The sequence below is a fragment of the Phoenix dactylifera genome, chromosome 1, assembly GCF_051530095.1.
Source record: "Phoenix dactylifera cultivar Ajwa chromosome 1, Ajwa_hap1_PhDact_Kaust_v1.1, whole genome shotgun sequence".
In the NCBI taxonomy this organism is placed as follows: domain Eukaryota; kingdom Viridiplantae; phylum Streptophyta; class Magnoliopsida; order Arecales; family Arecaceae; genus Phoenix; species Phoenix dactylifera.
Window position 1 is genome coordinate 68,010,648 of NC_143190.1, and position 113,949 is coordinate 68,124,596.

Below are 113,949 nucleotides of genomic sequence, written 5' to 3' on the forward strand. Positions count from 1 at the left end.
TACAGTGAAGTAACAGCTACGGCTATGGCTATGAGCTATCCTCCTTCAACTTCGCCGAGTCACCATCTCTCCCAGTCTCTCCCCTTTCGCTGTGACCATGCGATGCTGCCTCTTTCTCTCTCAGAGCCTGAGTTCTCTCCTCTCCAGAGAAAGAAGGGAAGCCACCGAGCCAGAGTGGCAGAGTCCGAGTCCGACACCTGTCGGCCTGTGCTTCCCTGGGGACCAACGGACCGCAGCGTCTGAGCTTCGCCGAAGACTTGTGTTTCGCCGAGAACCGTCGGCCGACGAACATCCAGGAACCCAAGTTTCGCTTTGGGCTAAGTGGACAGGCACTCCATTGCTGTTGGAAGCCAGGTAAATCTCTAATTAGGTGTGTAAATCTTGAATGTTACTTTGATCTATTCTTTGTTCATTTGTAATTTGTCAAAGCCTAGACCAAGGAAGCAAGCCAGGCTTCCTGGACTTGTGAGGCACCAAACAGTAGACAGTAGTGTACAAAGGAGAAGAGAAAGAAAGAAAGAAAGGAGAAACATTTGAAGAGCCAAATTCAAAATTTTTCATCCAATTCTGTGAGGGCAAAACCTGGGGAAGAAGTGATTCACCAAGTGCAAGAATTGAGGGTGGATGGGCCAATGGGATCAGTACATAGCATCAGTAGAAGAAAATAGAAGAAAGGAAAGATATATCTGGATGCTGGTGAAGGAGTGGTGTGTGATCAAGAAAAAATCACATGGGGTGTTTTCGTGTTTGGAGTTTTTCTGTTTCTGGATCTGTCCAGTTTCCCATATATCTCCCATTCTCCTACAGGCTGTTGGGTTAATGGACTACCTGTAATCCCTTTCTCATTTCTAATATTTTAACCATTTTTCTTTCTACTTAAGTGCTGTCGATGTCCTCAGCTTCCTCATCTCCTCTTTCTTGCATGTGTGGAAAGCAGTAGTTTTCTGTAGCCATTACTATTTGTTTCTTCCAGCATAGTTTATTTTCTTATGCTTCTATAGGATGGAACTGTCCGTCTGACCCACCAATAACACACATTGGCTTGTTTATAATTTTTAGATAACAAAGATATCCTCGTGGAAATTATTAGAGCAACCTTATCCTTCTTCCTTTATCTTAAGTATTTCAATTACTTGGGAACTCAGTCATCACCAAGTTTTTGAATCCAAGATTATTTTGCTTCTCGAGATTTCAGCTATTCAGGTGTGTTCTTGTTGCGATTTCAGCCTCTTCTCCAACTCCATCCGTCAGTCTCCGGCACCGCTTCTCGTCATCAAGTTTGGCACCTCTCGTCAGAACTTGAGTTTGTTTCTCTGGACATAATCAAGTTTTATCATTTTCAACTCTTTTATATTTGATAATATTATTTTTAGAATCTTGAGTACAAAAGTTTGATTAGTAATTTTGTATCTCAAAAAGCTAGACAAATTATTTTTAAATAAATTTTTAAAGTATTTTGCATTAATTAAAAAATTTATTATTAAAAAAATAAAAAGGCCTTTTTTTTAGAAAGTTCGCCTTAGGCCCCGCCCCTGAGTGTCTCCACACTCCTTCGTTAAGAGGACAACCAACGTATATGTCACACAACGATCTAATCTCGATAATGCTGTCGTCCTAGTAACAGCATATCATTTGATCGCGAAGAGTTTTAAGAACTTAAAGATAAATCCTCCTTTATCATAAAATAAGTCCTAAGGACTTCATCATATAAAAGTTCATTTGAATATCTACAATGAAATGATGAATAATGCCAAATAACACTTTATTAATTTGTCAATTCATTTACAAAATTCAATCATCAATATACCGATGATTGACACTTAGGATACAAATCCCAACACTTTTGGCCTCCGACGATGCTTTAAAGCGTCATCGTATCTAAATTTCACCCGATGCTATACAAAAGCATCGTCCAATTTCGGCCGCTCGAAATTTGCCGACGCTTTTTGTTAGCGTCAGCGGGGAAGAGTCGGCAAAACCGTATTTTCTTGTAGTGGAAGAGGCCGAGGATGGAGTCAAGAAAGAGGTTCATATAATCAGAGTTTTCAAGATTCTCATCAAAGTCAAGGTAACAAGCATCAAAACCCCATTAAGTGTCACAATTGTGGTAGATTTGGTCACATCAAAGCATTTTGTTGGAGTAGAAATAAAAAAAAATCATGTTAACTTTCTTGAAGAAAAAGCTGAGAAAGATGAAGGTGCAAACAATGAATCATTATTTTTATCATGTCTCTCTTCTACTGATTGTGGTGAGGATGTTTGGTTTCTTGATAGCGGTTGCAATAACCACATGACTGGTGATAAGTCCTTGTTTGTAGAACTTGATGAATCTATAAGATCTGAAGTTAAAATGGGAGATGATAGGCATGTGACAGTGTACGGAAAAGGTATTATTGCTGGGAACCTAAAATGTGGTAAGAAACTTATACATGATGTGATGTATGTTCCTGGTTTAGCTCAGAATTTGATTAGTCTTGGACAGCTTGTGAAGAAGGGGTATTATGCCATCTTTGATAATGACAGATACATGCTATATAAGAAAGAAAACAAAGAATTAATTGCTACAAGTTTTATGACCAAGAACAAGATGTTTCCACTAATTTTTTCAGATCTGGAAATCAATGCTTTGAAGGTAGAGGGTAGTGATGTTACTCCCTTGTGGCATAAAAGGTATGGGCACCTGAATTTTAGAAGTTTGCAGTACTTGCAAAAACATGATTTAGTGACTGGTTTGCCAATAATATCACATAGTGACCGAAGTTTATGTGAAGAGTGCATTTTTGGCAAACAACATGGATCTCCATTTGAAAAGAAAAAAACTTGGAGAGTCAAGTATCCATTAGAACTTGTGCATGCAGATATTTGTGGCCCAATGAGAACACCTTCACTCAACAAGAATTTATATATCTTGATCTTTGTGGATGATCTTACTAGAATGACATGGGTGTATTTTCTGAAGGAAAAATCTAAAGCATATACTGTTTTTGGTCATTTTAAAGCTCTTGTAGAGAGGCAATCTAGTTTCTATTTGAAGACACTAAGGACAGATAGGGGTGGTGAATTTACATCTAACAAGTTTATGCTGTTGTGTAAATCTCTTGGCATTCAAAGGCAGCTCACAGCAGGTTATTTCCCTCAACAAAAAGGAGTAGTAGAGCGAAAAAAATAGAGTTATTGTGGAGAAAGCAAGATGTCTTATGAAAGAAAGAGGTCTTCCAAAAATGTCTTGGCCGGAAGCAGTGGCAACATTAGTGTATTTGCTGAATATATCACCAACTAAGGAAGTTGATGATGGTAAGACTCCTTATGAAGCATGGTATGGTTGTAAACCTTCTACTTCAAATTTGAAAAATTTTAGGTGCATTGCATATGCTCATGTTCCAAAGGAAAAGAGAGAGAAGTTGGATGATAAAAGTAAAAAAATATATTTTCATTGGCTATTCAAATGAGACCAAAGGTTATAGATTGTATGACCCTTTGACTAAGAAGTTAGAAATTAGCAGAGATGTTATTTTTAACAAGAAAGATGCTTGAAATTGGTCTAAAATGCAGTGTTACAGCCAATGCAAATACAAGAAGAGCAGAATGCACCTACCTTCTGTAGTGACAACACTTCTATGGGGCAAAACAATCAAGAAGCAAATTCTAGCAATGTTGATGTATCACTTAAAGGACCACCTCAAAAGGTCAGAAAATTAGTAAATATTTATGAATCATGTCAATTAGTATGTTTTATTGCAGAACCTACTTGCTATGAAGATGCATCCTACCATGAGGAGTGGAGGAAAGCAATGAAAGAAAAAATTGAAATAATAAAAAGAAACAAGACATGGAAGCTAGTAGACTTGCCAAACGAGAAAGAAGCTATTGGGTTGAAATGGGCCTACAAGTCAAAGTTCAATGCTGATGGGTCTTTGCAAAAGCACAAGACGAGATTGGTAGTTAAAGGGTATGCACAGGTGCCAAGTATTGACTTCTTTGACACTTTTTCTCTAGTTGCTAGAATAGAGACTATTAGGATTGTTCTAGCGGTGGCTGCACAAAATGGTTGGCAAGATTTTTAACTTGATGTGAAATCAGCTTTTCTGAATGGTGACTTAGAAGAAGAGGTTTATGTTAGACAACCTGAAGGGTTTGAGATCCAGGGCAAAGAGGAGAAGGTGTACAAGCTAGAGAAAATACATTATGGTTTGAAGCAAGCTCCAAGAGCTTGGTACAGCAAGATCAATAACCATTTTATCAAGAATGGCTTTGAGTGCAGCAAGAATGAGCCAACTCTTTACAAGAAGTGCCAAGGTATGACTGAAATACTCATAGTTTGCATTTATGTTGATGATATGATCTTCATAGGAAACTCTATTTCAATGGTGGAAAGTTTTAAGGCAGATATGATGTCAACTTTTGCAATGACTGATTTAGAAAATATGAAATATTTCTTGGGCATGGAAGTTGTACAAAGTTCTTTTGGCATTTTCTTATCTCAATAGAAGTATGCCACTGATTTGCTAAAAAAAAATTCATATGCTTAACTGCAAACCGGCAAAAACACCCATGAATTCAAATGACAAGCTGATGGTGGAAGATGGTTCTGATAAAGCTGATGAAAAAGTGTTCAGAAGTATGGTTGGTGGTTTGATTTTTCTTACTCATGTAAGGCCTGACATCATATTTGCAGTGAGCCTCATCTCTAGGTTTATGCACAGTCCAACGAATCATCATTTTGGAGCAGCGAAGAGAGTTTTAAGATATGTGGCAGGAACTGCAAGCCTCGGAATCATGTACTCCAAGGTAAATGAGTTCAAGCTCTTGTCATTTACTGATAGTAGTTGGGCTGATTGTGTAGGTGATCGTAAAAGCACTACATGTTATTGTTTTTCTCTTGGCTTGGGACTGATTTCTTGGTGTTCTAAGAAGCAACCTACAATTGCATTATCAAGTACATAGGTCGAGTATATAGCTTGCACAACTGCAGCCTATCAAGCAGTTTGGTTGAGGAGAATTTTAAGTGACTTGGAGGAGAAGCAAGCAACTGCAACTCTATTGATCTGTGATAACAAATTAGCAATTGCGTTGGCGAATAATCCTATCTTTCATGGATGCTCTAAACACATTGAGGTCTGATATCATTTTATTTGGGAGCTAGTTTCAAGGTGTGAGATCAAGATGGAATATTGCAGCATAGAAGATCAGTTGGCAGATATTTTTACAAAGGCACTTTAAGAGAACAAATTCAAGAAGCTAAGATCATTGCTTGGCTTACGTAGCTTGAATCAAGGGGCTGTGTTGGAGATGTGATTCAACCCAAATCTCAAATTTCCAACCACGTTTCAGATTTCTTATTTTATTTTAGTCATTTGTTTATGTGTTTGACTTAGTTTTTATTTAGTGGATACTGCAGTGGGGTTATATGAGTTGTTAGTGGAGAGCATATTAAGGAGGTTGTTCTGTTTTTTTGTTGTGTATGTTTTACTGAAATAGTGGATGTAGTTCAGTTTTTTCTACTTCCTTCTTTTGCTGTTTTTTCTGTGTGTGTTGCAACCCCAAGAAAGGGGACGTCGATGGCCGATGCAGACGTCGAGGTGATATGGATGATTGCCCGACCATCACCCCAGTTGTAGCGAAGAGTTTTGACGCGGCGATGATGATCGAAGGACATGGTTCGAATCGAGGTGAAGGCTTGAGCAGATGATAAATGAGATGTGAGGGATTAGAAGGGGCTCCTACTCTTGCTTAATAAAGAGGCTATTTGTGGTGCTGGAGCTTAGTACAATGGACCGAGTGCCTTGCATTCATGAGTGGAAGAGGACCGTCGGAATTGAGAGGTCTAAATTTCTGGCCTTTGGTGTGTATTTGTCCTATCTTATCAGAATTAAGGTGAAAAGGGGGTGGATTCAACTGAGGGGGGGTGCAGCTTCAGTGCGATATATGGAGGGATACAGTGATTTTCATTTCAGAGTTTCCATTTCAATTTCTTTTTTTTGAAATGGAGACAGTTGTAGGTAGATATAGTTCTTATATAAAATTTTTCCGCATTGACATGCCACAAGCATGATCATTATGATGCAAATTCACCTTTATTTCCCTTGTAATATCTTCAATGACTTTTCAAGGAAGAATGGACTTATGAATAATATAATTAATCAACTGAACCCGTTTGATTTTAGTGAATTATTAATTTTTAATAGTTTTTCCATCTTTCTTATCTCCGCTTCACCGCATATTGTGGTGCCTGTGTCAGTCATAATTCATATTCTCACACATCCCCTTCCCCTTCCAAGCCATTTTTCAGATATTGCAAATCTGCTCGTAAGAGTTCTATGTAATGTAGATTGTTTCCGCAGGAGCCGGAAAATGACGGCCAACCATTAAATTTTTTCCAATAGTGAATTATACGAAAAATAACTTGTATTAATCATAATTATTTATGTAAGAAAGGTGCTTGTGTACAAGCAGAATTGTGGTGACTATGCAGTTCTTTATAATAAGATCGCCAAATAGATCTTAGAACTTGATGGGTCTTATTGGACCAAAGATCAAGAAAATGCAAAGTACTAGTGTAGCTCATAGAATGAAGAACAGGTGTGATCTTTTGGCCACCTATACCATCTCTTCTATAAGATAATCTTGGTCTTATAGGATCCTAGTTTAACGGATATTACCCAAATTTTCGACTTGGATCGGGTACTGATTTGTTGCTGCTCTGAGAAGGGGATCTTGAAAAGCTTGACTTTATATTAAATTTATGGATCCAATCTATCTATAGATAAGCGTCTGCTATGGCCAATTAATTAATATCTGCCTAGCATACAAGAATCATGGCCTGTTGATTTTTGAGACAATGGCACTCTCACACGCCTAATAGAGAAATATAACATAGAAAATACGCGAAGATTCATTTGATCAAGGTATGCAACATGCAAAAGTTATGATAAAAGACCCTAGTTTGAAGAGATAAAGTATAGCGAGCCATTCATAGAAGTAGTATACTATTAAGTTTCGTACATGATGTAACACTTATGCCACATCATGAGTGTCGACCTCCTTAAAAAAAGATGTGTGTAGAAATAAGAATTCAACAGATTTCAAGAGACAAAAATGATTCAATGATTTGATCGAATAATATAATAATACTTATTATAATATCATTCGCGAGGGAGTAGTAGGATCCACTTGAACACTATGATGGAAATATGTTGAATCAAGAATAGACAATAAGCGTCTTTATTGTGGTTGTTTTATTTTGTCATTTTTTTATAGTCATGTCAGTATTTCTTAAAGAAGTTGCTATATCAGCAATAGTGTCCCCATACCAAAACAAACTATGATTTTTTGTGCCACCTAATCTTGATATAATCAACATGTTTCCTTTTTCTTTTCTCTTTATTTTTTGAATTAGTATTATTTTTGAAAAAAAAGTATATATGCGAGACACAATCAAAGTACTAAAAACTAAAATCATGTAAAGCTCCTAACCTTGCAAGATGATGAAGAAAAGAGATAAAAATCTATATTGAACCCGCTAATGCCACAACTGAGATGCTAAAAAAGGTGGCCCTATATTTGCAGCTACAAGAGAAGGACTATGAACATGTAAGGTCAGCTATTATAAGATCATGCCAAAGTGCAAATCCTGATTTCATCATCCACGATATCTGGTTTGCTACCACATAAGCAAAGACCCCTTGAGTGGTTGAGATTTGAATTTGTCTTTTCATATTGATCCTTCTTTTGACTTCTGATTTGAGTATTGCTTCTGCTAATAATCTAAATCTTGCTTATTAGATATCAAACCAAGCAAGCCTACTAGCAATATTTAACATTCTCCCAAGTAGCATGAACCATAAATTAGTTTGATCTGGATTAACAATCTTCAAAGCCTCAATGAGGAACCTTCATCCCTTCTATCACAAAACCAATCTCCATTGCTTGATGGGACATATGTTTATATATAATCTAGCCCCCTATGTCAACCCATCCCTTGCTACCCGAAGTTCTTACTTTCAAATAGGACCAACTACCCAAACCCACTTGCATATCTTATATGATCTGATTAAGTCAACCTGTTGTTATTTCACAAATATGAATTAAGGGACTAGAACTTCTTTCAACTATTATTCTAGCATCTAGCTATGCCATGTCTTTATTCTTTGATTTAGGTATCTATTTGATGAACTCTTCTTTTTCAGGTCAAACAATCTTTTAGATCTTCATAGTTGGCTTTATCACTATAATGACCCCAAGTGTAAATCAACCTATCATATCAACAAGTGTCTCTATTTTAGACTTGTTGTCTCCTTCCCTTCAAAAAAGGTAAACATTTTTTATATTTCAAAGTGATTAAGTATAAGCAAAGTCAAGGGATTTTCTTCTAACTAGTGGCTAAGAGTGAGTAATCCCCCTTTATTCAATAGATTTGTGGTTGTGATGGCTTGGTTCAGTTACACAGATGTTGATACAGACTCTTCCTTCTCTCTTCCTTCTCTGGCCCCATTTTAGACAAAGCAATACAATAGTTTCATGAGCGCATCGAATGCTACATTTCGTCGATGGTGTTAATCAGCCTTCCACATGCCATCCCATATGCTTTGGTCTTTTAGAATATAGAAGCCAGCCTTGAACCAGCAAGATACTTCCTAATAAGGAGAAGCATGAAGAAGACGAAGATGCAACTCTTTAATTTTGGCACTTCCACCATGATGGCCTAGAAACTAAAAAAAATTACACAAATCAATGCAGAATGCCAGATTTGGAAGACTTTCCTTCTTCATCACGAGTTTGTGAATTACGAAAATTGAAAAATGAAAAAACTTTCAAAAAGTGGTTCACAATGCACATGATGAAAAGTCATTTGCAAAATTCATATAAGGCTTTTTAGATAGTTCATACTGCTTTAGGCCGGCTTTTGAGTCGAAACTCCCCTCCTCGGCTTAAGAGCTTTAATAGCACCTCTTCAGAGGTTCTAGGTTTTGAGGTAAGGAAACCTAATGCTAGGCTTTCGAATTTTCTTGTTTGAGAGAGCTCCTTGTCCGAGGCTCTCGAAGCTTATGACCTTGTAGTATAGTTCATTCTCACGTTAAGTTGTAGTCTCCATGTTAGGTTCATGCCTTCATTTTGTCGGCATAGATATATAGTATAATACCTATCTCGAAGTCCAATCCATCAAGTGTCGTCAGTCAGTGTTCTCAAATTCTAGATCCCCATAGTTTCTAGCAAGTGGCAGACAAAAGAAGATGTTTCTACTTTTCTGCCAAAAGAGCTCATGTAATTTTCAGAATACACCTACTTGCAAGCCTTTTTTAGTTTTGGTTCTAATAAGCTTCCAATTATGTTAGTGATTAGTGATCCCATGAATTGAGGGTGGTGGGTGCGGAAAGAGAAGCGGAAGGTAAGTAGGCTTGCCTAAACAAAGAAGGGAACTATTTCTTGGCTATCTATTTGCTTCATTCATGTCAAGCCTCTACGTGTTGTCTTCTATCCTAGTATATTAGGCTAGTAATTTGAACGTACTTTGGCTCTCTCTAGCTCCAAAGCATTGAATTAGTTGATATAGGGTTAGTTGAAGATAGACTCCTCGAGGGTCTTATAAGAGACACATGTGACAGTACCACTACATCAATTGAAGCAAAAGGATTATTTAAGTAAACTATAATAAATCAATTTATTCCAAATTGAGCTCGTTTCCACCAATTCAATTTCAAGTGTTACCCAGAAGCTCTGCCTCCATCCATCATGACCCTAGGCCCATTGCTTGAGTGAGACCCCACAAAGGTAGATCAGGATTGATAAGCAAGAGATGCAGTCCCACCAGTTCTCGACCTCCGCAAAGCAATCAGCTCATTTTAAATATATGATGATCATATGGCAGGCATGTGTTGGATTCAAATGAAACATCAAAATATTTTTTTATACATGTCTAAGTAATGACAAGAAAAAATCTTTTACATGTCCACCTAGTTTATCGACTTTTTCGAAAATAATAGAATAAAAAATGCCTTTATACATATAAAAAACTATCCAATGTAGACCCGTATAACTTTTGGGTTTATACAATGAAAAAAAAAAACAACTTGAGCACATGCTTAATCCATGGCGGGAATTCTATCCTTTGTGATTCAGCCTATGCTATGGCTACTAAAAATCTCCCTCCACCTGCAAGGTTTGAAATCCTATATATTAGCAAGTTCTAAAACTAGAATTTGATGATTATCCTATTCTATTTCAATGAGAAGTCAATTCTACTAAGCAAACTATATATTAACTGACACTGAATTTATAATGAATCATTTAGCTAGCATAAGAAAATTCCTTCACACATGCTAGATAACAAAAAATTGAAAGAATTGTATTGATTGGTGTTTTTTATAAATTCTATTTATGAAATTTTCTAAGGCTATCTTTAATTTCACGCTACGTTCAAGAAAATCTCAAACTTCCTAGCATTCACTCAATCTAGTTTCCAAAATGAGTTCTATGGTAAAACCAACTTAAAGAAAGTTAAATGACTTGGGTGTTTAGTAGATGGAGTTCTTTATTATAATGAAACTAGATGATCTATATGTTAATTTTCCAACCAAATGTTAACAATTGTTAGCATTGTTGGTTGGCACTCTCCCCTAAGGGCTTGACCTCATTAAGAACCAAAATTTAAATCCCAAATATTGCTAAAAAATAAAATAGAAAAACCAACCTACCATATATTGAATTAGTTGGCATGTTTCTCCACACCAAAGAGGATCAACTGAGCATGGACTCAATGTTATAAATCACCTACACCCAACCAGGTTTAGGGATAAGATTTTATTCCTATATAAATTCAAAAACAGACATAATCTCAATGTTGCAACTATTGCTTGATTGCATCCGCTATAACTCCTACTTCCTCACCGCCTCCATTTCCTTTTTCAAGTTGTAAGTTATTGATAATATTTGACCTAAAAAGGTGATTTTGTACAGCATATATCAATCTAATACATGTTTCACTTAAGATAAATGCTCATAGTTTAGATGCAAAAAGACTAATTCTATACATAAAACCTCATTTACTGTAAGGGTTTATGCTATATAATTAGTAAAGATAGTTGATCTTATCTTTTGTTTAACAAAAATGAGAGTTTTATTTAGGACAACACCATCTAGATTCGAACTCAGGACCTCTCCCATATGGATAGAGATGTCAATCAATTGGTTAATCTAGATGCCCAGCAACTAGTTGATAAATTGCACCCAATTTTATCTCAACTTCTCAACTGTTGCCCAGAGATGGTCACCCAAGAGGGGGGTGAATTGGGTGTTTTAAAAACTTTTAACTAATTAAAAATAAAACACACGAATATATGCACTAAAGTAAAGAAGGAGGAATGAGAAAGGTCAATCGCAAACACAAGGTTTTATAGTGGTTCGGAGCTTCCACTGCTCCTACATCCACTCCCCAAATCACCTTTGGGAATTTCCACTATAATCCACGATTACAGTACGGTAGTTTTGCGAGTGCACTACCCAACTCGTTGTTTTACACCGGGCTCACAACAAACCCTAAAATTCCCAATTTCACTTAGGCTTGGGACGCCTTTCCCTTGTTCCAAGTCCCTTGACTGGAACAAGCACCACAATGAAAGAGTTTACAAAAGAAAATAAAAGCTCTAAAAAGCAAATATAACAATTATGAACAATTAAACCCGGAAGAATCGTTTTGCCGTTGGAAGCGTGGGAGATATTGATTCTTCCGATGTGGAGCGCGTAGGATTGAGTGTGAGCTTTTAATCCCAAGTGCACGAGAGTGGTTGAGCTTGAAATCACTTGGGAAGCTTGAAAACACTTGATTTCTTCACTTGAATGCACTTACTCCCTTGAACTTTTCTTTCTTACTTCTCTCTTGAATGATCTAGCTTTTGGGTTGGTGAAGAGTTGTTGAGAAGCACTTAAGAGGTCCCTTTTATAGCCCAAAAAGCAAATATAGCCGTTAGAGACAAAGTAAAAAGGATTTGAAATTCAAACCAAACCTGAAAAGCTGTCAGTCGCGTCCCAGGCGCTCCGGGGACGTCTCCGCTTCAACGAGAGACGTCTCGGCTACAAGATTTCACTTTTTACGTTGTCTGGGGTCGACTCGGCACTTTAAGGGGACGTCTCGGCTTGTTTGTACTTTTTGAATAGGGACGACTCCGCTGCTTTGGGGATGACTCCGCTTCTTTATCTCTGAAAAACATGTCCTCTGGAATTTTCTGAGAGAGTCGACTCCGCTCCTTCAGGGGACGTCTCGGGTTGTCTGCACTTTATGCATGGGGACGACTCCGCTGTCTCAGGGTCGACTCCGCTTCCTTATCACCGAAAAAACCATTCTCTGGAAAACCCTGAGAGAGCCGTCTCCGCTATCTTGGGGACGACTCGGGAAGTCTCCTTTTTACTTGCGGGGACGACTCCGCGTACAGTGGGGACGTCTCGCGCATATCTCTTGAAAATTGCCTTTCTGCCGCCACTGAGAGAGTCGACTCCGCTACTGAGAGAGTCGACTCCGCTAGCGCGGGGACGACTCGGCAGGTGCCGGGGACGTCTCCAAGTGTCCCAGTTCTTCCTGTTTGTGCCAGAGACGTCTCTGAAACTATCCGGAGACGTCTCGGCTGTCCCTGATCTGTTTTCTTTAACTCAAAATATTCTTCAATAAATTCATAAAAATTATGGGAACTTGCCTAGACATTTCTTAACAATATTCTCAATTAATCACATGAATTCCTCAATTAAATTGTTAAGATAAATGGAATTATACTCTAGTGTTTTGTATTCATCAAAATCCATTAGGGGGTCAACAATCTCCCCCTTTTTGATGATGACAAAATACTGAGTATATGCAAAAATTTGAAGTTTAAACATATACACAGTATTTGATCAGATGTACAAGTATAATGTTTTGATTAGAGCTAGATACAGTGTGCATAATTGCATGGGATTGAACTTTATAGCTCTTAAGCAATTTTAGCATATCAACTGAATTTGAATCAAGTTAAAATGAAATATTGATGCTGAATTTGAATCAAGTCAATATTCTTCAATTTTATCTTTTCTAAATCAACTTTGGAGTATGATTATAAATTTTGCATTCCATATTCAATATCCATATTGGTTCTTTCTATATATCTACTCCCCCTTTCAATTATATCTCAATATCCATATTGGTTCTTTCTATATATCTACTCCCCCTTTTTGTCATCAACAATGAAGGGGACAAATTATCATTAGGTGCTTAAAACTCAATTCATAGTATAATATAATTAACCACTCAAGGATATTCAAGTTATCTTTATTAAAGAGTTCAGCATTCATTTTACTCCCCCTTTGATATTCAGGTTGTGCTCCCCCTGTTTCATATGCTTTGATAAGTTGTGCCAAATTTGAATACATAATGTATGTTATGAGATTCTTATGACACATCAAGAGGCACATTCACATTAATAGAAACATATACATAGAGTTGGCAAAGTACACAGTTTTCAAAAGGGATTGTATTCATGTATCATTGTGAACCTTTGAAGTCAGTACATAGTCAAAAAGAAGAAATCATTACAAGTAGTGATTTCTAATACAAAAGTGTTTCAAAAATAGCCTAGGATTTACAAAAAGAAGAGCCTGCAAAATGTCCCTCATCGGCGACGTTGCTCATGGGCCCTACCAGCTGCACTTTGTTCATAAGCCTTACAAGCTGCATCTATGAATGCATTGATGGAATCCATGAGGGTCTTAAATTGATCTCCCTGTGACTTGTGGAAACCTGCCACAAGTGCTTCAAACTCTATGGTTGCCATTTCAATTCTCCCTCTGAGTTGGGCAACCAAGGTGCCCACGTTGCCATCTGGTTTTGTCAGCTCTTTGAGACTCTTGGAAATGCTCTTCAAGCTGTCCTTGAGCTCTAATGATCTGATGGTTTGGGTGGCACCCATACCAATTATCTCTTGTGTTGTAGCTTCAATTTGACTTCTAATATCCTTCATCTCTTGTAGAAGCCCTTCATGTGAAGCTCTGATGGGGGCCAACTCTGTGGAGATCATGGATCTCATCTCCTCCCTCATCTGCTGGCAAATGGCAGATGCTAAGGTGCGCATCTGATCTTCTGACAGAAAGGAGGGCCCACTAACTGGAGGAGGTGGTGGCATGGATGTGGAAGGTCCAGCTGAGCTGGAGGGTATATCGGGGATATCCAAGTGGCTAGGTGGAGGAGAGTGATGGTCAGACTCATGATGTGGGTTCTCGGGCTCTAGGATTTGGGCTTTTCTCTTTGGTACCTTCACCCACGACCCATCTATCTTATGAAATTCCATTCTTCTCATTGTGCCCTCATTATAATAGTCGGTGTTTCTCAAGGGCTTTGCAGGTTCATTTGTTGGAATGGGAACTTTGAAGTGTTTGAAAACTAAGGTAAAGATCATGCCATAGGGTAAACTAAACCTAGAATACCTATGACATAGGGCAATGTAGTTTAGCATAAGTCTAGGGAGGTTTAGGGGTATCCCTAGTAGGATATGGTGCATTATAACTAAATCTCGCTCCGAAACAAAATCGAAGCGACCGGTTTTGGAAAATAGGACCCGGTTGACAATACTTAAAAGAAGTCTCATCTCTGCATTTAGGTCCTGGGAATTGACAACATCAAGAGGGCCGCAGTCCTCTCTTCCTAAAAGTAGATTTAGGGCTGATTCCCTTTGGGGATGTGAGGTTGGAGCCTCACCGTCCCTAGGAATTTGTAAGACAGTGGATAGGACATCTTCATTGACTTCTACTAATGTCCCTTGGACATATCCAGTGTACCCTTGGTCCCCTAAGGCCATATTGCTAAAAAGTTCTCTAACTAGGCCGGGGTAGGTCAAGGTATTTAGGGTACAAAGGTGCTCCCACCCTTGGGCTCGGAGTCTCTCTCCAATAGAGAACCCCTCATGATCTAAAAATGAGAAATCTATGTACCTTCCGGTCGTGACTGTGCGATTTGCACAGGAAATAGTCGTGGTTGGCGGAGCAACCGGAGGAGACGGCGCGGAGGGTTCTTTCTGTCGTTCCTCACCGTCGGCCGCTACCCTAGGTCGCCTTCCACGGGTCGTCCTAGCCTTCTTTGGTGCCATGGATGCTAGGGTTTGTGATGTAGAGCAAACGGAGGCTAAGATTTGAGGTGGAGAGCAAATGGAGGCTAGGGTTTTTCGTTTTGGTCAGGAATGAAGGAGAAAGCTCGAGTCGGCTCGAGCGATTTCGACCTATTTAAAAAGCCCTCCTTCGGTCCCCGAGACGTCTCCGCGACTAAGGCGAGACGTCTCCCCTGGGGGGACGTCTCTGCGATTTGCCAGAGACGTCTCCGGCACTGAAAAATTTCAGACTGAATTCTATCTTCTCCCAATTTTTGTTTAATCACCCTAATCAACATGATTTTTTTTGATAAACTTAGAGTGAATTTGTTTGTGATCCTCCCCCTTAATGATACATCCTATAATAATTTGATAATGATTTTTGAATTATTAATATTGAAATGAGGAATGTTTGACCAAATTTCGAATACCTATGAAATAGGCTCTGAAAATATCTCCATGAAGAGTCCAAGGGAGGGTAACCATCCTCCGGAAAGTCAAACAGTTCGTCATTTAGTTTACATGAATTCATGTTTTCACTTATGTTTACCTTGAGGTTGATTACTAGTTTACGCAGCAAACAATGCAATACAAGTTCAATTCATTTGCTAGGATCATACAAGCTCAAAGCATTCCTTAAGAAGTTGAATCTATCTTTACAAAGGGGCTTTGTAAAGATATCAGCTAATTGATTTTCAGTGCATACATATTCAATCATCACATCATTTTTCAGCACATGATCCCTAATAAAATGATGCCTAATCTCTATATGCTTTGACTTAGAGTGTTGAACAGGATTTTTTGTTAAATTGATTGCACTTGTATTATCACACTTAATTGGTATATTATCCATTTTGATACCGAAGTCTTCAAGTTGTTGCTTAATCCAAAGAACTTGGGCACAACAGCTTCCAGCTGCAATGTACTCAGCCTCAGCTGTGGACAAGGCAACTGAATTTTATTTCTTGCTAAACCAAGAAACCAAATTAGCACCCAAGAATTGACATGTGCCACTTGTGCTTTTTCTGTCGAGTTTGCACCCGGCAAAATCAGCATCGGAATAAGCAATTAAATTTATGTCAGATTGTTTAGAATACCATAAGCCTACATTAGATGTCCCTACTAGATATCTAAAAATTCTCTTAACAGCTTGCAAGTGTGATTCCTTAGGACATGCTTGGTATCTAGCACACATACAAACACTAAATAATATATCTGGTCTACTAGCAGTAAGGTAAAGTAAAGAGCCTATCATACCTCTGTATAATTTGCAGTCTATACTTTTACCTTTTTCATCTTTGTCAAGCTTGCAACTTGAGCCCATGGGTGTGCTGATTTCTTTTGCATCCTTCATCTTGAATTTTTCCAGCATTTCCTTGATGTATTTGGACTGACTGATGAAGATGCCTTCCTCTGATTGTTTTATTTGTAGCCCAAGGAAGAAGTTGAGCTCACCCATCATGCTCATTTCAAATTCTCCCTGCATAAGTGATCGGTTATTTCAATTTCAAAAATAAACCACGCAATAGCACGTATCCTGTAGGATAGTGATTACGGGTGTCGGTCCACAGGAATTGAAGAATAAGTTATTTGTCCTAATTAAATAATTACTTCAAAGGGTATAAGCTAGAGTGAATGATAAAAACTAAAAATCAATATGGATGTAATAGTATGAATTATCTATGGAGAGAGATGTTTAGGGCTAGAATCCACCGATAGATTTATATCCGTGACGCTTTCAATAATTGAGTTGTATGTAAGACTTGATTGCTTCCGACTACAAGCCAAAGCAATCATTAAAAATTATGATTAATTCGCAGCATGAATCATCTAAGTCTAGCACAAACCATCTACTCTAACGATAAGCATGATCTGTCTAACCTAGCATGATGCATTTGATCATTAAATCATTAAACATGAAATCGATGTCACATGAATATCTCCTCCAAACCACAGGTGTTGGATTCGATGAAATAGATCAATCTATGTAAAATATTTTATGCAAGATAAATGATTCACATAAATTGGATAAATCATAAGATCAATTGATAAATTCTTCATCATGCAACCATCTTACAATACAAACTCAAATCAACAAAAATGAAACGAATACTCCTCTATGGCTTCATCAAACCCCTAAACCGAGGTTTAGCTGCTCATGATGCTTGGCGACTTTGATCGGCTTGCTAAGATACTCCACGCCATCCGCCTCAAGTCCCCCCTCCTTTCTCTTTCTTTTTTTTATTTCTTTTTCTCTTCTTCTCTCTCGGCCGGTTTCTCCTTTTTCACCGAAACAGGGGGTCTCCCCTGTTTTCTTCTCCGCCGAGTCCCCCTTCTCCTTCCCTCTTCCTCTCCTTAAATAGGTCGCCCACCCCCTGATGGACAGCGACGAATCCTTTGATGGAGGGGTAACAGATCCTTGATCGATGGGGATCCGATTGCTTGGGGGCTGGGATTTGGAAACGGAAGGAGGAGCCAATCTCGGATGAGCCGCTGGGTGCTTGGATCATGGTGCTTGCAGACGCGGAGGCTTGAAGCGTGGGATGCATCACTGGCTTCAAAGGAGGCGGACTCGGGAGCTTGATTTGTGGGATTGCTTGGATGTGGAGGCTTGATCCGTGGAAGATGAGTACGGATGGGAACTTGGGCTGCTGGCAGTGACGCGGACGAGCGGATCATGCGAAGGAGGCTGAGCTAGGAGGGGACGCGATGCAGGGGCTCTCGAATCCGGAAGAGGGGAACGCATGCGGAAGGTGGGGAGAATCACGGGCGGCTGAAACAGCTTCTTGAATCGGCGGATATGGGAGAGATGAAGGCCTGCGGGATCGCCGGGAGGAATGCTTCACGGATGGAAGAAGATCCATCTTCTTCTTTGGCCCACGGATGGATGCGGGATCCGTGATGAACGCGGACGAGCGCTTGGGCTGGGGTGCTGGCTGCACGCACGGTGATCGCGGAGGAGCTGGTCGCCGGCTGTACCGCGTGGAGGATTTGCATCGCTGGCTGCTGGGAGTTGGCACGGGCGGCGGATCGACGCGGGATCAACGGGAAGAAGCGGAACGGCCCGGATGCACTGCGGGGAAGGGGGGAAAGAAGATAAACAGTGGGATATCGGGAAGAAGAAGATAAACAGTGGATATTATTTATTAATTTATTTATTATTTGATTTATATATATACATAAATATATATATATTTGTAAAAACACTGTTCATATGAACAGTGTTTTCACGGGATACTGTTCATATGAACAGTGTTTCCAGTAATTCTTCCCGAAATTATTTTTATTTATTTTATTATTTTATTATTATTATTTATTATTATTATTTTTTTATTTTTTTTATTTTAAAATTATAAATTTTATATGAAGGCACGCAAGGCATTGGTTGGGAATTGATTTTGGGTTTGAGGTGGGTCATGATTATTGATTTGCTTGAATTTGTTCTCGAGCCCAATGACATTTAATTCTTACTATACCGCTTCAGATTGAACTCAACCAGATCAGACCGTTACTTAATAAAAGGGTTAATCAAATATTTTTCCATATAATTATAACTTTCAATCTAACCAGGACCAAAGCCCATTGAATTATACCCTTAGCTTGATTGCAACTCCATCAGGTTAATAATTCGGGTCAATACAATCTCCTCCTTATATATTTTTATGAAAGATCTCAACCAGAAGAGAGACAAATTCAGAGTCTGTTTTAAGAAAAGTATTATTTACCTCTCACCATAATTTAAATTTATTTCATTGTTTATTCAATTTCATGGTAAAACAAGTAGTTATCCGTTTAAGAACATTGATAAGTGCTGGAAAAAGAATATTAAATTATAGATTAATCAGCACTTATCACACCCCCAAACCTATGTTTTGCTAGTCCTCGAGCAAAATGAAATTAAAGAAAAGCTTTAACTCACTTTCGCAGGCATCGCGATTGCATTTACCATATGCAATAAGGCTTTAAACCCCTAGGTTACCCTAGTGGACGAGTTATAGTCTCGTGAGGGTTTCCAGTAAAGATACCCACAAACTTCAATATCATTTATTGTTATGATTAATTTGTTGTTGTTGTTGTTGTTGTTTTTTTTATTTTTTTTTATTTATTTATTTTTTTTAATTCGATTGATGAAACTTCAAATTCCAAGTGCATACTAGCTAGAAAAAAAACTCTTTTTTTAAAATTAAAATCTAATTTAAGATACATAAATGATAAGAATTTCAAAGCACACACGGTTTTATTTACTAAGTCAGCCCAAATTCTAGATTAGTATGCAATCTAAGTTAAAGTCATTAAGTTTCCGTTTAGGGAGTTGTAAGACTTATTTATACTGGAGTGCTCGGTGAAATCTGGACCGTACACAAGCTAAGGGTTCGGATCTCCAGAATATTGTTAATACTAGTAGTTTCCAAGGATTGGTCGAAAAGACCTACTCACTGATTCAAAATCATCTTATCTGCAGGATTTCGAGAGTTGTGGATGTTTACTTTAGTACCTCACGGGCTTTATCTGTAATATTCCAGTTTACTCGAATTTTTGCAACGACGGCTTTCACACTATTGTCTTTTCGGTCAATACAGCATTTTTTCCCTTTTTTTTTCTTTTTTTTTAAAGAAAGATATATAAATTGTGCACTTTTACTCTTGTGGTGATTTCTCCGTGTAACGAGCAATCAGTCGACAACTCTCACACCAGTTGGCATAAGGTGTCGGGCATCAAGACTCCCCTACGGACTTATGCTCGGAGTCCTCATCACAAGCCCACTTGATCTTTGACAATAGGTAGCCCTTTTCGATGTTCCTGACTAAATCCATTTTTATTGATGTTTTTTTTTTTTTTTTGGATTAGATAAGTATGATTCATCAGGGTCCAAGGTTGCTACCATACTCTCAACATAATGTCGAGCCTAGACCTTAGAAAAGTCGGCCAGTGTGTAGTGAAATTTCAAAGTATTAATTAGCTTACAACTTCCTAAGAGAAACTTAATAAAAAGAACTTAAATTTGTATTACTTCTCACTAGTCATTGGGCTTTTTAGATTTTATATGCCTTGTGTGTTCATCATTCTCGCATAAATGTATATAAATTAGGGCTTTTTTTTTTAACAAAAACTTTTTTTTTAATAATTTTTTTATTATTTTATAAAAAATGAAAATAAACACATTTTATTTAAAAAAATATTTTTATTTTTTATTTTTTATTTATTTATTATTTATTTTTTATTTTTTTATTATTTTTTTGACGAAAATCAAGATGAATACCCCCGAACCTAAACCTAACATTGTCCTCAATGTTAAGAAATAATCTAAGAGAATTGGGTTGCCTCCCAATAAGCGCTAAGTTTATTGTCTTCAGCCAGACATAGTGAGATAGTTTTTGCATCTCCTTCTATGAGGTCATCTATTTTGTCTATCATAAAACACTCAATTTTCCTTGCGGGTTGGTCGGCCGCATTGAACACATTTAATTTTACCTTCATATTCCCAAATGATATGTTCATTACCCCTGTTCTACAATTGATGCATGCATTGGCTGTTGCTAAAAAGGGCCGCCCAAGGATAACGGGGATTTGTCTATTAGGATTGGGCTCATGTTCCATATCAAGGACAATGAAATCTACTGGAAAATAGAATTTATCTACCTTGACAAGAACATCTTCAATTATCCCACGTGGTGTTTTTACAGATCGATCAGCCAATTGAAGGGATACCGAGGTTGGTTTTAACTCACCTAAACCAAGTTTCTCATAAACTGAATAAGGTAAAAGGTTGACACTTGCCCCTAGATCTAAGAGTGCTCGATCAATGAAATTATTTCCTAAGACACAGGAGATGGTGGGAGCACCAGGATCTTTGAATTTTGGAGGGGTGTTGTGTTGGAGAATAGAACTCACTTGCTCAGTTAGGAAGACCTTTTTAGGCACATGTGTCCTAGATTTTCGCTTTTGTGTACAAAGGTCTTTGAGAAATTTGGCATAGGAGGGAACTTGTCTGATGGCATCAAGGAGTGGAAGGTTGATCTTCACTTGTTTGAAAACCTCCATCATCTCCTCTAGTAAAGTTCCCTTTTTGCCAAATGGAGAGGGTGAAGTAAGAGCTTCAGGAAATGGGGCCTTTGGGATGTGAGTTTTGGCAGAAGATGGACTAGGTAAAGAAGAAGAAGAATGTTTTTCATTTGACACATTTCTATCCTCTTCTTCATCTTTCTTATTGTTGTCCTCCCCAATCTTATTGTCTACTACACGTCCACTCCTTAGGGTAGTCAAAGCATTGGCTTGTTCATGATGAATTGCATTTAGTTGATTTTCTTGAGCCATGTATTGTCCCCTAGGATTACTTAGTGGTTGGCTTGGAAGCTTTCCTTCCTCTCGCTTGTTTAGTGCATTAGCTAGTTGACCCATTTGGGATTCTAGCTTGGCGATTGATTGCGTATGAGAGTGCACTAATTGTGTAATGGTTTCCAAACCTTGAAGGGCGTTTAACACTTTCTCCTCAAAGGCTGTGTTTCTTTGGGGTAGAGGAGGAGTGTGTTGAAATTGAGTCGAGGGACGGTAGGAATGAATATTTTGTGGGGTTTGAAAATTCTGAGGGTTTGGAAAGTTTTGGGAATAAGGTTGGGCAGTATTCGAAGCTTGCTGCTTCCAAGAAAAGTTTGGATGATTTCGCCATCCCGGGTTATATGTATTGGAAAATGGGTCATTACCCTGTCTGGGCTGTGTTTGAGCAGCATTGATGTGTTCTTGCACGAGTTCGGGATATTGGGGTGCTGAGGGGCACTCATGAATAGGGTGGGATGGGCTAGAACAAATAGTACACACTTGTGCTTGGGAAGAGTTCATGTAATGCCCACCTATCATCAGTTGGTCAATCTTATGGGACAATGCATCTACCTTGCTAGACAGGTCCATAGAATGACTTATTTCACAAATGGTCCCTTTTCTTTGAGAACTCGGGGGTGCTTGACGAGAACATGAAGCATGGTGGAGGGAGTTTTCATTAAGATTTTCAAATAATTTCCATGCTTCATGCTCATTTTGAAGCATAAAAGTGCCCCCGCATGCAGCATCGATCATCTGACGGTTTCGTTCTGTCAATCCGTCATAAAAACATTGCACTAGTTGCCACTTAGGTATTTGATGATGAGGGCATTTACGGATTAGGTCCCTAAATCTCTCCCAAGTTTCATGAAATTCTTCTCCCTCAGTTTGGGAGAAGCTTGTAATAGCACGTCTAAACTGGTTCGTTCTTTCTATGGGAAAGTATTTTTTAAGGAATTCTTGTTGCATTTGATCCCAAGAACGAATTGAGTTAGCTTCTAAAGAATTCAGCCATTGTTTGGCTCTATCTTTAAGGGAGAAGGGGAATAATCTAAGTTTCAGAGCATCATCAGTGAAATTCTGAATCTTGACAGTGGTGCAAATTTCAAGGAATTCATCTAGGTGTTTATATGGATCTTCGTTGGTGAGCCCATAAAAAGATGGAAGCATTTGGATCACACTAGACTTTATTTCATATTGTACAGCTGCTACTTCAGGTAATCGAATGCAAGATGGGAAAGTGTAAATAGTGGGAGTAAAGTACTCCCTCAGGAGTTTGGGTTGTTCTTCAGCCATCTTAAGAGGTGGGGATGATCCTAAAGTTTTGATCTTAGCTCGAATGTTCCTAAGGGTTCATTCTATTTCAGGGTCGAAAGGTAATAGATTTTGTACTCTAGAACGACTACCGTGCATACACTAGTACTCGATCAATCAAGCATGCAATAAAAGAGAAAAGCATATCAATCCTAGTCTTTGACCTAAAATCACTAGACAGCTCCTAACTGGTTTGAAGAGGGCACCTAAGCCTCCAATCCGGTCTAATGAACCGAGTTGACCAGGTAAGCTCCCAGGTAAGTGGAGGGGTCACGATGCGTTCGCAAAGGTCCCACTTAAAACCCACTTGCCTCGAACAGATGAACTGTCTCCCTTATAGGGACAAAGCTTGCCTAGACATCAACTAAGCCACAGAGCGAAATTGGTGCAACTTTCGGTGATCTTCGTCCTATTGAGCTCGAATGTCCCTAGGAGCCAATGTCTAATTGATTTTAATTAAAGTGACACTATGTGAGATTGAGTTCACCTAAGTTGGGCAAGAGTCCGGTGATGAAATCCGGCTCTTATCTTGTTGAGGTGATTGCCCTTACTATGTGCAGATTGATTTGTGAATGTGTATCAAGCATGCATTCACACTCTTGCTGAAATTGAAATCAAACAATCACCACAAAATTTCAAGCTAATAATTAATTTAAATAAGAAAGGTTTAGAGGTTACCAAAAGGAATTTCCCCAGCAATTTTAAAATTTTTTTTTTTAGCAAACCTCCAAAGCATTCCTTTCTGATAGCCCAGATCTCCTCTTCGATTCCTGATCAAATAAGACCAAAAGAAAAATTAAAAAAAAAATTAGTAGAAGAGAAAAAGGAGATAAGAAAAGTAACAATAATAGAGAATAATTATATATATATATATATATTTTTTTGAAAGTTTTTTTTAATTAATTAATTTTTTTTTAATGATAGGAAAAATAACTATGCAAGCAATCCCCGGCAACGGCGCCAAAAATTGATCGGTTATTTCAATTTCAAAAATAAACCACGCAATAGCACGTATCCTGTAGGATAGTGATTACGGGTGTCGGTCCACAGGAATTGAAGAATAAGTTATTTGTCCTAATTAAATAATTACTTCAAAGGGTATAAGCTAGAGTGAATGATAAAAACTAAAAATCAATATGGATGTAATAGTATGAATTATCTATGGAGAGAGATGTTTAGGGCTAGAATCCACCGATAGATTTATATCCGTGACGCTTTCAATAATTGAGTTGTATGTAAGACTTGATTGCTTCCGACTACAAGCCAAAGCAATCATTAAAAATTATGATTAATTCGCAGCATGAATCATCTAAGTCTAGCACAAACCATCTACTCTAACGATAAGCATGATCTGTCTAACCTAGCATGATGCATCTGATCATTAAATCATTAAACATGAAATCGATGTCACATGAATATCTCCTCCAAACCACAGGTGTTGGATTCGATGAAATAGATCAATCTATGTAAAATATTTTATGCAAGATAAATGATTCACATAAATTGGATAAATCATAAGATCAATTGATAAATTCTTCATCATGCAACCATCTTACAATACAAACTCAAATCAACAAAAATGAAACGAATACTCCTCTATGGCTTCATCAAACCCCTAAACCGAGGTTTAGCTGCTCATGATGCTTGGCGACTTTGATCGGCTTGCTAAGATACTCCACGCCATCCGCCTCAAGTCCCCCCTCCTTTCTCTTTCTTTTTTTTATTTCTTTTTCTCTTCTTCTCTCTCGGCCGGTTTCTCCTTTTTCACCGAAACAGGGGGTCTCCCCTGTTTTCTTCTCCGCCGAGTCCCCCTTCTCCTTCCCTCTTCCTCTCCTTAAATAGGTCGCCCACCCCCTGATGGACAGCGACGAATCCTTTGATGGAGGGGTAACAGATGCTTGATCGATGGGGATCCGATTGCTTGGGGGCTGGGATTTGGAAACGGAAGGAGGAGCCAATCTCGGATGAGCCGCTGGGTGCTTGGATCATGGTGCTTGCAGACGCGGAGGCTTGAAGCGTGGGATGCATCACTGGCTTCAAAGGAGGCGGACTCGGGAGCTTGATTTGTGGGATTGCTTGGATGTGGAGGCTTGATCCGTGGAAGATGAGTACGGATGGGAACTTGGGCTGCTGGCAGTGACGCGGACGAGCGGATCATGCGAAGGAGGCTGAGCTAGGAGGGGACGCGATGCAGGGGCTCTCGAATCCGGAAGAGGGGAACGCATGCGGAAGGTGGGGAGAATCACGGGCGGCTGAAACAGCTTCTTGAATCGGCGGATATGGGAGAGATGAAGGCCTGCGGGATCGCCGGGAGGAATGCTTCACGGATGGAAGAAGATCCATCTTCTTCTTTGGCCCACGGATGGATGCGGGATCCGTGATGAACGCGGACGAGCGCTTGGGCTGGGGTGCTGGCTGCACGCACGGTGATCGCGGAGGAGCTGGTCGCCGGCTGTACCGCGTGGAGGATTTGCATCGCTGGCTGCTGGGAGTTGGCACGGGCGGCGGATCGACGCGGGATCAACGGGAAGAAGCAGAACGGCCCGGATGCACTGCGGGGAAGGGGGGAAAGAAGATAAACAGTGGGATATCGGGAAGAAGAAGATAAACAGTGGATATTATTTATTAATTTATTTATTATTTGATTTATATATATACATAAATATATATATATTTGTAAAAACACTGTTCATATGAACAGTGTTTTCACGGGATACTGTTCATATGAACAGTGTTTCCAGTAATTCTTCCCGAAATTATTTTTATTTATTTTATTATTTTATTATTATTATTTATTATTATTATTTTTTTTATTTTTTTTATTTTAAAATTATAAATTTTATATGAAGGCACGCAAGGCATTGGTTGGGAATTGACTTTGGGTTTGAGGTGGGTCATGATTATTGATTTGCTTGAATTTGTTCTCGAGCCCAATGACATTTAATTCTTACTATACCGCTTCAGATTGAACTCAACCAGATCAGACCGTTACTTAATAAAAGGGTTAATCAAATATTTTTCCATATAATTATAACTTTCAATCTAACCAGGACCAAAGCCCATTGAATTATACCCTTAGCTTGATTGCAACTCCATCAGGTTAATAATTCGGGTCAACACAATCTCCTCCTTATATATTTTTATGAAAGATCTCAACCAGAAGAGAGACAAATTCAGAGTCTGTTTTAAGAAAAGTATTATTTACCTCTCACCATAATTTAAATTTATTTCATTGTTTATTCAATTTCATGGTAAAACAAGTAGTTATCCGTTTAAGAACATTGATAAGTGCTGGAAAAAGAATATTAAATTATAGATTAATCAGCACTTATCAATAAGCTTGGCAAACTCTTGACAAAGACTATCATTAGTAGCACCAAAAATTATATCATCCACATAAATTTGTACAAGCAATAAGTCATTTCCTTTTCTTTTAATAAAGAGGGTTTTGTCTACATTTCCTCTCTTAAATTTGTTCTCAATTAGGAAATTGCTTAATCTTTCATACCATGCCCTAGGAGCTTGCTTAAGTCCATACAATGCTTTATGCAATTTATACACATAATCTGGATGTAAGTGATTTTCAAAACCTGGAGGTTGTCCTACATAAACTTCCTCCATTATATAGCCATTTAAGAATACACTTTTTACATCCATTTGATAGAGTTTAAAATCCATGAAGCATGCATATGCTAAAAGCAGTCTAATAGCCTCTAACCTAGCAACAGGAGCAAAAGTTTCATCAAAATCTATTCCTTCCTCCTGATTATATCCTTTGGCCACTAGCCTAGCTTTGTTTCTTATTACTATTCCATCTTCATCTAGTTTATTTCTATACACCCACTTGGTGCCTATAATTGAAACATTAGGGGGTTTTTTCATTAGAGTCCAAACTTCATTTCTTTCGAATTGGTTTAATTCCTCTTGCATAGCATTCATCCAATTATCATCTTTTTCAGCTTCTTCTAGTGATTTAGGCTCTATTTGCGAAACGAAGGCAAGATAATTACTAGTGTTTCTTAAAGAGGATCTAGTTCTTATACCTTGTGAAGGATCACCAAGGATTAGATCCTTTGGATGACCATGTGCATACCTCCATTCTTTAGGAAGATCTTGATTTCTTGATGGAGGTTGATCTCCTTCATCTCGCTGATTTGTATCTTCTTTGATCTCATTCTCATATTGTTTGTCTTGAGTGGAGAGTTCCTTCATTTGGTCTTCAAGTATACCTACATCACCATCTTCTTCTTTTCTAGAAGAATCTCCATTAGTTTCATCAAAAACAACATGAATGGATTCTTCAACAACGAGAGTTCTCTTGTTGAAGACCCTGTATGCTCTACTAGATGAGGAGTAACCTAAGAAGATCCCCTCATCTGATTTAGCACTAAATTTACTGAGATTGTCCTTTCCATTGTTCAAAATAAAGCATCGACAACCAAAAACATGAAAATAACTTATATTTGGTTTCTTACCTTTTATCAACTCATACGGTGTTTTTCTTAAGATGGATCTAACTAAAGCACGATTTAAGATATAACATGAAGTATTTATTGCTTCAGCCCAAAAATACTTTGGTAGATCCGATTCGCACAACATGGTACGAGCCATATCTGCTAGTGTGCGATTCTTCCTTTCTACCACCCCATTTTGTTGAGGTGTCCTAGGTGCCGAGAAGTTGTGATTGATATCATTTTCTTCACAAAATTTTTCAAAATACTGATTTTCAAACTCGGTACCATGATCACTCCTAATTGCTTTTAGTTTAAGATTGAGTTCATTTGAAACCCTATTATGAAACTTGATAAAAGCGGGAAAGGACTCATCTTTGTGTGCAAGAAATGAAACCCATGTAAAACGTGAAAAATCATCAATAATTACAAGACCAAATTTCTTACCCCCTAGACTAGCAGTTCTAGTGGGTCCAAACAAATCCATGTGAATTAGTTCTAAGGGTTTTGATGTTGAAACTATGTTCTTAGACTTGAAAGAACTTCTTGTTTGTTTTCCTAATTGACATGCAGCACAAATTTTATTCTTTTCAAAGTCTATTTTTGGTAGTCCTTTGACTAGATCCTTTGTAATTAATTTTGAGATTAAATCCATGCTAGCATGCCCTAACCTACGATGCCATAACCAACTAGTCTCATTGACTTTGGGATTCATGGCTACAAGACATTGGCCATCCTTCATGGTGAGATCATCAAGATCTACCATGTAAACATTTCCATGCCTATGTCCTGTGAGTATGATCTCATTGTCAAATGGACTACTAATTATGCATAGTGATGATTCAAATGATACTTTAAAGCCCTTGTCACAAAATTGACTTATACTTAACAAATTGTGTTTTAGTCCATTAACTAACAATACATTGTCAATAAATGAGGAGGGTGATATGGAGATTTTACCAACACCAATAATTCGGCCTTTAGCATTGTCTCCAAATGTGACTACTCCTCCTTCTTTTGATTCCAAGGTGACGAAGAGACTCTTGTCACCGGTCATATGCCTTGAGCAACCACTATCAAGATACCACATTCTCTTTTTATTTCCGGCTGCAAGGCATACCTGCAAAATGATCATGTGAAGCTCTTAGGTACCCAAGTTTTCTTGGGTCCTTCGTGGTTAGTGTAGTTGGTTCCCTTAGGCACCCATACTTTAGTTATGTTTTTAGCTTTTACAAATGTACTCTTGTTAGTTTGGATTTTTCTTTGAATACAAGAGTAGGCTTTATGTCCATTCTTTCCACAAAGAAAGCATGTTGGTTTTTCAGTTTTTACGTCTTTTGCTTTTACAAAGAAATTCTTTAGATATTTTTGTTGCTTATTAGTTTTATATCCTAATCCGGCTTTATTAAAAACAGCTCTTTGATTTGAAAGAATAAGATTTAATTTTTCAGAACTTTGTGTAAATTTTTCAACAATTGGTTTGTATTTATGTACCTCATTCTTAAGATTCAAATTTTCTTTGACTAGTTCTTCCTTATCCTTTTTAAGAGATTCAACATTTTGTGCAAGTGAGGTATTATTATCGAGTAGGGATTTTACTTTTAGATTTAATTTCTTAATTAGTGTTTTTGCCTTTTCATTTTCAATGCTCAGTTTTGAATTTTTGATTTCTAGGTTAGTAGTGTTAATATTTTTAATGCTCTCCTTTTCAATTAATAAGTTTTCAATATTTTCCTTTAGTTTTTGATTGGAGGCTTTTAATTCTTTATTCTTTGCTCCTAACATACTACAATCACCCATAAGTTCATGAAAAGCCTCATATAATTCTTCTAAAGTAAAATTTATGGTTGGGTTTTGACATACCTCGTCGTCTTCGAACGCCATGAAGCATAGATTGGCGGTCTCTTCCTTCTCTTCCTCGAAGGATGATGTGTCACTATCATCCCACGTTGCCTTCAATGCCTTCTTCTTCTTCTTTCCAAAATACTTCTTTTGTTGAGGGCATTCGGAACGAATGTGTCCCGGTCTCTTGCAATCATAGCATACGATTGGGTCTCTTTCTTTTTCCTTTTCTTTTTTCCAATCATTTCTCCCTCCAAATTTCTTTCTTGGGAAGGGTTTCTTTCTTCTCATGAATTTTTTAAACTTCCTTACTATCAAACCCAAGTCCTCATCTTGACTTTCTTCTTCACTCTCACTGCTCTCTTCTTCACATACACTTGAGGTAGCCTTGAGTGCGATTGTCTTTTTCTTTGGCAACTCTTCTTCATGCTGCTTCATCGTGAGCTCATGCGTCATCAATGAGCCCAAGAGTTGTTCTAGCCCCAAAGTGTTGAGGTCTTTGGCTTCTACAATCGCCGTGACCTTTGCTTCCCATGCTTTTGGCAGTGACCTGAGAATTTTACTCACAAGTTCGGGGTTAGTGTAAGATTTGCCCAAGCTTTTTAGGCCATTAATAATTTCGGTAAAACGTGTAAACATGCATGTGATGGTTTCATTAGGTTCCATCTTAAACAATTCATATTTGTGAACTAGAATGTTCACTTTGGACTCTTTGACTTGATTTGTATCCTCGTGGGTAACTTCAAGCCTATCCCATACTTCCTTAGCGGAACTACATGTAGAGACTCTATTGAACTCATTTACATCTAAGGAACAAAATAGTGAGTTCATGGCTCTAGAATTGAGTTGAGCCATCCTATCATCATTCTCATCCCAATCCTCCTCAGGTTTGGGAACTCGAATGCCATTAACCACATGTGATGGTTCTTGTGGTCCCTTGACTATAACTCTCCACAAGGCATAGTCTTGTGCTTGAATGAAGATTCTCATTCTAGTCTTCCAATAGGTATAATTTGTCCCATTGAAGAGTGGAGGTCTATTGGTTGCTTGCCCCTCGGCAGGAACATTGTTAAAGGGTGTTGCCATCTAGATCTTTGGCTAAGACGGTTAGGTCTTTCAAGAAATACACAGAGCACCGGCTCTGATACCACTTGTTGCCCAGAGATGGTCACCCAAGAGGGGGGTGAATTGGGTGTTTTAAAAACTTTTGACTAATTAAAAATAAAACACACGAATATATGCACTAAAGTAAAGAAGGAGGAATGAGAAAGGTCAATCGCAAACACAAGGTTTTATAGTGGTTCGGAGCTTCCACTGCTCCTACATCCACTCCCCAAATCACCTTTGGGAATTTTCACTATAATCCACGATTACAGTACGGTAGTTTTGCGAGTGCACTACCCAACTCGTTGTTTTACACCGGGCTCACAACAAACCCTAAAACCCCCAATTTCACTTAGGCTTGGGACGCCTTTCCCTTGTTCCAAGTCCCTTGACTGGAACAAGCACCACAATTAAAGAGTTTACAAAAGAAAATAAAAGCTCTAAAAAGCAAATAAAACAATTATGAACAATTGAACCCGGAAGAATCGTTTTGCCGTTGGAAGCGTGGGAGATATTGATTCTTCCGATGTGGAGCGCGTAGGATTGAGTGTGAGCTTTTAATCCCAAGTGCACGAGAGTGGTTGAGCTTGAAATCACTTGGGAAGCTTGAAAACACTTGATTTCTTCACTTGAATGCACTCACTCCCTTGAACTTTTCTTTCTTACTTCTCTCTTGAATGATCTAGCTTTTGGGTTGGTGAAGAGTTGTTGAGAAGCACTTAAGAGGTCCCTTTTATAGCCCAAAAAGCAAATATAGCCGTTAGAGACAAAGTAAAAAGGATTTGAAATTCAAACCAAACCTGAAAAGCTGTCAGTCGCGTCCCAGGCGCTCCGGGGACGTCTCCGCTTCAACGAGAGACGTCTCGGCTACAAGATTTCACTTTTTACGTTGTCTGGGGTCGACTCGGCACTTTAAGGGGACGTCTCGGCTTGTTTGTACTTTTTGAATAGGGACGACTCCGCTGCTTTGGGGACGACTCCGCTTCTTTATCTCTGAAAAACATGTCCTCTGGAATTTCCTGAGAGAGTCGACTCCGCTCCTTCAGGGGACGTCTCGGGTTGTCTGCACTTTATGCATGGGGACGACTCCGCTGTCTCAGGGTCGACTCCGCTTCCTTATCACCGAAAAAACCATTCTCTGGAAAACCCTGAGAGAGCCGTCTCCGCTATCTTGGGGACGACTCGGGAAGTCTCCTTTTTACTTGCGGGGACGACTCCGCGTACAGTGGGGACGTCTCGCGCATATCTCTTGAAAATTGTCTTTCTGCCGCCACTGAGAGAGTCGACTCCGCTACTGAGAGAGTCGACTCCGCTAGCGCGGGGACGACTCGGCAGGTGCCGGGGACGTCTCCAAGTGTCCCAGTTCTTCCTGTTTGTGCCAGAGACGTCTCTGAAACTATCCGGAGACGTCTCGGCTGTCCCTGATCTGTTTTTTTTAACTCAAAATATTCTTCAATAAATTCATAAAAATTATGGGAACTTGCCTAGACATTTCTTAACAATATTCTCAATTAATCACATGAATTCCTCAATTAAATTGTTAAGATAAATGGAATTATACTCTAGTGTTTTGTATTCATCAAAATCCATTAGGGGGTCAACATCAACTATTTAGAAAAGTTGTTACATGATACATTAATGTGATATGCCCACATTTCACAATTTTTACTAAAGAATAGCAGTGTAAGGGAAACCATGGGCAATATTTTCATCTCAAAGTGAAAACCTTAAAATCCACTTGAAAAGGTATTTTATCAATGAGGCAATCTTTTCGAATAAGGACCTCTCTAGGAATATCCTATACCATAGGCTACAATACAAGGGGAGGAGGAAAGAGGAAAGGGTGGAGGTCGTCAGCTCAATCATCATTAGGGATGGTAACGAATAGAGTATAAGTCGGGTAGGCCTACCCTTACCCATACTGTACTTGCTCGAGGTAGGATAGGGTTGGTAGAGTCTTAGGGTGGGGCAGAGTGGATAGAGTTAGACTGGATGGTTTGAATGAATTGGTTCGGATAAAACTACAAATATATTTTTTTTGCATACAAATTAGTTTTTTATGCCTTAGAGAGAGAATTGGTGAAGAGTTATATATATTTGAGTTGGTTTTCAGATGGGTTCTTCTAACATTACCTATACCCACCTTAGATCCGGTGCAAGTCAGGTCGGGTGCTCCAATTCTCTCTTGTATCATACTTTACTAGCCAGGCTGGTAACATCTATCACTCATCCTTAGATACTACCTCAAGAAAAAGTCATGCTATTCGATATGAACTTATAAAACTTCTTTTTGCCTCATCCCTCACAATTGTCCCAATCCTCTCTCTTCTCTCATTTAGTTACTTTGTGGTACTTGGCCTTTTCAGCCAATCTGATGCCAGACCAACACCGATTCACACACAAAAATTGGTCTAGCCCTTAGTTTTTAAATAGGGCATAGCCCTACTCAAACATGAAGGAGGACTCTTTTCCCTTCTTGGTCAAGCCAACAACCCCACATGACCTTTGGCTGAGCTCTCTTGATGACTCCCCATTAGTATATGGAGGAGATTTGGTTGTTGGTGAGCGAGCTAAGCCCAATCGACAAAACGTTCCTTTATTCTCCCGGTGTTAACTGTCTTCTTTCTCCATCATGGTTTTTGTTGGGCTCCCCTGAACTCTATCGTTGATGATCCCAATCGTACCATCTTGTTTAATTCATAATATACCATTTAGGTCACCCAAATCTGATCCACCCAGACTGTCGAACACCATTACTCGACCAGCCATATCCTTTGTCGCTCTGTCTCTCTCGTAATTTTTTCATTATCGATCATAATCACTTTATGATTTTTTTTTTATTATTAGTTTTAGTTCTATAGGAAAGTAATCATCTAGGTAAGAAGATATTGAGTAGAGCATTTTACACTAATTCTTAAATCGAGGTAAAACTCTAACTTTTTATTTATTTCAATTTTGAATTATGGAAGAATAGAGAAATTAGGGGTAATTTGAATATTAAAACTCCAAAATTAGAGAATTAGCAATAATTTATTTCTTTCTTGTGCTAATAGTTGATCAAGGATGAGTTAGATTTATATTGATTCTAAATTAATCGGGTATATTAGGTATTGACCGGTACATATTGTATCCGAGTTTGCCACTAGTAAAGATAAGAATTCTTATACATGATCATCTATACCTATATACATGCTTATTTATATATCTATGTATCATCATGTATTGATGATTTTTGATTTTGCATGGAATAATTATCATTTGATGTATGATTACTGGTATGAATATATACATATATGTTTCTTTATTGTATATGTGTATCTAATATCTATGATTTTGGTTGCTAGGAACATGGTATCGGTTGCTTTGAAATTTTGACAAGGCATATAGTATTTAATTATGTTTTATTTAGCAAGTATAAAACTAAATAACTTGATGGTTGAAAAAAAGGGATTTAGACTAGCTACATTATTGTAGATTGTCACGTCACATGCGGGAAATGTGCATTGTAGATTATTCCATCACTGATGGAAAATGCATGCGCCACAAGATATTAAGTACTTGGCTACGATTTAGGATTCTGGTGAGAAAATGATTAGTTAGAACATCGATAATAGTGGTCTAATAATTGAAATTTGGAATTGAACACCACTTATTACTTGTGAATGATGAACGATCCTATCTTGTTATGAAATAAGATTCATTTTATCCAATAATATTGAGGCCGTGATGAATCTACCAGCTTTGCATATTCTCTTGAGCCTTACTTCCCCGAATGTGCATCCATATCGCATGGCCTGACGGGGGTGTGATAGGTTCAGGACGCCATGCGCTCCATTCCGTTCCCACGATGCACATCATGGTTTAAGAATCTTTAAATAGGGAAGGATAAAATATCGCCATTTTGCATATTTATCCATCTGCAGGATCTTCCGAAAGAGATCAAAGAAACCACAGATCTTCGTGCGGGAAGGAAAGCAACCTCGCTGCATAAATACAAACCTCGTCGTGCAATGATATCTATAGCTTCGATAAAAGGCTATCTGGTTGCCAGCGACTGAATATAGTAACGGGAATTGTTGGAGTTGAAATAACAGATCCACTGAACCGGCAAACGCCTGCAACGTTGAATAAAGAATAAAAACACAAGAAATTAAAGCATTCCTCTTCCTTGGGCGAGGAAATATATGTATATAAAATTCTATGAAGTGCTGGGCTTCTCCCACCCCATCATGTCTAAGAAGAAGAAACAGCATTTCTTTTAAGGAAGAAAAACACCATGCACGGTGGGTGCTTCAGGCGAGTTCAGTTCTACTGAAGGATGATTCGGCCATGATGATTGGCTGAGTCTATAGTGGCCCAAGTAGTGACGGAGGAGTGCATCCCCTGCTTCGCAACATCTAGATGATGGTGAGAGAGGAGATTACATTTCGGGCTATATATGTATGGGGTTAGACTGGGTACCGAGTGGACTGATGAGAGAGATACTCGGAGCGCTTGGGACCTTTTGTTTTCTGATTCTATTAGGTGTATTTATACCCATGGCATATATCAAATGCCAGCGTTAGAAAAAAAAAAAAAAAAAAACACACGCGCACACACGAATAAATCAGCTAGCCAATACCACACCCCGGCAAAGCGGGCAGTCCCCCCTCCTCGATAGCCACGTAGCAATACACTGGGGGTGAAAGACGTGGCTGCATGGCAGCCAGCCGGCCATGAACCCTCTGGTTACCTCATCAAGACAAATTGCGCAAACCTCGACGGGCCCTGGCACCAAGAAGCGCGCCACCATCACATGCTGCTCGATCTCCTCCTGCGTCAACCCCCGGTTCTCCACCTCCTCCATATCCTCATCCTCATCCTCGTACTCCTCGTCGTCGTCGTCGTCCTCCTCGTCATCGTCGCCGAGGATGAACTCCTCCCCGTCGGTGTCGATCTCCTCCCACTCCTCGATCGCGCCATTGGTGTAGTCGGTCGTGACCATCAAGTCCACGGCGATCCACATCAGGCAGTGCTCGAGGAACGCCGCCATCCGGGCGGCCTCGCACGCCTCCTCCCGTATTCTGTGCATGATGATACTGTGGGCGTCGATGGGGAGGTGGGGGTGGGAAAGGAGAAATGCCGCGATGGACGACCAGGAGGCAGTGCGCTCGGGGATGAGGAAGCCTCGGAGGCTGTCGATCCAGCTTCGTTGAAGATAGGGCGATATCAAGTTATAGGCGTACTCATCCGGCCCGGTGCTGATCCATCCTCTGTCCTGCATCGATAGCTGGAAGTACATCGGGTTGGCGCTCCATTGTGGGTTTTGAACCCACGACTTGGAGGTGATGCGGAGGAGGGCCCGGCCGTGGCCCCAGCTGAGGCGATAGGCCTTCGAGTGGTGGCGGCTGTCGAACGACATGGTGGGCGATCAAGGCCAGGGATTCTGCTGCTCGCTTGAAGGGAAATGGGGATAGAGGAAGGGGGAGATGAGGAGAAATCGGGTTTATGGCCTCTTGGGCTGGTTTTTATAAAAAGGGCATTTATGGTGCTGGTGTTGTCAGCACATTGGAAATGAGGCTGTGGGCGGGAGAGCCATGAAACCTCGGATGAGAAGGATTTATTTTTCAGCCTCTTGGGTTGGATTCGGTGAATCTTGGCTGGGATGTGGGAAGGATATGGTGGTTTCATGCGGTGAATATGGCCGGCTCGCTGGAATTCATTAATTAAACTGCTGGAAGGCTTTAATCATAAAAATTAATATTTGCTATTTTTGTGTTCTCTTTTTCCTGCAATTAAGTGAAAATGATGGAGATCGATACCATTTATTTGGAGATAGATGCTGCCAATACTTACTTCCGTTTCAATTTGTCTGTTGAAACCAATAAATTGTTGCTACAAAAGGCTCCAATGGTTTTACAATCAATCTTAAAGACAGAAAGGTTTTATTATATATACTTCCTTGTTTGCTCAAGTTTACCATTATTTTTGATTTTTTTTGGAACAAAAGTAATACCAAACGGACCTAATACAAGATTTATTTTTATCGTCCTAAATTTATTTCTGCTTGCTATCATTTCGAATGAATTCTAAGAAACGTCCCCACATATCACGTATAAATAGTATTTATTATATATTTATACTTCAAAAATTGATATACATATGTGCACATATATATACATACATATCCTCCGGTTTTCTGATTTTTAGCACTATCCTTCATTAAAGTTTTAGCTATGGGCATCAATAAGTAGTTATTTTACAAGCAAAATGCCTCTATACATTTTTGTATTCTCGAAAAGTTTTAAAAGTTCTGCTTGTTCAGTTGTGCTTTTGCATAATTTTTTCAAAGATATTAATGTGAAATAGTCATAATGTTGTCTTATGTTCAAAATGGCTACTGATTGAGGCTGGCAGCCACAACTAGTGTTGTAAAACCAGGAAGAAATGAGAAATATTTATACAAGAAATGATTTTTAAGAGATAAATATACAACAAACTACAATTGCAGCTATATATATTTATATACATAGATCTTATAAGTGGCTTCTCTTTTATTTGTTTTGCATTGTTGCTTTTTAATCTTTTTGCCCTTTTATGTCCATAGAGAAACAATTTAGATCGGTACATATCAAAGCACGCATGGAAGATGATCCAAACATGATGGCAGTAATGTTGTGCATATTATCTTTGTAAGAAAACAAACTTCTGAAAAAATGTGCAAATATTTATTAGCAAACGTTACAAAAGTGTGAAATAGACGAAGATGTAAGATTACCATTGAGGGGTTATTTGGTTACAAAATAAATAACATGTCAGATTACTATATTTGGTACAAAAAGAGAACGATGAGTTATGCACTTTCTTACTGAGATGGAAGATGAAACAAACTCCAACAAAGATGATGGTATTTTTTTTCCATATTAGATTACCAAGTGGAAGAATCTGAAATTATCTTTAATTGATGAAGATATATCTTCACTTTTTCCGTTAAAACCTATGATTTTTTTTTTCTAATATTGTCTATCCCAAACATTAATCAATTAACAGTATGGTAATCTTATGTCATTACTTGAATTGTATACTGAAAATTTGGAAATATTCCCATATAAGATTACCTCCAACAACATAGTAATTTTTTACCGGTGTCATTTTCTAGACCACCAAATATGATAAATTTTATTTTCAACATGATCATTTTTTTTTGGATAAATGATCCCCAATCATCAAATTATCACATAATCTAGCATACCTCAAACAAATGATGATGGGGACATCAGAGTCGTTCCTTCAGATGAGGGAGCCATCAGAGCCATTCACTCATGCTGCACCAGAGTTTGACATCAGGGCCTCTATATTGGATTCATTTGAGTCTGCTTCATTTTTATTTTGCTACATTTTGCTTTTGTTTAATCGAGTCAATTTAGTCATTTTTTTTGTTTTAGTCAAGTCAATTTGGTCAGTTATTTTGTTATTAGACAAGTCAATTGGGTTAGCTGTTAAGTCATGTAATTGGGTCAATTGATTGAATCAATTTTGGTAAGAGATTAATTGATGTAAAGGTCCAAGTTTGGTTAGTTGTTAATTGATTGACTTGGTCAATTGATTAACTTGATTTGAGAGCCGCATTTAAGTCATCATATAAGGCCTATTTAAAGGCCACGCTTCGTGAATTAGGGCATCAAGCATTGAATGAAATAATCCCTTCTTAGATTTGGACGACACCTCTTTCTTCTCCTTTGGCGTGAAACCATCTTCTTCTTCATCTTGTGTCTCCATAACATCTTCTTCCTGTGTCTCCAAAACTCCTTCATCTCTATTCTATTCTTCCCTACCTTTTCTAGAGATCTTCTTCATCAACGGAACGTCGTCATCAGCGTGCTTTCATCTTCTCCAAGAGCATCATCTTCAGCAAGAACTCCTTGACAAACAAGGAGATTTTAATGCTAGCTGCCGGTTATACCGTAGCCATCTGTTCCCATGCATGAACCCCACCCTCAACAAGTCCTTGGCCATTAGGGACTTCTTCATCCACCATGCCACTTGCCCCCTTATCTCTCGCTTTTGTGCCACCGAAATAGGATTCCTATTTCAGCCAGGAATCCCCACACACCAACCAAATCAGCCGCCCCCTTTCCAAACCACACTAGGATTCCTAGTCCAACTAGGAGTCCTCCCCTTCACGTGGCCCTCTATGGTGTTTTCCTTCATATTTGCAGATCTGATCCGCCACTTTCAGAGGCTTTTTTCTTCTATTTTCCATCTGCAACAGCCATCCCGACGCTCCTCTATAGCTTCCACCATCAATAGGATTCAACATTCAGCCTTGCTAAAATTTCTGCATTGCGAGGTTGTGTTCTTCGTTGCTTTCGGATCCACGAACGTAAGAATCAGAACTTCCGATCTACAATAGGTGATAAGTTCTCCTTTCTCTTGGGCTTGCTAATCTAATTATGTGCTAGTTCTCTTGCATGATAGTCAGATACCTGAAAATTTACTTTGCTGTCAAAAAATTCAAAACCTGGGACATCTACTACCAAATCCATCCTATTCGCCTTTTAAAATCTTGATATTAAGTTAGTGCAGCCTAGCAATGGGACGTTTCTCAACATCCCATGATCAGATTTATTTAGAATTAGAATAACCGTAATGCTTGATTGCAACCTAATTTCTTAAGTTAATTAATTTCATACCTTAACTCCAAAATAACTAAAGTAAAAATCAGCAACATTTAAATTTTAAGTTACTTTTGTGAAAGCTTGTTTATCTCTGAAATCATAGTAAGTTGCGTTAGTAGGTTGTCCTGCATCATATTTAGTATCAGAGCAACGTTTGCTAGGGTCCATTATTGACATTGCATCTCACGTCATCATACATAGTATTATCATTGCATGTCAACCCGTAGCGATAAGGAGTACCAAACCACTCAACCTAAAGTCTCCTTAGCTATCCTGAATTCTGAAGTTCTGAAATTTCTCATGGAACAGCTCGCTGTCATGCGAGCTGAAAATGAAGAATTCAAACAAGAGGTCTATGAGCTAATGCGAAACAGTAGGACTCCTGATCCGCCAACCCCCATTGCAGCTCAACTGGTAATCCTTCCCCATCCCCCTAGGAACTAACCACCTTCTGATTACCAATGTGATCTCGATGAAAGGCTAATGTGCACCATAAGAATAGAAGCCCCTACCTTTGCTGGTAAACTCGAACCAAGCATGTATCTTGATTGCAGAGCGGTCATAGATAATTACTTTAAGTGGTACGAGATGATTGACGATAGAAAAATATGATTTGCCAAAATAAAACTTATTGAACAAGCTTACTGGTACTAGCATAATGTTGAACGTATACGTGAGATCTAAAAACTTCCTCGTATCACCACAAGGTAGGATATGAAGAAAAAATTGAATGCGAAGTATTTATCTTTTTCTTACCGACAACGCTTTATGGATAGGTGGCAGAAACTAACTCAAGGAACATCAAGTGTCACTGATTACATCGCACGATTTGAGAAGTTTCATATAAGGTGTGATGTCGTAGAAGAGGAGACTATTACCCTGTCTAAGTTTCAGACAGGACTACATGAGGAGATCCAGAAAGAACTCATTCTGCAAGAGATTACTACTCTTAGCCAAGCATATCAGCTGGCTCAAGATGTGGATAGTTTCTTGAGGACACCTATGGTGAGGCGTTTCGACCCTCGCCTAGCACCTTCAGGAGCCCGACCTACCCAGAGTTACCTTCCACAGCCCAGGCCACTTCCCAGTCCTTCCCATCAGCCCGGCCCTATCCTAGCACCACCTAAAGCATTAGGTTTGATCCCTAGAAGGTGGATTAGAACCAAAGTTGGGACCCAAGAGACTGAATATATCGAAGAAGTCTATGAGCCAAATATCGAAGATTATGTAGAAGACTTTGGAGACGAACAGTCCGGATTAGAATTTGTCCAGACTGAACTATAAAGGGAGCTCACTGATCCAAGTAACCAAAATTTTACGCTTCATGTGGTTAGGTGTACCGTCGCCTAAACGAAGACCGAACAAGATTGGCGTAGGACCTCCCTATTCTACACTCTCGTTAAGATCAATGAAAAAGCTTATAAAATTCTTTTTGAAAACGGAAGTTGCATCAACGCCATTGCTTCAAAAGTTATCTTCCGCCTCGGCCTGAAATCTACACCCCATCCCCACTTGTATAAAGTAGCATGGGTAGATGACACATCCACCTCTGTATCGTAAAGATGCCTCGTTCCAATTTAATTCTTATCATATAAGCACAAAATTTGGTGTGATTGTATTCCAATGGATATAGGTTAGGTTATCTTAGGAAGACCATGGCTATATGATTTGGACATTACACTTCATGGATGTTCGATCTCGTGCAGTTTCATTTTTCAGGATTAGAAAATTAGACTAAACCCAATGCCTCTGTCACGACCCCCGCCCCGTTCCCGGCGGGCCGCCGCGACGATTCTAGGGTGCGGGTAGGCATAAGGCCACCAGCCACCACGTAGAACCCTACTACCTATCAATCATAAATAAATTCTGAAAATTTTGGCATGATGCATGCACAAAATGATCACCTTTCCTATGGTGACCTGTCAGGATTATCTCATTACATACAACAACGCTACCTGTTAGAGCAGCAATCACATAACCTGTCGCATAACGAACCTGGACAATATATATCAATACATCATCACAGGCATATAACTCAACTGTATAAAAATCTGGTTCCCATTCCATCCATGGTCAAACCCATATCCACAACAGGATCTATGATTGTAACTATACACTAAATACAACAGAAGGTTTATAATACACCAAAAGGGGATAAACCTCTATCTACATTATACTATACTATGGAGCGGCACAGTTAGCAGGCAATCTCTAATCCTGCTCCTCTCTATACAATACCTGCCCTGCAATCAAAAACACCAAACTGGAAAGTGAGTATATAAATACTCAGTGAGTGGAGTAGAGAGTACTATGCACATGAGACCAGATATAATCATGGCTCAAGGTGAAATCTCAAGATCAATAACAAGATGAACATGATCTCAACATAGAGAATATGAAGTAAATCATCAATATCACCACAATCAATATCAACTCATCTGAAGCATATATGGAATAATCAAGTAAACATATATGCTACTCATGAATATGCTCAACAGATCATAATGCTGGAACATATAAATCAGGTGTCAATATGCTGAAATCATCACTAGACAGCTGTCAGGAGGTGGGTTTTCGTCCCAGGCGAACCAGCAACAACTCCCTACTGTCACATGCATATGCAGGATAAGACACCATATCGATAATGTAAATGCTAGACAGCTGTCGGGAGGTAGGTTTTACGCCCCAGACGAACCAGCAACAACTCCCTACTGTCACATGCATATGCAGGATAAGACACCATACCGATAATATAAATGCTAGCCAGTATCCAGAACAGAAATCCATCTCACATCTACATACTAAACGGCACCTCGCGGGAATTCTACATCCGCGGAAAGCCATACTGCACCTCGCGGGGTCTTACTATGCCCGGCGGCAACCAGAATATAAGTCGTAGGACCGGCCGATCCTACGCCTAGGCCGTGTCCCCCCAGGAAGGGACTGGGCTCCGCCCACCCAGAAGGCTACTATGTGCACAAAGGCCGATGTTTAACTCCATAGACTATAGGTGTCCTGCAGATACTGCCAAGCCATGCATAAATGCCATAATGCACCCTCCCAATACTCTACTAAAAAGGAGTATAATCAAGACTACCACTCACTCCATCATGACCCAATCATAAACTAATATCAGGGTTAGGAGTGAGGGTCAAGGAAGTGCAATACAACTCAATATACCACTAAAAAGGCTCTACAAATCTTTGAAATAGAGGAAATGAAATCAATTTACAAAAGAAATCATTTCACAATTCGGAATTAATTTGATTACTCATCAACCCCGCGTAATTCCTCTCAATGTTCCCTCAAATGCATGTACAGAATAATCAAGCATAGAGAATCAAGATTATAGAGGAATCTACTACAACAATTAATCAATAAGCTCAGGTGGAATCAAGTCACACTTGGCAATATTCATGAAAATGAATAAGGAATGTGCTCATGGTGCAAAGTACAAACTCCCACTCACCTGTCAATCCGGCACAGCCCTGATATGCCTCCAAAAATCTATAGCAGGCAGTGGGGAACTTCCTCCTCTTGTTTCCTAGCTTCTTGCCCAACTGTGACATGCATTTACAATACATTTAGTCTTGTATCAAGAGCTATAATCTATGTGCCAATTATAATATAGGGAACTTTAATTGATTCAACTCCCCCGTTTCCTAAATTTTTTCTTTTCTTTCTCTTTTTTTAATTAATTAACTCACCATTTATGTGTATTAGGGACTCTCTTGCATGAGTATAAGGTCCCCTTAGCTTAATCTAGACTTAATACCTTATTATGGCATGAAATCCCCTATTTTCCCACCCGGATGAACAGTAACCCGGGCCGATAGCCGGTTACTTCATCCCAGGTTTGATCCACTTTCCAAACTCCAAATTTGATGAAATTTTTACCTAACATTCTACACTCATAGAAAATTCCAAAAAGGTAACATGCATCACCATCGGAGGCCGATTGACCCCCTAAATAATTCACCGAAGTTGACACTTCGACACGATTTTTCCGTAATGCCGGAAAAATTTATCGAAATCCGATTCTTCCTCTTTTAACCACCTCTACAACCCTTATCTGACCCCTCTAGACTACATTCACCCTTTGTATAGCCTAATATCATCAAAAGACTAGATAGGGATGGATATTTACCTTTTTTCTGGAAATCGAGGTCCTTGCGTAGAGGAGAAGGAGATCTACACTTTTTCCTTCAGCTGGCAGCGCAACCGGTATCTCCTTCCTTTTCTTTTTCTTCTTCTTCTTCCTCTTCCTTTCTTCCTTTTCTTCTTCTTCTTCTCTTTTTCTTTCTCTCTGTGTCGTCTGAGAACCATCCCCCTCTCCTCTCTGTTTCACTCCCGTGAGCCAGCTCAAACCCTCCAATTAAATCACATCAAGATACTATTCATCTTTTTTTTAATATTATTAAATTCCCATTTTGCTCCTAACACTTCAATATATCTACTATTATGCCATTAACTTTTGATTCCTTTCCAATTTTACCCTTACCACTTCAACGCATCTACAACTATTCCATTATCTTTTCATTCCTTCCAATTTTACCCCTCATATCAATTTTGAAGGACTATTCTATCCTTTTTTTATAAAAAAAAATTTTTGGGGTTATTACATCCTCCCCCCTTATATAAAATTCGTCCTCGAATTTAAAAGAGTAAATTACCCGATTACTCAAAGGGGTGAGTGTATCTGCTCTTCATATTCTGCTCGGTGTGGTATTGAAAATTAAATAAATTGGGAGTGTTTTACCTTCTATCTCTACCACATAGGTAGGATATACATACTTCGCTTCTATACTATCCCCTACATGTATACTAATAGCTAAGGGGATATGCATTAATATCTTATCCTTAGCTAACTTTTTAGCAAAATAAGGGAACACAAATGAATGAGTAGCTCCAGAATCAAATAACACTCTAGCTTTAATCTTATCAATGAGGAGCATACCTGTCACAGCTGCATTCGATGCCTGTGCCTCCTGTGGATTTACCGTGAACACCCTTCCTTGCCCTCTGCCTATAGGAGCTGACAGTTGAGATGGTCCAGCACTCTACAGTGATGTTTGTGCTTGACCTCTGCCTCTGCCTACAGGCTCCCTACTACTAGGCATGTCCATCTGCACAGAAGGGTAGGATGCCAAAGGCACAAACTGCTGGGTGGCACCCTGCGGGCATTCTCTGGCAAAATGACCCGGCTGTCCACATCTGTAGCACACTCTCTGACCCATTCTGCATCTGCCAGGGTGCTGCTTCCCACATATGCCACATACTGGCCATGATTGGAACCTAGATTCAATTTTGGCCATAGTGACTGGAGGATGAGGTACTGATGGTAGAAAAGTATCTTGTGATTGACCTCTTTCCCTCCATTTCCTCTTACGTGGGGCAGGTGGAACTGAGCGTACAGACTGCTTCGTCGGGCCCTCCGAGAGATCTACTCCCTCAGATCTACCTCTACTGCTTTGCTCCTTCCCCACACTCATTGTTCTCTGTTCTCTTTCAGCTCTTTCCTCTTTGTTTCTGGTCTCCCACTGTTTTGCTTTATCTATCAGCCTAGACAAGGTGGGGACCTCTACTGCCAACACCGCATTATAAAGCGGGAAAATCAGACCTCGTCTGAACCTTTCTATCCTGGCAGCTCCAGTAGGGATGATGTAAGGAGCATACTTTCCCAATCTAGTGAACTCACGAGCGTACTCAGATACGCTCATTCCGGGCATCTGCTTCAGCCTCTCAAACTGAAGAGCCCGATTTTGCCTCTCAGCCGGAGACAAAAACTCATCCATCACTGCTTGCCTGAACTCTTCCCAGGTTGGAGGATTCCTACTGTACAATTTGTCCTCCACTTGTCTCTGGTACCAGTCCCAAGCATCTTCCTTCATTGTAAGCCCTACAAGTTCTATAGCTCTTGCATCAGAACAGGGCAGTCTCCGTATCATCTTTTCAGTTTCCTCCAGAAATCTTTGAGGATCTTCACCTTCTTCCCCCTTAAACTCCGGGGTTCTGAGCCTCAGAAATTCCTGTACAGTAATTCCCTCATCATCTAGAGCCCGCCTAGCCAAACTTCTTGGCACAGGTATAGGAGGTGAGATGGATACTACTGACGGGGCAGAAGATTTTTCCCGAGCAATCTGCTCCCTCAGAGCCGGATTCTCCGCCAGTAACTGTTCCATCAATGCATCTCTACTTCCTACCTCTCCTTGATCATCAACTCTCTACCTATCTGCAGGAGGAGATTTTTCTCTTTGGGGCTCGACATGTGCGGAACCCGCATCCAATGCTATATCTGGCTCCATCCTCTTTCCAGGACGAGCAGGTCCTCTCCTTGGAGGTATTCTTTATATATCTCTAAAAGAGTTAAAAAGAGAGGGCAGTCGTTACACACTGAGTCATAATATATTTTACTGAATTGTAAATGACTCATAAATTAACATACAGAAAAACCTTATGCTCCATAGTATAATCCTATACTTAATCCTGACTCACCCTATTGCTCTGACAGGACTCTTCTTAACCTTTGCTCTGATACCAAGCTTTGTCACGACCCCCGCCCCGTTCTCGGCGGGCCGCCGCGACGATCCTAGGGTGCGGGTAGGCATAAGGCCACCAGCCACCACGTAGAACCCTACTATCTATCAATCATAAATAAATTCTGAAAATTTTGGCATGATGATGCACAAAATGATCACCTTTTCTATGGTGACCTGTCAGGATTATCTCATTACATACAACAATGCTACCTGTCAAAGCAGCAATCACATAACCTGTCGCATAACGAACCTGGACAATATATATCAATACATCATCACAGGCATATAACTCAACTGTATAAAAATCTGGTTCACATTCCATCCATGGTCAAACCCATATCCACAACAGGATCTATGACTGTAACTATACACTAAATACAACAGAAGGTTTATAATATACCAAAAGGGGATAAACCTCTATCTACATTATACTATACTATGGAGTGGCACAGTTAGCAGGCAATCTCTAACCCTGCTCATCTCTATACAATACCTGCCTTGCAATCAAAAACACCAAACTGGGGAGTGAGTATATAAATACTCAGTGAGTGGAGTAGAGAATACTATGCACATGAGACCAGATATAATCATAGCTCGAGGTGAAATCTCAAGATCAATAACAAGATGAACATAATCTCAACATAGAGAATATGAAGTAAATCATCAAATCACCACAATCAATATCAACTCATCTGAAGCATATATGGAATAATCAAGTAAACACATATGCTACTCATGAATATGCTCAACAGATCATAATGCTGGAACATATAAATCAGATGTCAATATGCTGAAATCATCATTAGACAGCTGTCAGGAGGTGGGTTTTACGCCCCAGGCGAACCAGCAACAACTCCCTACTGTCACATGCATATGCAGGATAAGACACCATATCGATAATGTAAATGCTAGACAGCTGTCGGGAGGTGGGTTTTACGCCCCAGGCGAACCAGCAACAACTCCCTACTGTCACATGCATATGCAGGATAAGACACCATACCGATAATATAAATGCTGGCCAGTATCCAGAACAGAAATCCATCTCACATCTACATACTAAACGGCACCTCGCGGGAATTCTACATCCGCGGAAAGCCATACTACACCTCGCGGGGTCTTACTATGCCCGGCGGCAAGCAGAATATAAGTCGTAGGACCGGCCGATCCTACGCCTAGGGCCGTGTCCCCCCTAGGAAGGGACTGGGCTCCGCCCACCCAGAAAGCTACTATGTGCACAAAGGCCGATGTTCAACCCCATCGACTATAGGTGTCCTGCAGATACTACCAAGCCATGCATAAATGCCATAATGCACCCTCCCAATACTCTACTAAAAAGGAGTATAATCAAGACTACCACTCACTCCATCATGACCCAATCATAAACTAACATCAGGGTTAGGAGTGAGGGTCAAGGAAATGCAATACAACTCAATACCACTAAAAAGGCTCTACAAATCTTTGAAATAGAGGAAATGAAATCAATTTACAAAAGAAATCATTTCACAATTCGGAATCAATTTGATTACTCATTAACCCCGCGTAATTCCTCTCAATGTTTCCTCAAATGCATGTACAGAATAATCAAGCATAGAGAATCAAGATTATAGAGGAATCTACTACAACAATTAATCAATAAGCTCAGGTGGAATCAAGTCATACTTGGCAACATTCATGAAAATGAATAAGGAATGCGCTCATGGTGCAAAGTACAAACTCCCACTCACCTGTCAATCCGGCACAGCCCTGATATGCCTCCAAAAATCTACAGCAGGCAGTGGGAAACTTCCTCCTCTTATTTTCTAGCTTCTTGCCCAACTGTGACATGCATTTACAATACATTTAGTCTTGTATCAAGGGCTATAATCTACGTGCCAATTATAATATAGGGGACTTTAATTAATTCAACTCCTCCATTTTCTAAATCTTTTCTTTTCTTTCTCTTTTTTTTTAATTAATTAACTCACCATTTATGTGTATTAGGAACTCCCTTGCATGAGTATAAGGTCCCCTTAGCTTAATCTAGGCTTAATACCCTATTATGGCATGAAATCCCCTATTTTCCCACCCGGATGAACAGTAACCCGGGCCGATAGCCGGTTACTTCATCCCAGGTTTGATCCACTTTCCAAACTCCAAATTTGATGAAATTTTTACCTAACATTCTACACTCATAGAAAATTCCAAAAAGGTAACATGCATCACCATCGGAGGCCGATTGACCCCCTAAATAATTCACTGAATTTGGCACTTCGACACGATTTTTCCGTAATGCCGGAAAAATTTGTCGAAATCTGATTTTTCCTCTTTTAACCACCTCTACAACCCTTATCTGACCCCTCTAGACTACATCCACCCTTTGTATAGCCTAATATCATCAAAAGACTAGATAGGGATGGATATTTACCTTTTTCTTTTTGGAAATCGAGGTCCTTGCGTAGAGGAGAAGGAGATCTACACTTTTCCCTTCAGCTGGCAGCGCAACCGAGATCTCCTTCCTTTTCTTTTTCTTCTTCTTCTTCCTCTTCCTTTCTTCCTTTTCTTCTTCTTCTTCTCTTTTTCTTTCTCTCTGTGTCGTCTGAGAACCCTCCCCCTCTCCTCTCTGTTTCACTCCCGTGAGCCAGCTCAAACCCTCCAATTAAATCACATCAAGATATTATTCACCTTTTTTTAATATTATTAAATTCCCATTTTGCCCCTGACACTTCAATATATCTACTGTTATGCCATTAACTTTTGATTCCTTTCCAATTTTACCCTTACCACTTCAACGCATCTACAACTATGCCATTATCTTTTCATTCCTTCCAATTTTACCCCTCATATCAATTTTAAAGGACTATTCTATCCTTTTTTTTATTAAAAAAAAAATTTTGGGGTTATTACAGCCTCCTAAAGAGTCCGCCCCTGAAAATAAGAGTGCTAACTTGCGCAAAAACGAACCACTTCACATCATTACTTCGAAAGCGGTAATGAAAGATATCAAAAGCCGATCACTCGTGTTTGCACTTGTGGCTCGAGTTATTAGTGTGGAGTCCAGTTTTGAGCACCTCACCGCCGTAGCTCCCCTTCTGGAGGACTTTCACTATATTTTCGCTGATGATCTTTTGAATGCACTTCTCTCGATGCGTGATATCCAGCTTGCAATTGATTTAGTTCCGGAAGCATTTTTGCCCAACTTTCCACATCATAGGCTCAACCTAATTGAACATGCTAAGCTGAAATATCAAGTGAACGAACTCCTCGCAAGAGGGTATGTTTGTGAGAGCTCAAGTTCCTGCACTGTACCTGCACTCCTTACCCTCCAAAAAAGATGGTTCTTGGAGGATGTGTATTGACAGTCGTGCCATCAATAAAATTACTGTTAAGTATCACTTTTCCATTCCTAGGCTAGACGACCTCTTAGATTCTATGTCTAGTGCTACAGTATTTTCCAAAATTGATCTAAAGAATGGGTACCACCAGATTCGAATCGTCCTGAGAATAAATGGAAGACTGCCTTCAAAACAAAAGATGGACTCTACGAATGGTTAGTCGTGTCATTCGGGTTAACAAACGCTCTCAGTACTTTTATGAGGGTGATAACTTAGATCTTTAGACCTTTTTTGAATAAATTTGTCGTTGTGTATTTTGATGACATCCTCATATATAGTCGAACTCAAAAGCTCCATCTCACACACTTAAGGCAAGTCTGCGATGTCCTTAGAAGAGAAAACTTCTTTGCAAACCCCAAGAAGTGTGCCTTTCTGACCGATCATGTCACTTTCTTAGGGTTCATAGTATCTTCTAAGGATGTCTCTGTTGATCCTTTGAAGATAAGCGCGATAGTAGATTGGCTCGAGCCCAAGTCTCTAATAGAAGTACGTAGTTTCTATAGTTTGGCCACTATCTACCACTGTTTCATTAGAAGTTTTAATTCGATAATGTCTCCTATCACAGATTGCATGAAGAAAGAAGACTTTATCTGGACAAAATCTACGTCCCAAGCATTTAGCGAAATTAAGAAAGATTGACAGAAGCTTCTATCTTGCGCCTCCCTGATTTTATAAAAGTATTTGAGGTCGCATGTGATGCCTCTGGAGTTGGCATAGGTGGCGTGTTAAGCCAAGAAGGTCACCCTGTTGCATTCTTCAATAAAAAAATAAACGACAGTAGGTTATGCTACTCCACCTATGACAAAGAATTCTATGCGGTAGTGCAAGCCTTGCAACATTGGCGATACTATTTGCTATTGCAAGAGTTTGTCTTATATTCAGACCACGGGACTTTAAAATATCTCAACTCCCAAAAGAAATTGAACCATAGACACGGCCGATGGGTCGAGTTTCTCCAAGCCTATACCTTTGTCTTGAAGCACAAGGCTGGGGTTGAGAACAAAGCTGCGGACGTGCTCAGTGGATGGATCTTCCTCCTATATGTGATGAGCACTAAAGTAATTGGCTTTGAAAGGATTAGGAAACAATATACCACTTGTCCTAACTTTAGTGAAATATACCTAACCCTGCGAGACGGAGTAGAAAGAGAACAAAATGATTTCTTTCTGTAAAATAATTCTGTTTCGCTCTAACCGATTGTGTATCCCTTGAACCTCATTGAGAGATTTCTTAGTATAGAAAAACATGCTAGAGGACTTTCTGAACATTTTGGGAGGGACAAAATCATTGAAATGGTTGAGAGGCGTTTATTTTGGCTAAGTCTCAAGAGAGACGTGGCCAAAATTGTCGCCCAGTATCGCACTTATCATCTAGCTAAACAACATAAACAGAACACTGATATGTATACCACACTACCTGTTTTCGAGTGTCCATGGCAAGATGTCAGTATGGATTTCGTATTAGAGCTTCCACATATTTCTACTAGGCATGATTCTATTTTTGTGGTTGTGGACTGATTTTTAAAGATGGCTCATTTTCTTCCCTATTCTAAGATTTCTGATGCCTCTAAAATTGTCAAACTTTATTTTGACGAAGTCATTAGACTCCATGGCCTACCCAAATCTATTGTGTCTGATAGCGATGTTAAATTTATAAGATACTTTTGAAAAATTCTTTGGCATATGATGCGCACCAAACTGAAATTTTTTTGCCTATCATCCTCAAACTGATGGCCAGACTAAAGTTGTCAATCGTAGTCTTGGAAACCTGTTGAGATGTCTGGTGGATGAACATGCTAGGACCTGAAATTTAGTATTACCGACAGCTAAGTTTGCATATAATAGTTTGGTCAATAAGTCTATAGGCATGAGTCCATTCGAAGTAGTGCATAATTACAAACCTAGGCAACCCATAGATCTGATCCCCATATCTTATCAGCATAGAGTGTCTTGAGTCTGCACAGTCATTTGCATCGCACCTGTATTCATTGCATCAAGAAATCAGCAAACACATTCACTCTAATAACTTAAAATATAAATTCTTTGCTGATTTGCACAAACGTTATCAAGAGCTAAGGGTAGGAGATTATGTCATGGTAAGAATTAGGCTTGAACGACTTTCTTTGGAAATGTTCAAAGTTCTAAAGAAAATTAGTTCGAATGCTTATGTCGTGGATCTTTCTGAGAACTTTGGAATTAGTGCGATATTTAATATTGAAGATTTAATCCCCTACAAAAAGATAGCAATTATTTCTTCTGACCCCTTTGTTGATACATCTACCCTTGTTGATCACCCTGATCCGTTACCTATTATTGAGCCGTCACCTCCAAAATTTCATGCATGCAGAGAACAAATAGAACATATATTAGATGAGCAGGTTATGTCAACCAGGAAAAGAAGTTACCAGCATTACCTTGTTCGCTGAGAAGTCGACCAGATTCTGACATGACTTGAATTTCGTAAGCCGAGTTGCAGCACCTTGATCCTAACTTTCTGGAGTAGTACGACAACCGGCTAGACCTACACTCGACGGGGTCGAGTTTTTTCAACCTGGAAGAAGTTGATGGGACATCAGAGCCGTTCTTTCAGATGAGGAAACCATCAAAGCCATTCACTCACGCCGCACCAGAGTTTGACATCAGGGCCCCCAGATTAGGTCCATTTGAGCCTGCGTCATTTTTATTTTGTTGTATTTTGCTTTTATTTGATTGAGTCAATTTGGTCATTTGCTTTTATTTTAGTCAAGTCAATTTGGTCAGTTGTTTTGTTATTAGATAAGTCAATTGGGTTAGCTGTTATGTAATTGGGTCAATTGATTGGATCAATTTTGGTAAGAAATTAATTGATGTAAGGGTCCAAGTTTGGTTAGTTGTTAATCAATTGACTTGGTCAATTGATTAACTTGATTTGAGGGCCACGTTTGAGTCATAATGTAAGGCCTATATAAAGGCCACACCCCATGAATTAGGGCATCAAGCATTGAATGAAATAATTCCTTCTTGGATTTGGCTGACACCTCTTTCTTCTCCTTTGGCGTGAAACCATCTTCTTCTTCCTCCTGTGTCTCCATAACCTCTTCTTCCTGTGTCTCCAAAACCCCTTCATCTCTATTCTATTCTTCCCTACATTTTTTAGAGATCTTCTTTATCAGCAGGACGTCGTCATCAGCGTGCTTTCATCTTCTCCAAGAGCGCCATCTTCAACAAGAACTCCTTAACAAACAAGGAGATCCTAGTGCTAACCGCCGGCCATACCACAGCCATCTCTTCCCACGCGTGAACCCCACCCTCAACAAGTCCTTGGCCATTAAGGACTTCTTCATCCACCACGCCACTTGCCTCCTTATCTCTCACTTTTGTGCCACCAAAATAGGATTCCTATTTCAGCTAGGAATCCCCACATGTCAACCAAATCAGCCACCTCCTTTCTAAACCGCACTAGGATTCCTAGTCCAACTAGGAGTCCTCCCCTTCACGTGGCCCTCTGTGGTGTTTTCCTCCATATTTGCAGATCTGATCTGCCATCCTCAGAGGCTTCTTTCCATCGTTTGCCATCTGCAACAGCCATTCCGATGCTCTTCTATGGCTTCCACCATCAACAGGATTCAGCATTCAGGCTTGCTAAAATTTCTGCATTGCGGGGTTGCGTTCTTCGTTGCTTTCGGCTCCACAAACGTAAGAATCAGAACTTCTAATCCACGATAGATAATAGGTTTTTCTTTCTCTTGGGCTTATTAATCTAATTGTGTTCTAGTTCTCTTGCATAATAGTCAGACACCTGAAAATTTACTTTGCTGTCAAAAAATTTAGAACCTAGGACATCTACTACTAAACCCATCCTAATCGTCTTTTAAAATCTTGATATTAAGTTAGCACACCCTAGCAATGGGACGTTTCTTAACATCCCACGATCAGATTTCTTTAGGATCAGAATAACCGTAATACTTGATTGCAACCTGATTTCTTAAATTGATTAATCTTATATCTTAACTCCAAAATAACCAAAGTAAAAAATCAGCAACATTTGAATTTTAAGTTACTTTTATGAAAGCTTGCTGATTTTTGAAATCATAGTAGGTTGCATTGATAGGTTGTCTTGCATCAAACAAACTCTGAAGGTCTCTGTCTGGTAAAATGTATAGGTATTTATTAGTGGAGGTTACAAAAGTGTGAAATACATGAAGATAGAGGATTACCATAGAAGGTCTCTATGAAATGGTCCGCTACATGTTGCAATAGTTATCTACGTTTTTTCCAATTTCTACGTAAGTGACATTATGCACTTGCTTCTGAATGTGGCATGCTTGTTTGCACTAGATTTATATACAGTATAACAACCACATTGTTATGAAAATAAAGTTCATTCTATACTTTATTATTTTAGTCGAGATTCTATACTATACTAAATTAGCGAGATCCTTCTTAGTTAATGCATAACAAGGCCCATCTTGTCTTATCCCAAACCCACTCTATCACAAACTGTTGCGCGATATAAATTTAGTTCATTGTTGCTAATTTAGTAGCGAGTATTAGAGCTCATCTAGTTTAATGCATCTAGCTAGATTACTTTCCTATGAATCAAATGGTGGCACTTAATAGGTAATTAACTAAGGCCCTATTTGGTATTATTTTTTCTGTTTTTCTTGTAAAAATAGAAATACAGAATCCCATATAGAAAATATATCTAGTTATCCTATTTATGCTTTTTTACGGCTTTCATTATCTCTAAAACAATAGAAGTAAAAAATGTTTACTACTATTTTTTTTTTTTAGGAGTGGGTTTTCACCCTCCTTTCATTCTCTCTACCCAACCTTCCCCTGATCTCTGTTCCGCATCCTCATGTTTCGATCAAGTAAGTCATCGAGCACGTCACTACTATCGAACACATCATCGTTGTCAAGTACATTGGCCAGATGGAGCCCATCACTAGCCTCGGCTGGTCCCCTTCCTTCACTTGCCTTCTCCCCCATTCTGCCTCTCCTAGTGCCCTCGACGAGCTCCCCGCTAGTGACGACGATGACGGCATCACCTACCAACCTTGTAGCCATCTAGATGGTCATGTCCGAACTCTACCATGGTCGTCTATCGTCTTAGATGTTCCAATGTATTTGGAAGCCTAAGACCGTTTTATTTTTTAGGCCTTTTTTGCAGTAGGCCGGCCTAAGACAAACTCACATGAAGTTTTTTTTCTTTCCATTTTATTCCTGCAGTGGGTCTTTTTTGGACCGAGACCTAAGACGACTGCCTCAATCGCGTAAGAGTTGGACCGGTCTATGATCATCCTGACCATGATGTCGTCTACTATGCTCGAGCTCTCTATCGTCTCCTCCCAACGTTACTTCGCCGTGCGGCTCTTCTTATTGTTAAAATAATAAATATTTTAATAATAATAATAATAATGTGTTTCTTATTTTCAAATATTTGAAAGAAAATAAATAAAATTCTCGCTTTTTTTATAATAAAAAAAAAAAAAGTGACGCAAATGCCAACTACAGCTAAACTTTGATATATGAAAATGATTCAAATGATGAAAAATCTTGTAACAAGTCAGAGCGAGAAAATTCCTCCCTCAGCCAATAAGTGCTTGTGGCAATGAATTATAAAAGCGACATTAAACACTCTCTGTTGTACAAGTTGTAGTGGATCAAAGGGTTTGCACTGATCATTTTCCTATGATGCTATGTAAATTTATTTACAAAAATTATCTTTAATTTAACATTATTTTTTAGAAAAAGAGACATTTCCTATCATCCAATTCAGTCCAATCATAAGCATGAATGCCTATTCTACGCAATAGAACTTATTCCACAGATTGTATAAGGGAATAAGTGCAAAAAATTAATAAAATTTTATGGTAGCTTCTTTTGATTTTATCAAAAGGACAAAATTATTTCTTTTTAATGTATTAAAGAGTGAATAGAGGACAAACTAAAAGGGATAATTTTCCTCTCTCCCACAATATAAGCCTGCTCCACCAAATTGGTGAAATAGAATTATAATTATTTAATAATATAAAATTATTCCATGAGGAAAAAAATGTTTGGAAATCTAACTATAAAATGAAATCCTTAAGTCTCTCAAATAGTACGACTTTCAATCAGGAAACAAAAACTGCACCAACTTTCATCACTGGTGGATGGGGGCGGGTAGCACCTTTGATGCGAAAGGAGAATAATAGAAGTATTTTTTTGTGCAAAAGAGGGATTCACCTTCCTTCGTATAAATCTATGATTTGATCATATCTATACAAGCACATGAAAAAGTTTGTATTTTTGAGTTTTATGCAGGTGCAATAATCCAACGGCTAACGTGGCAAACACGCACAGGAGAAAGAATCCATTCTATAAAGAGTACAAACCAACCTTGAAGAATCTCAGACGCCCTATCCATCAAATAGATCAACCACTAGAGTCTAGAAAAGATCCTTGAACACAATATACGTACTTCCTGCTGACAAGTGAAATATAAATACTAATACACTGAAAAACTGAGAGTGGAATAAGGACTTAAACACTTAGCATTTGGTGCATTTGGCAACACCGATTTCTTAAAGTAACTTCTCCATTCCTTCCACATTTGATTAAACATGACATAAAATGGTGGCCCCTAGCCAATCACCAATTGTTGGTTAAGGCACCTATTAGTGAACTAGTTTAGAACCTGTGAAGAAATTCCACCAGGTGGTTCTCCTACCAATTATTGGTGATTAGACTGAGTCATCCATTTTAATATAGATGAAAGAGAACCAAACTTTAGTTTCCATTTGGAAAATTTGGAAAATTTGGAAAATTTTATAATAAGCCTTGGCACAATGATCAGGTTATGAAAATGCTACAGGTTCAAAATACAGAAATAACAGTTTTATAGACAGAAATAAAGTTGCATACATCTGACCCCATAATAGCATAAGCCTCATGCATTAGAATGCTGTTTTTACCCTCAATTTACTGATAAATCTTTGCATTTCCCATCATCTTCAATACTTCTATGTCAGAGCAGCTTCCAGACCCCAAGAAGCTCCGGGAGCTTAAAAATTCACGAACAAATGGTTCTACAAGTTTTGGCTATCATCAAATTACAATTTAAGTTGCCACAGCGAAGGCTTATAAAAATTTCATGATCAAGAAATGTACACAAACTTTGAATTTGTATCAGCAAGTCAATCTCATCCGAGTATCAAGCCCCAGATTCACATTCTCATTGAAGAAGTTTGGTGGCTACAAGGTAGTAGCTATAACTACATAAACCATCGACCTATTCATTTCCTATATTAGAAAAGCATGACTCAGCTGAAGTAAGAAACATCAAAAATGAGACTTCTACCTCAGGTTGGTAAAGTTGTTGTCTTTCAAAAATGCCAAAACTCTAGGTACATGCAACTGACCTTTCAACGGGTCCATGCATAGTTATCCCACTTAACCATCAAGCTAGCAACTACTAGTTGAAGGCAATAATTGGTGGGAATCAGAATGGCCCCACATTGCAGAATGTGGCACGTATCCAGCGCCTACCATTGTAAATTGCAGAAATAGTAACAATAAAATACAGGACTAATAAGCTTAGCTTAAAGAGAGAGAGAGATCAGTCAAAATGCATAGTTGCAAGGAAAATATTGCAAGTAGAGGACAAGCATACATGACCACAAATGAAGATAGATTCTTTAATGGCATCCAAGATGTGAATATTAGAATTAGTGGCATTTTTCATAGAACAGAAATGGTAGCATCCCATTTTTGCAGGCAGTGCTACAATCAACAATCTCACAAGTTCCAAACATAATTTATATGAAAAATGAAAACCAAATGCCTATCTTCAAAATCTGCAACATACAAAACTGAACCATGAAAATAAATCCTATATCATCGACAGACCCAAACTAGAAGTTTGATACTGTAACCATAAACAGCATTGCTTTAACTATCTAGATCTGGGTCTCCTTAAGTTCTTTTTTCCGTTTGCTCCTATTTAGCCAAGCCCACTGTCACCAGTGAGCTTCATGTATTGTTTGACCACTTCATTATCTAGATGAATAGCTACAAACATTATCGTGAACTTCCATATCTATCACATTTGCTTTACAGTTCCACACATCAAACCTTACCTCCCATCTTTTTTTTAGACCTCCCTCAAGTCTTGAGAGATTTCCAAGGTTAAGGTAAACCGTCTTGCCCTCAACTGGCCTTTAAAGTATCATACTACCACCTTGAGTTTCCTTGGGTAGAAGTCTGGAAACAATATTTTAAGATGAATTCAAATTGACAGTCGTAAAAAATTGATCCAACTTCAAATGGAGCTTCCCTTTTTACAGCCATGCTCCATAGCTGGCCTCATTCAGACAAAAATGTTCAGATGATGATGATGACGACGACAAATCATAGTGACTCAAGTGCTGTGGATTAACTAATACAGAAACTTTTGGCACCGTCAACTTCTTGGGTCAATGATTTTGTATCTCTTCAAGGTTCGCCAGAATGACCTTCTCCCTCAACAAATCATCAGAACGACGGCTAAATCACTTTCTTTAAGTGTGCTTTATGGTCCCAATTTTAAACAAGCTTCATGTCCTTTAAACCCCTCTTTCACAAAACATCACATATTCATATATTAGCAATGTAGTTCTGCACAACTAAGATTAACTTCAGTTAATTTTGTACAATTAAACTTGAAATTTCATATAATTTTTCTTCACCATAATCATTATGTCATATGATATTTAAAAATAACAAACATGATTATGTTTCTTCTTATTTGTTAGGTGTAAAAATACCCTGCCACCATTCCTGCTGTAACCACAAGCTATTAAGCATCAAGTCATCAATCTACAGCAAGTCCTACATGTGCAAAATATTGTGATATAATTTTCCACCAATGTTTCCACATCTTACAATGAAGGGCAGACAGAAGATCTTTTAGAGGCAAAAGTCAAGGGTACAGTGGATCTTGGAGGGGATAAGAACACCAAATTCTTTCACCAATCAACACTAATCAGGAGACAGCGGAACAGGATCAGAGCTATCAGGTGCAAGGATGGACAGAAATCGGAGGACCCGGACATGATACGTAGGGTGATGGAGCATTTCTTTAGTGCCAGATGGACGGAGAGGACGGAGAGGACGGAGAGTATGTTATCAGCCGGAGCTGGGGAGGGAGGCTCAGGAGGCGATCTACCCATGCCTTCAGCGGGTGTTTCAGAGGAGGAGTCCTCAACACTTATCAGGCCGGTGTTAGGGAGGAAGATCCAGGAGGTGATGTGGTCATTGGCTGGGGACAAGGCACCAGGGTCGGAGGGCTTTCCACCAGTTTTCTTTTGCAGGTATTGGTCTATAGTCGGACAGGATGTGATTGAGGCTATCCAGCAGTTCTTCAATACAATGATGATGCCGTCGGAGTGGCAAAGGACATTTGTTGCTTTGATTCCGAAGCGTCAGGATGCTTCGGAGCCGGGCCACTTCCGGCCGATCAGCTTGTGCACCACATTGTACAAAGCCACGACGAAGATCTTGGCGACCAGGCTGAGAAACATATTACCCAGGATCATCTATCCAGAGCAGAGTGCTTTTATAGGGGGGAGGAGTATACCTGACAATGTCCTAATCGCCCAGGAATTCATGTATGATCTCAAAAAAGCACCAATGAGGAGATGCCTGATGGGGATCACGCTCGACATGGAGAGGGCATATGACAGGATGAGCTGGGACTTTATTTGGTTTTCCCTTCAGAGGTTCGGCTTTCATGAGATATGGATCAGATGGGTCATGGGATGTGTGGGGGGTCCTTCCTTTTTCATTTTGGTAAACGGTACGCCCTCTCGCTTCTTTGACTCATCGGTTGGGCTCCGTCAGGGATGCCCTTTGTCCCCTCTGCTCTCTCATATGTGCAAATATGCTATCCAGAGCTCTTCGGCATGCTGTGGGCGCTCAGACCCTGAAGGCTTATACACCAGGGTAGGGGGCCATGCCGATATCTCACTTGTTGTTCGCTGATGACTGCCTTTTGATGACCCGGGCGACTAGGCAGGCTGCCCATATGATCAAGAGGACACTATGAGCCTACTGTGCTGCTTCTGGCCAACAGATCAACTTGGCAAAATCAACTATCGTCTTCAGCCCGAAGACCAAGCATCATGTGAAGGCCGAGATCATGGAGATTCTGGGAGTAGGCGAGCAAGATGGCGATCTGAGATACTTGGGTGTTCCGATCCTGGGACGATGTTGGCACAGAGGGGATTGCTTTTCTCTTGAGCTTAGCATCAGACACAGGATTGAGAGGTGGCAGATGCATACACTATCCATGATGGGCAGGGTCATCCTGGCAAGGTCAGTGCTTAGTTCCATTCCGATATACCTATTATCCAATTCCATCATTCCAGTGGCAATGCTGAGGTCAGCTGAGCAGCTCATTAGGAACTTTATCTGGAAGAGGCGTGGCGACAGAGGTAGTATCCATCTAGTAGCCTGAGATGTGATTTGTCAACCGGCCAGGCACGACGGATTAGGAGTGTCGTCATGGGTGACGCGACGGGAGGCATCGGCGATGAGGCTTGCGGTCAGCTTTTTATTGGAGCCTGACGGTCTATGGTCTTTCTTGATGAGGGCCAAGTATGGTATGTTGGCGGCCGGTGCCCGGGCAGACCACCGTCACTCCCCCATTTGGAGGGAGATTTGTGCTAGAGCTCCACAAGTGCTCCCGGCAATACGATGGGCTATTGGGGATGGGACCTCTGTTGATGTACTCGAGAATAGCTGGGTGACTAAGCTACCGATCAGTAGACTACCGACCATGGTGGATTCGGGCAGATTGGTAGGATGTAGGGTATGTGCTCTGCTAGTTCCAAAAGAGGGAAGATGGAATGAGGGTCTGATTTGGAAGGCGTTTGGGGAGCAGTTGATAGAGAGGATCTTAGCCTTACCGATTCCTTCATGAAGGGAGCCTGACAGATTGGTTTGGATGCCGTCGGGCCGGACGAGGGTGTGCACTCGTGATTTTCTTGCATAGACTAGTAGGAAGACAATCAGGGGGATAGATGGAAAATAGATCTGGAGGATGAGGGTGCCTCCCAGGTGGCGCTTTTCTTATGGAAGGTGGCCTGGTGCTGCCTACCTACTAGGAGTATGCTTGCTAGACGGAGGATGTGGATGACCTCGCGGTGTGAGGTATGTCCAGAGGCAGAGGAGACCATCAGTCATGTTCTATTTCAGTGCCCTACAGCTGTGCAGGTTTGGAGATGCTCACCTATGCCAGTCCATTCGGTGTGGGAGTCGGTGGAGCACATGCTTCAGCATCTGAGAGACTCCCTTCGGAGGCCGAGCACAATAAAGAGGGGTATCATGGCTGCTTGGCTTATCACATCTGGTTGGACAGGAACGACCGACTGTTTGAGGGTAGGTCGCCCCCACGGGTTGTGATGGACAGAGCTATGCGGCGAACAACGAAGGTTACTAGTCTAGCTACGTCATCCTCATCTGGAAGGGTCAGGAATATCTGGGGTACCTGCACTGCTGTCTTAGCGCCCAAGTTTATTTACTTTTATTGGGTACCCCACCACCTAGTTATCTCAAGATGAACTTCGATAAAGGTATGGCTGGGGATGGCACCTCTGGGGGGGCGGGTTTTGTGATAGGGACCACGGGGGAAGATTCATAGCAGCCGGAGAACGGAGCACACCTGGTCAGACCGCAGTGGGAGCGAAACTCCGGACAGCATGGGAGAATATTTTGTATGTTAGATGGGTGGTGGGGGCCGACAGTGTATTCCTTAAGGGTGATTCGTCCACGGTTATAGACTGGATCAGGGGAGCAGACAGGTACGGGGACGGCCATCCATTGATACAAGATATCCGCACTTTGGTCAGGGAGTTGACTTCTTTCCGGATAGCTCATATGTATCGGAAGGCGAACAGTGCAGCAGACTGGGTCGCCTTTCCTATGTCGCCCGGCATTCCGGAGAGGTTCTTTGGACTAATTTAACTAGCATTCCACACCATTTGTACTGTTTACTTTCACTTGATTTTGCATATTGTACTCACATTATAGCTATATGAATGGAAATCCGCCTTCACCAAAAAAAAAAGGGCACAAAATGCTTGGGCTCCAGAAGCACCAAATAAAGCACTTATTTCTGGGGTCAATCTGAAGAAGTCATCTTCGCAAAAAGGAACAAAATTTGAACAAAATTCATTTGGTAAGCAGTAAAACGAACAAAATTATAATCAAAATTTATGGCAAAACCTCAGAATGCTTCAAAGATACGAAATACTTATGTTGTAGCCTTAATTAGTTTCCTAATTGCTCACAAAAACTATCACTCTATATTCCTTGGATTTTGTTGACTGACATATGCAGGAGATAAGAATTACAACTAAATTACAGATCACAAAGAAAAATGAAAATTAAAGATGTTGGTTATTAAATTGTCTTATATTAGGTGTCAAATCATGTTTTTGTTCCTTGAAGGTGCATAGAGTATAGCTATATCAAATAATACTTTATATGTGAATTGTTATTGACGTTTAGAGAAGAAATGTGATTTAGAGCAACAGTTTACATACCGATCCATGATTACTTTTCGGGGGCGATTCACAATCTGTTTGCAGTACACACTGACTTCCACAGTGTCAAAGCCATTTCTTTCAAACAAGGTTGATAATGAATCTTCGGAGAAGTAAAAAGCGCACTGTAATCACCATACTGAAGCTTTAGATGAGGTTGCAATCAAAAATAGAGAATTTTATTAAGAAATGAACCACCAGGTAGAAAACAACCACCCACAGTGCCATCACCACGGATATAGAAGTTATTGCTAATTATCTGACCTTTCTTGGCAAGTTTCTCCTGTTAATTTTGATCAGCAATTACAATAACATAATAAAAGAGACATAAATATCCTTGTGCCTTGTGGGAAGACAAATATCCGATAGGCACAAAACCAGTAAATGGAAATACTGAAGAAACAAGATATCTGGAAAACAGAGTGAGATCAGGCTGTTGTAACTCGAGACTTAAGTATTATGAATTATTAAGATTGTTGAATAGTTCCAAATTTAATAATCTAAAAGAGCTGTTAAGTAATTATTGCAATAAATACTATTGACATGTGAATCAAGCGGTCAAATAAGTTCCATATAGGAATGAGATTATTTTTTTTTTTGATGCAACACTGTCCCTGATGAAATTAGTAAACTTAATTCCTGGCATACAAACCAAATCTTACCACTGATCCAAATAGAAACATCTAAGAAGCATTCTTTCCACTTAGCAGACCCAACATGCAACCTACTCAAAACAAAAATATATACTAAAACACATAATACAAATTATAGGATCCATGCAATGATGCATTCTTCTCAAAAATGATGGGGCATTTTACTAGCAAAAGCAGCATGATATGTGCAAATTAATCTGTGTCAAAATATTAGTCTTTGGAGAACATTGTAATGATACAATTATTATAAAAAGGCCATTACCCTGTTATGGCCCCAAAAATTCGGGCTCCTAGGAGGGACGGACTGGGGATAGACCTAAACTTTTCGGCAATTTTCTGAAAACACTATAATTCGAACCCAAGATATTGTGCTTGCTAGGCCAAGCCTTTTACCATTGCACCAAGCAATGATCCTTAATGATACAATTATTCTATGCATATATAATGCATATACTAGCATATATTCATACATATACCAACAGGATATATAAACATCCTCGGCACAGAGTATGTGTCGAGGGGTTTTGTTATTGATCTGTTGAGGACTGTCTATTTGAAGAGCACTGGGAAGGTCTTTATCTACTGCTTTGAGAGATATATTCCCAAGGTCTTGAGCCCACCACCCCCCGCCACCCCCGGTGGGGCCCCCCACGGGGCACCCATCTTGCACCACAATAATAACAATAATAAATTAATAATTACAGACTCCATCCATTATCCTACTCTATCCCTTTCTCTTGTTTCTTTTTATGTTTGTTTTTTCACTTTGGAGTTACAGTTTATGTTATTGAGAGGATATTTAATTTAGATCTTTTCTATTGATTGATGATGGATTAAGTATTATCTTGGCTTCTATTTTCTTTTAGCTTGGGTTGGATTAGGAAAACAAAAATGTGTTTAAATTGAATATATAGATCAGTCATTATGGGCTTTACTATAGCTTCTATTCTTTTTTGATGTGTTGTCTTATTCTTTGTTTTAGAAAATGAGAAACAATTATCTCATCTTCCCACCATTTTTCTCTTGATTTATGCTATGTTTTTCATAATCTTTATACTCACTGACATACAAGTGTCATTGATATTATCATGAACGTAGTAACGCATTAGTGTTACTACTATTACCATCATAGAAGTAGCACCGTCCTAGTGCCACTACTATTATCACAGCAGTAACATCATGTATAATTAATATGATTTCTAGATGTTGCTAAAATCTTTAAGTTTAGACTAAACATAAAATTGAGTCTTTGAAGTATTATGAATATGTAGAATTCATGCATTAATTATTACCTCTGCATTAGTTATTACCGTTCTATCTTTGGATCATCTTATGAATACTTTTTTGAAAAAAATGCAAGGTTTAACCAATAATTCAAATATATGAAGATTTGGATTATCCTGTAAATTTTGTAGAAATTGTCACATGGGCGACTGCTTAATTGCCTATGGGAGGGTCCATTGCCTATGGTCGCCTCAGCTATTTGACAACTATGTGATTAGGCAATTAAAAGACTTGCTTCCCCCATATAATATTACTATCAAAACTGCTAGGCATTAATCATATGCTTGTTGCTGTCAACATTAAAGGCATTTAGCAAGGTAGCACAAAAAAAAGGAAAATGGTTCATAGATTAATGTTGAAACCAATTGAATCTTCCACCTATGCAATGAAATCTAATGCAAGCCTTGTACGAAGATCTATATTTTGTTCAACCATATAATAGTAATTATGCAGAAGCAACCATAGCTAGAATAATAGCTGATCTCAGTGGATCTGATGACACTGTTTAGTAATAAACAAATACTGAATTACAAATAAACATAACTGATCAGACAGAATTATCTAAAGTAGAATACAAGGTGGCAATTATCATGAGACTTACTTGAGCATAATCCCCCATGGCATAGACTCTGAAAAAGGCAATGGATGGTACTTAGTCTCCTCTTTGAACTTCTTCGTCGGTTGATTGATGATCTGTTCACAGGTCCGCTGGCATAGAGACCCAATCTTGAGTAAAAAAGATAATCTTGAGTAAAAAATTCACTACCGGAAGCTCTTCCTTTCCTTCCCCCGCTTTTAGTTCTCCCTCCGAGGCGAGGTAAATTGGACTTGCCAGTAAGGTACCACTTGGCTGAAAAATAATGAGAGCCACGAATTTGCCCTTATCCAAACTATTGAAAGATGAAAATGAATTATTGAAGCCTTGTGAGAGTATCTCACATTAAGAACATTTCTGACATTCTGCAATGCCAAAGACATCTTCATCGGAGACACTGCAGACAACATAAAAATCTGCTAATGCATCAGCTGAGCACCCACAGGATCATCACACCACATACACCCCCAATATAAAATAACAGGGGAAAAGAGCTATGCTAGCCTGGTACAGCTGAAGGACCCAAGAATTATGACAAGACATGGAACCATCACACCAAAAAGGAAATGGCATAACAACAAAAAAAAATAGAGTCCAGTTAACATGCCAAATTTGAGTGTACACATGCAAAATAATTATATTCTATACAAAATGTGAACACCAACATCACATACCACTTGAGTTGGCCTGCACTTGGCTAAATCTACCGCATGCTTGAGTTTGGATTAAGAACATCAAGCACTGTTTTTATGCAGGAAACCACCACTATTGGATTGAAAAGCTTCCTTTATTAATTTCAGTCCTACAAGCAATATCACCGGTCCTCTTTTAATGCTACATGACAATCTTGCAATGTTTGATAATTTTTATTATTAAGGCTCATATGACAATATGATAGTCAAACTACTAGTCAAGCCCCGTGACCCATAGTAATGCAACTCAAAACAAAACCACTTACTGAAGTGATATTGACCAAAAAGTTCTTGTGGAGATGTTTTGTCTGACTCTTTCTAGATGACTGACATAATCGCATGGGTGATAATTTTTCACATGCACCTAATTCTTTTCCCTTGTATTGTGTTTCAACATAATTAAAACCTACCAAGAAGCAGCAACCTGTAAACAACACATGTCAGATCTCTGCTAGAGTATTAGCACAAAACACTTTCTAATAGAAGCCTATATTTTAATAAATAAGCATGGACTGTGCTTTCTTGCTTTCAACCCACTTAAGAAAATAAATAGTATTCAAAACTAGAGTGACTTTTAAAGACCTGGACTGTAAGCTCGGCATAAATCATAGTTTAGAACTTTAGATCAATAAAAATAAAATAAAAATGCAATTAAAGTAAGTGCAAACATAAATCTCATGTTCAATTGTTGAGAATAAACCCAAGATCGAAGTATGAGAAAGTCAATGTTAGCTGGCTGTTGATTACTGCGGCACTAATGTACTGCCAATTCGACCCACTGTTGGAGAGCTCATTGACCTAAACTTCAAAACTAAGTGCATAAAGCATCAGAATTCACAAATCTAGAGATCCCAGCAACAGAAATTAGCATCTCAATATAATCATTTCATAGAAATTAGCATCTTAATTTTGGAAATCAGAATTCACATGCTCAATAGGAACGAATCAACAAAACACAGACCACATAACGAGAGATGATACAGGCAGCAACATTAATTTGAAAAAAGGATTCTGAACTGGGAACTTCTCCTCTAGTATCCAACAAAATGAGATTAATAAATACCATGGTAATGACATCAACCGATCCTGGCATAATCATCTTGCAAAGATCATCAGTTATGACATCACAAACAAAAGCATTCACCCGATCCAACTTAAAAGCTCCATGTTCCTGTCAATTTATAAACCACAAGATTCTAACAGGAATCAGGCCATTTTGTCATCAAAAGATACGCTAACTCTTATCTACCAGATGTATTCTCAATACTCAAGAACATATTACGCTATTTATCAGGAGAGAATGACATAAGAAAGTTTCTCAAACAGAAACTTACAAGAGTATATTTTTTGCTAAATCTTCTAAATTATTGCATATGGTATATTACTATTCATGACAAGATCATAATTTTGCAATACATTGCCCAAGTTTCTGCTTACGAGGAGAAAAGAAAATCTCAAAGTGTCACAAATTGTATGTTGCGTGATGGCATTCAGAAAATATGATAGCAACAATAAAATGATTACCGCAGATTTAATAGTTTCTAATTTTACCCTGATGCAGTACAAATGACTTGCCTTTGTAACTTATACAGCTCAGTAAAAACTTAATAATTTGCCATCAAAACAATATGACATGTATATGTGTTCAAGCAAGAAAGACTAAATCATAGGATGGTTAATGTCTTAAGGCCTCATCTTTACTTGAAAAATATATTGCACCCACACATGAACAGAAAAAAACAGAGCATACTATTGCAGAAGAAACGCAACTGCATCAAAGAATTGGCAAGAATCAAGAAGCATGATACATTTGTCACCCACAGACATCAACACATGCCTGTTACCTCGACAGACAATTTACATCATTCCAGTCATTCAGCAAAACAACTAATGGCTCATGCATTCAGGAGACATAAAAAAAGTAACGATCCACAGTGAGATTATCCACTCTTACCGGAACCTTTCACTGAAATAAAGATCTAGCAGATGGGCACATCCAAGTATAAGATAGTTACAGAAGAATAAAACATCAAAAATACAAAACGAAGGAAAAAAACCTAGACTACCAATTTAAGCTAATGAAAGGCTTATTCAACTGGGTTAAAAAGATGAAGAGTCTATATAGCTAGTATCACCAAAAGTACTTACCTTGACAAGTTCAATTGCAAGAGGTGAGAAATCACAAGCATGAACAAAGACATCTGGAAATGCCACTAGAAGTGGGAAAACAGTGTTTCCAGCTCCACAACCAACCTGGACAGAGCAACCATCAACCTAACAAACCACACTTGAACAAGAAGCAAAAGTACCATATAAAAGCACTAAAAATTGGGGTTGTACCATGCAATTTCTCTATGCTTCCTTGGTATGTGGGAAGCTGATAAATGATATCCCTTTTTTAAATTATCTATCTCTAAATGCATATACAAGTGGTCAGAACGAAACCCTCAATAGGACCACAATACCCTTAATTAGCCGTTATATGACAATGCTCATATTAGTAAATCCTTAATGCTAGTTTTGACATGTTAAAGCATTAAAAACACATCAATGGATCCTACTTCAACCATTAATTCCAATTCAAGACCAAGTCCTGTTAGAAAAGTAATGAATAGATTGAAAACTAAATGAAATATAGCAATCAACTTAGAAAACTATTATTTCTTATAAATAATGCTAGGTAGTACTGTATTGGAAGGTGGGAAGTGAACTTCCAAAGAAGTCTTGAGTGAAAGAAAAAAAAAAGATGATGGTAGTTTGCTAGCATCCCTGCAACATACAAGTATATAAGCCCGGTATCTATCATCATCATCCCTTTTCTCATCATATACAACGATGGCTATAAAACACAAATCTGAAATGATCACACAATTAATTTAACAAAAGAAAAAGGAATCAAAGAACAGAATATAATATATATACTTTGAATTAGAATAAAAGAAAATAAACTAAAGAAGAGAAAATACAGAACTCAACTTATGAAAGTGAAGATACAGATCAGAAAATTAACAGAAAATAGAAACATAAAGGAGAGGGAAAAAAGAAAAAGATAAAAGTTAATTATTCAAAATGAAAAAATGTTGTGGGAAGCCACCTTGCCAACATGGCACCGGTATGGCATGTCATCACTTTGACCAACACAACACCTTAATTGCACAACCCCTTAATTGCACCAATCCCCTACCCCACATGGCATGAGGAACGTTATGTGGTCGAGTCAGCCCAAAATATTACTCCTTAAAAAAGGTACCTAATGCGTGAGGCTCCCACGACTGCAAGGTCTAAAGAGGGCCAGACGTACATAGCCTCACCCTCATGTGCGGAGAGGCTATTTCTATGTTTCAAACTCATGACGCTTGGGTTGCAATTGAGCAACCTTACTATTATGCAAAGGCTCACTTCTCTCATAGCATTACTCCTTCCAAAACTAAAATTTCAAACAAATAAAACAAAACCAAATACATAAAACCAGATAACCAACTAAACAAGAAAACTTAAAAAAAATAAACTAAAAACTAAATATTATAAAATATAGTGAAAACACAAGAAATTTGACTAACACAAAATACAAAACTAAATTTTAAAATGGAGAAGTTTTAGGTGCCATCCGTCATGCAAAGGAGTTTCCTAGACTAATATGGCATTGGCATGGCACATAATTATTTGACCCCTCATTAATAGCAAAAGCCTTTGCATAACACATCAATCCTCCAAACCATGTGGCACAAGGAGCTTCTCATGTAAATCAACAGTCCCCCATAGCATTCCTCTATCAAAAAAATAAAATGAAATTCCAAACAAAACAAAAAACAAAACCAGTTCACAAAACTAAATAACACAAAACAAACAAAAAGAATGACCAACTAGATATATTAAAAATTAATGATACAGATGAATAACAAATAAAAGAAGAAAAATATAAGATTGAATTGTGAAAAAAAAAAGAAGGGAAATAAACAGAAAATGAAACATAATTGAATAAAAATGCTAATACAAAGCCGAAATTTCAAATGAAAAATTTTATGGAATGCCATTATCATGCAAAATGTCCCTGAGCTGATATGGTTCTAACATGGCACATTGTTATTTGATTGACCCGTAATGAAATGCACCAGCCCCTTTCAGTCACAACAATCCACTCTCTACCACAAGACACAAGAATTTTTTTGTGATTTGGGACCAGCCCATAGCATGGCTCCGTCAAGAAGACAAATAAAATGAAATTTCAAACAAATATACAAGACGAGATGACAAAAAGTAGATGCAAAATAAAATAAAGTGAAACACTGAATATATATAAAAAATGATAATAAGAATAAAAAGGAAAAACAGCAAAGGATACAAACTGAATTTATGTGTAAAGATGGAAAATAAACAAAATATACAAAGAAAGTAAAATGAAAAAGGGATCGGAATATGCTATGAGGTGACACTCCATCACACAAGAAGTTTTCCCCTATGGCACTAGCATGGCACATCATTATTTGACCAACCTCTCTTGAATCACACCACCTGGTCCACTGGGTCTCACCAATCCCTCCACCATGAAGGATAAAGAACTTTTTGCATGACAAAGCTGCCACCCATATGACTCCTCCAAAATATAAACATATTTCAAACAAATATGTAAATGCAGATTATAAGTAAAAAAAACAAAATGCAGATTATAAAACTAAGTAACAAAAACAAAATGAACCAAATACCATCGAGATAAAACAAATAATAAAAAACAAAAAATAGACTAAAGAACAGAAAATAAAAAACCAAATTTGTCAAGTAAAAATAGAGGTAAGCAATGAACACAAAACAGAAATAAGATAGAATAAAAAAGAAATTATAGAACCAAATTTTTAAAAGAGAAATGCTATGGAGCACTGAACATATATGTCTTATATGTGCATTGCACAAGCTAGGCAGCTAATCATTTATAGTTATAAGATTGCAATCAGCAATTAAATCATCACTTCTTAATCATGCACCACACATGCTGAGTTCAAATTTACAAAACCTAATCTTACAGAAATTTTTCACTTAAAAATCTAATATTTTTGGGATAGCATGTTTGCCGGTACAGTTTAACTCTATAAAATATGACATAATTAATAATTTTTATAACACATCTTTTTTTATTATTTTTAACATCTTTCCTTTTCTATATTTAAAAATATATGCATTAAATGTGTCTGTAAAGTAGTTAAAATTTATGATAATCTAAAGCAGAGTGCCAGTAGGTATCAAAAATATCACATCACAACTATATCTTGACACGTTAAATGAAAAAAGATAATTAATTAAAATAACCAGAAAAATCAAACTGCTAAAGCAAAACTATAGGATCTTGGATTTTCCAAAAACCAAATGCTTCAAAGTAAAAAAAGAACGCAATATCAGTAACTGCTAAAGAAAGTAAAGGTATGCTACAACCTTCAGTTCTAATAAACAGATCACTTTTAACCATAAAAAAACAACATGAAGGACAGATCAAGATGATGTAGAAAATGGCTGATATTTAAAGAAGCTTATGCAAGAGAACATACAATCACAAACATCTGACAGTACATAGCACATATTTACATCCATCACTTATTGACATGTTATAATAAATAAAAAGGCCAATTACATAAAATAACCAGAAAAATCAAATTATTAAAGCAAAACAATAAGAACTTGAATTTCCCAATAACCACATGTCAAATGCAATATAATTAACTGTTATAGAAGGTAAAGACATGCTAAAGCCTTGGGTTCTAATTAACAGATCAGTTTTGACAATAAATGAACAACATGAAGGATAGATCAAGATGATTGAGCAAATGGTTGATAATTTAAAATGCATATGCAAGAGAACATCCGATCAAATATTAGACTATCCCCAAACAAACGTCCGATGATACATAGCACAAAGTTTTGATGTAAAACATCCCTGAAACGAAATCAGACGCCCACAGTCCCGCAAGAATCTAAAATTCCATATACTTACCTCCAATACGACCTTGGGATGAGCAGAAGCCTGGCCCTTCTCGCCGGATGGCTGGATAAAACGAGAAAAATCCTAAAAATCTTGGAATCCAAGAATCTAAAATTACAAAGAGGGGGTGTCTACAAGTTGACTGCATTCACCAAGAAGCGGGGTCCCCAATCCTTCTCCAAATAGTGCCGATCTTTAAAGAACTACGCCCAAGAACCTTTGGATCAATCGAATCCGCAAGAATCATCGAGAAAGAAAGGAAAATAGAGAGAAAGACAGACAAACAGACCTTATCCTGGTGGTGTTTGTAGAAGGTATTCCAATACTTGATAGGGTTTCTCTCTTGCTTCTGGTACTTTGGATCTCCGGTCGTTCGAGGAGATGAAAGGCTTGAAGCGAAGCGGAGGACAGAGCGAGATCTACAGGTAGCGTCGCCGAGACGGAGAGGACATAGCAATCCCCGGCAGCAATGGCGGTGGAGGAGATGGAGAGCGGACGACATCCAGGGTTCGGCCTCGGCACCTCCCCCCAACGTTCGCCTCTCCAACCGCGCGGTACCATATATATAGGCTTGCTGCCGGCTCCATCACCGCCTTAATCCGTGTTTCCGACTCCGCAATTTTATGTAATAATATCTGGTTTAATTAATAAGTGAATTACATCTTAACACAAAGTCGGCAACACTCGCCGACTAACTTAAACATCAAATTACTTAAAGAACCGGGCACGCGGTATAGTTCATGCATTGAGATTCGTGTCCCACCCCGGTGAGTGACTGAGTGTCAGGCTGCTAGCAGAGCGGGCCCGCAGAAGTCGCCGTTGGGAAGCCGTTTCTTTCTTTTATGCGGGCTGACCCACGCGCCGGTGCCATGACCATCTTTGATTTAGCGGGCAGCGGCACATCAGATCCGCAGCGTTCATTCGCTTTCTCTTCTCTCTTTCCGGGTCCAGCGAGAGCTCCCAGAGGGGTGGTAGATCTAAAGATCCCCAAGCCACTCCCATGGAGGTCGAGAAGAGGAACCCGGGAGCCGTGGAGGAGGAGGAGGCCATCATGGCCTCCGGTCTCCTTCCCCTCGCCGGCGCTTCTCAGCAACCTTACGTCTCCGAACTCCTCTCCTTCACCCTCGATCGCCTCCACAAGGTCCATTCTCTCTGCCTCTTCCTCCTTGCTCTCTCTCTCTCTCTCTCTCTCTCTCTCTCTGGCACACTCGATCTCAAACTACCCTAGATCTGGTCATGGATTCGCAGGAGCCGGAGCTCCTCCGTGTGGATGCCGAGCGAATTCGGAGGCAAATGCAAGAAGTGGCCGTCGGTAATTACCGGGGCTTCATCGCCGCGGCTGATTCCCTCTCCTTCATCCGGGGGCAGCTCACCGACTTCGACAAGCATCTCGAGTCCCTGGTACCTTTTAAAATTTCTGACCTCGTTAGCTTCTCATCCTCTTTCTATATTTTTCTATTCTTGATTCAAGAATTATACGAGTGCTTAAGCCTTTTCAAGAATTCAGATTATCTTGGAAGGGAAACTGCAAACTAAAAATGGAGTAACTTAACAAAATTGGGTTTTTCTTTATAGTATATAGATATAGACACCAAATTTCACCTCCCCGTAGAAGCCTGCATGAATTATGCTTAAATAGCAATCTAGTTAAACAACACTTCTTAAAACCTGTTATGAAATTATAAATTCAATTTTCTTAAACAAAACGTTATCAAAGTTTGATTCTCTATACTTAAAATAGCATTTACTGAAAAAAAGTTGACATGTTATTTGTGCCTACAAGTTTATGCTGTAATTATATACTTGTGTGATAATTACAAGAGATTGATGCTCCCAAGAGATTGTACCCCAAAGCACTTTTGATCAGATCTTGACAGTTATTTTCTACTTATCGCAGATAATGGAGATTCCAAATCTTACATCTGGTTGTACTGAATTTATTGAATCTGCACAGCAAATTTTGGAGGAGAGAAAGCTTAATCAGACATTACTTTCCAATCACAGTACTTTGCTTGACCTGCTTGAAATTCCACAGCTAATGGACACGTATATGCTTGACTCCTAAACTTCATTAAGCTCTTAAAATGCTAGATGAGGTCTCATTGCTCATAGTTTGAGTTGGCTTTGCAAATTCTCATGATTTTGCTTTCAATGACACCTAGGAATTATTATGGACTGTAAATTCAGCAAGTGCATTTTTTGCATCTTTCATTGTTTTCATTGTTGGATGCAACATATTGTTCCATTAAGGTGTTTTCTTCAGCATATGGGGATTTTTTAAGGAAAAAAATATTGTCATAGGATTTAAGGTTTTGGATCTTGCCTATGTTACTAATTTGTCAGTATTTTCTTTTTCTTAAGTTTTCTTTTTTTTTCCTATTTCTTTTTTATTTCATCAGAACGTTCTCTGAAATTTGACATTAATATAGAGGGACTGGTAATCCAATATAGCATTGGATTGTTATGCAATGACAAAGTGCATCCATTAACCAGAGGAGGCTAATTTGAAAACAAGTCTGGTTGTGATTGGTGAAATAGCTTTTATTCTTGTATTGCTCTCTAGAGTAAAAAAAGAGAAAATGTTGACTATTCTCCCTCCCAGTGTTGGAGATTTAAACTTATATGGCCAACCCAAGATAACTGGTTCAACGTTCTGCTGATTGCAGTTTATGAATTTTTCTTCATTCTTCTTTTTTCCAGTTCACCTGCTATTGAATCTTTTAATCCATGTTCATTGTTGTTTTGGAAGAAATATAGCTATATAAAGTTTGATAATGACGGCATTAGTTGATCATTGGTAGCCTTCTGAGTAAATTTAATTTGTTAAGTAAGAGATGGTACCTTGCATTAGAGACCAAGATAATACTTTTTTCTCTTTATTTTAAGTAAGCTAATGGTTTTATTTATTCTCATGTTATGCCATGATCTTAGTACCATGGTATGTTGAATCGGCCCGTACCGGACCAGTCCGGTTCCTGACCGGTACGGTATGGCGGTGAAAAATGGTTCCGAGCGGTACAAAGGCTTACTGGTGCGAACCGGCCTCAGTACAGATGTGAACCGAATACCGGTCCGCGCGCCCGCGCGCGTTGGGCACCGCGCGGGCATGCACTAGGCACTGCGCGGGCGCGCACTGAGCAGCAAACCGGTTCGGCACTGGTACGAACCGGTCCGAACTGGTACCAAACCGGTATCGTAGGCCACCGATGCACCTACCGGTACTGGTTCGGTGGACCTTACGCAGTACATACACTTCCATGATGCTTATCTGCATTTTCCATTCTCATGTGCAAAACACATGCATTAGGACCCGTAGGATTCTACCTTTGGTTGTTCCATTCTTTGTTTTAGTATTTAGGTGATTATTATTTTATCTCTCTTTTTTTCTTATTTTAGTTATGAGAAAAAATCTTGCTTGCAGAATGTATTTCTGGCAGATGATTTTCATCACCTGTTTACTGGGTCCATTTTGATTTGGATTACCACAATATATTGTTTATTTGGATTGTTTATTTTCATGTAATCAAGAATTGTTCCTTTTATTTGTCTTGTTGAATGTCGTTAGGAATTCTACTGAAAAAACCAATCCGGTCCAATTTTGCTTCACAGATGTATTAGGAATGGTAATTATGATGAGGCCCTTGATTTAGAAGCTTTTGTTCAAAAACTGTCAAATATGCATGCTGAGTAAGTCCTTTTGCTTATTGAGGCCTAGTGCCTACTTTTTGCATTTTTATAATTAAAACTGTTCCAACCAATATTCTCTTTAGCTATAGATGCCATGATAATAGCTAGCATTTGATACTTGGCATCAAGGTTACCTGTCATTCAGGCACTAGCTATAGGAGTCAGGAAGACAACGCAATCTCTACTTTCTCAGCTTCTTCAGAAACTTCGATCTAATATTCAGGTAACCTATATAGCATCTTGAAAGCTTTTGAGAGTTCCTCATGGATACTTGCAATAATAAGCTTGTCATCCTATATTCTACTTGAGATTAATGTTTTGAAGGCGTTACTTTGACTCCAAAAGCATTTCCTTTTTTTTTCAATGGATGCATATAGCTGAGCTTATCTTGATGGTGTGCAGCTGCCTGAGTGTCTACGTATTGTTGCACATTTGCGGCGTATGGGAGTATTCAGTGAATCTGAATTGCGTTTACAGGTGTGTTCAATGTTCAATCATATTCATTTTTTGGTTTATCATGTGTATTCAGTAATTCCTGCAAAAAAGGGAAAAGTTCCTTTCAAACTAGATTAGAGCTTATAGCTAGTTCAATTGTACTACTGTTTATGTTCAGCCACACTATTGAAAGTATGATGTCTTTTTAATGTTCTTGGCTTTCATGTATCATGGGTTTCTGATGATTTTCAGAGAGTCAGAGTGGCAATTATAGGAATTTCATTATCAGGCCTTAAAAGATGTAGACCCACAGTCTATAATAATTAACAATTTTTAATCTTCTGGCTGTAGTTAAATGATGGGAATAGTTGAATTTAGATTATGATGATAGCCTATCATCCACAATCACAGGTACCGATAAAAAACTGAAGTCACCATATACTATATGACAGAACTGATATGTTATTTTCTGCACATTTAATTGCCTTTCATCTGTTACTAAACATCTCTTATGTGGCCAGTTCTTAAGATGCAGAGAGGCGTGGCTTTCAGGCATTCTTGACGACTTGGACCGGAGGAATGTTTATGAATATTTGAAAGGAATGGTAAATTGCCACAGGATGAATCTGTTTGATGTTGTTAATCAATACAGAGCAATATTCAACAATGATAAATCTGGGAGCGAGGAGAATTATGATGGTGGACTTCTTTTTAGTTGGGCTATGCATCAAATTAAAAATCACCTTTGCACTCTGGAGGTTATGCTTCCCAAGATCACTGATGGTGGATCACTGTCAAATATACTTGATCAGTGCATGGTGAGAAGTTTTCTATACCTTTTAAACAGACCACCATTTTCCACACCGCCACAACTTCTGGACTGCATGAACACAGCCATTTGTACAATTGGACAACAGTGCCTCTAATTGCCAGACATGGAACTAGTTATCATTGCCTTTGCTGTAGGATTAGTGGTGATAGTCAAGTTGTTGTCTTCTTTGCAGTATTGTGCGATGGGTCTTGGCTTGGTTGGATTGGATTTTCGAGGCTTGCTTCCACTACTTTTTGAAGAGTAAATGAACATAGCCATTTTGCTCCCAACAATTTATTAGATCACTTTTAGCATTTTGTTAGTTTCATTTTAGAAGTGACATTCTTTCATCTTCTTCAGTGCAGTTGTTAACTTATTCTCAAAGAATATGAACATAGCAGTTGAAAATTTTCAGGTATGCTTGCAACTTTGAAATTTCATTCATGAAGTGCTGTATTATTCATTGATCATGGCTAATGGTTTTTTTATTTCTTTCCATCAACTAGCCAACTGGTGGACCTTATCCCTTCTCGTCCATTTACACAAATTCAAGACCTTATTATTATCAGGGTCTCCTTAGGTCTTTATTACCCATCCTTTTATCTTGGTTGGTCCTCCATTATTTTAGCACCTACTTGTGCAATTCCAGCAGTTTGTCTAACACATTTCAATCTCCAACCTTTCTGGCTTTGTGAATCAAAAACTGGATTCTATTCACCTTTTATATTCATATTGTGCCTATATTCTGTTTATTACCCAACATTTTAATCCAGACAAAACTATAGGCGCTCGTGGTAATATCATACGATTCTTTTTTGATTCTCAAAGGTATTCAATGATCCAATGACATTGCAGAAGCACCTGTATACTTCACCTATTATGTTGCAATTCTTTTAAACTCTTTTTTTTCTTCTCCTATGTTGTCTGCAACCCAATTAAATACAATTCACGATCTTCATTTTTTATTAGTATATCCAAATGTGTTCTCTATAGTTTACTTGTATCTGCACCCCTATCCCCATGTCTCTTTCCATAATTCCAATTTAGCACATCTTGCCGATCAAAATCACATCATCTATACTAAGTGTAATCTCATTTGTTACCAAAGCTAGGAAACATAAGTGTAAGGTTGAGCTCTTGTGGAGTCTGCCAAATAGAAGCTTACTTTAGCTATCCTAACCACTTTTAACAATAGTCTTGCTATTGCTCCATACTTATCCTTATCAATCTCAATATCTACATTATGTTTTTCATAGATTTATGTAAACAATCACTCTAGCTTGAGTGCCTCCCCCCTTAACCCACCCCTCGCCCACCTCCTTCCCTCCCCAACCTTTCCTTTCTCACCTTCCTAGCAGAATCAAGACAGGATTTTGAATATTACTATCATTTTTCTCGCATCTTCTATTCAAGTCAAAACTTGAGAGACTCTGAGCATCTTCTATTCAAGTCAACAACTTGGGTGACTCTGGGCATCTTCTATTCAAGTCAACAACTTGAGAGACTCTGAGCATGCAACTTCGATCTCCATTTTTCAATATTAAAGTCTTTTGTTAACAATTCTTTTAGTTCCTAGAACGGTCAGAATAATTCAAGACAATTTTTTTCTTTGCAATACTTGTTTCTTATTATAATTTTGACCTTTTCCTTTATTAGATTGTCCTAGATTCACATCGCTGGGTTCCCTTGCCATCTGTTGGCTTTGCAACCAATGGAGTGATTAATGAAAGCCATGATGATGTGACTCCACCTTCTGTTCTAATGGAGCATCCACCTATTGCTGTGTTTGTTAATGGTAAGTACTGATTTTCTACTTATGATTCTGCTTGGTCCAGAATTGATTCTGTTCTCTTGTTATATATCAGGCTTTATTCTAGTACTGAACAAATATAATGGTATCATGTAAATGGCATGCACTGGCACTGAAGCATCATGTATCTGAAGTAGTTTATAGGATAGATTCAGGAGGAAGTGCTCGGGTAATTCATTTTTCCTATTGGGTAACATATTGTTTTCTATAAAGACTATTTTCTAATAGACACTGTCAGTCAGTCCCAGTCTATGTCTAGATGAAGAAGGTGGCGTGTTGATGTTAGGTTGACAGCCAGTTGTATAAGGCATGTTAAAAATTATAATAAAGTGTTAGAATAAGCCCCCCAAATAGTTGGGATAAGGTATCATTATGGATTTGGTTATGTAAACTAAAAAAGTGACACATTTGAACATTTAGATCAAAATAAACTTTCCATCCAAACTCATCCTAATCTTGCATGCTAGACTTCTTAAACATAAATGGAGAATCTGAAATGTACACATTCATATCAGCTCTAACTCATAAAGTAAAATCAGAAAAGAATACATAGTATGGAGTCAAATCAGGTTGTCTAACTTACAAAGTAAAATCAGGTAAGAATGCATAGTACAGAGTCAAATCAGGTCTGTATGGTAGGTTGGGTTAAAAGTTGTAGCCTTTGATGGAGGAGCAGTTTGAAAGAATGGGTGGGCTCTACATTAAGGGAGAACATAGTAGTTACCATGGTGGTTGAAAGATAGACTGAACATGGTGCTGAGGTGATGGAGAGGCACGGCTGCACGGTTAGTATAATAATGGGGTAGACAATAAAGTTGTGGGCCTTGTGTCTCTAGCAGAAAGCCATCAAAGGGTAATGTTTAGTGTAGTAATGGGGTGGGACGGTTGCATCGCCAAGTCTTGGGTGTTTAGTTGATAATCAAATAAATTTTGCCTATAAATTTAATTGGGGGACAACAGAGGTATGGTGGCGAATAATAGAGGGATTTAGGTGCAGTAGGGATGGGTAATGAAATGACTGCCATGTAGGGTGTTTGGTGACAGCTAGATAGGCATTAGACATGTGTTAACAAATAAAGTAAATAATATTGACTTTCTCTTGATCATCGATTATTTTTATGTGAACATAATGGACATTTACACTAGATGGTTAAATGTTGCAAGCAATAGATATATATGGTGCTGTATTTAAGAATTAAAATCTTAGAGGTTTTATATAGTATCTGTAATTTTCTATATGTGAATTAAAGAAAAACCTCTTTTGTCAAATTTATAGTTTTCATATTCCATCCGTTACCAAGAACATATCAAATATTGACTATTTTTCTTCGATATTTCTGAAATTAGGAAAATCTGCTTTTCCTTCTATAATTAATCTAATTTTTGTTTGATCTATTCGAGTTATTCTTGATGGAGAACAAATTATATTAATTTAAATATAAAAACAGTCCACTTCATGTATGCACGCAATTGTGAGTTTCATCAACCTTCCGGCTTCAGCCACAAATGATGGCAGAATCATTCAAAAACCTCTGCTTTTTGAAAATTATGAATTGTAATCAAATTACGTACCCATGCACTTGTTCACTTGTGTAGGTTATAACAATGAGCTGATCTTATATTACTGTTATAGGAAAGCAGTTGCTTTTTGATTTCTCTCTATGTTGTCTTCTGGCAATTATTGTGAAACAAGATGCTATACTTTTATATTTCCTACCCAGAAATCACTCATACATGACTAACATAAGTGAGCATAATGTGTAAGCCTTAATTAGGACAAATGTCAAAAAATTGTTATTTGTGAAACTAATGTTAATCGCCTGATTACTTCAAATCCTAATTACTGTCTGTCTAAGCTTATATGCAAGGGAAATCTTATTCATCCATCTTGATGAGCCAATGTTGTACCAAATCAATTCATCTGCTCTGGAAGTGAATCCCCATTTCTTCACTTCTTCTAGGTGTAAACAAGAACATGCTGCACATTAAAAAAAAAAGTATTTTCTTGAGTTGACAATCAGCATGTCTGCTGCTACATGATATGGCGGAGGAGTTTCTTCTGATTTCGTCATCTGGTGGGGTGGATTAAGTTGCATATGTTAACCTTCTGGTCTGATCTGATTATAACTTTGGTCATTTTTTTCTGTAGGCTTTGTGATGTAGATAATGCTGCAATGGCCATATATATTACTATGCATTTAATAAAAACTAATGCTTTTAAACCAAGTGGATGTAATGATTAATGGTGCAAAAAGGGTGACAAAGTTTTCACAAAAATGTTTAACATGTCACTATCTGTAGTGAAAGTTCTTAATACAAAAGTAAATGTTGATGCAACGGTACTATTAGAGTTTCTTCCAAACAAAAAACTTGTCTGTAACTGGATGTGTATCAATCATTTATGAGCAGAGCATCTTGTGGTTTTCTTTGCCATGGGCAAAACTAGAAAAACTACATGAAATTGATCTGTAATTTTGTAGTTTATCTTGCATGTTTTCTATAATTTAAATTTGATCAGCATTTTTTGCTTTGATTTGGAGATTTCATTCCCCATTTTTTTTCCATTTATTTCGTCTTATGCAGGTATTTCAGCAGCTATGAATGAATTACGGCCTTGTGCCCCGTTGAGTCTAAAGCATGTTCTGGCTCAGGAGGTTGTCAAGGGACTACAGGCTGTTTCTGACTCTCTAGTTAGATATAATGCTATTCGGGTGCTCCGTGGGAATGAATCTACTCTTTTCCATTCACTCTGTCAAGCATTCATCGAGGTTACCTGACCTTTACATTGATTTTAATTTCTGATCTTTACATACTTTTTCCCAGCTCATGACTTGTTTCCCCTTTTCTTCCTTTTTTTTCTATATGGGGCGATGGGATTATATATAGGTTGCCTATCCTTATTGTGCAACTTGCTTCGGTCGCTGCTATCCTAATGGAGCAACCTTGATCATAGAATGTAGGAGTATGTTTGATGGCGTCAGCCAACTGTTGACGACCTCCCCTGTTAAAGCACTTAAAAACTCTGTAGATAATGCAGAAGTGAAGCAAACAACTGAAAATGGTGGTGCTTTGGTGGTTGAAAATGGAAGTCCAGCCGATGGGCAAGACTCTACTGTTGCTAATACAGATCAAAATGACACAGGGCCAGTGCAGGCAGAAACGCAAAGCAGTGTATAGTTGCTCCTGCTTGATCTGCTAATATCTGCATAGAGCTGTATGAGTTTTCGATCATGTTCTTCTGCCTGTGTTTCCCTTTGCATTGGATTTCTTCAAAGCGGATTGAGCTATACTGTCAGAGATTAATGTGGCTTTTTCGCTGAAGTCAGCATGATAGATATCGACAGGGTGAGTGCTATCTAGTCAGATCAGCATTATGATTCTGTCCTCAGAGTTTGATTATCAATGCAATGCTTCCACAGACTCGCCATCACATTAGTCATGGATTATACAGGCTTCTTTTTTGGTTATCAATTAGTTATTTATTCAGATATAATTGCTAGCTTTGTATGGCATACTCAAGCAGTGCATTGTGATCTTATTTGATAGCAATGTATAATTTCCGAATGACACATCAAATGAAATTCCAAGTGCATCATCAAAGAAGTTCTCTGTTGATTTTTTGATTATCGATCAAATGTCAAGAAAACAAGAATGTTCTTAGCATCTAATCATAGTGGGTGCTTTTGGTATATCTAGATCCAAAAGTATTAATGAAGGATGGAGGGTGGTCGATAAACTATAGAATCACAAGGAAACACTTTTGGATTCAATAGATGTTACTTTCAAAATTTGAGGGTGGATAAAATTCAGTACATCACGCCAATCTTTTCAGCTTCTTGTTGGGCCGTGAACCATGGTTTTCTAAGGACTGAAATTATAAAGACCCCGAACCATGTTGATAAGGGGGCGTCGGGTTTTCAGCCTTCAGTTACCACTGCGACTGGAGCCTGATCAGTCTTTCCTGATGGGCCTAATATTTGGTAATTTTTTCCGTTCAGGCGCTGATGCTATTATACCATGGGTGGGGTTATATCATATTTCGTTGGAAATTTTTAATTCTTTTTTTTTTGTTTTAGCCGGTGCTATGGTTGCTATGGAACTTAATTGCCAGTTTGCCACCCTGAACCTAAACCGCAAAGCTAGAATTGTGGTTCGAACGGTCTGGTGGAATCCCCCTCCACGTTGGCAATAACACGCGTCGTGTTATAGGCCCGGACAGCCTCCGGGTTGGCGGTAGGATAGGAAAGGGGTAGTTCTATATACACCCCCCCTATTGCTCAGGACACCCCCAAAAACCAAAAAAAAAAAAACCCAAACTAACCTTTAGTGTAATTACCATATTGCCCTTAAAATTTTCTCATACACCCCCCCTTCCTCCTCCTCCCTTTCGTTTTGAAAAGAAAAAAAAAAAAACACCCCTCAAACCCCCCTTAAACCCCTCCTCCCCCGTTCCCCTTCTCCCTCTCGTCGCCGGCATTCTCCCGATCTCCGACCACCTCGCCGGCTTCTCCCGGAACCACCTCGCCGGCTTCTTCCGAAATTTTTTTTTTAACGGTTCGTGCTCCGTTCGGCACTGGATCGCCGAATAAAAGGCTTCTGTTCGGCTGAACAGTGCCGAACAGAAGCCTTCTGTTCGGCAACCGTCAACCGAACAGATCTGTTCGGCTGCACAGTGTCGAACAGAAGGCTTCTGTCCGGCACTGTTCAGCCGAACAGAAGCCTTTTGTTCGGCGATCCAGTGCCGAACGGAGCACGAACCGTGAAAAAAAAAAATTTCGGAAGAAGCCGGCGAGGTGGTTCCGGGAGAAGCCGGCGAGGTGGTCGGAGATCGGAAGAATGCCGGCGACGAGAGGGAGAAGGGGGAACGGGGGGGTTTTGGGCGTTGGCGAGGTGTTTTGGAGGGGAAGAGCGGGGTGGGGGGGGTTTGGGGGGTGTAGAGAGCAATTTAGGTGAGGGGGTGGGGAGGGTGGGGGGTAATTTAGGAATTTTTAATTTTTTAGGGGTGTCCTTAGCAAATGGGGGGGTGTAGAGAGTATTTAATTTTTTTTTAATTTTTGGGGGGTGTCCTGAGCAATAGGGGGGGTGTATATAGAACCACCCATAGGAAAGGGATCCCCCTCCGTAGAGGAGGAGAAGCAAGGAGGTTCCCTTCCTTCGCTCATATCTTCTCATAGTTGGAAACACAAACTGTGCATATATGCTTCTGATAAGAAGTGATGCACAAACTTGGATGGATATTGTGAAAAAATAGTATCAAAAAGCTTGAAGTAACATGAAAGGCAGTCCTAAATGGAAATGTTTGTTAAGTGAGAATCTAACCCAAATAGGTGGGAGAATGCTTTGATAGTTATGGTTATTGTAATTACATGTTTATATAAACAATTGAATCGTGTTTATCCTCTTCACCATCATCTTATCTCGGTTTGGTTATTGTTGTAAACTGTTGTAGATAGATTTGCCATGGCTGAAACCACCTCCGAGTCAAACCGAGAGCAGAAGGAAGCTAAGGTGCAACGGCTGTTTATTCCTTTCAATATATTTTGTGCTTGCAAAGCGCAGAGAAGTAAGTTTTGTGATTAGCGATCATGACTCTAGACTTGTCGCAGTTAGAGGTCGGCGCACTTTCGACGAGTCTGTCATTGAAACAATGCTAAAAGCTATATGGAAAGGCATCACCTATGCGAGATTAGCTCTAGTGCGGATAGTATCTATCTTAAAAGTGACTCGGCTACGGTGATCGACTGGATTCAAGGCCAGCACAGTAAACACGACTGGCACCTGGTACTTTAGGACATCTGTAGGCTCTCACGAGGATTGGACTCCTTCCAAGTCACTCATGTTTATTAGGAGACGAACAGTGCTGCTGACTGGATTGCCTCCTATACTACGCATGGCTCGAGAAAGATCCTCTAGGAGAGTCACAAGTCTGTTTCTTTCCCTCCTCGTCAATTTCTTTTTCTAATCTTTCTAAGTGTACACATGCTCATTCAGCATAAGTTGTCATTGTATCAAAAATGAAAAAGGATTGTCTTTATCTCCAAAGAAACAAGGAAAAAAAAGAGCATCAAAAAAGAAAAAGCAAAAAAAAAAAAAATACAACAACAACAAAGAGAGACTCGTGCCCCTAAGAGGGGGACTGTATGTACTACATGAACGCGGTGCTGATGCATGCCATTAATCACCATAGTGTATTGTGGCAGGCCATCATTGAGATGAGATGAGCACATCTCAATGATTGATGGCATGCACCACCATGCCATGGCCATGCATGCAATAATTTCTCCCACTCCAGCCCTTATTCAGAATAGCTATATTTTTTTAGTTCTAAAAATAATACTTTTTATTTTTTAACTAATATATTTTATATTTTACTCGAGTTCTAAGATCCAAATTCAATAGTGAAAAAAAAATTACTCAATAATAGATTTCATTCCTCTCAAGAGGAGAGAATCTACTCAAATCCAAAATTTATTAGCACCCAAACAGAAAATCTATAAAATTAATTATGATCTATACCATTAAAAATATCTAAAATAAAAATTATATATTTTGGTGATCTTAGAAAACGGACAGACATACGTCCCATGTACATACTTATACCACACACACCTTCATACGTGCATGCACGCGAACATGCTTACATGCATGTGTGGGGGTATCATCACAGGCTTTCCAAAAGATACGATCCTCTTTCTCACATGCGCCTTCACATGCGCGCCACAGCACCACCGCCCAAAAGAATACATTTCTTTCCACAAATCTATTAAATGCAATTTTTTAAAATTCTCATCATCTAGAACTCTATTTAATTTAACCTAATCTTCTATAACAAAAAAAAAATCATGTATTAAAAAATAATATTATAAATAATATATTACTTTCAAATAACACTGTTTTCACGATTTTTAAATATTTAATGCTTGCTCTCCATTTTAGCATTTAAAAAAATAAATAAATAAATATAAACCCGTATATGCGCATAACTCTATCAAAGCCATCGCTTTTTTTTGGTCAGTTAACAGCCCAATACAAGCCTCTCCATTTCTCCAGCAATGAGGAAAACACATCAGAGAAAGGACATATAGTTCAAGGTGATTCCAGGGACCATGCACCGCATAAATGATTGATTTGAGCAATGGAAAACCCCAAATATTACAAAGCTCATGGGAGAGTCACTCACTGCTGTCGTACTAGACCTGTCGTTTGCCCAGAGGTCCAAGGCAGTACATCAATGTCCAAGCATGCACCTTACAAGATGCATCAAGACTCAAAAGAGTTAAATGGGGAGCAAATTCCTGTACAGTTGGCAACGCAGCCCAGATCGAAGTCCCCCTGTCAACAAGGATAAATTAGAAATATTAAATCAAGGATTTATTCGCATAGATTCAATTTCAATCACCAAACAACGGATGGTCTAACTCTGCATAGCTTTTTCACTAGCATGCATTATGCTCTTAAAGGTCAATAATCATGCAGTCTGTAATCGACATACCAAGGAAATAAGGTCAAATATAAATTGTGCTAAATTACATTCGTTGAGCAAGTTCAAGCTAGTAGATGGCCATCAACCGAAATGCTCGTCACAATGGAGGGCCTGTATCCCCCGATCCCAATGGTAAGAGAAAAAGATTATAATGAGAACACAAAGTAAATACACCCTTAAGCTCTACTGCTAGATCTTTCAAAAAAGGACTTCCCTCAGATCGATTGAGGCTCTCAAGAACGCTTATGCATGTTCTTTTGACAATGTGCATGTAATGGAAACGAATGTGGTAAAAATTTGACAGTATCCCCCGCTGTAAAAAGATATGTTCAGACATTTGTCTTGACACAAACTACGGGACACAAAAACAATGCCCTTGTGAACATTTGTGTGAAATACGAAATAGTAGGTCGATTTCTCGTTAACAATCATTTTTCTCCATCTTGGATCTAATATACTGAAAATCTCAAGAGACAATAAAGCCGTGCAATTGAATCAGAAAGACGGTAGACAAAGTGAGTAGGTACTATTGCACTTTCATGATAGTCACATGACTGCCTATTGGAAACTTTCTAGGACAAAAATAAAGCAGACAATGTTCAATAGCCTGTTGAGCAATAGAGAGAATATAAGAATAAGATGAGCATTAGAAACATGTAAATACCTAAGGTCAGGAGGAAGTGGTCAAGAACTGGCTCAAAATATACAAGCATGTTCAAAAAAGATTTATTTATGACCAAAGACCAAACTAAGTAGCTCAGATTTGTATCTAAAGGTTGGGAAAAGTGGGCCTAAGATAACACAGATGAATTCTTTGAAAAGATTCAAAAACCTATCAATGGTGAAAAACTCTCTTCCAATAGTAATGAATACAACTACATGCATAAAACAAACATCAAATACTGGAGACACACAGTAATGCCTACAATTCTTGTTATATGGTCACAGAAGTACAGTCACCTGCCAAATTAGCTGTTTCCACCGAATTCCATCCTTAAATGAATTATCAAGTTAATGCATCTAGAACTAATATATCAATGAATCTGCTAAGCACTTGTCAGGATTTTCTCATGTCTAATCAAAGGTAAGGCCTGTCTAAAGATATAAAAAATTGCATCAATCAACTCGCAAGTCAAGCAGTAAAAATATACAGCAAGTTCAGTTATGAATTTTTGAACATGAGATGCATAATCTCAACTTGTTTGCCAGTACTAATAAATTGATAAATATCTAAATGTAGAATTTGGCTGTTTTCGTGCATCTACTTATGGAGGTTCTGACAGAACTATAACACCAGGTATTATATCCTTGGTGAACTTCAAGAAATCCTCATATCTGCTTGCATACATATAGTCCAAGAAAACAATTCAAATGAGAAAGAATACAAAGGATGAGAGCATTATGATAAACCTCACCTGGTTAAACAACTAGGTGATAGATTTGCCAGCCCACTCCCGTTCTCGTCGCTTAAGCTTCGCTTGCATCCTGTTAAATTTTTCTTTACCTTTCTCTAGAAGAGGATCAACCACTACGTATTCATTTGGATCATCTTTCCTTGCCATATTATCCTGTGAGCAGTTTGCAAACTTAGTACATTGGATATATATAAAAAAAAATTAAAAAACAAACAAACAAACAAACAAGAACAAGAAGAAACAGGAGGAAGAGGAGGGTCAATAAGATGGTGTAAGTACCTTTTCAGAAGACTCAGGTATGAACTTCAACTTGGCTGTCATCCATCCTGACTCATCTTCCTTGTCATTGCCCTTAGAATCACTACTGCCAGGTCCAGAGAGCTTGGCATTGATACCCTTTTTGAACCTCTCCAGCTTCGCTAGTGTCTGGAATGAAAAATTTCCCTGAATAAGTCAAACTATAACCAAAGAAAGGAAAAAGATGCATGCACTTTTAACTTGTAAAATAAGCCTATTAGTATTAAGAAAGAGAGATGCTTCCGACTTTTAAGAATGATAAAGATATTTGACAAAATCTTGTGAGAACTTATTGACTAGAGGAGGCAAGAACGTCAAACCATAAAATACTTTGCTCATTAGCCAAAATGCAGAGATGGTATGACATTTTCATTAAATCAAATATGTTTTTTGTATCCTAATAAAATAGAAGATGGATCTTCTTCATTGAATCATAGAACAAATTAGATGAAACTAATATGATACCAGGAAAGTTCACACATACATCTTCTTCACGACCATGGAGCCTACGCTTCTTCTGTTTCCGCATCTCTCTTTCTTGGTCAGCATGACCAAGTAGCTGTAAGTCAACATCTGCTTTGGCTATACGTTCAGCCCTAGCTTCTGAGCCAATGCCCTTTTTCTTTATAGATAGTTTTTCAACCTTTGTAATTTGGCCCTCAGTAACATCGGCATTGCTCCTGCATAGCATTAATTAGAGCATACCAGGGAATGATCCACAATGATTAGCTCTATATGCTAGAGAACCTCAATATATACGGAAAAATCCCAATACATTTGGTTCACCACAAATTATTTGTTTCAATCTAATTTCTCAACCATATCAATCCTACTTGTTATTATTCAATTTGGAGGCCAATTTTTAGCATACTATCCTTGTCCAGCACAAAAAGGACGGCAAGTTCTGGCATGCTACCCTTATCCAGCATAAAAAGGAAACCAAAACGATAGCCTTTTTAAACAATGGAACGAGTATGACAAAGCAGCTTTAATCAATGTCTAGGCACAAAAGAAATGATATGAAATGCACATGCAGTCTCAAGAATGAGATGAGATTTTCTTTTAGTGATGATGCCTTCCAAAAATAATAACCACAAATCTTGCACAAAAGATATAAGCACTGAAGCCCAAGTGAAGTTAAGGAAACAAGACAGATCACATTTTGTGTAATTTACTTTCTACTTATTTTAACACCTACAACCTTAATAAGCACTAAAATATTAATAGCCTACCTCCAATGTATTTGTGGTGGTTCAAAATCCAAACAGATGGAGATTGAGAACATGTCATGGTGCATTAAGCGGATGCAACATGGAATTTTTCTTAGATATTAATATAGGTGTCAATTTTTTGTTTTCTATTTGTTTCCACTTATTTTTAGTTTTTAGTAGTACTTTAAAATCAAAGGTTGAGACTAAAAGATCTCATATTTTAATTGTTAGCTTATGAGACCAATTTACTGTAGCAATACTCTCCACAGCACTGCTTCAGCCACAGTAACCGTGAACAGTAACCAGGCCTTATTATGGGCAGTTTTGGGATTTTGAAATAGAGTCGAATTAGGTTTATCTTTTCTTATAAAAAAGGATTCTTAAGTTTCATGTAATCAAAGTTTACTCAGATTATGAACGGAAGAATGGAGTCTTTGGTTTTCTTTACTCTTATGGTGTGATTCTGCATCGAAGATGTGAGGCCTTCAAACCCTAGGTGTGATTCCTAGTGAGTCCAGTATTATCCTGCCTCTCCTCTGCTACTTTCTACTGTCTTCAGTTTTGCTTCTATTCTTTATTTTCTGTGGCCTGGTTGTTCTACCGTTGCTGCTGTGAACTAATCTGCAGCAGAACCATACTAGACCCTTAGAGCATGCGGACCTAATCCAGAAAACTACTCCCCTGCCATTGTGCCATTATAGTCGTGTGTGGAAGGCAAACAATCACCTGTCAGGGTCTATTTTCAGGTCAGATCAGGGCTATGTCCAAGCATGCCTTGTTCTGGCATAGCAGCAAGCCTAACAGCCTTCCATCACAACCTGTGGTTGATCCCTGCAAACCCTCACCTTGCTGCCCCTAAACCACTAGTTCCACATATCTGTAGTACTGCAGAATCAAATCTGATGTTACTGTCTTTGTTATTTCTCCTTAAATCTATCCCTTATAATCCACCAACAGACCCCTCTGTCTAGCCAAAAGCACAGCTGATTGCTTTGCTGTATTTAAAACCCTTAACTTACTATTGCACTGGAATTCCCAGCAACCGATAGGTTTAAGCCTTGCTTCTCTAGACCCTGTAGACCCCTACAGTCTAGAATGTCCTACATCACAAACTCACTGTTAGAAATGCAAATTCTCCCTCAGCCACTGGAAGCAAGAACTGAAGCATTTGACAAGTATCTAATATTCCGGCACCTATCCAACTTCAATTCTTTAAGATGGACATCTAACTCCAGGTAGAATGGATCAGAAATGTACTAAAGGTTCTTAGGGTTAAAAGGCATTTAAAAGAAAATAAAAAGAAAATGCAAATCAACAGGATGAATCTCTCAGATGGAAGTAATAAAAGGAGCAGTACAGAACATGGCTACAAGATCAAGCCAGGATTGATTTACTTAGGTCGAGATCAACCTCAAACAATCACCTAGATTTCTCTGACAAAAGTGGAAGACTTTAGAATGGGTTTGAGCTTCAAATAACCAGGCAAGATCAATTGGACCAACTAACAAGTCATTGCTGAAACTCACATAAAGTAGTTTAATAAATTTAGGAAAGAAAATTCCTGTTAAATGTTTCAAGATCATGAAGAGGTTGAGAAATGGAGATATCACCTAATGGATGCAATGTTCATAACAAACAGTTTGTAGAAAACACAACATTCAGAAATATGACAAGATGGCTAGTGGCTGTCCATAAGTATCGTAACTATTCGCAATGAGGAAGATTTAAGTTAATCTATTGGATAACATAGGGCACAGATCCAGAGAAACTAATGAGAAACCACAATGGCTCAAAGTCATGTAATTCCGACAATTTTTCAATGGTTGAGCAGCAAAGAGAGAATGACATCTCATTTTGTATGTAAACAACAAGACCATCAATGGTAAAGAGGAAACTTGATAAAATAGTAATAATAGGGTCGCCAACATAAAGCAGAAAAACTTAATGTGAAGAACCAAAATGGACACTCCCATGCTTTTACCGTGGAACATGAGCTACAATAAATGCAATTAATGTAGTCAATAAAGGATTCAATAGTGAAGCACAACATCTCAACAGACAGGCACGGTTGTACAAATGAATGCAATGTATTATGTATATGGTAGGTGGTCCATGACAATATGTGCCATTCAACAAATACTACTTATAGGATTACCAACATGATAAACAAAAGTGTATTGTGCACATCCATATCCACCAGCACTGGATCAAATTCCAAATATACAAAATACCAGATGATCGACACATGTCAAAATATACTTATATTGACATTAAAATTTCTTATGATTAGTCTGTCAGTTTGATTTCTCAAGATAGTTTAATACAATTGTCAGATTACTCATGAGCAAAATGTGTAAAGTGCCTTAAAGGAAAAATCAAACATTCAGTTTGAGTATTCCAAGCACATCTACTTATCATTAAAAAATAAACATGTTAGAAGCATAGATATTGCTAGTGTATCTAGCATGCTTTTGTGTGACTTGTGAACATGTTTCTTATTTCTCCGTCCAAGGCAAGCCAGATGTCAGCATGACACAATGCAGTACAATAACCCATCACTGACCAACATAAACACTACAAGAAGATGATTAAATCCTTGATGTCTCACACATCAGCTACATTAAAAGAAAGAAACTGGATAAGAATTAATGAAAGTTCAAAGTTTTTGTACATGATCAAGTTAAAAAAATATTCATTAAATAATTGTGGTGACTCAAACAAGGTGTAAGAAACGAAAACAGAATATCTAAACATAAGGAGATGAGAACTCAAGAAACACATGAAAACTTGAAAAACATAGAATAAGAAAAATTTAAGATATCAGCACATAGCTAGATTGGGAGCGATACCTTGAAAGTGATACTTCACGATCCTTCCGAGTAGATTTATCTGCAAAAAATTAGAGCCCAATGTATCAGAATCAATCCACATCAATGTTTATCGACCAGGGTGAACGGGTTGACTCGCCCAACCCATCTCCCATGACCTTTGGTGGGTTGGGTCACCCAGAACCCACTCTTCCCAAAAACCAGTTTGACCTAAGAACAGATTGAATTGCCTGACCCATCACCCACAACCTCTAGCAGGTTGGGTCACCCAAAGACCCACTTCCCACAAATCTGTTTGATCCGTTGGGTCAAACAATTGAACTGATCAGTCCGGAATGAGTTGACCCAGTTCCCACCCACCCCAAGTTAAAAATGCATTTAAAGTAAAAATGAATGAGGAAAGAAATTAAAAGGGCTCCTTTCCCTTCGATGCCCGAGTTTTGCTTCTCAATCCTCTTCTATAGTTCTCCACCCTTTGTCGAAGGCAAGGGAAGAGGACTGGTTGTAGGAGGATTTTTTGAGGTGACATGATCCAAGGAGATTCAAGCCAATGCAGCTACATCTAACAGGATTTCAAGTGGGGAGACCAGATCAGTGGCTTTCAAGACGATGCAGCCATATCAAATTTGATTCAAGGCCAAGCAACACAATTTGATGAAAGCGGAAGCCTGTGGTGGGAATCAAGGCTAGGCGGTAGGGATCTGATGGGGATCCAGCAGAGGAGGTGGAGATCCGGCAAGAACCGTGACGAGAAGCAAGCACGGAATACATGCCTAAACCTAACCTCCTCAACCTCTTCGTTTTTTTCTTTTTTGGTGACTCTGAGGTTGAATTGTGAAGCAACAAAGGGGCATGGATCAATCCGGATATATGAGAACTAAAATGGGAGTTGGATGGTCGAATCATAGGTGAGCCACGGTTGAACCATGTATTGGTGACCAGCACCATAACGGTTGTTCCAAACACTATCCAGATCTATCTAACCACTCAATCACCTGCCTAACATACAAGATATGCCTGAATCTATGATGGAAACCACATATTTTTAGGACTTACACTTTTCAATACTTAAATATGAAAAATCTAAACATACACCCGATTCCAGATTTTGGACTCATGGCAGTTTGATGTGCAAAATTTTCATGAAGTAATGGAGTTCCACGCAGCTGATTCTGAACCAGTGTTCTTAATCCCTCACATGCAACTAAAGGTAATTTTAATCCCAGCAATTTCCTGATCTTTTTCAGGAATTATAGTCAACTAACAAATTGTAACCCTGACTATGAGATTATTTACATTTTAGAGAACTAGTTTCATATAACGTTTATAATTAAGAATCCAGTGTAGGCAACATCTCAATGGAAATTTTGAGCATAACCCTGGAATTCAATAAGCCAACTTATGCAACTGCGAGTTTTTGCGGCACCACCTCTCATGCAATATGGTGTAATGTTTGAGTGAAAGGGCAGCAAATAGATGCATACTTGGTATTAGGGTTTGAGTAGCTAAGCCAATATTGCCAATTGAATAGGTGAACAAAAATGGGATCAATAGTTCAACAAGTTACCATCGTAGAGCATAAATATAGCTGGTTTCAGACCTTGAAAGAAAGAATTTGGATTAGGATTCAGCATGGCCCAAAAAAATCAAATTTGGTCTGATCAAGAATACCCGAAAATTTCAAAGTTGGTCTGGTCAAGCATACATTATCCTAGAAATTTCAAGTTGAAATCAGGCCAAGAGTGGTCCATACAAGTAAATCAGCAGACCTACATTTTTTCTGCTTTAAGTATTTTATTGTCTTCCACATTATTTCCTCTTTCTAATGGAGTTTTGTCATCAACTTATCCACCTAAAATGAAAAGGAGACAACATACTTCTTCTTGTACTCACTTCTATTTAACAAATGTTCGTGCCATTTACCAAAAATCAGTATTAAAGAAAAATGTTCATGAGAACTAACCAGCTAGTCTATATAGGCATCGTATTATTTGTTTCAAAAAAAAATTATACACTTCATGTTGAATAGGAGCAAAGACTTGGACCAAGAGAAGGGAAAAATGCTAGCATTGGCAAAGGATGTATCCTCATCACGTTCCTTGTATAACAGAATGGAAAGCAACGCATAAGTGTACAGTACCAGTGGATGACTTTTCATGAGTGCTGATATCTCCCAGCTCCCTGCGCTTTCTCAGAATTTGCAAACGCATCCGTTCATCAAACTTTGCCTCATCATCATCGCTATGATCATAAGTGTCAGGATAATTAATTTCTGGATCTTTCGTAGAACCACCTTTCTTGGAGCTTAAAACTTCTCTGACAGATAAATGAATATCCTTTTTCTTTTCTTGTTCTGCTGAAGTCTGCATGTTAAAAAATAATCAATACTTTCTTGTTTGGCTTTGTTCAGTGCAATAACAAAACAATATAGTATTTTTTATGATTACAAACTATAGTAAGAACCACAATGACAAGTCCATCCATGTTATGTCCAAGAATAACTGACAATCTGCAAAGGTAAAAATAGGAATGTGAAATTTCAGGATAGAATGGTTCTAAATCTACTACAGTAGTTTCTCACCAATGGTTCTTTTTGCGGTTCTTCTTTGAGAAAACGAGGATCATCTAATACATCATGAATACTCTTAATCCTATCCTTTATATCTGCCGCCTCTTTTTCATCCTCTTCTACTTCTTCTCCAAAAGATAGCACATTTAGCTGCCTATTTGATGCAAGTTATATTAGCAGAGATATCTTATAACTAAGTTAGTTATGATGATATAAATTGGTACATGAAGAATGGATGTACTTATACGGTCCATAAAATTGAAGCAGTAAGATGCAAAAAGTACGTACTTAACAGCTTTCTTCTTCTCTTGTCCCTCAACATCAACCTTGCTCCAAGACTGAGGCTTCTCAGGCACCTTCCTTGGGACTATATCATCAAATGGATTCCAAAGTACCTAAACAAGTTTCAAAGACAAATATTTTTAACTAAGGGAATTAATATATGATGTACTAATTATCTAAACAATCATAAAGCAAGAAAGTCATGAACTAAAGTACTGGGGTTACAAACTGAATCTACGCATGTGAATTCTTAGAGTAAGAGAAAATCGCAATATGTAGTCTGAACTAGAACAAGTAAGCAAATTTCACACTATATGTAAATACACTGAAAAGAACATAAAATAGGGAACATCCAGAGGTATCGAGCACTACACAGCATACAAGACATGTTCAAAATATCCTTTGATATCATTTTAGGAAAACAAAGAACAGGACAAAAATTTGCTGCAATGAATAATTGAATGATATGCAAAGATATAAAAATAGCAATTAGGACAAAAATTTGCTGCAATGAATAATTGAATGATATGCAAAGATATAAAAATAGCAATTAAAAGAAAGGTTCTTTTACCAGATTTTCTTGGAAAGATAGGAATTAAAATATATTTGCAACAATTCAGAATGAGAATTTTGGAAGAGCATGCATTAATAATAAGCCAATCCAGTCTACCCACTACTCCTTTCATTTATTCACCTTATACCTGCTTTTATGTAATGGGCCATTAATATTTAAGATTGGATGTAAGGAGCCCTATATATGACTAAGGTCTCCACCTGTGAGTAAGAGCTAAAAATTTTAGGCTTTCCTCCTCAGTTGGCACAGCACTCATATTTTGATGACAATGACAAACAAACTCCAATGTAGAAACATGTGGTTCCTCCACTCCAACCAATCCTTTTCTTGTTGTTTTTTTATCTCTTTTTCATTATCTTACATCCCAGCCTTCCCCCATCACGCTTCCTCAACCTAAGATGATGTCAATCCCAAAGGCATTTTGAATCCAACTTAAGTGCCTCAATATTTTAATAAGAAGCTAATTCATTGCAATAACCCATTTTTTTGCAATTTGTTGGGTAAAATAAAGTTGCATGTTGATTTGCAAATATAACAGAAAGCCAAATCCATAAAAACCTACCTCAACAGAAAGGATCTTTGGAGGTGGGTATAAAGGTCGATCATCCTTATCAGTCTCAACATCGCCCAACCGAAGAAGGTTATATATTGAATCCCCAGTGACCTGTAGATATTGGGGTTTCAGTTGGAACTATAATTTAAATAGTCAGAAAGAGATGAAAAAAGTAGCGGTCATCACCTTTCCAAAAATTGTATTCTTTCGATCAAGCCAATCACATCGATCTAATGTTACAAAGAACTGGCTTCCATTTGAATGTGGTGAGCCGGCATTTGCGCATGCAACTAAGCCCCTATGGTTAAATCTCAAACGAGAGTGGAATTCATCAGCAAACGTACTTCCATATATGCTTTCGCCACCTACGAGATGGAAAACATGTTACATGTCAACGCTCTTGAAGATGACCTATCCATATTAATCATAGAGTCTAAATTCCACAATTAGAAACTAATTAAATTAGCCAAAAAATAAACAAAATTATGTACATTACCTAATAGAATAATAAAGTATGTGCAAAGAACTCCTAAAACAGCATTTAAACACTAGTTAGTCTCCTAGGACTTTCAGCCCACTTAGAGTGCCATCAAAGGCCTTGATAGCAAGATCATTACTCTCCTTTTATTTTTGCAGAAAAAAAAAGATACATTGTGTGATTAATAAAAGACCATGTTAATATTAGAAAACCAAGAAACAGCAATATAACGGTTTGCCAGAATACCAAGATAGAATCCAAAAAATAGTCCAAGATCAGCACCCAATAGATCGAAACCCCAGTTCTCAAATAAAAAGGAAGTTGTGATGAAGTCCCACAACTTTAGCAAGCCTCTAAGATAAAGATAGAGCACCTCTTTTTCCTGACTCTTCTAATCTTTTTGTGATGCTATTTCCATTGTGAAGCAAAGCAATGTAAAATAGCATACTCTTCTAAAACTGAGTCATTTCTCATGGCTAACCCCATTCCTCATTGTCTACTAAATATCATGTCCTAAGTCAAGATTGCTTTAACTGATTCTTGGATCATCTAAACGAAGCCTTGATTTGCAACATAGTGATAAACTATAACCATCATTGCAACTGCAGGCAATCTTCTTTGATGAAACTCCTTTTTTCTCACAAAAAGCAGAAAATGTTGAATTGGTCTTAGAGTTGGGCAACGGGCCGTGCCGGCCCGGCCCGGCCCAGGCCCACCGGGCCTAAGGACTAAACGGGCCGTGCCTGGCACGGCCCGTCCAGCACGGAACACCAGCCCGGCCCGGCCCCAGGCCCCTCTATTGGTGGGCCGGGCCGGGCACGGCACGCCACGGGCCGTGCCAGGCACGGCCCGTAACGGGCGATAACGGGCCGTGCCAGGCACGGCCCGCAACGGCTTCAAACGGGCCGTGCCTGGCACGGCCCGTAACGGCTCCAGACGGGCCGTGCCAGGCACGGCCCGTCTGGAGAGGGGGGAGGAAAATAGCCGTTTTCAACGGCTATTTTCGTGAAAATGACCCTTTTACCCCTCCCAACAGTCCAATAACGGCTGAATTGAGGGGTATTTTGGGAAAAAAATTTTGGGCATCTATAAATAGCCCATTCCTCCCTCATTCTCACCACACCAAACCTCTCATTCTTTCCTTCTCTACTGCTATTATTTCTCTCTTCTAAAGTGCTCTTCTAGCAATTTAATTTTTAGTTTGTTCAAGTGCTACACAAGAGGAGGTTCCTGTTGAGAAGAGAAGGTCGCTTCTGTTGAGAGCACAAGAGGAAGCTCGGAATCTCGGCTCTGCCTCTGCCCTCCGACCCTCTACTCAATTCCTCCTTGCGGTTAGTTTTTATTTTTTGAATTAATCATAGATATGTCATCTTTTGAGGAAAGTCAGTTTGGCATTCCTCCTGTTTCTGAGGGAGAAGAAACTAATCCCCAACCCTATGTTCCTAGTTCCTCTAGAACTGGTGAACCGAGTGAAGGTCAAACCTCTTCTCGTAAGAGGACTAGTGCTGTATGGAATGAATTTGATAGAGTTATGGTTGAGGGAATCTGGAAAGCTAAATGTAAAAAATGTGCCAAACTTTATAGTTGTAGTAGTAGTGGGGGAACAGGGCATTTAAAAAGACATCAAGAGAGTCATAGGATGCATGATTCTCATGCTCAAACTCAAAGTACCCTTAATATACAAGGGGGATTACTTGTAGGTAATTTTGCATATAATCATGAAAATCAAAGAAAAGCACTTGTAAAATGGATAGTTAAGGATGAATTACCTTTTAGTTTATGTGAATCTTTTAATTTTGAAGAATATGTTCAATTAAACCTACAACCTGCTTACAAAAGAACTAGTAGGCGTACATTTAGAAGAGTAGCTATGACCAACTTTTTAGCAATGAAACAAAATTTAATTGAAACACTTTCTACTTTAAATGTAAAAATTTCATTAACTTCTGATATTTGGTCGGCATCTGTAGGTAGTAATTGTTTTATTGCCATTACTGCTCATTATATTGATAATGATTGGCAATTAAATAAACGTATTCTTGCTTTTCGTGCTTTTGATTTTCCACATTCTGGGCAACAAATTTCAAATATAATTTATCAAACTGCATGTTCATATAATATTAATGATAAAATTATGTCTATTACTTTTGATAATGCATCTAATAATAATTCTGCTGTTGCATTATTAAAAGACTCATTGCATCCCATATTAGATGGAAATTTACTGCATATTAGATGTGCATGTCATATCTTAAATCTTTCTGTTCAAGCTAGCATGGGCATGATTCAAGATGTGATTTCAAAAATTAGAAATGCAGTTTCTTTTATTCATGCTTCAAGATCAAGACTTCAAGAATTTAAGGAATTATGCGTAAATCATGGTAAACGTTTTAAAAAATTTAAACTTGATGTAATTACTCGTTGGAACTCCACATATAGCATGATACATGATGCATACCCATATAAGAACTTATTAAGTGCATATATTAATGATCGTGGATTAGGCTTTACATTGTCTAAAACTGATTGGAATAAAGGAAAAATTTTGGAAGATTTTTTGCTTAGTTTTTATAATGCTACCAATGTTCTTTCTGGTATTTATTACCCTACTTCATGTTCATTTTTACAACAAGCATATATAATTAGTCAAAAATTTGCAGAACATAGATATGATGATGTTTTAATGCCTATTATTGACCTAATGGAATCTAAATGGAATGAGTATTGGGACAAGATATGTCCTATGCATAACTTAGCTGCTGTATTTGATCCTAGAGTTAAATTAAATGGCGTGCTAATTTTACTTGATGCATACTCTGAAAATATGAATCAAGATTCTGAATCTGCTAAAAATGAGGTAAAACAACTTCTTTATGATATTTATGCTATATATGATGAAAAAATTCGTGGATCTAGAACACAAATACAAACCTCTATTTCTCCTTCTAGTAGTTCTCGTTCGTCATCTATTTTTTCATTCATTGCACAGAGAAGACACACACATGCTTCAAGTTCCTCTTCATCTTCTTCATCTTTAAGTAGTGAACTAGAATTTTATTTACGAAATGATCTTCAGTCTGCATATGATGAAAATCAAATAGAGAATCTAGATGTATTATCTTGGTGGAAGAGTGTTAGAAATCAATATCCTGTTATGTCTGCAATTGCACGCGATATTTTAGCTGTGCCGATGTCCACGGTAGCATCGGAATCCGCTTTTAGTGCAGGTCGGCGTGTTCTTCACGAAAAGAGAAGTAGGATGACGGGCGAAACGGTGGAGATGCTTCTCTGCTTCAAGGATTGGCTGGATGCTGAGGCAAGACTTCAAGATAAAAGTGGACATAATACAACATCCTCTGATGATGATGATACAAACACTACTGAAGACTGAAGACTGAAGACTGAAGAGTGAAGACTGAAGAGTGAATACTGATTCACTGAATCACTGATGATTAGTAAGATTTCTTAATTTTTTATAATTGTACATTTTTATTGTATTCTGGAGGTCAGACCAAGGTCCAAACCTCGGCCCTTTCTTATTGTATTCTGGAGGTCAGACCAAGGTCCAAACCTCCCTTCATGTACCATTTTGATTTAAATTAATAAACTGGTAGGGGTCTATGCCAAACCCCCCACCATTAAGGTGGCTTTATATTCATAAATCCTTAGTGTTCAATATTTATTAATTTATTAAAAAAATTTATGAAGCATTAATTTTTATCGGGCCGAGCCGGGCCCAGGCCCGGACCGTGCCAGGCCCGCGTGCCAGCCCGGCCCAGGCCCTTATGGGCCGTGCCGTGCTTGGCCCGCGGGCCTAGACCGGGCCGTGCCGGCCCAGGCCCGAAGCGGGCCGTGCCAGGCACGGCCCACGGGCCAGTACCCTGTGACCCAGCACGGCCCTATCAAATGGGCCGTGCCAGGCACGGCACGGCACTGTAGCTGGCGGGCCGTGCCAGGCACGGCCTGCTTCGTGCCGTGCCGTGCCGGGCCGTGGGCGGCCCGGCCCAGTGCCCATCTCTAAGTCTACATGGTCTCAGATTCTTAATGAAGCTTATAACCCTAAAACCTGATAGAGTAACCATCAACCCTAATCTCACAAACTAACAAACAAACAAAAGCAAAAAACATTTGAGTTTCAAGCATCTGATCTTACACCGTCAAAGAAAGAAAAATCTAATCTTCGTTGACTTTGTCTACAATCCCATCTAATCAGCCCTAAACAATTCTTGGATTAATTTTGTCAAAGAAGACGGAAAAAATCAAGAATTTCGCTACATCATGTGTGATTCTCAACTAAGCTTACAAGCTTAATTCCCACAGCCCTAATCTCACTGATACAAAACAAGAGAAAAATAAGGGGAAAAAAGATCAATTGGTGTTCGACGAGGAAAAGAGAGCGAGAGAAGGGGAAAGGGGGAAAGGAAAGAAGCGGTACCAGAGCCGGTGCCGGTGGGATCGCCGCCCTGGACGATGAAGGATTTGATGACGCGATGGAAGATAGTGCGGTCGTAGTATCCCTCGAGGCACAGCTGGACGAAGTTGCGGACGGCCTTGGGGGCTTCCTTCGGCCACAGCTCGATGTCGAGGGGCCCCAACGTCGTGTTCACCACCACCTTTCCCTTCGTCGGCGGCTCCAACACGTACACCGACGACATCGCCGATGCCCCTCTCCTTGCCGATCCAACTCTTGCCCTTGGGTTGCCTTCACACACACACACACACACACACACATGCACGCACACACGCACACATATAGCTCGAACTCAGCCGATATAATCGTCCGTTATCCTGCCGTCTTGTGGTTCGGATTCGAACCGGGCCGGTTCCGACTGCCGTTTTGGGTTCGGCTATGCATCTCATCTTTGAGAACGAGATCGGGTTGTTTTTTCAGCATAAGCACAGCCAACAAAGCTAAAAGATAGAAGATGGCTCAAATGTAGAAAAATAGATAAATTATATGTCCAAAAAATCTCTCCAAAGTGTTGGACAGTAAACGAAGCAATTCAGTCAATCATCTTGTTCACCTTCCACTATACATGCAAGGCCTGGAAGACGCTATACTCCCTCATCAACCAATGAATATCGCATGGCAACGGGCGTTCCTCCCCCCTCCGTCCCTCATTCCGTATCCATTCGATCACAACGACTGAGTCCTCTTCAAAGACAATGCTCCTAACCCCCAACATCCATCTCGCGTAGGAGATTCCTTTCTATGCTGCCCTAAGCTCTACCCCAATAGTTGATACCTCGAAAGTGTGTCGCAATATATATAGCTGTGATTGTCTTCTTTAATAAAATCGCCCGGTACTGATGTTTCCTTGATTCCTTATTAATTATCCAATCTCGGGAGATATTGGGAGAGGGAAAGCGGGCTTTCCCTAATCCTTATAGCCTCGTATATTCTTGTGATGCATGAGAATGTGTAACTAACTAGAAGCAAATATTCCACACACTTACAACTCTTGTTTTGTTTTATATTGCAACTTCTCAAAGATTATATGATTATTTTTTGATTTTCATGGATCGATTATGATGGCAATTGGCATCTAATGGAAATGTAACCCAGGGGTTGTCAAATAAATGGAATTGGAATATCCTGAAACAAAAATATTCTGTGGTTCCTTGCTACTTCGCATTGCCAAATAGGTGATTAAGTGTATAAGCATCCACAAGTTTCAAGCACGGCCTCCAAAATTTAAAACAGGAACATAGCATATATTTTTATATGCAACATTTAGATGTTTATTCAGAAAAAAAAAACTGAAAAGAAAAGTAGATGGATATATCATACATGATGCTTAACAAATAAAATAATAGATCATGGATGGCTTTGCAAGTTGTTTAAGTTATTCATTAGGATTCTTTAGGACTATCTAAAATATATTAAGTTACTTAAATTGATAATTAATCATAATAATTTTATATTAAGAATAAAATGGCACATAGCTGGAGATTAAGAGTGTTCAACGTAACCCTCCATAATAAGTGCCCAGTGTCAGCACTTTTGGTTAAAAGTTAGCAGGACTCTTCGAAAGTACAGTCTCCAGCTGTTTTATATCCTCTCTTGTTGTGACCGGATGTTCAAAAGTGTCAAAAAAAAAAAGCACTTCTAGAATCTTTAAAAACAGTGTCCAGGTAACATAGCTTCTCGAACGAGACAAAATGAAACCAAAGAATATCATAGAAACATTGTCACATATTTTAATGGGGTTCTAGAGGGAATTGGTATCTATTAGGTTGGGTCTCCTGTTACTTATTGAACTGTTAAGAGGCAAGGCAGTTTAGTTGTAATATAAACTAATGGAGGAAACCTAGATTGCTTTACCACCTTTGCTTGTCAAACACAGCCATGTTTTAATACCAATTACCAATACAAAATCTGATGCTTTCTTCATGAATGGAGGAAGATGGTATCACCTTACCATGGCGGTCAAAATATCACTTCAATAATGTTCACCTAAAAGATGAGATTTTTTTCCCCAAATCAACAGAAATCCTCATACGGGACTGTTCTTATGTACATACTGCATCCAAAGTAGTCTTCAATGCCTTCCTAAAACTCATTGAAAGTTCTTGTGATTCGCATAAGAATGTGCCAAACAAATAATTCGATAAAATTCATGAAAAATATTGCCTTCGCATCATCGATCGAGGTTAAGCGATCCAGACCATGACAGAAACCTCAGCCACCAACCCCTTTTTCCCCAAAACAAATGCAACACTAATCAGCCACAAAATGTATTTATTCTTTTACCACCAAACTTGGTCCTCATTGTCTTGTGATTAATTCATCCTTCAGCAGTTCAATACATGGAAATTTCTGCCTAGAGTCTACCAAGTTAGACTTGGACTCTGATGGTTGGAGAGCTGCATTATTTAGTATTCTAGAAGTGCAGACAATTCTTCTGACAACAAAACCTCCATGCACAAGCAAACTTTTGTTTGTCCTCCTATTCCAGATGGGAATCAAAGAACATCAAGACCTAAAATGCCCAATGCATGAAAATTAAGGCTAGTTATGCATAGAAATGACAAGGAAAAGTGGATGCAATTTTCATTATTGTATAACTCCAAAAATGTTATGCTGTAGCCAACACTGTTATTAGACATTCAAGCATAAAAACCATTCAGTAGCTTCCGAATACATAATACCCTGTCCTGGTTCCGGTATTCGGTGGCAGCTAAATACCCATTGAAATGCAGGGATCCAAGAAGCACAGAATTCCATAGCAACTTATGTTAACAATGATCAATGCAATCTTGGTATAAAAAGAATAATTATAACACGAATTTCTTCAGCATCTTCATCCAAGCAAACCCCCAATACAATGTTAAAACTTTCTCCATCTCTGTAACCAATCTTAATTTCTTCTAAGTTCTAACCTAACAAAATCTCGAGACCTATCTATCAGTCAGCGATGGGCAATCAATCGAACACCTTTCCATGGCGGCCCCACAACCAATATAATTCGAATTAAGCTAAAATTCTGCACTGTTCGGCGACGAAGAAAAAAGAAATGATAGCCTGTGAAGCAATCAGAAGAATGCGGTTCCGGCGAGGCCATGATGCAGCAAATTGTGGGCAAGGTTGTCTCTAGCTTGCATGGAACTCGCCGACCGGAGGCTGTGCTCCGGCACCATTTCATCGTCGACGAGCTCAAACGTCAGCGCCGGATCCATCTCCTCGTTCCTAATTTCACAAATGTTGTGGAGAACGCAGCACGCCCCGAGGACGACCGGCAAGTCCTGCAATTTGACCTCGGTGCGGCGCTGCAAGCAGCTCCACCGGCCCTTGAGCCTCGCAAACGCGTCCCTGGCAACCCGCTGCACCTCGCCGATCTTCTCGTTGAAGGCGTGCTGCGTCCAGGTGAGGTTCTGGTGGGTGTAGGGGACTAGGACCCAGTCCATGAGCGGGTAGCCGGTGCCGCCGACGACCCAGGAGTTCTGGAGCAGGCCGGCGGAGGCGCGCTTGTAGAGCGCCGACTGCTCGAGCACCTGGTCGTCGGGCATGGAGCCGGGCCAGCCTATGCAGACGTCGGTGAAGACGCCGTCGGGGTTGACGACGCCCTGGACGGTGATGGAGTAGGAGGTCTTCTGGTTGCGCTCGGTGTGGCGGCGGTTGAAGTAGGCGGCGACGCTGATCTTCGGGGCGATGATGGGGATGTGGGTGGTGTACATGGAACCCACCACGTTGGGGATCCCGGAGAGGGCCTCGAAGCGGGCCTTGATGGCGGCGGCGGCCGCGTCGTCGGGCCACTGGAGGAAGCGGGGCATCAGAACGGTCTTGATGGCAGAGCACACCTCGAGCACGAGCTTGTGGCAGGTGGAGATGCCGAGGCCGAAGCGTTTCGACACCAGGCGCAACGGCTCGCCGGTGGCCAGCCGCCAGATGCACACCGCAACCCGCTGCCGGACCGGGATCGCCGCCCGGAGCATCGTGTCCTCCTTCGCCACCGCCGAGCCCAGCTCCTCGCAGATCATGTCGAACGTCGCGCGCCCCATCCGGAACGCCTGCCGGAACTCCGCCTCCGGGTAGTCCGGGTGGCTGCACTGGTCCCACCAGGCACGGGATCGGTCCTTCACCCAGAGCCGCCGATGGTGGTGCTGGCCTCCCCCACCGACGGCGGCGGCGTCGGCTGCGGAAGGGGAGGAGCCGCTAGCGACGGTGGCAGCGGCGGCGGTGGCGGATGCGGCGAGGCGGGAATTCTCCGAGCGGATAGAGTCGGAGTCGTCGAGGTCCGAGAAATGGTCCTGGAGGCGGGAGTAGTACTCAAGCATGGCCTGGGACTTGCGTCGGTGGTTGGCCTGGAGGAGGGAGAGGTCGCGGCGGGCGGCTTCGTCGGAGGCCCGCCGGTCGGACTCCTCCTGGGCGTCGAGGACCGCGAGCGACGTCAATAGCTTCGCAATCGACCTCTTCTTCTTCTTATTATTATTATTCTTATTCTCTTCATCCTCCTCCCCACCACCGCCGCCATCGTCGCCGCCACCTTCATCTCCACCATCTCGTCGTCTCCGCTTCTTCGCCATGTCGACCGAGGGGGACGAAGAAGGGGGGAAGGAAGCTGGGGCGTCTTGCAAGGAGGAGAAGTAAAAGGAGAAGTCGTCCTCAACTAAGGGGAGGAGGAGGGGGTTGGTGGAAGTCGGAGTGGGAGATGATTTCATAAATCGCCCAACGCGTGCGTTTGGTGGCGTTGCAAAAGGAATTGGAAAACTCGGATGGCGAAAGGAAGAAAGAGTAGCTGAGCAAATGGGGGACGGTAATGTGAACGGTGACGGTAATATATAATATATACGTTGGGGGAGCGACACCGTGTGTACGCGTTTTGGTGGAGCGTTGCAAGGAAGGAAGCGGGCCGGTGGGGGGCCGCCGACTGGCGAGTTCCAGTAAACCGCGGGCCACGCGGCTAAGGGCGATGGAGGGAATAGCTTAAGACAACGGCCGCCTGCGATTGAGACAAATGGTTCGGCAAAGGAGTGATGTCAGGTGATGACGTGTTGCCTGTGGTGTAGGTTAGAAGAAGGGGAACGAGGGAGCAGCTGAACGGGTTCCGTGTCCGTGTATACGCGTTAGGCAGCGAAGGGACGAGGGGAGTTGCGTAGAGATTCTGGCCAGGTGGTATGAGGGATGGGAATGTGAGAGGGGTCAAAAAAGGGTAACATGTTGTTTCCAGGGTCTAATTTTAAATTATTAGAAGACCAGCGTTTGTTTTTTATATGGATCGGTTTGGGTCGGGTTGGTCTAGAAGTTTTAACTTTTTTATGATACGTGATGAGTTCTTTTTTTTCCTTTTTTTTTTTTTTGATACAAGTGCATGTGATCAGCTTAAAGGAGATGGAATATTTGATCCTGATCCTGTAACGCGGACTGAGGAAGTGTTTGTTGACTCCACATTGCTCGATTGAGTAACACTGCTTTTTTTTTGGATTACGTCTCCTGCCATCCTTAATTTCCTTCTTTCTTGTTTTTTTTATTTTTTGCTTATTAGCTAAAACCACCATGGATTTTGTTCTATATATATATATATATATATATATATATATATTGGATGTAAATTAATAAAAGCAGAAAATCAAGAATTTGTGTGACAAAATACTTATGAATAACATTGGAAAGGAATAATTTATGAGTAAGAAATTAGAAAAATAGGGGAAACCTAGATCAAAGGCATGCTATGGACTTCCGTGCATTCGTACCCCTCTCATTCAAGGCAGATGGCTTTAACACTTTCAAGATATATCTGATCTTCAGCTCGACCTAACTCCTCTCTTGAACAGTACGAGCATGTAGAAGCTTTGATCTGATCAACTCTTTTAATTGCCCGAAATTAATAATCCGAAGGTGTATAATATAAAGAAAAATAGTAGCAAAAATAGTGAAAAAAACAAGTAGGTGAGGAAAAAGAAAAGAGAGGGTAGGAGATGGCTATCAGGGAGAGCCTGAACCATAGCTTTTATATATAGGCTATTTAAGAAATGGCTCTAATAGCTGGCTGCTAGACCATAAAGATTGCAATAATGCCTAGGGAGGACACTATTTATTATGGGCTAATAATATCCCCTCAACATCTAGCATGGCCACAAATGCCTCTCTAACAATTGACTCAACAATCCCTACAATAACACTTAATTTTAATATCAAATTAAACACCAAAATAATTATAAAACAAGTCAAAATAATTAAAAGCAAGAGAGAGGCTTCCACATACACACGGCCAGCTCACGATGCGACGCATCACGTGTTGTAGGACCTACTTGTGCCATTATTCGCTCTTGAATGAAGGCTTCAGGGTCAACTTCGATGAATGCATCCTGCAGGACGACAGGAGAGGAGGTGTAGGCTTCGTTATTAGGAGCCTGAATTTTAGGGTGATTGCGGCTAGGAGTTGCCACCTGTTTGATATCTCAATGCCAGGGGCGGAGTTGAGAGCGGCATGGTCTGGTTTGTGCTATGTATGGCATGCCTTGTAGGAGAGAGAGGTCCTTCTGGAGGGGGACTCTGCGACGGTTATTGGGTGGATCTTGTAGGCTTCAGGAGGGATCGACGATTACCACTCACTGCTGAGAGATAGTAGGGCCATAGGCCGTGATGGATTAGTGATCCAGGCGAAACATATGTTCAGAGAGGCCAATGGGGATGCGGATTAGGTGGCTTTTTTTGTTGCCACCTATTCGGGAGACCACCTATGGGTGGGAGAGGACTTACCTAGTGTGCTCTGGGATGTTTTGCTTTTTAATTTTCTTGGTTGTATCCGTACACATTATGTATGATACTTCCATTTCAGCAAAAAAAAATAAAATAAATAAAGGGTTACCACTATATGTAATACTCGATCCAATTGCAGAATTCCACTCTATGAATAGACTGCTTGTGATTACCTCCAAATGCTTCTTCAACCATAGAGATAGTGAGATTGTTTTTATTGGAGATATTTGATGTAAATGCAACCATCCTAAGACAATGATATAGCCAGTCCAGAAATTTTAGAATGCATAGAAAACAAAGAATATTTTTTTTAAAAAAAATAGATAAATTGGGGTTCTGGAAATAAATCTAAATTAGAATTTATAAGAAACTAATTGATGAGATACTAACATGAGGGATTTTGAAAGGAAGGAGATGTATCGAAGTACCTTGCCAATCAAAAAGATGTAACAAATGCCAATTAGTCGGGGCCTCGATCGAAGATTGACGATTAAGATCCATAGTTCGTCGGTCACTTCCTTCAAGAATTCTAGGAACCATTGATGGTTTGATATATACTACATGATCACTAGGCTATTGAAGATAGGAACATACCATTAGCAGGGTTCTGGTGGTATGATTCCACCAATGATTGACTCCGAGAAGGCCTAGGGCCCTTTTTCCCCATAAGATTGAATGGTATGCAAGAGAAAACAAGGGCCGAAGTTTGGGTATCCTTATTAGCAAGACTTTTGATCTCTCTTTGAAATGACAAGAGTTGGATGCATTCACGTGCATGCATTTGTAAGCAACCCAAAAGTCCATATATCCAATTAAAAGGTACTGGCTAGAGAAACATTAAATACAACTCTATTTGCATTATTTTTTCAAATACAAAACTAAAATATATCGAACTAGCTAAGAAATAAATATTTCAACGTTCGAGTATCTCTAATCAAAAATCAAATTTGTTTAAATAATTAAATATTATCTAACAATATGTACCAAGGAAACATTGAGTTGTTTTGTCCCTTTGCAACTATTGTTTTTGGATTTCAGTAAAGTTTGTTGAGTATATTATATAGGAGCTAATGGTGCTCGTAATCTCCCATAATGGTGATTAAAAACACTGAAAAAATTGCATTGCGTGCATGCCTCGACCTGTTCTCTTGCAAGCTTTGTATGATGTAGAAGAATTCAAGTTATTTGGGGAACATCGACGTACGCTAAGAGGTAGTCTAAAACCATATAGCTTTCTTTCCTAAAGCATCAAATGGTCCCTCGAAAGCAAGCCGTGTCATTTTCTTGACCACTAATTACAGCTAGAAGTCAAATGAGTTGGAGGCAACGGTTCAAAGAACTCGAACATTTCAAAGGAGTTCTGAAGAAAATATTATTCTAGAGGTTCTGAAACCATATAAACAGCTCATCTCTGACTCGGCAACGAGTTTGTTTTTGATTTGGATAGAAACAAAGTCAAACCTAATTCACAAGGTTTGAAGTATAAACAAGTCAAGCCCAATGGGATCACCAACTCACAAGATTAGGAGTCCACGCCTACCTCGTTGAAAAAATATCAAAAGGACAAGCTTAAGTTTGCGTATAGGTGAGATTGGAAAACTATAGGTTGACTTCAACAATCCCGATACATGATTGATTCAAGCCAAGATGATCCAAAGCTCCTAGCTTGCTTGCAATTAATGTTGATATTACAAAAAAAAAGAAGCTATTTTCCAGTTGTTCAGGAGATTGGCTTCAATTTAATTTTTGCCATGACAAGGACTTGTGCAAGAATGGGACGGACGCACAGGAAAATCTTCAGAAAATGTTGACCATGCTTTGAGAAAGATGTTTGTGGCTATTATCTTGGAATACTTTCCCCATTCTTTTCCTTCATCTGTGCTCCAAAAGCGTGCTCCTTTTTCCTTTTTCCTTCTGAAAAAAAGATCTTGTTCTGATGCAGAAGTACGGACACAGCATTACAAATGACTTCAGAGACACGGGACATGGACTATAACGATAACCAAAATTCGACCATTCCATTTCCATGGACTTCGTTAACACATTTCTTGTCCTTTACTCCACTTCAATCCAGATTACATTAGAAGTCATGTCATGGACCAAAATTTTCAAATGTAATGATGTGTGTAGAAATCCTGATCCAGAGAAATTATATCCTATACCACATGCATCATATAGTGGTGCACCATGCTGATCGCCTTATTTTGTTCTGATAGGCTATAAGAAGTTGCGAGCGCACGATGAATGGAGCTCATAAAAATGAAATTGGCATGGTGCATTGCCGTATGATGCACATAGTGTAGGATATAATTTTTCTAGAAACTATGGGCCTAAGAGGTCTATTCACCTGAGAACACGGTCCACCATGGATCCAGCCATCGAATAGGTATTACTATGCTATGTTAATTGTGATCTAGCATCCCGGGAAGGCCCTAGGGCTCAAGATTGGGGGCAATTTTTGATTTGCACGTGATCAAAAGAACTGAGGGCTCTGATCGCATCAAGCAACTTTTTTCTATTATTACCTAGCTCGATAAAAAGAGTCTCATTTTACCCGGTTGTTTCTATCTGTTGTAGCAAAAAGTGCGCTATGGCACGGATGATTGTCTACTTCTGGCCTGTGCAACGAGGCATTCAACGCTGGCCATACGTAGGATCTTTGGGGTCTACTGCGGGGTGTCAGGTCAGCAGGTGAACCTGACCAAGTCAGCTATTTCTTTTAGCCCGAAGACCGACCGAGGGACGAAGACCTCAGTCATGAGCATTTTGGAGATAGGGGAGTAGAAGGGAACTCTGCACTATCTTGGGGTTCCGATTACTAGATCGCGACTATGCAGGAGGGGAGCTTATCCATGGAGTGGAGCATTAGGTGGCGACTAGAGGGTTGGCAGGCGGGAGTCCTGTCTATGATGGGCAAGGTTATGCTAGTACAGTCAGTTTTGAGCTCCATTCCTCTCTTCTTATTGTCTCATACCATGGTGTCTATAATAACTTTATGGTGCATGGAACGACTGTTCAGAAGCTTTATCTAGAGGTGGCAGGGTAACAGAGGGGGTGTTCACCTTCTGGCATGGGAGACTATATGCCAGCCGACCAGCAGAGGCAGATTGGGGGTCCATTCCTTGGTGGACCAATGGGAGGTTCTAGTGATCAGACTGGCAGCCATGTTTCTCCTAGAGCCGGAGAGTCTCTGAGTAGCACTACTGAGGGCAAAGTATGGAGTTTCGGTTCATCTATCTGCCTTTAGAGCTGGGCGGAGTTCTCCTTCATTTGGCAAGAGATCTGTATCCGTGCCCCGATGGTGTTATTGACGATCATGTGGGAGATCGAGGACAGGCGGGCAATCAGCATCCTGGAGGATAGGTGGCTCTCTAAGGTTCCATTGTAGGGCTGGCCCACCATGATCGAACACAGAGGGATGGAGGGTCGCAGTGTCTGTGATCTCTTCATTCCGGAAGAGTAGAGGTGGGACGAAGACCTCGTCAGGTTACTGTTTGGGGAGCCGCTTGCTAAGCAAGTCTTATCTGTACTGATCTCTGCAGGAGAGATAGCAGATAGGAGGGTCTGGAGTCTGACCGGATGGTCGGTGGTGCGAGCCCATGACGTCTCTAGGTTGGTTTGGAGATCACTGATGCGACAGCTAGACGGTGGATGGATCTGGAGGATGCACATCCACCCCCGCGCTACTTTGTTTCTTTGGAAAGTGGCGTGGGGGTGTCTGCCCACTAGAGGCGTCCTAGTCAAGCGGGGAGTGTAGATCCCTTCAGCCTGTGTAGTCTGCCCAGAGGTGGAGTCTATCTACCACGCCCTTATCGAGTGTCTGCGAGCCAGTCAAATTTGGGAGTGTGCCTTGACCCACCCCAATCATTGGCAAGTGTGGTCGTCCATCGAGGATTTTGTGGACTTCTTGGAGGAATTTGCAGGGGTTCCGAGCATGAGGAGAGGGGGACACAAGCTGCCTATCTGGCTTACCACTGCTAGCTGAATAGGAATGCCCGAGTCTTCGAGGATGGTGGCTCTCACCCAAGGGTAGTGGTAGACAGAGCTCTATTGCATGCTGTCGAGTTTTTTCGGCATCATGGAGGTTTCGCCTGTTAGGTTAGCTAGAAAAATCTGAGGCACTCATTCCGCTGCGATAGCATCCAGATCTGTTCTTGTTTTCTAGGTGCCCCCACCCCCTAGCTTTCTCAAGGTAAACTTCAACAGCAGTGTAGACGAGGGAGAGAGTTGTGGAGGTGTAGAATTTGTCATTAGAGACTACGACACCAGACTGGTGGTAGTAGGGGCGACGGATTTTCGACACGTCTGTGGTATGCGCCGAGCTCCGCGCAGCATGGGAAGGCGTCACCTATGAACGATGGGTGCTGGGCGCGGATTGCATCCTCTTGGAAGGAGACTCGACTACAGTCATCGAGTGGGTCCGGAGTCGAGGAGAAGAAGCTGCTGCTTCACGACATCCCCCGCCTACTGGGGGAGTATGGCTCCTATCTGGTCACACATGTTTATTGAGAGGCTAACTGTGCTGTTGACTGGATTGCCTCCTTTCTTGCTCATCACTCGGAGGGTTTCATCTGGGTAAATCACGAGTCTGCACTAGAGCCTTTTTGTAGCTTTTTGTTTTCTGATCTTATTATCCACATTCATATCCGTTGGGTGTAAGCCGCCGTTGTACCCAAAAAAAAAAAAAAAAAAAAAAAAAGTGTGCTATGGAGGGTAATATTTATGGGAGAATCCAAGTAAAGTTGTCGACCAGCACGGACTTTATGCCGTGCAAGGATAAACACACTCCTATGTTTGTACACCGGACTCTTGATTTCTCTCTCCACTTGTAACAGAACCGGAGGGAAGTAGGGTTGGTTTATCAAATACGGGAGAATCCAAGGAAATTGCTAGAGCGTGCGGACTTACATTGATTTGATAAACACCCTCCTACTTTTGTATAACGAGCACCTGGTAGACTCGTCATATTAGGTGCCGACTTCAGTTGCGGGCATCAGATAGCGGGCTTGCGTGGTCTCCGAAACACTTCTCCCATATCCTGATGGGTAGAAGTCCAAGATGATTTGAGAAGCATGGCCTGTGAGATTAATTTGAAATTTGTTTGACTTTTACAGCACAGCAACCCTCTTTTAAACTCAGCTCTCAAGAGTAAAGTAAGTGCGCACATACGAAGTCCCAGTGGGTCACCATGGCCATTGTTAATTTTAACATCATAAATTAGTAATTTTATGCATTTGCTCTCAAATTATTCGATGAGGCTCGCTATTTTTTTTTTTGCGCAAATTCAATATTACGAAAGAGACTTGAATGAAATCAGATCGTGGCCATTTCCTTGAATTTTGATGTATTCGGTTTTTGAAAAATCAGACCATGTTCTTCGTCATAAAAAGAGAGAGAGAGTGAGAGAGAGATCATGTTGCATTATCAACTTTGATTCATTTTATAAGTAGCCATTGTGATGAAATATTGAATGATGGGCCTGAAGAATTGGACACTGGACAGGAATATTTTTTCTTTTTATTAATCATATGATACATTCTCGGATGTACCTGAACGTTTTGTTAGATTTCATAGGCAGTACTTGGCATCACACACAATCCATATAGATATTTCTGGTTACATATTTCCACCATGGTAGCTCATTTGAAGTGGGTACCTGTCCCCGCTTTTGTCTGGTTTAATAATGCTCAACTCTGCTTTGATATCTCTGGAAGCTCTACAAGGTGAGTCCTACGCTGTGTTGCTTCATTGAATTCTTAGTCATTCTAAAGCAAGTTTACGTTTCCTCCGTTACCATTTCCGATTTGGAGGATGCTAAGTTAAAGCTTGCATTAATATCATACTACGGTTGAGGTTTGGTGGAGCTTTAACTATTCCCCAGCTCTTTCCCCAACCATTACACATAGCATGCAGGAATTATAGCTTAGTCTACCAAAAGATATATCCGCAATTCGGGCTCCTTTTATCATAACCTTTGATTTAGAGCACATCTGAGTCAGCTATTTAAGAGGTGCGATCGTACCAGCACCAACACACCAGATGCCATCAGAACTCCGCAGTTAAGTATACTTGGGCAAAAGTAATATCCGGGAAGTCCTCGTGAGTCAACTAATTAAAATCCAAAAACCATTAGAGGTGTAACTTCTAAAATTTGTACAATATGCCTGATTCAGATTAAGTATTCAAAAATTTAAGTTTTATGCTATCAAAATCTCAACTCATGCCTTTTCTATCTTCTTAAATTCATTTTTTTTTATGATTTTTATCTTTGCAACTTACTATAGACTGGATTTTGATCTTTATATTAGAGTATTAATTTGAAAATATTTAATTTTATTAAAAGATAAATCAACATTATTTTCTAAAATTTAGTTGGTCTAAATGCTTTAAAATATTTTTTTGTTCAGACACCTAGTTCTGAAGAGTACTCTTCAAAAAAGAACGTTTGTTTTTGAAGATATATAGTGTTTTCGAAATATTACATATCTTCCGAACCATTGTGTCTTTTCGGTCATCCAGATAGAATTCATAAATGGACTCTTGTAGGATATATCCAAAAATACCATATTTTTCTCTGCTCTGAAACTGTTTCTGAGATGGAGACTTTGTTTCTAGAATGCACTCTCTTTTTTTTCTTTCTTTCTTCTTTCACTTTTCTTTCTTCTTCAAGCAATTGAAGGAGTCTTTTCGATCAAACCTCCCAGCGACCATTCTTGTTGGAGAAAGATCAGGCCGAACCATATTATTGTACCTTATGAACAAGATCATCGCACACCCACAAGTAGAAAATGAATCATCTTCTTAGGTCAGTGTACTTCGCACACCTTGATCCAGGCAAGATCTTTTAAATCTTCTATTTTTTTTTTGGTAGTTTGTTTCTTTTATAATACTATTCTAAAATTATAAAAACAGCAACATAGCAATCTTTCTAGGTATATTCCTCCAACACTCTAAACAAATGGCTAAGTGAAACCAAAAAATGGCAAGAGAGGACGATTCGAATTCGTACTGTTAATGGGCTGCGTCAGGCCCAAGCACGAATCCACCCTTGGATAAAAACCTCCGTTCGACCATTTCCCGGTCTGAAGCTAGCCCATGGGTGCCGGGTCCAAGCCTTACCCGCTTCGTATCAGGCCCAAACTGCACAACGCCTCAATTTTTTCTGGTTCTCGAGCAAAATCCCTGCATGAAAAAATTCAGACTTTTCCCCCTCCAATCAGGTTAAAATCAGGCTTTAGAGCCGGAAAAAGAATGCCTATGCCCCTTATTTTTATTTTCTCATGATTCTTGATCTGCTTTTGGGTTCAATATTTCCTACCTGATTTTATATCAACAGAAAAAACGATGGCACGCATAAATCATGATGCTTGAAGCTTGTGGGAGTATTTAGAAGTTAGATGGGTGAAGTACTGAGTTCTTGGATGAAATAAGAATGGAACACACTTATGCAAGTGCTTCACCATTTGCCAAGATGGTTTGGGCTTGATTTAAGATTCATTGCTTTGTTTATTGGTTATGCATGGAACTGCAGAAATGTTTTGTTTTATGAACTCCTGCTAAACATGCAAATCATGCTGGAAGCATAACACTTTCTTTCAGAAAATGAACTCCTGCTAAATGCAACTCCAGAGAACCTTTTTCGAATTATGAATATTTCCTGAACAACTAAATGCTGAAGGCATGCATACTTGTTTGAGCTCTTTGAAGACCTTCTTGGTTCTTTTGTTGGAGCAACTCAGATAGACCAAGCAGTATTGATTGATCTCAGGTGACATCTACTATCATTTGACATTCAAACTCCATTAGAAAAGTGAACTATTCTTAGCATTAGCTATTCTTCCATGGAGACCATTAGAAAAGTGAACTTTCATTCAATTTTTCAA

The 113,949-nt window shown here is 39.4% G+C and overlaps 4 protein-coding genes and 1 non-coding gene across 15 annotated transcripts; 2 read left to right on the plus strand and 3 right to left on the minus strand.

The window, feature by feature from the left end:
- Positions 1-22,227: 22,227 nt before the first annotated feature.
- LOC120106727 (small nucleolar RNA R71) lies at positions 22,228-22,333 on the plus strand. Its single transcript, XR_005508785.3, has one exon. It is a non-coding gene; the product is annotated as a small nucleolar RNA R71 (small nucleolar RNA).
- Positions 22,334-40,788: 18,455 nt separating this feature from the next.
- LOC149768842 (uncharacterized) lies at positions 40,789-61,962 on the minus strand. Of its 2 annotated transcripts, none has more exons than XM_089926884.1 (4): positions 61,901-61,962; positions 61,459-61,521; positions 61,239-61,363; positions 40,789-41,024 (listed from the first exon to the last, which is right to left on the minus strand). In XM_089926884.1, exons 1-4 carry the CDS (start codon positions 61,919-61,921, stop codon positions 41,009-41,011), a joined length of 225 nt encoding a protein of 74 aa, XP_089783010.1. In that variant the 5' UTR covers positions 61,922-61,962; the 3' UTR covers positions 40,789-41,008. The 2 variants fall into 2 exon arrangements, with proteins under 2 accessions (XP_089783010.1, XP_089783007.1); XM_089926881.1 differs by lacking the exon at positions 40,789-41,024 and adding an exon at positions 55,537-56,198.
- Positions 55,142-71,001, minus strand: LOC103721046 (tRNA N(3)-methylcytidine methyltransferase trm141). Of its 8 annotated transcripts, none has more exons than XR_016398173.1 (8): positions 70,720-71,001; positions 70,583-70,633; positions 70,443-70,493; positions 66,611-66,715; positions 65,526-65,633; positions 64,115-64,186; positions 63,777-64,025; positions 55,142-61,341 (listed from the first exon to the last, which is right to left on the minus strand). XR_016398173.1 is itself a non-coding variant. In XM_089926880.1 (7 exons), exons 1-7 carry the CDS (start codon positions 70,930-70,932, stop codon positions 63,873-63,875), a joined length of 753 nt encoding a protein of 250 aa, XP_089783006.1. In that variant the 5' UTR covers positions 70,933-70,989; the 3' UTR covers positions 55,142-63,872. The 8 variants fall into 8 exon arrangements, 2 of the variants coding, with proteins under 2 accessions (XP_089783006.1, XP_089783005.1); XR_016398172.1 differs by having other exon boundaries at positions 55,142-61,648; XR_016398171.1 differs by having other exon boundaries at positions 55,142-61,962.
- A 295-nt stretch (positions 71,002-71,296) lies between these two features.
- On the plus strand, positions 71,297-80,773 carry LOC103721049 (conserved oligomeric Golgi complex subunit 8-like). 3 transcript variants are annotated; one of them, XM_039122428.3, is made up of 12 exons: positions 71,297-71,571; positions 71,679-71,831; positions 72,328-72,476; positions 74,040-74,117; positions 74,247-74,340; positions 74,520-74,594; positions 75,074-75,370; positions 75,557-75,624; positions 75,724-75,778; positions 77,020-77,158; positions 79,757-79,941; positions 80,060-80,773. In XM_039122428.3, exons 1-12 carry the CDS (start codon positions 71,431-71,433, stop codon positions 80,348-80,350), a joined length of 1,725 nt encoding a protein of 574 aa, XP_038978356.2. In that variant the 5' UTR covers positions 71,297-71,430; the 3' UTR covers positions 80,351-80,773. The 3 variants fall into 3 exon arrangements, with proteins under 3 accessions (XP_038978356.2, XP_038978357.2, XP_088566826.2); XM_039122429.3 differs by having other exon boundaries at positions 71,335-71,571; positions 71,659-71,831; XM_088710700.2 differs by lacking the exon at positions 75,074-75,370 and having other exon boundaries at positions 71,335-71,571.
- A 3,374-nt stretch (positions 80,774-84,147) lies between these two features.
- On the minus strand, positions 84,148-99,612 carry LOC103721043 (Cyclophilin-like peptidyl-prolyl cis-trans isomerase family protein). Its single transcript, XM_008811075.5, has 11 exons — positions 99,299-99,612; positions 94,572-94,750; positions 94,395-94,496; positions 93,265-93,371; positions 92,989-93,130; positions 92,548-92,770; positions 90,429-90,468; positions 86,853-87,048; positions 86,351-86,497; positions 86,072-86,224; positions 84,148-84,505 (listed from the first exon to the last, which is right to left on the minus strand). Exons 1-10 carry the CDS (start codon positions 99,516-99,518, stop codon positions 86,084-86,086), a joined length of 1,497 nt encoding a protein of 498 aa, XP_008809297.3. The 5' UTR covers positions 99,519-99,612; the 3' UTR covers positions 84,148-84,505; positions 86,072-86,083.
- Between the last annotated feature and the right edge of the window lie 14,337 nt (positions 99,613-113,949).

Bases quoted from the DNA above. Each gene is read 5' to 3' on its own strand.
- LOC149768842 (XM_089926881.1), bottom strand. From the start codon at position 61,921: ATGTTTCTATTTGGATCAGTG. The intron at 61,522-61,900 runs GTAAGATTTGGT...CAAAATTAACAG, and splicing joins TGTTTCTATTTGGATCAGTG to GAGAAACTTGCCAAGAAAGG. The intron at 56,199-61,238 runs GTATGTAAACTG...TTACAATGGTAG, and splicing joins CGAAAAGTAATCATGGATCG to GCGCTGGATACGTGCCACAT.
- LOC103721046 (XM_089926880.1), bottom strand. From the start codon at position 70,932: ATGTCGTCCGCTCTCCATCTCCTCCACCGCCATTGCTGCCGGGGATTG. The intron at 65,634-66,610 runs GTAAGTACTTTT...ATAAATTGACAG, and splicing joins TTGCAATTGAACTTGTCAAG to GAACATGGAGCTTTTAAGTT. The intron at 64,187-65,525 runs GTATTTATTAAT...ATGCATTAGCAG, and splicing joins CGGTTGATGTCATTACCATG to ATTTTTATGTTGTCTGCAGT.
- LOC103721049 (XM_039122428.3), top strand. From the start codon at position 71,431: ATGGAGGTCGAGAAGAGGAACCCGGGAGCCGTGGAGGAGGAGGAGGCC. The intron at 77,159-79,756 runs GTAAGTACTGAT...CGTCTTATGCAG, and splicing joins TATTGCTGTGTTTGTTAATG to GTATTTCAGCAGCTATGAAT. The intron at 79,942-80,059 runs GTTACCTGACCT...GATTATATATAG, and splicing joins TCTGTCAAGCATTCATCGAG to GTTGCCTATCCTTATTGTGC.
- LOC103721043 (XM_008811075.5), bottom strand. From the start codon at position 99,518: ATGTCGTCGGTGTACGTGTTGGAGCCGCCGACGAAGGGAAAGGTGGTG. The intron at 93,131-93,264 runs GTACGTACTTTT...TGCATCAAATAG, and splicing joins GAGAAGAAGAAAGCTGTTAA to GCAGCTAAATGTGCTATCTT. The intron at 86,225-86,350 runs GTACTTACACCA...AACTGCTCACAG, and splicing joins TACCTGAGTCTTCTGAAAAG to GATAATATGGCAAGGAAAGA.